Source organism: Corvus cornix, chromosome 26, assembly GCF_000738735.6.
Source record: "Corvus cornix cornix isolate S_Up_H32 chromosome 26, ASM73873v5, whole genome shotgun sequence".
NCBI classification, from domain to species: Eukaryota; Metazoa; Chordata; class Aves; order Passeriformes; family Corvidae; genus Corvus; species Corvus cornix.
Window position 1 is genome coordinate 733,112 of NC_046354.1, and position 135,918 is coordinate 869,029.

The 135,918-nt window shown below is 52.5% G+C and overlaps 8 protein-coding genes and 1 long non-coding RNA gene across 22 annotated transcripts; 3 read left to right on the top strand and 6 right to left on the bottom strand.

Moving 5' to 3' along the window:
* Positions 1-2,228: 2,228 nt before the first annotated feature.
* IRF6 (interferon regulatory factor 6) lies at positions 2,229-9,511 on the top strand. 2 transcript variants are annotated; one of them, XM_039565438.1, is made up of 8 exons: positions 2,229-2,348; positions 5,507-5,686; positions 6,540-6,744; positions 7,156-7,278; positions 7,382-7,528; positions 7,759-8,151; positions 8,538-8,656; positions 8,948-9,511. In XM_039565438.1, the coding sequence occupies exons 2-8, from the start codon at positions 5,513-5,515 to the stop codon at positions 9,167-9,169; spliced, it is 1,383 nt and encodes a 460-aa protein (XP_039421372.1). In that variant the 5' UTR covers positions 2,229-2,348; positions 5,507-5,512; the 3' UTR covers positions 9,170-9,511. The 2 variants fall into 2 exon arrangements, with proteins under 2 accessions (XP_039421372.1, XP_039421371.1); XM_039565437.1 differs by having other exon boundaries at positions 5,510-5,686.
* Positions 9,512-9,880: 369 nt separating this feature from the next.
* C26H1orf74 (chromosome 26 C1orf74 homolog) lies at positions 9,881-11,015 on the top strand. Its single transcript, XM_019288827.3, has one exon. It carries the CDS (start codon positions 9,881-9,883, stop codon positions 10,703-10,705), a length of 825 nt encoding a protein of 274 aa, XP_019144372.2. The 3' UTR covers positions 10,706-11,015.
* A 605-nt stretch (positions 11,016-11,620) lies between these two features.
* Positions 11,621-23,155, bottom strand: TRAF3IP3 (TRAF3 interacting protein 3). Of its 6 annotated transcripts, none has more exons than XM_039565434.1 (17): positions 22,707-23,153; positions 21,530-21,852; positions 20,405-20,558; positions 19,862-19,919; positions 19,695-19,719; positions 19,420-19,449; positions 19,076-19,171; positions 16,628-16,699; positions 16,228-16,368; positions 15,433-15,570; positions 15,069-15,204; positions 14,290-14,352; positions 14,152-14,211; positions 13,468-13,616; positions 12,249-12,302; positions 12,039-12,152; positions 11,621-11,878 (listed from the first exon to the last, which is right to left on the bottom strand). In XM_039565434.1, exons 1-17 carry the CDS (start codon positions 22,792-22,794, stop codon positions 11,795-11,797), a joined length of 1,785 nt encoding a protein of 594 aa, XP_039421368.1. In that variant the 5' UTR covers positions 22,795-23,153; the 3' UTR covers positions 11,621-11,794. The 6 variants fall into 6 exon arrangements, with proteins under 6 accessions (XP_039421368.1, XP_039421369.1, XP_039421365.1 ...); XM_039565435.1 differs by adding an exon at positions 22,397-22,601 and having other exon boundaries at positions 12,039-12,302; positions 22,707-22,798; XM_039565431.1 differs by having other exon boundaries at positions 12,039-12,302; positions 22,707-23,155.
* A 207-nt stretch (positions 23,156-23,362) lies between these two features.
* On the bottom strand, positions 23,363-25,991 carry LOC104692327 (corticosteroid 11-beta-dehydrogenase isozyme 1). The gene is made up of 6 exons (XM_010404306.4): positions 25,808-25,991; positions 25,240-25,370; positions 24,943-25,054; positions 24,650-24,835; positions 24,273-24,416; positions 23,363-24,043 (listed from the first exon to the last, which is right to left on the bottom strand). The coding sequence occupies exons 1-6, from the start codon at positions 25,893-25,895 to the stop codon at positions 23,823-23,825; spliced, it is 882 nt and encodes a 293-aa protein (XP_010402608.2). The 5' UTR covers positions 25,896-25,991; the 3' UTR covers positions 23,363-23,822.
* Positions 25,992-26,764: 773 nt separating this feature from the next.
* LAMB3 (laminin subunit beta 3) lies at positions 26,765-68,070 on the top strand. Of its 7 annotated transcripts, XM_039565259.1 has the most exons (25): positions 44,643-44,779; positions 45,000-45,122; positions 45,534-45,673; positions 46,229-46,293; positions 46,764-46,918; positions 54,985-55,099; positions 55,277-55,350; positions 55,793-55,972; positions 56,315-56,378; positions 56,664-56,839; positions 57,058-57,181; positions 57,463-57,651; positions 57,733-57,888; positions 58,430-58,626; positions 59,475-59,586; positions 60,004-60,376; positions 60,821-60,981; positions 61,976-62,184; positions 63,158-63,361; positions 63,980-64,124; positions 64,934-65,141; positions 66,129-66,270; positions 66,387-66,563; positions 66,952-67,105; positions 67,503-68,070. In XM_039565259.1, exons 4-25 carry the CDS (start codon positions 46,245-46,247, stop codon positions 67,637-67,639), a joined length of 3,501 nt encoding a protein of 1,166 aa, XP_039421193.1. In that variant the 5' UTR covers positions 44,643-44,779; positions 45,000-45,122; positions 45,534-45,673; positions 46,229-46,244; the 3' UTR covers positions 67,640-68,070. The 7 variants fall into 7 exon arrangements, with proteins under 7 accessions (XP_039421196.1, XP_039421192.1, XP_039421197.1 ...); XM_039565262.1 differs by lacking the exons at positions 44,643-44,779; positions 45,000-45,122 and adding an exon at positions 26,765-26,890; XM_039565258.1 differs by lacking the exons at positions 44,643-44,779; positions 45,000-45,122 and adding an exon at positions 32,643-32,973.
* Positions 26,885-30,886, bottom strand: LOC104692500 (corticosteroid 11-beta-dehydrogenase isozyme 1-like). The gene is given in 8 exon segments (XM_039565265.1): positions 26,885-27,110; positions 27,113-27,312; positions 27,628-27,771; positions 28,345-28,530; positions 29,135-29,246; positions 29,791-29,921; positions 30,523-30,614; positions 30,714-30,886. Coding segments are annotated over 8 exon segments (1,227 nt in total). The 5' UTR covers positions 30,857-30,886; the 3' UTR covers positions 26,885-26,891.
* Positions 36,607-37,630, bottom strand: G0S2 (G0/G1 switch 2). Its single transcript, XM_010404307.2, has 2 exons — positions 37,520-37,630; positions 36,607-37,202 (listed from the first exon to the last, which is right to left on the bottom strand). The coding sequence occupies exon 2, from the start codon at positions 37,166-37,168 to the stop codon at positions 36,863-36,865; it is 306 nt and encodes a 101-aa protein (XP_010402609.1). The 5' UTR covers positions 37,169-37,202; positions 37,520-37,630; the 3' UTR covers positions 36,607-36,862.
* A 280-nt stretch (positions 68,071-68,350) lies between the features above and the next one.
* CAMK1G (calcium/calmodulin dependent protein kinase IG) lies at positions 68,351-81,447 on the bottom strand. 2 transcript variants are annotated; one of them, XM_019288968.1, is made up of 14 exons: positions 81,013-81,447; positions 77,394-77,511; positions 75,846-75,974; positions 75,503-75,577; positions 74,699-74,837; positions 74,446-74,569; positions 73,873-73,948; positions 73,238-73,350; positions 71,893-71,971; positions 71,392-71,479; positions 70,671-70,931; positions 70,450-70,610; positions 69,899-70,015; positions 68,351-68,938 (listed from the first exon to the last, which is right to left on the bottom strand). In XM_019288968.1, the coding sequence occupies exons 2-13, from the start codon at positions 77,483-77,485 to the stop codon at positions 69,922-69,924; spliced, it is 1,431 nt and encodes a 476-aa protein (XP_019144513.1). In that variant the 5' UTR covers positions 77,486-77,511; positions 81,013-81,447; the 3' UTR covers positions 68,351-68,938; positions 69,899-69,921. The 2 variants fall into 2 exon arrangements, with proteins under 2 accessions (XP_019144513.1, XP_010402610.1); XM_010404308.2 differs by having other exon boundaries at positions 70,450-70,931; positions 81,013-81,444.
* Positions 81,448-104,805: 23,358 nt separating this feature from the next.
* Positions 104,806-109,094, bottom strand: LOC109145276. The gene is made up of 2 exons (XR_002046566.2): positions 108,900-109,094; positions 104,806-106,203 (listed from the first exon to the last, which is right to left on the bottom strand). It is a non-coding gene; the product is annotated as an uncharacterized LOC109145276 (long non-coding RNA).
* Positions 109,095-135,918: the final 26,824 nt, after the last annotated feature.

The following is a 135,918-nucleotide window of genomic DNA, read 5'->3' on the forward strand; positions in this document are numbered from 1 at the left end:
TACAAACAGGTAACATCTGATTGCATGTCCTGCCTAATGAGTTATCCCTGGATTATCACCTCTACAGCTCCAAAGCTCCGGAGTTTCCCAGCCAAGAGCATGGAAAAAGACAGCCTATTTCCCGTCAGCTGCCTACCCCAACGTGCTGCCACACGCTTCAGCACAGGCTGGTAGAAACTCAAGAGGAAAAAAAAACCACCAAACCCTGCAGAGGGCTGGGAAGACTCATTTGTTTGGCATCTGTGTCGGTGCTGGGAAGGCAGCAGTGGCTGTGGCAGAGGCAGCAGGGTGCTGGCAGGCACAGCTGCCTGCCAGAGGGGACCAGCTTCAGGGAGACTGCAGGCAGGACTGGACTCTTCTCCCAAGCTGGAGCTCCCAAGCTGGAGCAGTCCTCACCCAGCTGTTTTGCCACATTGCTCTATTTTTTAAATCCCCCAGCCCTGACCTGCGGGTTGGGCATCTTGAGTGTCCTTCCAGCGTGCCCAGGAAGGGCAAAACTCCACCCAGGCAGCTCCCAGCACTGCCACAGACAGCCAAGGCAGCAGGAGCACGAGCAGCAGCACTGCTGGTGGCTCCTTCCATAGCTCCCCAAGCATCCACCACAAACAAAGCCAACCCAAAGCATCCTTAAATTTCCCTGTCGTCGCCAGGCGGGATGGAGGCGTGGACAGCAGGAATGCAGGGAGGATGAACGGCAGTTTTTGTGCTGACCCATGTGAGGAGAGATCAAAGAGCCTGGAGTTCAGCCCAATATCTCCCTGTGTCTCTTCCCAGTTGCTCCCAAAATTGTCCTACCACTGCATGTTTTTATACAGCAGGAATAACAAGGGTGTTTCATTGCAGGAGCAGCTGTCCCTTGATTTACACATCAGAAATGGTCAGGTACCACTAACGAAACCCATCCACTGCAGTGTCACCCAACACAGAGAGCACTGGCCCTGGGGTATCTTCTGCTGATTGCCAGAAAGATTTTCTTATGTGCTGACAGACTCCTGCTAAATATTTCCTCTGAGTGGAATTCCATGCTGGATGAAGCCTGAATTATCCACCTTGCACTTGGCATCCGGCAAGGCAAACTTCCCCAGAAAAATGTTGAATTGTTTTGTCTGTGTGTGAAGATCTCCAACATTTTGTCTAGTTCCAAACTCTTGGCTCAGGACTGAGCTGTGGGTGTAAGTCAGCCTTCCCAAAGGCAGGGTTCAGCATTTTCCATAGGGCTCATGATGAGAAGGAGAAGGGAAATTCCCATTTTTTTTCTGGTTAATTGAAACTGAATGGTGAAGTATTGTATGATCCTTGAAACCAAGATTCACCACTGAGTCATGGCTCTCCACCTACAGGGAAAATAAATAAGACGCGAGGCTGGAGGGCAGGAGACTGCGGAGGGACCAGGGAGAAGCTGCTGAGCCCCTTCCCAGGGGTAGGTGTGACCCCAGAGTGGGGATGGAGGCAGGGAAGAGGGACATTTTTATGCTTTTCAGAGAAAAAAGTATGTGCTTGTGGCTTTAGTCAGAGCTGACTTCAGGGTTTGGCTTCATCCCGTGCTGTCATTGACCGGATATGGACCTATATGGATGGATTTAGGACAAGAGGAAATGTACTTAAATTGTGCTAGGGGAGGTTTAGATTGGATATTTGGGAGAATTTCTTCACTGAAAGAATGGACAAGCACTGGAACAGGCTGCCCATGGAAGCGGCAGAGTCACCGTCCCTGGAAGTGTTCAAACCCGTGCGGATGTGGTGCTAAGGGACACGGTTTAGTGGTGGGCCTGGCAGTGCTGGGTTAATGTTTGGACTCAATGATCTTAGAGGTCTTTTCCAGCCTTAATTATGCTGTGATTCTATGACTCAGCTGAATATGCTTTGAACTGCGAAAAAGCCCAGGAACTTTATGTTTTCTTCACGAAATATTCCATTTAAAAGGCAAAGATATCCCGTTTAAAAGCAAACTTCCTTTCCTAAATACTCCGTTTACAAGGGGGAAAAAAAAAAAAAATCCCGTGTGGAAGTTTCCTAAATACTCCATTTGACAGGAAAAGGGCCGCGGCAGAAGGCCGGGGGATCGGGCGCTCCGCTCGTCCCGGGTCCCCGTGCGGGGTTTGGGGGCTCTGCGGGCTCTGCGTGCGGTCCCCCCGCGGGGGCGGGGCGGGCGGCGCGGCTGCGCCGAGCGCACCTGGGCAGGTGAGGGGGAGGGCGGGGCGGGCGCTGCGTGAGCGCGGCCGCCGCTGCCCGAGCGCCGCTGCCCCACGCGTGGGCCCCGCGGGGCGGCCCCGAGCCCCCGCGGGACGGACCCGCCGCAGCCCGACGGACGGACGGATCGATCGATAGAAGACGGACGGACGGACCGGGTGAGCTGCGCGGGGCTCGGACGGGACCGGCCGCGGGATCCGCCCGGCCCGGGAGCCGCCGGGCGCGGCCCCGTCCCGCGTAGAGCTCCCGGGCGGAGCGGGGCCGACGGGGCTCGGGGCACACGCGGGGCTCCGTGCGGGGGTCCGGAGGCTGGAGCGCCCCGGCCCCGGCAGAAGGGCGGCGGTGCGGGGGCGCCGAGCGGGTCCGGGCGCAGCCGGGAGGGCAGAGCCCGCTGAAAATGCCAATTTACCGCTCCTTCCCATCGGCTCCGCGGGCTGCGCTCTGCTAGCCCCGGGCTACGCCTTTCAAGTCGGTGTAAAGCGAGGCCTAAAGTTAGGGCAAGGCTGGTGTTTTCCCCCACCCCCTTCACCCACTGCAGTTTTCGGATGGCAGCTGTTACACCCCAAAACCCCGCACTTCGTGTAACAAACAGCTCGTTCCCCTTCCAACTTCACGGGTTGCCTGGCCGTGGCAGGGGCTGAGGTGACCAGACTGGGATGCGGAAGCTGGGAATTCAAAGAGTTAATCGTCTTCAGGTGTATTGGGGGCAGCACGGGTGGTGGGAGGCAGGAGATGTACAGAACTCTGCAATGTGGGAGCCCCGGGCACCCGGTGTAGGGAGGTGATTCGGCGTCGGATGGAAATTCAGCCTCAGTTTCTCTGGGTGAAGGTTTGTCTTTGAAAAAATTAATAAGTTCCATGAAATACAGGATAATGTAATCAAACAAAGATAACGAGCAAGGAGCGGGGTCTGTGGGTTCGCAGCAGTGAACCCCGAGCAGACCCTTCCTTCTCCAGAGGCTTTAATGGATGAGGTGGAGCAGGAACTGAATATATCTGGGTCTGCAGGTGGGGAGCGAAAGCATCTGTGCAGCAAACTGCATCGGGCTTCAGGTCGGTTTTCCTGGTGCTCCGTGTGTTGTTGGACTGTCTGGCACCTCACCAGAGCCCCGAGTGTCACCAGAGCTGGCCGGGGCTGTCCCTGACCTTGGTCACTCCTCGGCAGCCCTCGGGGGAGTGGCTGCAGGCTGGCTGCTCCTTCCTGAGTTTGAGTTGTTCTTGTTGGGGTGAATGTCTGCAAGGAGAAATACTAATAATTAGGGTACAGGGAGTAATTACATCACTGACCAGAGATGCATTAGCAGCACAGGGATGTGCTAATTATCCTCACACACCACCCAAATTGAGTGGGAATAAAGAGAACTGGATAATCCCTGGGTTTGTGCGCTGAGGATCCTCGAGAGAGGGCCAAGCCTGCCTTGGCAAAGCCGGTGAGTGTGCACAGACATTCCCCAGGAGTCTGGCATCAGTGGAACCCACCGGATCGAAGTTGAAGGTTGTAAGAGGCTGACTCACCGTCTGAGCCCAGCAATGGGATTCAAGTTGATTTGCTCTCAGTTATTGTGTCAACAAGTCATTGGTGATAAAAGGTCATAAAGCATTGTGGTGTGGAGCACTGACAGACGCTGTCTGCGGGCCCAGGGACAATCCCAGCCAGCACCCACCTTGTGACCCGACTCCTCTGCTGTGAGAGGGGAATGAATCTCTCCTGTTCTGGGGGTTTGAATTTACTCCTGGTCTTGCAAACGTGTGTGCACAGCACACGATATTAGAAGGGACTGCTTGCAGAGTTCAGTGTAAAAGAGATCGTGGAAACCAGCCGTAGTAAGGGTTCTTTAAAATGTCACTTTTTTTTTTCCTTTTCAAGAGAAATCAATACCTGGTTTTGGTCTCAGTTCTAAGTCCAGGATTAATCTGGACCTTGTGTCTTTGCAAGCACGCTTCTGAAAATTTAATTCTGACAGCATTTTCAACATAGAGAACCAACACAGCAAAGTTTCAGGAGCGCTAAAATAATTTTGATGATTGCTTCCTGACCCTTTGCAGTTCCTGGGAAACAGTCTGGTAATGTGACCACACATTTTCAAACTATTATTTAAAGGTGGTTTGCAGTTGAAGCTGAACATTTTCTTTGCAGAAAAGATTAACAGATAAACTGAGTTGTGTTTGGATTAATTTTGTGTGAGCACTTGCATCTGAATGGGATCTGCAGGTATTTGGACAAATAAAACCTGTTCCTAGACTAGTTCTTGGATAGGATTTTTTAAAATTTTCTCCATCTCTGCTACCAGATGCATTTTGCAACTCCTCCGGCAATATTCAGGGCTTATGGCAGAGGTTTTACTTGTCCTGTAACTGCTTTATTAATGGGAATATTTGTAATTTCTCACCTCTGTTTCAGGATTTACAAATGAATATAGGAGATGCACCTTCTGAGCACATGTGTAGTGCAGAAATCCCCTCCCAAAATCTAAAGATACTGAATGTTGCCTCTTCTTGGAGAGGAACGGGCATTAATTTTGTTTGTTTGGCTTTGTTCTACACAAGGAAAATATTGTTGGCTGGCTGCAATTGTGTGAGCAACACGGGGTTACTTAAGAAAAACATTAAGTAAACAGCACTCGATTTTTAGCAGCAGTGCAGGCAGACTTGCAGTTCATGTCCTTCTGGATAAACATCCTGGTTATTACAGGTCAGTGCTGTTTGCCAGTGATTGTGCTGCATTCAGGGCATTCATGGAAAAGTCATTAAATGACTTTCAGAGTTTGTCTCTGTGGTGAAAGAGCCCCTGTGCTTCAGCCTGGGCCCCTGCACCTCGGCTGGGCTAAAGCCTCTCAGTTGGGTGAGCCTTTCTCCTCCTCCGTGCCAGTCTGACAGGACTGAAGGAGCACGAGATCAGATCAGCCCCTTCTCCAAGGTGTAAGTGGAGGCTTTTGAAATTCTGCTGCCTGTTCTTGCTGTTGCTTGTTTGTGGCTTTATCTCCTGCTCAGGGTTTGCAGCCCAGGTCTGCTGGGGGCTTGCCCTCCGTGTGCTCGTTGAGCACAAATAACGTGCTCTGGAATGTTGAATTGTGGAAGCTGTATTGAACTATTGAAGCTGTTGTGCTTGTAACAGTTCTGGGCCCCGCTTAGTGAGGTGTGTGTGACTCTTCCTGGCAGAGGAGTCACCCAGCTCGATCTGGTGGTTTCAGGGTGCAGTAACATACACAATACAGCAGTTACACAGCATAGGGCCTTTTCTCGTTAAATTAATTCAGTTTTTTTGAAGCAAATGAGTCCCAAGTAACCTCTAGCAGTGGCTCTGCCATTACCCCAGCAGATCATGGCCCTACACCCGCGGAGGGTGCGCCTGAAGCCGTGGCTGGTGGCCCAGGTGGACAGTGGGATGTACCCCGGGCTGATCTGGCTGAACCGGGAGGCGAAGCGGTTCCAGATCCCCTGGAAACACGCGACTCGGCACAGCCCCCAGCACGAGGAGGAGAACACCATCTTCAAGGTGAGGCAGGGGAGAGCTCGGGGATCCCATGGCTCTGAAATAGAGACAAAGGGCTGGATTGTTGGCCCAGGAGCTGGACAGGCATCTCGGGAGCTGTTTCTAGGCATGCTTTATTTATCTGACCTCAGAAAAGCCACTGTGTGCACCTGGATGCCAAGCTTGGCACTGCCTGAGACAGTGTTGAGTTTTTTAACCCTTTCCCACCACCAAAGGGCAGATGCTGTGTGATCCGTGGTCTCTGGAAGATGACTGCTGTTGGCTTCATCCACTCGGGCTGGGATGTGGTAACTGGCTTGTTCTTGGCAGCAAACCCTGAAATGCTGTTTTGTAAATCTTAAGGGGTCCACCACAAGCTCATCACAAGCAAATATTAGTGCTGTCCCTAATATTCTTATCCCAAGGGATTCACTGTAACTCCCTACACTCCTTTGAGGAATTTCTGACTTCTGTCTTGGAGGGATCTTGGACCAATGATCAGATTTTGGGGTGAGAGAGGGAGAGGCCAGCCAGATGTCTGTGGCTGTCCTTCCACTCCATTTTAACCAAATCCATTCCTCCTGCACAGGCTCCCTGTCAAAAATGACTTCTGGTGTTGAATCTGAGACCCACAAAATCTCTAACCCAAAACTGCTAATGTTCTTTTGGAGTTTGGATTTACATCTTTTTTTCTCCACTTTATTTTAATGGGAAAAACTATTAAAGTGGGAATTTCCATTTTTTTGTTATCACAAGAGCTCTAATTAAGACTTCTGCAAGAGAAGGGTTTGACAGTGGATTTGTTTGGAAGTATGATTTCTGATAAAAGCTGCTCTGTGGGGAGGGCTGGACTGAGCTGGCTGTACTTTGTCCCCAGGCATGGGCCGTGGAAACGGGAAAGTACCAGGAAGGAGTGGACGAGCCAGACCCTGCAAAGTGGAAAGCCCAGCTCCGATGTGCACTTAACAAGAGCCGGGAGTTTAATTTGATGTACGATGGCACCAAGGAGGTGCCCATGAACCCTATTAAAATTTATGAAGTGTGCGACATCCCACAGTCGCAGGGATCAATCATTAATCCAGGTGAGGGCCTTGCTGACACGGGCTGGCTCCTGGGCAGGCCTTTGTCCAAGGCACCTCCTTCCCTCTCTGCATTAACTCTTCAGCTGCCAGGTGAAGACTGTACTTAAACTAAAAGGACTTTGTGTCATGCTTTAGTACTAAAATTAATAAAGCTGCATACAGTTGCATGTTTTCCTGCTAAACAATCTAATATTGGCAAAACTGTGTCTTACTCCATCAATACTTTACCTTCGCTTTCTAGAATTATATATTAAACTGAAATTAGCATCTAGTATGGATCAGATTTATCCTTTTTTACTTATATTTCAAAAATACACAAATGAATATCCAATATTGTGCACAACCAATATGAAGATATTTTTTCAGTGTTTCATGCTGATCATCCACCCACAAGAATGTGCTTGTTTGCAGGCTCCACTGGTTCAGCTCCGTGGGATGAAAAGGATAATGATCTTGATGATGAAGAGGAGGAAGAATTGAATCAATCTCAGCATGTCCCAATTCAAGAGACATTTCCATTTCTTAATATCAATGGTTGGTGGCACAGACTAATGTATTAGTGAAGGTATTTGTTTGTAAATTGGCACATGCTTGAAATAAAATCTTGATTTACTGAAGAGTTGTGTCCTTTTTGTAGATTCTCCGATGGCTCCAGCCAGTGCAGAAAACTGCAGCCCTGAAACTGTGTGGCCAAAGAACGAACCCCTGGATATGGAAATGCCCCCGACAGCACTGCAGCACGACTTCTTCAGCAGCCCCGAGCTCTGGATCAGCTCCCTGCCAAGTATGTGCATGGGTTTGTAACAGTGCTTCTGCTTTTGTACTTTAAAACCTCACAGAAAATAGTGTTTTACCTTTTTCTTCCTGTGGCTGTTTGTGGGTGAGCGAGGAGAACTTGTGTAGGTTAAATAGAACTGTGTGTGGTTTAAACATCCCTGTGAAGGCAGCGGGGCTTGCATGGTGTCCCTGCTGCTGATGATCCAGGAAAAGCCACACTGACAGTTTCTCTCTCAGTGACAGACCTAGAAATCAAATTTGAGTATCGAGGAAAGGAGACCGGACCCACGACGACCGTGAGCAACCCGCAGGGCTGCAGACTTTTCTACGGAGAGCTGGGTCCTATGCCAGACCAGGAAGAGCTCTTTGGGCCCATCAGTTTGGAGCAAGTCAAGTTTCCAGGGACGGAGCAGATCACCAATGAAAGGCAGAAGATCTTCACGAGTCGGCTGCTGGATGTTATGGACAGGGGACTGATCCTGGAGGTCAGTGGCCACGCCATCTATGCCGTGCGGCTCTGCCAGTGCAAGGTGTACTGGTCTGGTCCCTGTGCCCCCTCCTCCACCACCCCAAATCTGATCGAGAGGCAAAAGAAGGTCAAGCTCTTCTGTCTGGAGACGTTCCTAAGTGGTAGGTAACTTGTGCTTCTGGCAAATAGCTCTGGACACTGGTCATGGCACTGCTGGAAAGGGTGGTCTGCACTGGGGCTCCGCCTGGATGCACCAGGTAGTTCTCTGTGGAGAGTGGGTCAGGGCCACTGCTGCCCTGACTTCAGGGGAGCTTGGAGCGGGTGTGTGGCGGGAGCAAAGGGCTGTACACTCATATAACGCTCTGAGAGACATCAGAGGGCCTTGCTTTTAAAGAAAGCACTTCACATGCAAGGAATGGGCTGTAATTGTGAGAGGTGGCAGAGGACAGTGTGTAGGTAAGAGTGGGGGTGCTGCAGTCAGGTGGGATGGCACAGGTGTTTCCAGCTTAAAGAGGACAACCCTGCAGTGCTCTGCTTTTCTTCTTAGAGCTGATTGCCCATCAGAAGGGACAAATTGAGAAACAGCCACCATACGAGATCTACTTCTGTTTTGGAGAAGAGTGGCCCGATGGAAAACCCAGGGAGAGGAAGCTGATCGTGGTGCAGGTAGGAGCGGGGGCTCTGTGGTGACGTGTGCCAGCCTTGTTGGGTCTGGGATCAATTCCCATGGATACCGAGACCTGTTCTTCTCTGCTGTAGCTTCTGACACCAGGGAAACTCCAGTAACACTGGTGGGGTTTGGGAGAGCAAATACAAATGTGACATGTGCTGAATAGAATTGGTTTGTGTGTTTTAAGGTATTGTGGAAACAGTCTCTGCATCCAGGAGAGGGGTTCCTGCAGAGTAACAGGGATATTCCGTGTGCCTTTAGGCTAGAACAAATGCCCTCTTTAACAGGTCATCCCCGTTGTGGCCCGGATGATCTACGAGATGTTCTCTGGGGACTTCACACGCTCCTTTGACAGTGGCAGCGTGCGGCTGCAGATCTCCACGCCGGACATCAAGGACAACATCGTGGCGCACCTGAAGCAGCTGTACCGGCTGCTGCAGAACCACCAGGAGGGCTGGCCCATGCAGGCCCCCGCCATGCACATGGCACAGCCACTCCCAGCACAGTGACAGACCCTTGGCATCCACCGGGGTTTCTTATGTTGTACATATAGAGAAGTGTTTCTTAACGAGTGCCTTGCCTAAATCTGAATAAAATCTGTAAATCTCGTCATCTGCTTCCACAATTTCAGCGGTCTGTGGTGCTTTTGTTTTGGAAGTGGCTGAAACCAGAGGAATACTTCTAACTCCTTCACCCTTTTCAGCTGTTTGCTTAAGTAACCCATCTGTATAAATCAGATTTTCAATTCTGTAATATTTTTAAATCTGCTATTAATACAATGTATATAAACACTTGACCATTAGAGTGGAAGAAAAAATATTCTGTGCTCTATTAAACCTGCCTGCACAATATCACCTTGTCTAGTTTTTTTCTCTTGAACGGGGCTGTAACAGCAACCTCGGAGGCTGATACTCCTTAGAGTGTGCGGTTTTGTAGAGGGGGGGGTGTATGCAGGCATTGTAAATGCGTGTATCCCGGAATGGGGGTGGAAGGGGCCTCTGGAGCTCCTCTAGCCCAGTCTTCTGGGCTCTGATCCTACAATCCGTACACTCCAAAGCATGCTGTGATGGTGCAGGCTGTCAGCGGCTCCCAGCAGCGCTCGGGCTGTCCCTGCCCGGGCTCCGAGCGCTTCCGTGGGCCGTGGCGGGGCGGTGGCTCCGCCCGGGGCCGGGCCGAGCTCGGGCCCGCCCCGGAACCGCGCGGCCGCGCTGGTTCCGCTCATGGCCCCGGGGCCCGCGTCGCTGCCGGTGCCGCTGCTGGTGGCGGCGGCCCGGGAGGCGCTGGGGGCCGGGCCCGGGGCCGGGCGGAGGCGGCGGCTGCCCGCGGCCCGAGCGCTGCATGCGGCCGGGGAGGTGCTGGCGGTGGCGGCCGGGCTGAAGCCGGCGCTGCTGTGGGACTGCGGGGCCGCGGGCCCGGCCGAGCTGCGGCGGTACCTGGGCAGGCTGCGGGAGGCCGGGCTGGCCCGGGGCCGCCTCCACGTGCTGGGCATGGGCGGCTCGGCGCTGGTGCTGCGGCCGGGGCTGGCCCGCAGCAGGGTCCGCGCCGTGCTCCGCGCCCGGCCCGCGCCGCTCGTGGATGTGTCGGCGGGGCGGCGGGGCCCGGCGCTGTGCGCCCCGCCCGAGGCCCGCACCATCCGCGGCCACCTCGCCGACCTCCTGGGCCACCTGCGGGACGCTGAGGCCGCCAGCGCCGAGCCGGTGACCGCCAGCGAGGTTGTTCCCGGCGACTGGAACCTGTGCACCGTGGCCGGGGTGCTGCTGGGCTACCCCGCCGTGTACACCTTCGCCAGCGCCGAGGGCGCCGAGAACTGCCTGGCCCTGACCCCGCTGAGGGTGTTCACGGCCCAGGCCTCCTGCCCCCGGATAAAAGATGGGCTCAGGGTTCAGATCTACTCCTTCAGCGTCCCGGAGAGCCTCTGCGCAGAGCTCAGGGAGGTGCTGGATGCCTGGTGCGAGGAGCTCAAGGAGGCTTTCAGTGCTCAGGATGATTTTGTAGATCTCTGCATTTCGAGCGAGGTCGTGTCTCTTCCAGCGGTTGCCTTGTGAAACATGAGCATACTCACAACTTTTTAGCCTTCCTTGCTGCATCAGGGACCAAGGCAGAAGATCCAGTTCCCTGTGTGTGTTGTCCCCTGCATCTCTCTTGGTCCTTGAGCACTGAAGGCTGAATTGTGACAGTCACTGCAGGCCAGTGGCAAAACCCAATACATGTACCTTAAAGATGAGTGTGTGGACATGTGTGCTCCCAGCTGCTCTGCTGCCTCAGCCCTGCCTGCACATCGCACCCTGCAAAGTCACTGTGCATTTATTCGCAATAGGCAGATGAAGATTAATAAAAGATTTGAATACCACAGTGTTTTGAATTAGTGAAGTTTATTGTAGGCTCCATGTGTACTTACTGCCTGTATATTATGTGTATATTGCGTGTATATTTCATGTATATTTACTTCCGTGCGAGGTGGTGTCGTGCACTGTGTTGTATCTGAGCCTGCACATGAATGAGGGGCAAGTGCTGCCCTAAAACCTGCACAGTGCAGCTGGAAGAGGGACTTTAAACCCCTGTCTCTGATGAATTCATGTGCTGGAAGTGAAAGGGAAGCGGGTGTGGCTGTGGGGATGCTCAGCCACAAGAGATGCTGGAGGAGTGGGATAGAACAGGGCCTGGCGGGTGTGAGGTGGGAAAATTGCTCGGGACTCGTGAGGGGACTGTGCTAAAGAGCCCCTGTGAGCTGGGTTTATTTGTCAGGTAAGAGTAGAGATGGTCCAGGATCGAGGACCTCCCATTTAGGGAGGCAATAAAAGCAGGAAGAGAATTTGGGGGCATAAAACCCAGGCAGGCTGGATCCCAAGGGCATGGGATGCCCCATCCTCCTTGCCCTGTGAGAGCCAGAGGGGCTTTGTCCCCCAGTGCCTCGGGGGCTGGGCAGTGCAACCTTCAGCAGGAACAGAGTAACCACAGCAGCTGAGGGAAGGGGTGATGTCCCCGTGTTTATTGGGAGTTGTCTGGAGTGAGACCAGCTCAGGATAAGAACCAAATGTGCACATACGAAACAGCAGAAGGTGCGGTGAGGTCGAGTTGCTTTTGGTGAAGCAGAGGTCAGTTCCTGCAGTGAAGTCAGTCATCCAGGAGCTCCTTCACAGCCTGTAACTCGCGAGGAAGGTGGCGACGGCCACTGCTACCACTGCCACCAGGAGAGGGATCCAGTGACCACGCTGTCTCTGCCAGGAGAAGCATGTGTTACTAGGAATGTGCTGGGGGATGACACTTCTCATCTCAGCCCTAGCAAGGATGTCACTCATCTCTCTGCACTGCACAAAGGAGGGGGGGATCTTTCCCAGGCCGCTGCGCAGCGCTGGGGGTCGGGACAGGAGCTCCCACCTGTGCCTGGCTGCCGTGGGAGCGGTTGAGCTCGTCCCGGCACTGGCGCAGCCGGGTCAGGCAGGACTGGTACTCCTCGCTCAGCGCCTCCAGCTCCGAGCGCAGCTTCGAGCACTGCAAGCACAGCAAGGGGCTCTTAGCAGGAGGGGCCCCCTCGGGTCTGTACACACCCAGAGCGGCCGGGCTGCCGCAGCAGCCGCAGCGCTTCACCTGCCCACGGGCACGGGCACGGCCCAGCTCTGCTGCCCAAGTGTCCTCATGAACCTGCGGGACAGAGCACAGCTCAGCGTTACTGGCAGCGTGGGGCTGGGGGCCATGCCCGGGCTGCCACCATCCCACCGCCTGCCTGGCTTTGCTGCCAACGTTCACATCACGGGGGGGGATAGTGATTTTTTATGATCGCAGGAGCGTGCAGCTCAGGAAGATGTGGAATGCAGACTCCTACCAGGGCTTGCCCCTCAATCTGAAATTCCTTCTCCATTTCACTGATCCCAACAGCAATTCCTGTCAGTTCTTTAAGCCCTCTGAGACATGGGACACCTGGGACAGGCACCTTGGTTGTGCTGCGCAACCCCAAAACTCAGGGATGGCCCCTTCTCCTGAACAGTCAGATGGAGTGAGTTCTCCCTGACATTCTGACAAGCAGAGCATTGGCAGCAGCACCCTGCCTGTGCCCAGAGGCTTCAGGAGCCAAAGTGGGGGCAGCTGGGGTTTCTTGTCCTCCCCAGCTGTTCCCTCTTGCTGTGACTGTGCTTTATAGACCCCTCCTGGGAGCTGCTGGGTGCTACCTGATGGTGGTGGTACTCTCAGTCCTGTGGGTTAGTGTGACAAGCTCTCCTCCTGCATGGCTCTCAGCTCTGTTACAGTAAGTTATAAATCATTTTTATAAGTCCTTTTTTATAAATCCTTGCTGGCTGAACACTGCAATAAGAATTAAGGTGCTGTTGGTTGGCAGAAGCCTGGTTTGATGGCAAAGTGTGTGTAAAAGGCTGTATAGCTTTGGTTGGTTGGGTTTTTTGCAGCCCAGTTGTAAGGGCATTGCTTCTGTTAACAGACCCTTCCTGTTCTTTTCATTGTTGCTATTATTGCATGCCTTTTCTTTTCCTCCTCCCCTTCCTTTATGTTCAGGGGTTTGGTTCTTAACGTGTGGCTTTGGCTTTTCCCTGGGAGGCTGTTGAGGCTCTCCTGTCTGTGAGAGCAGGAGTGGGTTTGTGTGGGGAGAGCTCTGCTCCTGCAGCCAAGGCTCCTGGAACCCTGTCCTTGTGTGTAGGTGCTTCATCGGGGGTTTAGGCAAGAGTGGTACCAGGACAAAAACTTAGGGGAGATAATCCTTACAGGAGAGCCCAAGCCTGGGTTACTTGCAGGAGCTTTGGTGTGTGGTGTTTCTGCTGGAGCTCTTGCACCAGCAACAACTGAGGGACTTCCTCACCTCGTCCTCCTTTGCTGTGAGCTGGGATGTCCTTTTCTGCATCTCATCCTTCAGACTTTCTGTTCCCTCCTCCTCAGGGTGCTCTAACAGAGAGTTTTGTTTTTCCTTGGCAGGAGTGAGAGGTGGGGTCTGTGTGGTGAAAACCTGGTCTAGAAAAAAGTCAGGCTTCTGATGAGAAACAACTCCAGGCTCTGGGTTGGCTTTAGCTCTTGTTTACTCAGCACAGTTTAAGGATAATATTTGTGTGCTGTGCACAAAGCAGAAGACACAGGAGCTGACTTTGTTATCACAGGCCTGTCTCTGCTGTAAGCTACAAGTTCATCATCTTTAGAGCAATATTTCTAAGCATTTGCCAGAAATAATGGGGAGGGAGAGTCAAAATGCTTTTTTCATTAATTTCTTTTGTCAGGTACAGCTGTAATTGTAATTATAAGCTGGAATGTATTTTGTTTGGAAAAAATATGGCGTAGCCACTGAAGTAGAATTTGCAGTGAAATCCATTTATTTTTTAAAGTCCTTGCCATCATAAATACATTTCTGTTTTAATGTTATCTAGCAAAACAACTCATTCGGTGTAGCTCTAGAATAACTGTTCATTCTAAACCAATGTAGACTTTTCCTAGAGTCAGGGCTAGTGTTCCTGTGTCCAGGGAGTGCTATGTGGGGATTACAAACTTTGCTGACCTTTCCTTTGCACCATCACCTCCTGGCTCTCCTGTTGGTTGTTCTGGTTGTGGATTAAGTCTGGGAACACAAAAAGCCACATTATTGTCCACAGCACTAAAGAAGGTCTCTTACTTTGTGCATCTCTGTGTTACTTACTCTGCAAATGGCTGATTGTTGCTTCCAGTGTTACCTTCTGCTCCTGCTCTTTTTGCAATTTATCTGAAATAAAGACAGAAGGAAATCAAGGTTGGTGTAAATCTGTGTATCTTTTTGCAAGGGTGGTACTCTTCTGTTCTCCCCGTGTGCAGAGTCGAGCAGACATTGTAGGCTGCACTGAACTTTCTTCTCTGAAGGGATGTGATTTTTAGCTGTTCATTGCCCTTTTTTGGCAGCTTTGTCTTGTGTGCCTTGCGTTCAAGTCATTTATGGTTTATTTTAAAGGTGTTCATGCAAGACCTGTTATGAGATTAGAACTGCAACCCACTTTCTCTTCCTTAATTATGCTTTAAAATAGTCATGTGTGAATTTAAAATAATGTGTGTGAGTTTCCTTGCCTGTCTGAACTGGTGCTTTAGGACACCATCAGCTCCTGTGTAATACCCAGCGCCGGGGGCTGCAGTGCTGTGTTTGATGCTCTGGCAAGGGTGCAAAGTCCTGATGGAAGCTGAGGCCACATCTCAGATTTTTATTTCTTTTCAGGTCTCCCATTCCATCCTTTCCTCTAGCAAAGTCACTTGACTTCTCTGAACTCTTTAATCTAGTCGGAAACAACTTTTGGAGGACTCTGGAAACCAGAAGCTTTTGTGGCAAGCTGAGGTGCGCAGCGTTGGAAGCGAGCCGCGTGTGCGTGCGGCTCTAAGCACCGTGGGTTTAGGAGTATTTTCCTTGTCCCTCCGTTTTTTCGGAGGGCACGGCCCGGTGCGTGTCCCGGGTACCTTGGATGTGGCGGATGTGGCCGGCCTGGCGGTCGTTGTCGCTGCGCAGGGCGCTGGCTCTCTGCAGCAGCTCCGTGTGCTCCTCCCGCAGCACCTGCAGCTCCCGGCTCAGCCGCTCGTTCTGCGCGTCCGCCCGCTGCCCGAGGGGAGAGACAGTCACACACTGCCCGGGCTTGGGAGGACACTAAAGCTCGTCTCGTCCTGCCCCCCAGACCACCTTCCATTGTCCCAGGTTGCTCCCAGCCCCGTCCAACCTGGCCTTGGCCACTTCCAGGGATGGGGCAGCCACAACTGCTCTGGGCACCCTGGCATCAGCAAAATCCCGAATTCCAGAGGAAGCTGCTCCTGCAGGGAACCGACATACCTGGAACTCACTCTGTAAAGACTGGAAGCTGTTTTTGAGCTCGGTGTGTGCTGTGGTCACCTTGGTCAGTTCGGCTTTGAGGGCGGTGTCGTGCTCCTTCCAGAGGGCAAGGTCCTCTCGTGTCTCTGCCAGGCTTCTCTGGGGAGGAGAGCAGGGACCCGGGGTGGGTGTGACCCAGGGCCCAGTGGGACCGGGCCAGGCTGCCCTGGGTGACACAGCTGGGCTGTGCTGGGCAGCGCTGGCTCCCCCAGCACCAGGATACAAAAACCTGCGTGGGGCTGATGCCATCTGATGGACAGAGCCAACACGGGCAGTGTTCCCTCTGGAACACGTCCCTGTGCTGCCAGCAGGCTTGAGAAGCCTGGTGGTACTTGGGCTAAAACTCGCTTGTTTTTCTGCAAATACCAGTTATCCTGTGGGTCAAAGCAATTTGCTGCCTCTTGGGGAAAAGGTATTTTCATATAAACGAGCAACTCTGGAGACATCGTGCCCTGGTGTGTGTGTTCAGAGCAGGGAAAGGCACAGAGGGGTGGTGGAGGGGAAGGGATTGCAATTCAAGCTGACAAACCCGAGTACACTTCCCCAGCTGTGAGATGTCTGTAGCTTGATGTGCAGTGCAATGAGCACAGGTTGCATTAAAGCTGCTTTGGGCTTTGCTGAGTAGCTAAAACGTTGTATTTTTTTTATCTTTGCTGTTAATGGTAAGCCTGTCATTGCCTTTCCCTGACGTGTGGGTTTTCTTTGTCACAGCTGGACTAAATTAAAGCCAAGCCAGGTGTAAAATGTGTTGCTCACCTGAGAGTTTTGCAGCTGCTGCTCTGCTTGGAGTTTGTCCTCCAGCATCTTCTGAAGAGCCTCTTTTGCCTTCTGCTCATAGGTCTGCTTCTGGTCCTCCATCTCTATCAGGATCTTCTTCACGCACTCCTTTGAGTAACTCTTTAAAGAAAGAAATAAAGAGCTTGAAATGCTTATCTGTCAGACTCCTGACCCTGCTAAACCTGAATATTAGCAAACCCGGAATGTGTAAATGCTACTGCTAATGTGCTGTGAAGCATTGCTTCAGCAAGGAGTTAAAGTCCTTTTTGGATAGGTATCTAATCTGATTGGTGTAGAAACTGAGACTCTACCCAATTACAAGATTTGCTTTTGGTCTTCCTGCCTTTCCTCACCTGTTTGTCAGTGAATCAGACATTACCTGGGTGCAGGCCTGCAACTGATTTTCCAGCACCCGTAGCTTACACCTCAGTTTGTCTTCATTCAGCTGACCCTGGGGAAAAAGAAATTGAAGTGAGATGTGAAATTATGAACTGCACAATGTGCCCCCAATGTTTTGTTAGGTTGTGTTTTGATTCTTTTTCTCTCTTTGTCTGTAATCAATTCAAAGTCTCTTCAGTGCTGAGCGCTCAAGTAAACCTTCCCAGCTTCAGAAGAAATGGGATATGGGGGAAGTAAAACTTTTATGGATTGAAAACCTGTCCTGAGGCAGTTTCTCTGGTTACTGAGTGCAGGTGCTGGCAGTGACATGCCAAGTTAAGAGCGAGGGGATTTTGGGTTGTTCTGGCTGAGTTTAGCAGAAGTGCAGCTGCTGCCTGTCCCCATGGATACCCCTGTTCTCTGCTTGTGCTCCCTCCCTGCCTCAAGCTCCAGCTGCTGGAACGATCTTGTCTCACTGTTCCCCTTGGAAAATAGGCTGGGTCTGCATTGCAACATCTGCAGTTGGGCAGGGGGATCGAGGGCACCGGTGATGATTCATTTTGCCCATTATCATCATCTCCTCTCGGTGTTAGTCAGGCTGCTCAGGCTTTGTGAAAGCAGACTGCGTGCAAATTGAGATAATGTTTCTAGCAAAGAGTTCACGTAGGCTGTTTTTTCCACCACCAATACTGAGAACACCAATATCCTCTCTGCCCACTGCTGTTTGAAGTCACGACTCTGAAAAGAAACTCCTTGATGTTACAGGAATAGCTGACAGACCCAAGCAGAACCAGATTCCCTGGTGTCTCAGCACTGTTTAAATTTGCACAGAAGCACGTTTACAGTCCCTAAGACTAAATCTTCCCACTTCAGTTGTTGGTGCAAAGAACTAAAGGCTCTTAGTAAGTAGGTGGGATTTTGGAAGGCAATTTTAGATGTGCAATATTCTTCCTGGTTTCCTCCTGTTATCTGCATGGGCCCCAGCTGCTGTGCACAGATGTGGCTGTGCCATGGACAAGGCAATCAGGCCCTTCCTGTGCTTTGGAGCAGAAATCATGGAAGGGTTTGGGTTGAAAAGGATCTTAATCATAACGGAGACTCACTTAGCATCATCCTTCACCTGGCAGCATTTCTGAATCAACTGTGCAGCTTTTACAACTGGTGGGGGATTTAAGGCACAGACCCGGGGTAGGAAGGTCTCTCTAACCTCAGAGTGAAATTGTGAGAGGGGGAAGGGCCCAAATGCTTTGTCCTTTCAGTCTGACACCCCCATCTTCCCGCAGAGCGTTCACTTGCCCCATCAAGCCACAACCACACATGAACAGCACCTCAAAAATGACTCTGTGGCCATTCTGAGAGCTACAGCCACGTCACTCACATGCATTCAACAGCTCATCTTTGAAACCCAAAGTATTAGAAAGGGTTAAAAAGCTGCTACAACAAACATTTGGCGTCTCACCTGAGGCTGGAAAGGGGCAGCCAACCCTCACTTTCCATCGCACAGCATCACGGGGAAGGCTCCATCCATCCCTCCCTCCCTTGGCCAGCACCCCCTGGAGAAGCCCCCCAGCCCCACCTGCCTCCTGGAATTCCCTCCAAGCAGCAGCATCTGCCTGTTCACCCCATCAGCTCCAGCACCAAGGGGATTTTTAGGCCGATGAAAAGCGGAGTGCAAGAGGCAGCAGCAAAGTCTCTCCTGCAGCAAGGGCAGCGAGCAGCAAAGAGCACCCACCTGTTTGTAACCTGAGGTTTCGTGGCCACTTCCTGCGAGTGTGGCTGGGTGTTTTTTCCTGCTCACATTATATTGAAGGAGCGAGCGAAGGCGGAAGTTTCTGACCACAGGATGTCTAACACAAGTTTTTGTGCCCCCTCGCCCAATCGCTCGCTTTTCTGCCCCAACAGAACTTTCTAACTACTTTTTTTAAATGGCACAAATTAATATTTGATTAAATAATCCTTTAGGAAATCTTCATATATTTCATAAAATGCATCACCCTAATTTTGTGTCCTTACAGCATAAAAAAAGGCCCCTGGCTCAGGGTGCCCAGAGCTGTGGGGAGACAGTTTGATGCCAGGCCACAATGCAGCACCAACAGCCTTGGTGTTGGGGCTCTGGCCTGTGTTTGGGGCCCAGAATACATCCCTGACAGGAACAGGGAGGATAACCCTGTTATTTTATCCCCACTCACTGCTGTTTGCTTTAAGAAACAGTGGGAAAGGCAAGCTATAAAAACACCCCAAACCTTACAGGAGAATACAGATTTTTAGACTTGCTGTTGATCTGAAAGCAAAGTGCATTTTGCAAGAATCTCTTGGGGCACAAAAGGGAAAAATTCAGGCCAAGTGCCCCTTTAACTCCTGAGTTTGTCCCACCCTCCCTAAGCAGAGAGGTGGCAATGAGGCAGGGAGGCACTGGGAGGGGATGAGGGGTTCTGCAGCTCCCTGGTACCTGCCAGGATTTCTCTGATGCCTGGAGCAGCGTGGAGAGAAGCTCCTGCAAAATCACCATCTTCTGCTTGAGCAGCAGCTCGCGGTGCAGGGCCTCCTGTGGGCAAGGGGATGTGGTCAGTGGGACCCAGAGCTGGTGGGGACAGCCCAGAGCCCCCCTAGCCCAGGGCTGGGCTTGCCCTGCTTGGGGGGCTCGAGGTTTTTGAGGTCTGTTGGCTTTTTTGCCACGTTAAAATTGGGCATGTAACACCCCTTCATTTAGCAATAATAATACTAATTTTAAAAGTATTATTCTTAATGAAAACCAGCTGTCCTGGTGGGTGCTGAGCACTATTTGGTACCTACCTTCAGGTAGTTGGAGAGCTGCACCATTTCCTGAAAGGGAAAGGGCAAATGTTTAAAAATAGGATTGTTTCAGTTTATAAACATTTCATGAACTTGCTACAAAAATCTAAATATTTTGAAATAAGAGTTTAACACAGTATTAACAGCCTATATTTGGGTGGAGGAGGAGAGCCTGCTGGGGTCTATTGGGTTGCTTTTTTCAGGCAAGTGGAAATATTTCCACCACAGTTTAACTTTCAGAAGTTCTTGGTGGTCATTACTTGTGCTTTGCTTACCTTATTTAAAACTGCAATTCCCCAACTGAAATGAAAAACAAAGTGTGTTACTGAGGTGTCAGGGAGGGTCTGCAGCCATCCCTGGCCCTGGACCCCCACCCAGGCTGAGCTGTCTGTGCAGCAAACCTTGTGCCTTTTGAGGGGGAGGGAGGGCAGGAGCTGCTTACTCTGTCTGCTGGCTCGAGTCTTTCACTGCTGTGCTGGCGTCTGGGAGGGTCTGTGTTCCTGTGGAAGCAAAGTGAGAGGATGTGAATGATCCCCATCTGAGGATGTTTTCCATGAGGGCGTCCATCTCTGCTCCCAGATGGCTCCCATTGCTCCCAGTTTAAATAGTGTCCAGTGACAGCTCAATGGGCACAGGAGGCAAAGAAATGCCCTGCTCTGATGGACAGAGAAGCAGAATGGAAGTTCCCCTGCACTGAAGTCACTCCCCAGAGCCCTGGATGATCTTGGGACAGCAACAGGGCAGCCCTGGGGCAGAGCAGCTGCTCGGCAGCACTGGTGGTCAAGCTGTGGGCTGGTTTATCCTTCCCCAGGAAAAATATTCCTGGTTCCTGCAGTCTGCAGGGAAACCTCAGACTGGGATGGTAAAGCAGCACAGGAGTGGGGATGCTGGCTGGGGAGCTGCCAGCTCATCCCAAACAGCTCCATGGAGACGTGAAGGTGGGAAGGGAATATTGTGCTGGGAGGTCTGAGCATCCCTGACGTACCTTGGGTGTTGACAGAGTCCCCTCGTCCCTGGGGGATGCTGAGGTGCAGCAGGGACTGTGCAGGGGACAGTGTGGGGCAGCTCCTCGGGTGCTGGAACGAGAGGGCAGCTGCAGTCAGTGTCTCCCCAAAACAGGCTGAGGGGAGGGGCTGTACCTGCAGGGAGGGACTGGGTGAGGAGCAGCAAGGAGATGCCGAGGAACTGCGGCAAATCCACAGGAATCTGCTGCTTTGGCTGCTGCTGCTCCAAGAGCTTTGTGGGAAAGTGGGGGGAAAGCCTGCTGACTGTTGGGATGGGGGAATGACAACCCCAGAACGGGACAAGGTGGCCGGGAGCTGGGCCCTGGGGTGGGTCTCTGCTGCCATCTCGGAGCAGAGGTGCCGGTTCTGCACCGGCTTCCCCCGGGCTGGGGCCTCTGCACAGCTAAACAGAGGAAGGCCCCGTGCATGCCAGTGCTTGTTCCAGATTTCTGGGACTAAAGCTGCTGAACCAAGTGGCAGCAGGCGGTGGGGGATTGCTCTGCACACTCTGGTGCTGCACAGGGAGCTCCAGGGTGTGTCTGTAAATCACCTCGTGCTCAGTTGTCTCTGCTCTCACAGGTTGAACATCTCACAAGGATGAACTCAGTGTACCAGAGAATTTTGCACAGATATGCATTTACCAGGAGATCTGTTTGGCTCTGCCTGGGGCGTTTTGCACCTTTCCAGAGGTGTTCTTGAAGGCAGGGAGCCCTCTGGGTCACTGTGCAGCACAGGGTGGGTAATGAGTACCAGGGAGTCTTCTGACTCCTCCACCTTCTCTGCTCGCAGTGAAGGCGATGGAGGGAAGCCAGGTGGCTGCAGCTCACTTACCAAGGGTGAAAATAATTTGTGTAACTGCAAAGCTGCAGCCTGGCAGCAAAAATGTGGGGTTGTACTTGGAGAAATGGCAGAAAAATCTCCACGTGGTTCAGGAGTAGGCAGGGAGGAGGTGACTGCATCCCCGCGCCTGACTCTGCAGTTTGTAGGGAAATGCGCGTTTTTGTCTGTGCAATCTCCATTTTGGCTGTGTTTTGACGTGGATCCTGATGCTTTAGTGGTGGCTGGAGCAGGCTGAGCCCCGAGCTGTGCTGCAGGGCAGGCGTTACCTGGAGCAGGATGCTCGGGCTGGGCTCCACCCGTGAGGAGGGGTCCGGAGGGGTTCGTGCCTCGGGCTCCTGTCCCGGCAGGGTCCCCTCGGCCTCGCCCGCCAGGTTCCTCCTCCTGAGGAACTCCCTTTGCCGGGGGCTGTGCTCTGGCCGCCGGGCGGGCCGGGCCGGGGGGCGGCAGGCGGTGGCATTGTCCCTCCTGCGCAGCCCCTCCCTCGCCTCCTGCCGCCGCTCGCTCCTCTCCTCGTAGCTCTCGCCCGGGCGCCGCCGCTGCGGCCGTGCCCGCCTGGGCATGGTGGGCTCGTCCCCTCGGGGCCTCTGCCCTGTGAAACCAGGGCAGAACACAGGGGCTGAGTGAAAACCAGTCATTTCTAGCATTTAATGGTTGTGGGGTATCCAGCGGTTCGGAAGTGCCATTTACATGTATAATACTTCCATGCTTTTTAGTTCGTATTAAAATCTGCTCTTGTAATTTCTTTTTACTCTCCTTGTGGTAGCTGTGGGGTGCTCAAAGCTCATTCCTGGTGATATCTTTTACTGTAGGGGCCTCCTTTGAAGGAGAGCAGCATTTTTGGGGTGGTCAGCTGTTGCCCTGGGTGGGGAAGGTACTGACAAGCCCCAGCCAGGACACTGCTCCAAATGCTGAGTGTTTTTCAACTCATTTTGCTGTCTTTTAGAAAAGGTCCAGTTGCATGTCCTGCACAGTGTCCACTCATCCATCTCTTCCCATCAGGAAAAGCTCAGCCACCCTTCCACCTGTGCTGCCTCTGGGTTGCCCAGCCTGTCCCAGGGCTGTAAAAGCCTCAGTTCACCAAAAATGCGCTCAAAAGCAGGGTAAAGCTTAAAGAAACACAGTCCATTACTCACCTCGAGCTGAGCAAACTGTTGAGGCCTTCTTGACAAGCTAATGCTCTATTTCCTCCTTCTGTTACCCCAAATTACCCTCTCTAATTCAACATATCCTTTATCTTTCCTTTCCAAGCTGTTACACTTCTTGCTTCAAGGGAGACCAGAAAAAAAACTGTGCTTCTTGCTGGTTCATGTTACAGTTTCCCGGTGCAAGTTGTGTAGGCTGAAAGTGGGGTGAAAAAAGAGGGAAAAGATGCCTGGTGCTGCCTTCAGCCTCCGCTCCCCTCCAGCCCCACCAGCCTGGCTCTGTGGGTGCTCCGGCACTTACCTGGTCCCAGGGGACCCGTCCTACCCTCGAGTGCTGTGCAGGAGCCGGGTGTTATCAGGCAGGAACACGCCCCAACTGCCCTCTTCATGCCAAGCACCTCATCCTGTGCTCTCGCTCTCTTTTTCTCTCTGTAAAACAGGAAACGTTGCAGCTGCGGCCGAGCCCCGGTTCCTGTCTGTGCTCGCAGCCCGGCTGCGGGACACGGGCCCGGCTCACTGCGGGATTGGGCTTATCTGGGGAGCCCAGAGTGCCCAGCCTGGCTCTAAGCAGAGCCAGCAGTTGTCTCCTGGGGCATCTCCCCTTGCTGGTCTGACACAGAGGTTGAGCGCTGGCTCATGGAACTGCTTGTGGCACTCGGTGACGGAGTTTCCCTGAGCAGCTTTGGGGCAGAGAAATCCAGACTTAGGGAAGTACAGTAATGCTATTATTTTAAGGCTTCTTGCAGATTGGAAAGAGGAAAAAGAGGGTGTTTTGGCAGCTGAGGAGAGGTCAGGAATGGCAGAAATTCGTTAAGGTCTTTAGAGAAGTGAAAGCTTCCTTAATGCAAATCGGGAGGAGGTCACTTTAGCCAGCTGGGCACTGATAAAGGCTCCATGCCCTGATAAGGGCTCCCTGCTTGTGCACGTGGAGAAGGAACACCCAGAAAAACAGACATCTCAAAGTAACATTGGATTTATTTTTACAAAGACCGGCATGGAAGGGATGTGTGACAAAAAATGTCCAGATTCAGAGACTCTCTCATGGCTTTGGGTGATTTGTGCTGCTTGGCCCAAACCCTGGTTCTGGGCCAGGGCTCAGCTGTCTCAGTGGCTTTGCAGAGGGAACAGTTTCTGCAGGGTGAGCAGGAATCCTGCCGCTGAGCAAGACACTGGCAGCAGACGCTGCTGCAGGGCCTCTGAAGGGCCTCCTGGTTGGAAAAAGCCCTTTACAAGAATCCATTACTAAAAAGGACATTTTTGTGCTGTTACAGACTCCTGGAGTGTCCTGTCCCAGGCTGCCAGGGTGCCAGCACAGGGATGCCCCAGTGGTGTGGAAAGGGGCACCCAAGCAGCAGGGTTAACACCCAAATCCCTCACGCTTGGTCCCGGGTGTCCCAGCACAGTTCCAGGGTCTATGTTATGTTCTCCTGACATTTTCCACGTGGTAGCTGCTCCGGATGATGGAGTCGAGGAATTCTGGGGCTAAGCTGCGGATGAGGAGCATGCTGCCCACTGCCCGGGGCGGGTAGCGCACCTCCCGCTGGCGCAGGGCTCCCCCTCGGATGATCTCCAGGGCACACTCCTCCTTCGGGGCCGGCACATCCGGGACAACGTGCGAGACGGCGCGCACGGCGCTCTCTGCAAGGGAGGGGGGACAGGCACGTGTCAGGTGGGGGCACTGCCACAGGCACCACCAGCTCACTCAGGGTGTCAGGGGCATCCTCAAACCAACAAACTCCGGGGATCGGACCTATTTAACAAGGCTTAGAACACTGAAAAGAACAATTATGGGATGCCCTTCCCTTTCCTTTCCACCTCTTGAGCGGCCACAGGACCTCCCCTGGGTTCCCAGTGGGGCTGAGCTTACCTGTGTCGATGTAGCCCAGGATGCAGAGTGTGATGGAAACATTGACCTTGTCTATGATGAGTTCCTGTCTCAAGGAGCTGAAAAATCCATCTAAGGCGAACTTGGTTGCGGAATAGGGAGCAGTAAATGGGCCGCCAATTCTACCTGGAGCAGAGGCACAATGCTGGGGTTCAGGTACTGGGCAGGCACCAGGCTACACAGACACAGTATAAACCTCCCAGAGGACTTGAATTGTGCTGATTGATCTAAATCATGTGCTGATCCAGCTCTCTGTCTTGTCGCCCTTATCCTGCCTTTTGAAGAACAGTCTCAGCAGGGATCCCTGGCAGGCAGAGGAGGGGCTGTGGGCAGGGGGACCTTGGCCCCCGTGAGCTCACCTGCTATGGATGAAACCACGATGATGCTGCCCTCGCTCTCCTTCAGCATGGGCAGGGCAGCTGTAGCCAAGGCCACGTAGCTCACGAAGTTGATTTCCATGAGCTTTCGTACGTGCTCAACGTCCCCGTTGAAGTAGGTGAAGCCACTCTGGCCGATGTGGTTCAGGATGAGCATGTCCAGGCCACCTGGGGGTAGAGCAGGTTTGCCACTAGCACCCATCATCCAGACCAGGCAGCCTCTTGGTGGCTGGGATGTGCTGTGGGGTGAGGAGGGGCAGCTCCACAGCACCTACCCCAGGTGTTCTCAGCCTCCCTCAGCAGCTCCTGGGGCAGGGTGGGGCTGTCCATGGAGCCGCTGACATAGCGGGCGGAGGCAGCACCGAGCTCCAGGCATCGCTTCACCACCTGGGGGGACAGAACGGGGTTGGATGGGTTCCTCTGCAGGGAACCCCCCCATCCCAGGCTGTTCCTGTCTTTGGCCAGACAGGGCTCGTGCTGGGGAAGGCCTGGGGTGGATCTGTGGGGTACCAGGCGTTCCTGTGTGCCTGGGCTGGGGTGAATGTCCACATCCAGCCCAGCATGCCATTTACGTTCTGCAGCTTGGCCTCTGTCCGTGCCGTGAGCAGCAGGTGGGCCTCCATCCGTGCCAGGTGATAAGCCATCTGCTCCCCGATGCCGCTGCTGGCTCCCGTCACGATCACCCGCTTCCCCCGGAGCATCTCTGCAGAGGAGGGTGCAGAGCTCAGAGCTGGCACAGCCCAGTCCCTGTGGCTCCTCTGTGTCCCTGCCACCCTCGTCAGACCCCGCTGGAGTCTGATCCCTAATCCCAGTTTGGTGGGGAGCATGTGTGAGGCTCGAGCTCTGCACCTGGCCTGGCCTGGGAGCAGAGAGAGTTGACCAACAAAAGGATGAAATGTTTAAAGTGGGAAAAGTGCCTGTTTCCCGAATAAGTCATTTGCAGAGGTCAGACACGGTGTCCCAGCAGAGCCAGTGTAATTCCATGAGTTTTTCCTGGGCTCTGACCCCTTGCCCAGGGGCTGTCTGCCCTCCCAGCCCTCCTGCTCTGACAGGCCCTTCCAGGTGCCTGTGCGTGGCACACGCTGCCCCTCTGGCAGCAGCCTTGCTGCCGTTGTAAAGCCGGTTTTCCCCAGGACTTACCTTCATTGAAGTTCTCAGATGCCGAATAAAAATAAAAGGCCAGTGCTGCTCCCAACAAAGGGATGAAAGCCTTCAGGAGCAATCCCATCCCTTTGCAGAGGTGCAGGCAGGAATGAGGCGAGCCCCACAGGGAGGTGAAGGTGGCTGGAGGTTGCAAATGAGGCTGGGAAGTTTTGAGCTCGTTCTTATCTCACGCAAGTTTGCTGATATCAGTTGGAACTTTTCTTTGCCCTGCGGTGATTTAGCAAACATTAACCTAATGAAGAGCGTGGCTTTGGACTTTAGGCTGTCCTTTTGCACCTTTGGCCTGCCAGGAATGTCAGGTGTGCTTTCTGAGAGTGCTGAAGGGAAGGCAGTGAGCAGCTTCCAGCTCCACAGCGTGGTGGGGATGTGGTTTGGTGGCTGCCCTCGGGGCTGGGACAGCAGTGTCCCCTCAGAACTGACATCCATGGTGTGAGTGGACATCCCTCTCTCCCCACTCCTCATGTAAACCAGGAGCAACCCTTCCCTTCCTTGCTGGCTGCCACAAGCATTTACTGATCAGCGCTATCTCTGTTGTACAGGTTCATATCAGTATCTGGAGAGAAAAGGGCTGGCAAAGGTTACATTTTCCGACCATTACTGATGGTTCTGGTTTATCCTCTGGGATATCACCATGGGTATTATACTGACAGTTTGTTGGGTGGCTCCTACCCCTGAAAAGATCACTTTTGAGGAATCCATGAATTGCAAAAGGCAGTAAAAGAGCCAAGTGGATGAATAAGAAAGAAAGATCTTCAGCTTTCTCAGTGTTGTGGTACTGCTCAGCATCTGCTGGGCAGATGGCAAATGGGTTTGAGAGTAATTTTTTGAAAGTTTAAAGGGCAGAGCCCACTCTGTGTGTGCTGGCTTGTGTCGGTGATTCTGGGGTAAGGAGAAGAGAAATTAGGAAGAAATCCTTCCCTGTGGGGGTGGGGAGGCCCTGGTACAGGGTGCCCAGAGAAGCTGTGGCTCTCTCTGGATCCCTGGAAGTGTCCAGTGGAGCTGTGCCCATGAACAGCTGAGGAAGGCGATAAACCCCCCCAGCACACGCAAAGCTGTCCGGTTAGTACACTTTATTAATAATTAGTTTTCCGCGGCCGGGCGGGGCGAGCAGGGCACGGAGCCGCCGCTGCGGGCCCCGCTTTGTCCCTGCGGGTGCCGCCCGCGCATCGCGAACCGGAGGTGGCGATGCCGGGACAGGGAGAGGGGGTGCCCGGCGACCTCCCCCCTCCCCCCGGTGGCCGCGGCTCAGTGCGGAGGGCGGGGGGCGCCGGGGGCCGCGGGCAGGCGGTAGCGGCTCCGCACCAGGTAATCGAGGAGCTCGGCGGCGCAGTCCCGCAGCAGCAGCGGCAGCCGCGTGGAGCTGTAGCGGTAGTAGAGCTCCCTCCGGCGCAGCGCCGCGCCCTTGAGGATCTCCAGCGCGCACTCGTCCCGCGGCGCCGGCCGCTCCCGCAGCACCTCCGCGGCAGCGCGCACTGCGCGCTCTGGGGGCCGCATCAGCGCCGCGCATCCCCGGGGGGCGAGGGGAGAGAGGGGACCCCCGGGGGCGCACCGGGGGATGAGGGGAGAGCGGGCCCCCGAGGGGGTGTTGGGCTGTGCCAGCCTGTAGGCAGCGCCCGGTTTTAATGCGGCTTGGGGAAATAAGTGACTTTCGAGGCTGTTTTTTGGTGGCAGAGAGGTGCGATCCCCCAGAGGCACTGCGGCTGAGGCCCCGGCAGAGGGGTGGGGAGGGGCAGGAGGAGGAGCTGGGATGGGGATGCTCAGCCCCTGAGCAGGGGTAGGAATAGCACTGCTCTTACCGGTATCGATGAAGCCGAGGATGCAGAGCGTGATGGAAACATTAATGCTCTGAATGGCGAATTCCTGCCTCAGGGAGCTGAAAAATCCATCCAGGGCAAACTTAGTCGCAGAGTAGGGGACGGTAAAGGGAAACCCGACTTTACCTGGGCACAGAGCGAAGTTCTGTGTTAGCACAGGAGGCTGTTGTCCCTGAGCCTCTCTTTTGCCCTTCATCAGAGAAAGTATTTTACCCAAAGGGAGTTTACAGTCAGTCAAGTGTCATCCTGGCACCTGAACAGCAGCATTACAAATATTCTTGTTGGCTTCCAGCTCTCAAGGCCAAAGCCATGGCTCACATCTCTGCTCAGGTCACAGGCAGTCCACAGGAACCACAAAACCCTCAGTGGGGAGAGATGGAGCAAAGCTGAAACTCCTGTCCCTGGACACTGAGCTGCTCACCAGAACACTGGCCAACATAGCAGCTGTGAGGTTTTATTGCAGCGCTGGTCAAAAAGCAAAATGGGGTAATTGGATTGATCAGAAAACAAATTCCATCAAGAGAATCCCAAACCGATCTGGGTAAGGGTGTTGGGGCTGGTTTTGGTGGGGTTTCTGAGCGTTAGGCAGTTATGGCTCCTTTAGGATGCCTGGTGTCTCTGTGTGCTCCCTCTGACAATCAGCCCAGGTGCCTTTTGAGAGAGTCCCATGTCACCAGCCAGGTGACACTCCCCACTCACCTGCCATGGATGAAACCACCACAATGCTGCCCTCGCTCTCCTTCAGCATGGGCAGGGCTGACGTGGTCATGGCCACGTAGCTGAGGAAGTTGATTTCCAGGAGCTTTCGTACGTGCTCAACGTCCCCGTCAAAAAAGCCAAAGTAGGATGCACCGACGTGGTTAAGGATCAGCATGTCAAGGCCTCCTGCAAGCAGAAAAATGGGCATTAGTGCTGGGGGGAAGAGGGCTGCAACCAGCAAAACAACATTTTCTGGGAGCAGAATTAGTGTAATCCAAGGAAATCAGGTTTTTGGGTCAGCGCTGCGGCCTGTTATCTCCGGAGCGGGGATGCAGCCTGGATGGTGGATACCAGTAAATATTTTGTTGTGATATTTTTTTTTTAGTTCAAAACACAAATACCATGGCCCAAGGGAGATCACCCCTGAATTGTCTGTGGGCCGGGGAGGGAGAGGGAGTGCTCCACACGGAGCTGAACTGGTGCATTTCTGCAGCTGTGACCCCTGGCTGCAATGGCCAGGGCTGCCGGGTCCTTCAGGCCCTGGCACTGAGCTGATGAAATCCAGGGCTGGGAGACTGCAAGAGGATGTCAGGAGGCCACAGAGCTGAAATTGAGAGCGCAGTTCAGTTTGAGAGGCAGCAATGCAGGCAGAGGAGCAGGGCTGCGAAGGGCAGGATTAGGGGAGAATTTTTCCCGTCTCGCCCCATCTCTCCCGATTTTTTCTGCATGTGGCAAAAAGCAGGGCCGGGGGGGAGATGCCAGCACTGTGAGGAGCAGGTTGCAGACGTACCCAGCGAGGTCTGTGCCTCCCTCACCACGTGCTGGGCGAAGGCTGTGTCCTCCATGGTGCCGCTGACGAACCGCGCCGAGGCTGCTCCCAGCTCCAGGCACCGCTGCACCACCTGCATGACAGCGCGGGTCAGCAGCGCCTCTGCCTGCCCTGGGAGCCCGCCGTGCTCTCTAGAGTGGGTGTCTGAGCTCCCTGTGATGTGTCCACACCTTAAACCAGCGGTTTGGAGTTTTGGGAGTGTGTTTGGAGCCTTGTGAGCTTCAAAGGGAGTCTGGAAAATGATTCCTTGGGTGAGCGCGTTACCCGAGGCAGTCTGGCTCCTCTGTGCAGGCTGAGCTGCAGTTGCACGTGTGCAGGGGAGCAGGAGCCTGCCTAGCGCTGCAGTGGAATGAGGGTGTGTGGGATGTGTGTGCATCAGTTCAGACACTGTAACGTGGAGTGCAGCATGCTGTGTCTGCAGGAGGGGATTGCTGTGTGTGCAGGAGCTCCCAGAGCACAGGGGGGCTGTCACCGTGCCCGGCTGGGACCTGTGACTGTCACCATGCCTAGCTGGGGTCTGTGCCGTGGATGTTCCTGTGGCTGGGATGGGAGGTCACCTCCGTGTGTCTGTGTGAGCCCTGCCATGCCCACGTGAGAGTGCCCCGGTTGCCATTTACGTTCTGCAGCTTGGCCTCTGTGCGTGCCGTGATGAGGATGTGGGATCCCATCCGTGCCAGGTGGTAGGCGATCTGCTCCCCGATCCCGGTGCTGGCTCCCGTCACGATCACCCGCTTCCCTCGCAGCATCTCTGTGGACCGAGGCACAGCCATTTAAGTTATCCAAATGCTATTAGAAAAAAACGTAAAACTAAAAAAAAAAACCCCAAGTGCCGTTCAGAATCAGCAGTTAATTGGGAGGTAAACGAGCCCGCGAGCGCAAAGCATCCGGCTCCCATCTCATGGAAAAAGCTGCGGAGCCGCTGCAGCTCCCTGTGGAATGCAGTGACACAGGGACAGCCCTTGACTCTTCCAGCAGCTTTTTCCACAAGCCGGGGCACAATTTATCAACGCCCCAACTATTCTGTAATAAAAACAATCCACTGAGTGCATGCTCCAAACTTTAACACGCGCCACGTTTATTAACTCCTTTCCTACACCCAGGAAAATGGAGCGCTCGGTGCCCTGTCCCTCTCACCCCCTGCCTCACCTGCTGCTCCCTCAGGAGGTTTTTCTGCATAGTCCTTGCTCAGTTTGGTTTCAGATCTTTGTTAAAGCAACTTCCCAGTATCTGCCACCACACAGAGGCTCGGATGTGGCTTGGTCCGAGCTCTGTCCGGTTTCTATGCAAAACACCCAAATGTGGCTTTTCGTAGTTTTTTCCTTAAAGACAGATTCACTTTGGATACTTACCCGGTTTGAAAGTGTCCCTCGCAGAATAGAACCAGAAGGCCAAAACCAATCCCAGAAAGGGAATGAGAATCTTTTGCAACCGACCCATCCCACTGTGGAGCCAGGAAATAAAGCATGAGAGAGAAGGAAGGAACAAAAAACCCTCTGCAGAGCTGCTCCTGAGGGAAGCAGCAACGTGACCCTTTAAAAACCTGTTAGCAGAGGAGCTGCAGCTTCCAAAGCCCTGGAAAATCACGGGTGGGTGGATGGATAAGCCAAGCAAAAGCCTCTGGTTTGCTCCCCGCTGCTCGGCCTGGCCAGCAGGGCTGTTTGGGTTCTGCCTGGCTCTTTTCATATTTCCTGTCCTACGTTAGAATGCAGAATTTTGCACAACACCCTGGAAGAGGTGTGTCTTTGCTGAGCAGCATCAAGTTTCACTTGGAGAACATCAGAGGGAGCCCAGTGCAGGTGGTTAAACATTGTCCTTTATTCCTGCAGGCCCTGGACATGGCTGTGACCCGGCTCCGGCACTGGGGACACCCAGAGCCAGTCCCGTGCTCCCCAGGGCGTGGCTGCTCTGTGCCCCAAAGCAGCTCCTGCCACTGGGATGCTGGCAGCAGGGATTCAGCAGCACATTGCACCCCAAACAGCCCCAGAAATGCTCTGCTGAGGCAGGGCTGAGTTTTTCATCTCATTTTTATTCATCTGTGAGCAGATGAGGGAGCAGGGGCCGAGCTGAACCCATCTGTGGGGTGCAGCCACCTTGGCCCCAAGGGGCAGTCTGGGCACAGGGAGGTTTGCAGGGAAACTCTGGATGTGTTTTCTGCAGAGAAATCAGTGGCCTCGCTGCTGTGGTTTCTGCTGGGGGTTTTGCAAGAGCTTTGTTCTGACTTTTAAATGAGTATAACCTTGAGGAAACCCCACAGAACACCCTGTAGCTCCCTGAGCCTCAGCAGCAAATTCAATGCTGTGGATCTTGTGCCATAGGGATAAACCATGTCCCAGCTTTGGACAGGGCTTTGTGGGGCTGGGATCTCCATCCCACAGTACCAGTGATGGGGATACGCTGTGGGAGCTCCTGGAACTGCCCTGCCAGAGCCTTGGCCTCCTCTGGTGGGACAAAAGCTGTGTTTGTGGGACAGGAGCCTCATCTGCAGGGCAGCAGCTGCTCCGGGGTCTGATTTCTGGGGGCACAGCACTCTGCCCAACAGACTCAGAACCAGACAGAATCGTTTAATGTTCTTTTCCCTTGTACTGCATCTTTAAAATGCAGGTGCTTTAGTTCAGTGGTGTGCCTGCTAGGGCAGTGTTGCTCTCTGGCCTTGCTGCTGCTTTATGGATGATTTTTTCTTTTTCTTGCCTTTCTGCTCCAGTCTCGACTTTCCCTCTGATAAGAAGCACTCAGCCAGATAACACCAGTGCAGTCACTCTGCTTTTCCTGCCTCCCTTTGCTTTGAACTTGGGTTGTGATCATGGGGCAACCATTTCATTCCTTGGCTATGGAAAAGAGAAGAAAATGAAGTAATTAGCCAGATGTCAGATGTCTGCTGTGGCAGGGAGAGAGGCTCTTTTCAAGATATTTTAGTTTATTACTGGCATTAGTAAAGCAATAACCACCACCCTTTGTGCACCATCTGCAAGTGTGACGGGAAGGGATTGTGCTCTCTGCTCCCTGGTGGCACCAGGGGATGTGGGGATGGAGGCATCGGGGGGTCCCAGAGCCAACGCTGTGCCTGCCTTGCTGGTGGCAACGAGAATTGTGGGGTTGGGTTGGGGTTTTGCCAAGTAGCTGATAATAAAGGACCGAGAGATGGAATATTTTGGGCAAAACTGACCCCAGTTTTCCTGTAAAAGCAGTTTCAGTGCTGTTTGGTGTGCGGGAGGGGGCGTGGGGGGTGCGGGGCCAGGGCTGGGGTAGGAGCTGCCGGCTCTGGCCCCGCTGCGCTGCCCGCAGGGTTTGCTCCCATCCCTGCCAGGGTGCTGCTGCTCCTCACTCCCACTCGCGGCTTTTTCTGGCCTTGTTTTCCTCTGTGCAACTTAAGAACTTGTTTTTAACTTTTTCCTGGGGGCGGGGAGTGAGAGTGGCGGGGGGGGGCGGCAGGAAAGGGCTGACAGGGAAGGGCTTTGTGATCCCAGCTGGTCCAACCTCGGCAGCGGCAGAGCCCAGAGCTGTGCCCGGCCCTGGGCCGGTGCGAGGGAGCCCTGCTGCTCCTGCAGCACCTCACTGGGGTGATCCTGGATGGATTCCCCTGCTGCAGGTCCCTCCTGGGTCCCGTCTGTGGGAGCTGTGCTTTCCAAGGGGATGCTCCTGCGCTGCTGCCCGCTCTGCTCGGGGCTTTCTCCGCTCCGGAGCTCGCGGGGAGGAACCGAGTCCGGGAAGGAAACTTGTTCTGACAACAAACTGGGAGAGGGGAGCTTGGAGAGCCCCTGAAGGAGGGAGCACGTTCCAGGGCACGGCTGAGGCTCGGGCAGGTTTGTGCAGGCAGCTCAAAGACTCAAAAACACTTCGCAGGAATTTGGATACCGTTGTTTTCTTTTCCTTTTTTTGAGAGATATTTGGCTTTTTTCAAACCTTTATTAAATGTTGGTCAAATGCACAGGATTTCCCTTTTTCTTTTTTTCTTTCCCCTCTTGCTTTCCTTTATCTCATAGACATTAAAATATTATTTTTCCTACCCAGCTGTCCCAGTGCCCTTTCCCATGAACACAGCTCTAATTCCGTTCTTTACGGACAGGGCCATCATGATATAAAGGGCTGTCCTCAGCTCTGCTTTTCTGCTTGCACATCCTGCAGAACCCCATCGCTGTCACGGTTACACCACTGGAAAAATGCACTCCCAGTCCCATGGGAGATGAGAGGATTGTAGGATGGGTTTGGTTTGGTTTGACATCATATTTCTATGTGCTGCTGGTTCAGAGAAAATACTGTAATGTTTAAGTCATTTCCAAACCCTAAATTTGCATTTTTTTCCCTGTGTGACCAATTGGGAATTGCTGCCTTGCTATTTCATTGTTGGAACTGTGGCTGCTCTGAGCCTTGGCCGCTGTCCATGTTCCCAGTGCCCTTGGAGCTGCGTGGCTGAGGCTGATATGGTTATCTGCACCCCTAAATTTAGCCTGGCAGCTCCTGGAATATCCAGTGTCCACACTGCAAATAGCAAGTGAGGACTCTCTGAAGACATTCAGCTCCTGCCTTTGAAGTGTTGAGCTGTGAGGGGAGGGCTGCTGCTCTGAGTGGCCTTCAGCTCCATGGCATGAGGGGCGGGATGACAGCTTCAGGCTGAAACCAGATCTTTGAAGAGATGGGCACAGACAAAGACTGGCCAGATTTTGTGCCAGCTGCACTTTTTCTGAGGATTTAACGTACCGGGAAAGTGTCCCGTTTACAGGTTGGAATAAACCCGATTCAGACAAGTCTGAGAACAACAGAAATCAACCTCATGCAAACCCAGCAACGTAACTCAGCCCTGGGGCAACGTGTGGCCCTCCCCAGGAGTTTGTCCCTCAGGACTTGGGTTTAACTCAGCCTGAAATGCTCTCTGCCTCTCCCCAGCAGCTCGCCCGAGGTGTCCTCCCTGGTCCTGTCTGTGTGCCTTATCCCATCTGGTCTCTCTCTGCTCTATCCCAGTGTTTATAGTTAAACTTTGTCTCTGCAATTCACCCGGGGGCTGTGGGAATGGCCCTGTGTGCTCCGGGGATGCTGTTTGCTGTGTCTGCGGCGTTGCTTTGCCCGGGCTGTGCTGCGGGTTGGTGCTGGGGTGCAGCTGTGGTGGGGCTGGGGAACAGGCTGGGCTGGAGGCTGCGCTGGGGTTTAGAGATGAGGAAGTTTTGCTGAAGCCTTTTACTCTGCTGTGTCAGGCCAGTTGGTCACTGGTCACCGCTGGAGTGGTGTCAAAGGGCTTACCAGGCCTCGTGCACACCGAATTTATTGTGTGGTTTAAATAAGACTTTATGCGGTCATTGTGGTGAAGTCAGTGATTAATACTCCTCTAATTCCCCCTGCTGAAGAGAGCCAGCCCTGTCTCAAGTCCCTGCAATCCCCTGGCGAAGTGGCAGCACGCAGGGCTGATGCTGTGCTGTGTGTCTGGTTCCCACCCAGAGCCTGCAGCACGTCGGGAGGCAGGGCAGGAGCTTGTCCTGTGCAGGGGGGTGGCCGGAGCAGGGCTGGGCTTTAGCTGTCTAATCCCGTTAGTGTCTTAGGAGCAGCTATTCTGACTGTTCACAACCCTCTTTGCTTTAAGCTCATCACCCCGGCACTGGAGCACTGGGAAGAGGAGGTGCAGGCAGCAGGGCAGGCAAAGCTGGGGTCCACGCCCAGCAGCGGGGGGAACCAGCCTGGGCGGGCTCACCTGGAGCCCCCCGGTCACCTGGGCACTCAGGAGCTCCCTCTCCTCCCTTTTCAAGCCCCTCTTTCCCACGGGGCAGGATGAGACCCCTGGAACTTGCAGAGGAGCTCTGATCTTGGGGACTGAGGGGTGATGAGCAGCTCCCAGCTGCCCCGGGCAGGGCTGTGGCTCTCACCTCGGTTTCATCTGTGGGAGTGCTGGGCTCTGCCTGGCGGTGATGCAGGACAAACCCGACCTGGGGACGCTTCCATCCCTGATACAGCCACAGGCGCCCCGCTCCCTGCTTTGTCTGTGCACCAAGCATGCCCCAGGGAATTCCAGCTCAGCCTTCCCTGTCCCTGAGGCCCTGCTGGAAATGTAAAACCTCTTTAAAAGCTGGAATTGATAGGGAGGGAGGAGGACAGTGGGCACTCCTCAGCTGATGGCTCCCTTCAGGCCTGAACTCTCGTGTTTTCCCATGGAACTTCCATTGGTACCAGTGAGGGGTTGGATTGTTCAGCCTTGCCAGAGTCCAAAGGGGTGGTTACAGAGTAAATGAAGTATTTCTCAAAGGCCATTTAAATTAAAATATACTTTTAGTTGAGGAAAAGGTACTTTAAATTTGATTGAAAGCTTGAGCAGGGTTTTTGTGCAGATACTGGGTAGGATTCTTTCTCCACCCTCTTTGTTTTGGTAACAGAAATAATTGTCAACAAAATGAATTGTGGGTATTATGAAAATGAAGTTGTGAATTTTATCTGTATTCTGACGTCTTCAGGTTCTGATCTTACCTTGTGCAGCTCTGGGAGTGCGTTGGGCACTGGGGTCTGGCAGGGGTTTTTCATTTCCCATGGTCCAGTGTTTGGCTCAATTGTTTTGCTTTTAGCTGGAGAGTGGCACATGGCTGGTGCATCTCCCAGTTTCTTTGCAAGGTGTGTATCCTGCTACTCCCCCTGCCCTGCTGGTGTGTCTTTGAGCAGATAAAGAGGATTTTCTGCCCTGGTCAGGACTGGCAGGGCCTGTTTCCCTGCCCTCCCCTCCCAAGTGTGGTCAGGATCACTCAGCTGTGGTTGCCTGGAGAATTTATTTGACTGACATGACACAGTCCCACATGCAACAGATTCTTGCTCAGCCCCAGAACAATTTTTAAATAGGTGAAAGTCCTCTAATGATTCTGGCAGCGCTCTGAGTAGAGCCTGAAGCTTGGAACAGTTTCCACACCCTCCAGCCTGACTGTGCCATCTCTGGGTTTTTCCATCTGTGACACCCTGTGACGCTGGAAGCCAATATTACTCTGCACAATTAGGTGTCTGTGATGGCTTTGAGAAAGATCCCAGGAAAGGTAGAAGGTTTTTGGTTTGAAGGTTTTTAGCTGTGCAGCAGCTGGAGCCTGTTGGAGGATTGCTGGGGCAAGAACTGGGTTTTTATTTATTTTAAACCAGTTCTGTGCACACGTGGCCAAGGCAGAGACACAAATCTGTGCCACTGAACCCAGATAACCCCTGAAGTACAACTCCAGCTCGGGGCATGTGGCACCCATTGCACAAATGCCACCTCCTCCCCAGCTGGCCCCTTCTGGGAAGGAGCGGCTGCCAGAGGAGAGGGACAGACAGAACAGACCCCAGAGCAGCCTCACTGGGCGTTACGGGGAGGGGGCAGCCCCCTCCTCCACTGTCCCCTGGACTGTGCCCCTCAAAAGGAGCCAGAGGCGTGAGCAAAACCTCTTTGCAAATCAACACGAGAAGGCTTTGAAAATAAATGCAGCGAGAGAGAGCACTGGTACCATATAAAATATTTATTGATCTTGCAAAATGGTGTAAAATGCGTCCGTAAGAAAAATAAGAAACCATGCTGTGCGTCGTGCACAGGTTCATACCAACAAAAGGTATTTTTTCCCACTGCTGCACAGCAGCAAATATAACCCTTCACTTCTGGCGAGTCTCACACGTGCAGTCTCCCTCAGCCGAGCCTTCTCTTCGTGCTGGAACCACCTGGGCGGGCGGGGCCGCGGAGTCTCTGCTGAGCGCTGAGCCGGCCTAGGACGCGTGGTGCCGGGTCACCAGGGCCCTGTGCAGCGCCGGCGGCTCCTTGCCCTTGTCCAGCACCAAACCCTCCCGCGCCGGCGGGACCCGCTGCTCCCGGGGCGCCGCCGGCTTGGCCTTCTCCTCCTCCTCTATCCTGCCCTCGGAGCTGAAGGGGCTGCACACGGTCTCCACCAGCCCGATGACCACCCCAAAGAACGCCAGCACGCTGCCCAGCATGTACAGCTTGATCATCTTCCTGTTGGGCTTCTGGCTGAGCATTTCTTTGGCGAAGGGGATCAGCTCGTGCATGGTTTCCATTTTAGCTTTGCAGCAGCAGGTTTAGATGTCAGTTCTGGAAGAGAAGAGAGAGGGACGTGAGTTAAATCCAGCTGCTGTGGTGGCAGAAGTCTCCGGGCTGCCCGAGCTCCCCGCAGACCCTCGGCTGTGCTTTAAATGGGGATCGGCGATTTTTGCTGAAGGTTTGCTTCAGGAAAACGCATCCACCCTGTCCCCGCGGTGCCCGGTACAGAGCAGACCCTCCCCAGCCCAGCCGGGCTGCGGTGAGAGGGGGACACAGCTGGTCCCACGCGTTTTGCACAGCGTCCCCCGGCCCATCGCGTCCCACCCCACTGCATCCCCACGGCCTCCCCATCCCCTCGCCCCCCTCACCGGCGGTGTTGCTGCGGGGCCGTGCCGTGCCGTGCCGTGCTGTGAGCGCTGCGGGGCCGGGCTGTGCTGTCGCTGTCGCGGCCGCTCCTCTGCAGCTGCTGCCCGGAGCCGCCGCCGCCGCCTTTTATCGCTGCCGGGCCGGGCGGGGCGGGGGCCGGGCCGGGCGCGGGGCCCGGAGCTCGGGCCAGCCTGGCCCCCCCGCCTCTTGGCAGCTCCTGCCCCTAATCCGGCCAGATGGAAAAAAAACCCTCACTTTTTTTTTTTTTTTTTTAGACCCTTCCCCCTCCCCTTTTAAAATTTTTTTCTTCTTTTTTATCTCTTCCTTCCATTTCTCCTTCCGTTCCTCGTTCCACTTCTCCTTTTTCTCTTCAAAAACTTGTGGGTTTACCCCTCCAAAAAACACCCCAAAATTGTCTCGAAGTCTAATTGTCGAACCAGAGATCTGATGCCTGACCTGCTGTGCAGCTCTGTACCTGCTTCTGCAATAAATATTTAATATGTTAATAGAAGCTTTACTGAGTGCCTGGGAGGGAGGGAGAGGATCTGTGTCCATAGCTCCCAAAACAGGGCAATGTTTGGATCCAGGGCTTGGGGCTGTGTGTGGCCAGTTCGGCAAAATGTCCCTGCCTTGGTGCCCATTGTCGCGGTGAAGTGGGTGAGAAAATGCCCCAGGGAAGCACAGGTCGGGTGTCACCCAGGCCAAGGTGTGACGGTGTTGGGGAAAGGTTTCTACAGGTGGCTCATGGCGAAGGGAGCCGTTCGCAGGTGATGCTGCAGTGTGTGACAGCCCTGATTTCCCGGGAGTGAGAGAACAGTTGGAAATTCCAAAGCTGGAGGAAGTTACATCAACTTGTTAAGACCCGATCTTCACTTTCCCCGCACTTGATGCTGAGTGTCTGTCACCCCCTTTGTGTCACTCCTGTGTCACCTGCAGGATGGTGCTGTTTCCATCCTGGGTAAAGCAGGAGGCCGCTCTGCTTGCCTGGATTGCAGGAAGGAGTGTTGCACCAGTGACCCTCGGCATTACTGATGATGCCAGAATGATTGCATCATCACCACCACCATCATCTGCTCCCGCTGCAGGGTCCATCAGAGCACTGACACTGCTGTGGCTGCAAGAATCCTGGATATTCCACACCCATCTCAGCAGCTGCTGAGCTCAGAGAGCCGCTAAAGCCACAAGAAGTTGCTGGGATGTACAGCTTTTTCTAGCAGATGATGGACTCTGGGACAGATTTCTTGTCTGATCCATATGGCTGCTGATGGGAATTGCTCTGCCAGGGCAGTGTATAGAAATTAAAATACAAGTCGATGCAATAGCAACAATTTTAGAGAGAGACTGGTGCATGTGGAAAGAGTAAAGCTCAGAGGGAGCCTTCAAAGGAGGCTGTAAAGGAGGTTGAATCCCTTGGTGAGGCACAGCCCAAGAGTCAGGCAGCCCCCAAAGCATCTGGAGAAGAAGGGGGCTTGTCCTCAAACCAGGGAGGGATGAAGGGAGGTTCCCTGACTTCCTGCTCCCGGCACATGGAAGACAGGGCCTGAGGCACAGGGAACGTGGATGTGATGCTCCTGAGCTGGGTTTTGTCTCAGCCCATGCAGGGGAAACCTCCAGTGACGGAAATAACTTGTGACGGGAGTGGCTGGTGCTGTGTTTGCCCTTCCTGCCCCTGCGATCCTCCAGGTGAGGAGTGTCCTCCCTTCCTCCCCCGGTGTTGATGCCCCACACAGGTTCCCTGCCCTCGAGAGTACGGGTACTGCCGACCCGCCCCAAAAAGGGACGCGCTCCTTGAATTTGTGGGTTTTTTCCCCTTCCTCTCTGAGCTGTGCCGCGGGGTTGCGGGGCAGTGAGTCAGCCCCGCTCCTCACATCCCGCACGTCCCGGGGAGGCTGAGGCTCCCCCTGCCCCCGCAGCAGCAGAGCGCTCCAAGGAAAGCTTCTAGTGAAAACTTGGAGTTTTGTTGCAAGTTTTGAGTCTGCTTAGGAAATTGTATTGCAAGACTGGCTGTAAAAGTTGCTAAAGACTTGTCTATCCCTCCTCAGCGTCTGGCGTCTTTTACTTTAAATAAAAGGTCCTTATCTTCTCTGCCAACTTGGCAGCCGAGGTTGCAGCTGATTCCTGCGTTCGGGCTGTGTTTTTTCTCTTCTGCAACACTCAGAAAAATGAGCACTGGAGAAAAGATAGCTGGAGGAGCCAGCAGCCAGACAGGGGAAGTTCAAGGTCACCGCCAGTTCTTTGGGGGTCATTGTGCTGACCCTTCCCAGCACGAAGGGAGAGGCAGGGGCTGCCCCGGTCCTGCTCAACCCCAGCAGTGTCTGAGCTGCACCTGGTCCCTGACACAAAGGTCACTGTGAAGTGTTGGAATTGTGACATTTCACCTAATAAAGTGATTTTTGGTTGGTTTTGGGTTTTTCAGGCAGGGTTTTTGTTGCCTGCTGAACCTTATATTTGCAAGTCTTTCCTGAGGGCTGGGAAGGGTATTTTTGTTCATTAAATACTGATGGAGATGTCCATGCATTCCCAAAGAGCTGGAGCTTTTGGGATAATAGAGAGCTCAGGATAATTTTGAGCATTAAGCAATCATCTGATAATCATCTCTGGCAAACACTTCTCATAGCAGCACTCAGACTGTGTTGATCTAACTTAACAATATCCAATTCAATTTTGGTTTAGATTTCAGTAACAAAGTGTGCAAGCTTGTTGTGTGCTTCATTTAAATTGAATTAAGTGTGGATAAAACGATTAATGATTAACAGTAAATTAGACTAATTTTAGCTGTTCTATATCTTATTTAGGAGAGCCTGCATGTGGATGTTGTCAGGTTTAATAGCAACTTTAATTAAACCAGGCTTTGTGACTGGGGGAACTGCACAAGTTTAACGTCATCAGGGGGAAGAGCTCTGTCTGAACTTCTAAAGCAAAGTCAGCAGCCGAGGCTTAACCTAAATCTGGCAGGGAGGGGAAGCTGGGATGTTCGACAGCTCAGGGGGGATGATGCTGCACAGCCGCCCGGAGCTGCCAGCTCGCGGAAATCTGCTTAGAATTGCTCTGGAGGAGGGCGCAGGTGATGCTGAGCTGCCGCCTCTGCTGCATCGGGGTGTCTCTCCCAAATTTCGGTCTCCTCCTGGCTGGCTCTGCACGGGGACAGCCTTGGCGGCTCTCTGGGAGCGCTGCCCTGGCCGTGGGTGGACATGCGGGAGCGAGGGGCGCTCCCAGCCCCGGGGAGGGAGGCTCGGCTCCGGTTTCAGCCGTGCCGGGGCCGGCACCGCTCCACGCTGGCACCGCGGCCCTGGCAGGGGCGGCAGGCGCTGGGCACGCCGAGGGAGCGTGCTGGAGGCTCGGGGAGGAGGAGAACTGCCCTGAAAGGGGCTGGGAGGGAAATGGAGCTGCCCCTCCTGCCAGAACACCTCCATAGGAAGCTCCAAGAAATTCCCAGGACAGCTGATCTGCTCGGGCACAGGCTCCTGTAGGTGCTGTCACCCTGAAACACTCGAGGGCATAAGGACAGGAAAAGGAAAGGAAAGCCTAAAGCCCAGCAAGCCATGTTAAAGATCTGTCCTATTGAAAGTGAATAAAGTAAAATAAAACCTGCAAAAATGCAGGTTTGGCTCCGTGGGCCTGGCTGTGCCTGCTTGGGCTGGGCCCAGAGGAGCCTCCCCCAGGCTGTGATGGGCACAGAGCGAAGACAGCTCTGGCCACGGGGCCGGGCCGAGGTGACCTGGTCACTGCGGCGTCTGAGGAGCGATTGCTGCCCTGGACAGGTCACAGAGGCACAGCCACCGGGACTTTGCTGCTGGGTACCCAATATTGCCCTGTTTTGTGCAGTTTTGCACCCGGGTTCCAGCCAGCCTGGCCACGTTCTCGTCTCACCCCAAGTTCCGAATCCAAATTTTATTTTTCTTTGCTTCATCTTGTTTACATTGGAAAGACATTCAAACAGAATGAGCTCAATGCTTTTCTGTAAGAGCTCTGAGTCTGGGGGCCCCCCCTGACCTGGTCACGAGTCCAGTCCCACCCTGAGTGGCACCTTGGCCTCGATGGCCACTGGAAGCCCCTTCCCACCAGCCTGGGCTGTGGTTCTGGGCTTTGCAGGGTCATGGAAGGGATCTTGAGACAAAACACTTGCCTCTTGGTGCCGTGTCCTCGAGTGTGGCACAGCCTCCCCTCAGGGGGCTTGGCAGGAGCACGAGAGCTGGACAGAGGTGTTGCCTCATCTCCCACAAGGCCATGAGTGCACAAGGGACGGGCACTGCTGGACTTTGTCTGGGATGAGTGTGAGCTCCACGGGCTGTGCTCACCCCACAGCCCAGCCAGGGAGGGAGCAAAGGTGGGCCCAGACTCTGAGTTTTAGCTGGGCAGCTCGAACCCCTGCACAGCCAGGCCCCTGCTCCAGTTGCAGCACTCAGGGGAGGCACAGCTGGCAGCCAGGAGCAGCAAAGAGCGTGTCCTTTGTGTCAGTCACACACAAGGAGAATCTGTGCCTTAAAGGGGGGGTCTTAAAATACCCCATAAAAACTTCTGCCCTGGATGTTGCAGGGGGAGGCAGGGTTGCTGTGGGGGGCGGTTGCTGGCTGGCACCAGGGGTGCAGAACCCCTCCATTCCACCACCTGGAAAAGCCAAAACCCTCCAGAGGGGAGCTGGATGCTTTCCTAATGGAATATTTTCCCGTTTAGAAAACAGGGACGTGACAAAAATAACGCTGTTCCCCTGCAAGGATAATTTTATCAAGGTCCCGGTGGGAAGCGGGCGCAGTCCCAGCCTGTGCCCTGCCAGCTCTGCACCGTGTCCCTGTGTGCCTGGGGAGCCTGTGCAGCCCGGCCCCTCCTGCTCCACGGGGGATACTGGGGGACTCTGTGCCGACCCGTCGTGGCTCAGGGCACAGGGAACTCCATGGGGTGGGGGAAGGAGCTGGGGGGGAAAAAGGAAAACCCAATTTAAGGGCAAATCCTGAGCCTTTGCTTTGCTGTACAGCTGCTGCGTGGCTCCTGAAGGGATTTGGGACAACTGCTCTGCTCCATCGCTGGGCTGGGGCTGGAGCAGGCGCTGAGCTCTGTGCTGGGCAGAACTGTCCCCTCCATGGCAGCTCGGGCCATGTCCCAGCTGTGCCTGCAGCTGGCACCGGGCAGGGGCTGCAGGGCTGCAGAGGGAGGCTGGGGTCACAGGGCTGCTGCCCTTTGGAGCCAGCTCCCAGAGTTACTGAAATTTAGACCTAAAGTGGGTCAGTGGTATTTCGGTTCAAAGTTTTATTTGCTTTCAGAGCAGGTTTTCAGAACATGAATTGGAATTTTGTCAGGAATTCCTGAAATGCTTTTAAAGGAGATCTTGTTAATTAGCAGAGCCAGTGCTGTAAATCATCTCTGATGGAATAAGGAGGTGGTTTGCAGGTCAGGTTTGAATTAAAATGGGAAATGAAAAGATTAGCTGGAGGAAAACCTGCTTTATTACTAGTATCAGTAATCTTGCAACTGAGCTGTCAAGAAGTTACAACATGAGACATAATTTCTTACCCCTGACAAAACCTTCCCAAGTTTTCCTCTTCCCAAGCAGCTTCAGGGTTCCAGTTCCATGTCCCGTGACTCTTGCAGGATTTTCCCACGAGGGTTGCAGGCACCTGACAGGACTCACACAGGCTGTGCCTGCCCAGTGATGGGAGGTTTCATCCCAGCTCTGGGAAGTCGGGAGCTGGAGGGGCTGGGAGTCCGGAGTCTGTCCTCCTCTTGCCAAGATCCTGCTCAGCATAAGCAAATTATCCCTCTGCCTTTTTTTTTCCATTGTAAAGCAGCTGCTTGTGCAGCAAATGTGCTTTCAAGAATTGTGCTTCAGACATTTGTTAATCCTTCAATGAAAAATGTCACAGCAGCATTAAGTATTGTTCAGTTTTTGTATGCTTGAAATATAAAACCATCCTCAAGCAGCATCCTTTTCCTTAACAGAGGTTTTGCATTTCAAGAAGAAGAGAGAAGTTAAAAACTAACTGAACACGAACATTCCCGCCTGGCCAGCGGGTGTCACAGCAGCTGAATCCAAAGCTGCTGAACTCAGACAGTGTCCTTGGAAAGCTCCCAAGGGAGTAAAGTACTCGTGTGCCTGTGATCTGAACAGAAAGCAATGTCAGCCTGGAGGAAGTAAAACAAAGCCACTCATGCAGGAGTCACATCCTTTCCCCCTTTGGCTGCAACGCCGGAGTGTGTTCAGGCCCGAGTTCACCCAGGTCTGGGTTCTGAGGAGGCAGCAGCTCCGTGGCAGCGGTGGGGAACAGGAGCTCCTCGAGAGCTGCTGCTGCTCTGGTCCTGGAGAAGATGCTTTCTGCAGAGTAATGTCCCCTACAGCCTCCTCAGGACAGGGGATGTCCCATGACTCAGAGCACGATTTCCTGCAGGAGTTAATAATATTTGTTTTCCAGGGAATGTCTCGCCCAGCCCTCTGAGGGCTGTGGGCACAGCCTGGCACAGGTTAGCACAGGCTGAGCTGGAGAGGAACTCGAGCCCTGTGAGCATCCCCCTGGTCTGTTCCACCCGTCCCAGATTGCTCCATTGCTTACGTTTCATTTGCTGTGGTGCATTTTTACCATTGCCTCCATCTGCAACATATTCCCTCGCTGCTACCCACGACAACACCGGACAGCCTGGAGCTGTTCCAGCCTCAGCCTCCTGACTCCCATCAGGGCCCAGGGCTTGCAGGGATCCCCTATCATCCAGCTGCCCCTGAGCACCCACCCGTTCACAGCTGGCTTTTTCCTTTCCCGTTTTTATTGGTGTGCAGTTGATGTTCTGTAAATGAGCCTTTTCCTCGGTTTTGTTCTTGTTTGAACTTGTGGAGCCTGGAATTGCAGGTGATGTTTGTTTTACCTTTCTCTGGCAAGCCTGGGGTCGGTGGGAGCACTTTACACACACGAGGTTACACCGAGGGGTTTCACTGTCCGGGGTTCACTCATCCGCAGCGTGCAGAGGCCGCGTCGGCAGCTCGGGGCACGTCTCATCCCTGCCTCTCTCTAAAGCATTCCAGGGTTCCTTCTCGCTTCCCCTTTGCTGCCAGCCGGGCCGGGGCGGAGGCTGGGGAGGAGGAATGCGGCGTTACCGCATTGCTGAGCAGGAGCCGGGCAGGCACGCCCAGGTGTGGCACAGCTCAGCCGGAGGAAGCTCAGCCCAGCTTTCACACACTGTAGCCTGAGGGACAGTATTTTTTTTCCAGCTCTGTGTGTACCCTTGCTCCGAGCTGCTGGTCCTTGACGTGCCTGTGTCACTCAGCGTGGGGATGGGAGGTGGGTGACACCAACAGCAAAGCAACCGGAGGAGAGACCTGCAGTCATCTGATGGGTCCGGAGCCCCTCACCAGTGCGGGAGAGGCGGTGGCTTTGGGGTTATTTCAGTGAAGTAAATGGAAAAGGCTCAATGCAAGGGCTCCTCATCAGCCGGGCATGCGGCTGGTACCCAAACACGGACCACGTCTCTTAGAAAATGTGACTCTCTGACTTTTCACAGCTGCTGGGTTCACAGGAGTGCGTTTCGCAGAGCTCATCCTGGGCAATTTCGTGTCTCGAGGAATTCCAGCACTGCAGGCAGGAGGGGGATCTGCCTTTCTCCCTGCTTGGGCTGCAGTCTGATGTGAGAACACACACGGTGTGATTGCAGCTCACGTGGGCATCCCGAATCGGGCTTTGAATGACCGAGCGGAGGTGCTGATAGTGGCACTGCCCTGCCAGCCGCTGCCAAACTCAGCGCGTAAACCCTGCCTGGGAGGGTGGGCGAGCACTGGGGCGCAGCGGCCGATGCTGAGCCCAGCAGCAGCTCCGAGGGGCCGGGCCCAGGCTCCACTGCAGCCCCGGGTGGGTTAGGTGAACCCCAGCTGGGCTTTCCCCCGCTGGCTGCCCACGGAGCAGCTGCCGCTGCCCTCACCCTGCCCGGGTGATTCGTGTGTGCGCTGCGCCCGTCTGGAGCTGCGGTGAGTTATGCGGTAACAGGGTGTGGATGTCTGGGGATCCCTGAATCACTGCTTTATCATCACTGCACCCACAGGCACCTTCTCTCCAGGTGAGGCAGCTGCGCGTTAAAAGCCTGCGAGGAGCACCCGGCGCTCAGAGGGCTCTGGCGGCTGCCGGGAGGGACACGGGGACACCGCAGGGACCGTGGCCGTGCTCCCGCAGGGAAGAGGGCAGGTGAGGTTTCTGGCTGCTGGGGGAGTGTGCTGGCAGCATTTCCTCCCCTGGGCTGCCTATGAAAGGAACCCCTGGGGTTCCTTTCCCTGGAGGAGCCATTCACAGGAGGTTTTTATGGGTTTCTCCTTTTCCTGGAATGAGACTTTGGGCCATCACGCGACGAGTTTGGATCGGGAATTGACTCTGGAAACGCAGGGCGAGGGTGGGGCTGGAGCACAGAGAGCGCAGTGTGCCTGGGAAGGGGTGGCGGGGGCTGTACGGGGGTGTGTGTGCACACTCCATCCCTTCCAGCCCCGCATTCCCGGCTGGCACCAGAACCGCTCCCGCCACGCTGCGATCGCGGCGCTGGGGCAGGGGCTCCTTGCGTCATAGGCAAATTCCGTTTGAGCAGCTGATTTTCCTCTTCATTAGTCTTGATTTCCCCCCTGTGTTATTCTGTGTAGATCAATTAAAAGTGTCTCTCTGTAAAGCGAGAAGGAAGGTAGCGGACCTGGGTTGAGCTTTTGAACTGACATTTTCTGCTCCTTTTCACTCACGCTGCAAACTCTTCCCTAGGTGTGTCCGTGGCCGAATGGAGCCTCGCTGCCAACTGTGGCCATGGGCAGTGTTTGTCCTTCTGGGTAAGGCTCACATGCAGTGCTCCCGAAAGAACAGGGTCTGGCTGACTAAAGAGCAGCGCTGCTGATGGGAGCTTTGCATGGGCAGCAGCAGAGAGCCTGGGTTTGTGATAGTGCTGGGGGCTGGCAGGAGGCTGCTGCTCTCTGCCCTGAGCTGCAGGGCTGGCTCTGGGAACAGGGGACACCACCAGGGCTGGTCAGTTCGAAGGGGAGGGCACTAAGCATCCCTGCAGCCCAAAGCCTGGGGCCAGGGCAAAGAAGGGTTTTGCAAGTAACTCTTAGCACAAAGCACCATTATTAAAAATAAAGGTGTCTTGGGGCGAAGCACCCTTCTCTTTGTTAGCACATGGGGTATGTTGTCCCAAGCATGGCCTCGTGGCTGGTTTGGTGCAGCAAACAGCTCCCTGTTCTGTGATGCTGGTTGGCGCCCGTGCCTGTCTGACATCAGCCCTGATCCCTTTTCCCTGTTGCAGCTGCCCCACGGCTCCTGGGAGCGCAGAGAGCCTGTTCCCAGGGAGCCTGCTACCCTCCCCCTGGGGACCTGCTGCTGGGACGAGCTGCTCACCTGAGAGCCTCCTCCACGTGCGGCCTCAGCAAGCCCGAGACGTACTGCACACCCCACGGAGAGGTACTGCTCACCCCTGCACCCCAAACCTTCCCTTCATCCATCCCATCCTCCTCACCCTTTGGCACGGATGTGTCCGGGCTTCATGGGGCTCTGAGTTGGGCTAGTGGGAGCTGTCCCTGCCCATGGCAGGGGGTAGAATGGGATGAGCTTTGAGGTCCTTTCCAACCCAAACCATTCCAGGATCCTGGGATTTGTCCCCCTCCCAGCCATGCTGGGTCATTGCACCACCTGCAGTGTCCCCTGGAGCCCTTCTCTGCCATCCTCATGGATGAGGAGCTGAGCATGAAGACAGTGACAGGGAACGGGCAGCAAAATTCTGGCATGAAGCACTGTGGGCAAATTATCCCAAACCCTCCTATCTCAGGACATTTTAGTTCTAAACTAAACTCGTGTTTTACTTGTGAGAAAGGGAAATGTTTCAGGTCTTTCACAAAGACTTGGAGAAGCTGCTAAAGTGAACAACTGTTTTCAATCACTGGTGCTGCGGGGGCAGGAGATCCTGCTGGGGGGATAATGCTGCGTCCAGCTGCAGATTCCCAGAGCTGCCATGGAATCAGGGGGAGAATTTAAGGATAAATCTGCCCGAGCACAGAGCTGAGAGCTGCAGGGGTGATGTGTGGTGTGAGCACTTCCTAAAGCCTTTCTGTGACTGCTGTTAACCCCGTAACTGACTGGGGAGGAGCCCCAAGGGTTCAGTGCAGGATAGGCAGAAAAGGTCTTGGAAGAGATGCTCTGGAGGAAAGGAAGTGGCAGCCCTCCAGTGGGGCAGTGTTTTCTGAAACCCAGCTCCAGTGAGTCAGCCTTCCCCTGGTTTGAATTCCCCTGCAAATTGGAGGCCAAGATGTGGCTGTGAGTGGATTTGTTGTGGAGCCAGTGGTGTTCTGGCTGGGCTGGAGAGATTTCCACTCATCCCTGAGCTCAGGGAGGGGGCAGCTCCCGGCCCAGCGGGGTGAGAGCATCAAATCCTCCTGGATGCTGGGCTGGCTGCAGCATCTCTCCTCCTTCAAGTTCTTTTCTGGGCTGGCAGTCACAGTCAGGCATTTCCTCCATTCCCTTTTTTTGGAGCTTTTTTGCTGCTCCCGGGATTTTTGCTCACCACACAAATAAACCCCTGCTGCTTCCCGTGGCTGCTGCGGCCCGTGGACGGGGGAAATGGAAGCAATTATTTCTGCTCTGACTTAATTAGTTGTTCCTTCCCAATTTCTGCTTATAGATGGGGAAAATTGCACATAAACATGCCTCTGAAATCTTCATTTAACATCAACTTTTGGCATTGACTTTTATTTGAAAAGGGGCCTTGGGGCCTTGTGCTTGGGAAGTGAGTGTGGACAAAACCTTGATTAAGCTGCTCATCCTAAAAGCAGCTGCAAGGGGCTGGCTACACCCCGTGCCTGACCTTGGGAGCTCCTTCTGAAGGGCATCATTGTGATCCTCGGCATCATTTGTAATCTTTGAAGTAGAGCCTGGACATCTCTGCTGGCTGTGCTACACCTGGAGCAGGAATGATCTGCTGGGTGCAGGATTAGGGAGTGCAGGTTCATGGATGTGCTGTGGAGGAAGGCAGGGAGCAAGGCTGCAGAGGTCTCTTCCAGGCTACAAGTCCCCAAACTATTTAGTTTTCATGTTCTTCATCCCTTTCAAGTACCAGGGTTAAAGGGGATATGGAACAATTAACATTATGTTGAGTTGGATTCTCCAGTTCTAGCTCTGGGAATGGGGTCTTTGCTTCCTTTCCTTTATTGAAATGAAAGATTCAGAGTTACTGATAGCAAATCCCCTGATTTCTGTTCTGCAGCTGTAATTACCGATGGAGGTCTGATTATACCAACTCTTAACTTGGGAGAAATTCCCACGGGTTCAGCATTTCCTAATTTTTCCCTCCCTTTCTCTACTTCTCTAATTTAAGCAAAACTGAACTCGATTTCCCTATTCCCATCCCATAAAAAGCAAGCTCATTTAATTTATACGCTCCTAGGAGTCCTTTTTTGATTACAAGCCTTGCTCTTGTTTAGTTGCCAAATAGGTACAAATCTGGAGGTGGTTTTGCAACCTCAGCAGAGGGCACAGGACGAGGGGTTGCTGTCACTGCTGCAGTGCCCGGGGCTGCCAGCGCTGCCCGTCTGCTCCCTGCTTGCCCCAGGGCCCTCTTTTGCAACTCTGGTGGTCACTCATCAACTTCAGCCTCTGCTCCATTGTCTGCCCCGCTCCAGATCCCTCTAACCTTTATACTTTGCCCTCCTGATTGCTCCATCCCTGGCTGGGGGCTCAGCCCGGTGAAATCCAAGAAGGACGCTCAGCACTGCCATTTATAGCACACAGGGCAGTGAACAGAGCAGCGGTGGGAGGTGGAACCAGGCAGGCCAATGGTCCGGCCTGGAAGTCACTCAGTGCTTGGGGAGCGCTGCTGGAGTCAGCCGGGGAGGGAAACTGAAAATAGAATAGGAAAATAAGCCAGGCTGGATTTGGAGTCACGGAGGTGCTGAGGAAAGGCTCAGTGTGAAAGACTGTGAGGGACTGAGGTGTGATTGAAGCCTCAGCTAACACTTCTCTTTCTTTAAATATAGATCTATAATATATGCAAATATATATGTTATATCTATGTAAATATAAACGAATGCATGGAGATGTGATGAGGAGCACGGAGCAGCTCCCACCGGTACCTCCAGCCCAGGGGAGGCACGGAGGGGCTCTCACAGACACCTTGAGCACCCCTGTGGGATCCTGTGCCAGAGGACAGGACGGGAGCAGAGCTGTGTCCCTGTGCTGGTGCTGCTGCCATTCCCTGCATCCTGCTGGAGCAGGTTGGGCTCTGTGACTGTGAGTTCTCACCCTCCAGCCCTTGTTTGCATAAGATTTTCTGCCTTCTCTCACCTGATCTTTGTGGGCACTTGGTGGACGTGAAGGGTGGGAAGTCACCTTTGTCAGCTCTTTGTCGTGGTGACACGGAGCCATCCACGGGGGATGGAGAGGACAGGTTCCAGAGGATCCCAGTCCCTGTGGGAGTCAGGGGAGGGGGATGTGAGCCCGCTGGAGCTCCTGGCACAGCACAGGGGGTCCCTGCTGCTGACGGATGGTGGCAGCTGCCTGGCAGGGCTGCTCTGCAGCATCTCTGAGCCTCAGCACCAACTCCTCTTTGGCTGCTTCCAAAAATACCGGCCAGTGTCTGCCAAGAGGGAAGCGCCAGACGGAGCTGGTGCTGTGCTGGTGCTGGCTGGTGCTTTCATCTGCCAGGCCACCTGCCTGAGTCACTCAGGGAGCTCGGAGCCCACCCCAGCACGCTGGAGCAGGGAAAGCTGTGCCTCCCAGCTCACTTTCGTTCCACATCCACGTCGAGCTCTGTACAGGCACAATGCATCCAAAAAATCATGATGGGACCAAAGCATGGCTTCTAGTGTTGGGCTTTTCTTCATCAGGTCGGGGTTTGCACTGAATAATGCGTGCTCCTGACTGGTTGAAGGTAATGCAGCAACCAGAGGCTGCTGCTCAGTGCTTATCTCACTCAGGCATTCAGGCACTCCCTGCTGTTTGCTGCAGGGATGTGCCCCTACCTGCCGAAGAAAAAGCCTAATTCCCATTTTTTTTCCCTCCTCCCTTCTCTGTATCTCATTTTTTTGGCCACAGGGCTGCAGATTGACACATGCTGGGAGACATCTCATCACTGCCTTGCAGCCGAGCTGCAGAGGCAGCAGGACCCGTGTGGGGTGTGGGATAAGCTGGTGCGGTTTGGGGTTTGCTGCCTGTCATCCTGGCAGATTTTAGATGAAGTTTAGCTGATGTGAGAACAGATGGGGTGAGGAAAACAGGCACCCACGTGCTTGCTTTTAAGCAAGGGAAAGGAACTTTATTTCCTTAAACCCCATCCATGGGATGTTTGTCCAACTCGTGTCTTTACCCCATCTCTGCCGCCCACTCTGAATCTGGGGTAAAACCAAGCTGGGGGGCAGAGGCCTCTCTCTGTGTTTTGAGCATAACCTTGGAGCTCATTTTCAGTGTCATTTCCAACCAGCCAGGCAAGAAGTGCCACTGATGTCACGGCAAAGAGAATCTCAGGCCCAGGGTGGGATTTTGGAGGGTCCTGTGCAGGGCCAGGAGCTGGACTCAGTGATCCCTGTGGCTCCCTTTCAATTCCATGATTCTGTGGTATATCTGTGTTCCAAAACTGAATCCCAGTCCAGTTTAGTGAGTACCAGTTGCTCACTGGGAAGTATGGGCAGAGCCACGGGAACTTCTGCTGCCTTTTCCCATGGAAAATGTATGGATTTCTTCACAGGCATGACAAGCCCTGCTCCACGAGCCTGGCACAGCCACGTCCTGCAGATAACAGTGCTGGAATAGAGAGCTGTCCTGCAGAAAACGGGCTGGAATAGGGAATTACATCACTTGGCTTTGCAGGTGCCTTTGTCCCCCGGGTAACTCGTGGCTGCTGCCCACCCTATTGTTTAATAGCCCTTAATCTCTGTGTGTGTATAAATTCCCACTGCCTTCCAGATTGTTCCGAGATAAACTTGGAATGGTAATTGCTGTCCCTATAGGATATTGGTTGTGCAAGATCTCCCTGGTGGGAGGCTGAGTGCCAGGAGCCTGGCTGGCACAGTGCTCGCTCTCCCTGCCACGCTGCAGGGTCAGACATGGGACCCCCAAGGTCTCCACAGGGATGAAAGGTCTCTGTTCTGTGGCTGCACAGCTCAGCTTCCCTTTCTGCTGATGAATAAGTGCAGTTTATTTTGGGTTGTGCCCCTGTGCCAGGAGGTTTGATTTCAAGGGCTCTCTGCTCGTGTTCAAATGGCAGCAGGAGCTCCTTAAATAACTTTGGGCAGGGGCCATCAGGTTAAAGTCGTTGGAGCTTTGCTGCCCTGCATGAGCAGCGGAGCAGAGAGGCTGCTCAGGAGCCGGGTCACAAGTCAGGGCAGGAGGAGAGCAGCACAGACCTGCAGAAGTGTCACGCTTGGGCATTTTCAAGTTGTTTTTTGTGGACTTTTCTCCCCTTCCGTTTATTTCTGAGACATGGCTCTATTTATTCTGAGCACAGCAGCTTTCCCTCTCACACAACTGTGTTGTGAATTATCCTTCAAAAGTCTGGAATGAATTTCCCTTAATCCCAGGACTTCCTTAACCCATCTTTTGGGTGACTCTGGAGTAGCTCGGAGGCACAGAGGGTGAGAAATGATTTCCTCGCAAACCCACAACCTCTTTTACCTCCCTAAAACGGCTTTTTCAGCCCCCACCCCTTCCCAAGCACAGCCCAGTTCTCCTCTGCCTGGCAGGAAGGGAGGACGTGCTGGAGAGCCAGCGCTGCCCCGGGGTGGATGACCCGGGGTAGATCCCAAAACCTTCGCTGCCATTTATCACGTAGTGCTGCAGCCCTCTGTGCTCCTGGCCCAGCTCCCAGGGATCCACTGAGCCCTGGTTAAAAAATAAAAAGGGAAAGAGCTGGAAAAAGGTACGTGCTGGTAAATCCCTCCGCATTTTGGGCTGTCATTTTTGGTAATTGCCTCTGTCCCAAGGAACTTTGAGACACATAGTCACAGCTGGTGAGAGCAAATCCTGCTGTTGTGCAATACGGGGTTTTCACAATTTACTCCAAGGACGTGAAATGAATTTGGCTTCAAGTATTAATTTTAGTCTTAATTAAAAAACTGAGAAAAGAAAAAAAAATAGGAGATTTTTGCACCCAGCACAGCCCTGGGCTGCCTGGGAAGGGTTTGTCTCACACAGTTGAAGCTTCTTTTTGACTCAGCACCACGTTTGAAGTGGGGCTGCAGCTGCACTGTCGCTGCTGGAGAGCACCGGTGTCCCTGGCTGTGTGAATGATCTCATAAGTATGCACGAGTCAGTCCTAATGAATAATTTAGCCAAGATTAACCTTTCCCCTTGAAGAAAGCCTTCCCTTCTCCTTTGCTAAGCACGGTCAGAACTGGTGGGAAGTTTAATCACCGCTGGCAATTGTTCAGTAGATTATTTCTGTGGATAATTCCTGCAGCTCCCTGACAATTTGCTGCTCGTGGCCATTATCTGGAATGAGTTCTGCCTAGTCCTGATTAAATTATTTGTGATTCTCACTGGTAGAGCCAGGGAAATTGCATGATTATATATTTCCAGTGCTCTGTTTGCTTACTTAGCGATATTGTTATAAATATTGTAGTTTGCCAGCTCCTGTGCTGGGGTATTTATAGACAGAGAACATAAAGATTGTGGGGAGTATTATGGAAACAGATGGGTTCCAAGTGAGGATCTCACTGTGCACCCAGCTGGGGAAGGGTTCCCAGGCCTGGGACAGAGCAGAAGCAGGCCTGGGCTGTGTTAGGAATGAAACCTCAAATTAATTTTTGTAAACCACAAATTAATTTCTAAAGGGGAAAGCAGAAATTGTGGTGCCACCGTGGCCCAGTGGCTGCCACCTCCTGCTGCTCTCTGGAGCACAGACCTGTCCTTCCCCCAGCCCTAGGAAAGGCCCTGTTTGGGGTTTGGGTTGGAATTGGCTCCTCTGTTTTAAGCATCCAGTGGAAGATTTTAGCACGGAGGTGGCTGTAAAAAGCTCCTTGTCACCCGGTGTCCCTGCTCAGCCACTGAAAGCTGATCTTGTCACTGGGGTCCCAACATCCCTGTGCCTCTGGTGTCACCTTAAAGCCACTGCAGCGCCTGCCAGCCTTGCAGAGGGGGATCTCATTGCTTCCCCAGTGCCAGCTGTGCCCCTGCCAGACCCAGTCCCCCAGACCCACTTTGCACCCAGGGTGACCTTTCTGAGCCGTCAGGGCCAGCTCCTGCCATCTCTGGCAAATTCTGCTTGATCCTCTCTAATCCCTCAGGCTCCGGGATGTGTCACTGTGATACATGTGTCCCACTGCTCCATTTGAGAGGCCCCTCAACAGCTCAGGCCGCTGACAGCTCAGAATCCCAGAAGGTTTGGGTCGGAGGAGATGATGTAGTTCCAGTGCCCTGTCACGGGACACCTTCCACCATCCCAGGTTGCTCCAAGCCCCGTCCAACCTGGCCTCAGACAATTCCAGGGATGGGGCAGCCACAGTTTCCCTGGATAACCTGTTTCCACCAGGCTGGAGGTGCTGAGCCCTTCATTTCATGCCCTGAGCAGCATCTTTCCCCTCCCAGGGCCTCTGCAGTCCCTGGTGTTCACTCCACTCCAGAGCTCCAGCCGGGGCCTCCCTGTGTCCCCCCAGGACGCTGCTGTGGGCTCTGGCACCATCTCCTAATTCACCATCCCCCTGCCCTTCCCCACCTTGGCCTCACCTGGCTGTCTCCCTCCCTGTTACCTGGTGGTCCTCGCCCAACCTGCTCGCCCACCCCGCGCCTGCCTCTCCCCTTGGCCGCCGTCCAGCCCTTCCCCACTCCTGGCTCTTGCTCAATCTCTTTCCTGCTGCCTTCTGCCCATGTCTGGGCCTGCTCCGGAGCCCCGTGGTGGTGGCTGCAGGGAGCATTGCCTGGTTAGCCACATTTTGGGTATTTGTTTGCTCCCAGGGGACCGTCTTCTCCCGTCCCCACATTCCCCGTGCTAAATCTCTGTTTACTCCTTGGGTTACTTGCTCAAGTGAAGGGCTGAACTTTGAGCCACTCGACTTCCCACCCCCTGGCTTCTCACCCACTGCTTGCTCCTGCTCTGCTCCCAGGGGAGAGACCGGTGGCCGAGGATCGCCCAGAGCCCTTGGATAGGAGAGAAAGGCCCTTCTGTTCACCAGACAGCCCCTGGCTGTGCGGAAAGGGCAAACCAGTCCTGAAAAGCTGCAAAAGGCTTTCTATCAAGAGTTGGCATTGTGGAAACCAGGGGCGTTGCTTAAAAACCGCAATTTTGATGATTTGCCAAAAATCTGTGTTAGTCAAAAGCATTTTGGGTTTAGATTTTAGTCCATAAAACCTTGAGTCGTGATTTTTAACGAGGTGTGGATGGGAGCACTTGAGGCCTGCGTGTCATCGGTCTGACTGGTCATGGTCCTTCAACTCTCTCTAAACGAGCTGTGCTGATGCTCTCTGCTGCTTAAGGAGCCCACCCTGCCTTTCCTGCTCATCCCTCCGGGATGCTGGGATGGTCACTCCTACTGTCCTTTCTTTTGCAGTGGAGCATGAAATGCTGCAGGTGTGACTCAAGGCTGCCCCACAGCTACAACGGGCACCGCGTGGAGAACGTCCTGTCCTCGGCCGGCCGCGCGCGCTGGTGGCAGTCCCAGAACGGTGAGGGCCACCGGGGTCACCTGGGACACAAACTCCTGGCAATAACCCGCCCGAGGGGAGGAGGGAATGGCATTGAGTTCTGTGGATGGGGAGGAAAGAAGGAAAGGACTGGCCTGACTGTTTATTCTCCCCATGTCCCCAGTGTGTCCCTGTGACGGTGCCTCTCTGTGCCCGCAGGTGTCGAGCGCGTGTCCCTGCAGCTGGACCTGGAGCAGATGTTCCAGCTGGACAGCGTCGTGCTCCACTTCAGGGTTGGTGTCTCTGGGCAGCTCCTCTGCTCCTGAGGAGGCCGTGAATGGCACTGGAGGGGCCCTGCTGGCTCCGTGGGTGTGGGGATCTTGAGGCACAGCTCCCTTCAGGCTCCTGATAAGAAGCACGCCAGAGTCTCTGTCCTTTTCCCCTGATTTTTATGGCTGTTCCCGTGAGAACTGGGAATTTCATTCCTTTGGGGGGTGGTGGGGCAGGGTGGTGGGTCCCCATCCCAGGAATGTCTGTTGAAAAGCCTCCTTGGTGCAGGTTGTGTGTGCTGGCTGCAGCAGGGCTGGCCTAGGTGTGAGGGACCCTGCAGGGGATGGGGATTGCTCCAGCAGCCTGCAGGGAGGAGGAGGGACAGGTAGTGCCAGGGCAGGGCCTGGCCGGGGCTGTGGTGTCACCCCGTGGTGCCAGCCTGTGGTTCTCTGTCCCTGCCCGCAGTCGCCGCCCGCAGCGATGCTGATCGAGCGCTCCGTGGATGCCGGCAGGACGTGGCAGGTGCTGCGGTACCTGGCCTCCGACTGCGCCGCCGCCTTCCCCCGCGTGCCCCCCGGCTCCCCCGAGGGCTGGCAGGATCCCCGGTGCCAGGAGCTGCGGGGCCACCCTGTGCACGGGGGCACGGTAGGGATTTGGGGTTTGTGGCAGGGACCCCCTCTTGTGGCCCTGGGTTGGGGTGGGTGGCCTGGGAGTCTTGTACACCTGGTGAGGGATGTGGCCCGTGGCCACCCAGCACTGCTGAGGGCAATCCTTGGGATTCCTGCTCCTCTGGCAGTAAATCCTTTGCTGCTCTGTGACACATGAGGTGTTGTGTTGGTTTTCCTGCAAAATCCTCTGCAGCTCCAAAGGCTTTCCCTGTGTTTAGTGATGTTGTGCAGAGGCAGGTCTGGAGCACACGGTGTCCCAAGCAGGAATAGAGAGCAGCTCGAGTTTCCTGCTTTTTAACCTGGTGTTTGTCCCTCTAAGGTGAAATTCAGTGTCCAAGACCTGGGGTCTACAACCACCTCCTCTTACAGCCAAGCCATCGAGAGTAAGTGATGGGCCTCCTTCAGAGCTGAGAAAGGGAGAGAGGAATGAGGCTCCTCATGGTTCTCCCTGCAGTGAAGGGAAGCCCTGAGCTGGGGTAACCCCTGGGGGACCCTGAGCTGCCCGTCCGGGGCGTCAGGCAGCAGCGTTTGGTCTTTGCTGACGGCTCAGCTGCTGCTCTTGTGCCAGTTCCTCCTTCCCTTGCTCCAAGCCTTCCCCACCAACTGCAAAGAGCTTCTGCTGGGCACCTGCTGCCCCTCACATCACACCTGTCCCCTGTCCCCAACAGAGCTGGGGCCCTTCACCAACCTGCGGATCAACTTCACGGAGCTGCCGCATGTCCCACGCCAGGGGTACCACTCGCCCAGCACCTTCTACGCCGTGACAGAGATGCAGGTGCTGGGGAGCTGCTTCTGCCACGGCCACGCCGAGCGCTGCGCCCCTGCGGGGGACCAGCACAGCACGGTGAGCTCAGGGCGCCAGGGGCCTCGGCACCAGCGGGATGGCTCCAGCGCCTGCTTGGAGCGCTCCTAGGGATGCCTTGGCCACGGTGCCCAGAAATGGGCTGTGGGAGGCTCTTCAGTGGGCATGAACCGGAGAGGCAGGAGCTGGAGGGGCACTGGGAGGATGAAGCTCTGTCCTGAGCCGCTGCCACCAGGATGGGTCACACCTTGTCTCTGCAGCAGGTCTCTGGTCACTGCGTGTGCCAGCACAACACGGACGGGCCCCACTGCGAGCGTTGTGCCGCCCTGTTCAACGCCCGGCCCTGGGCACCCGCTGAGGACAGCGACCCCCACGAGTGCCAGAGTACGGCCAGTGCTTCCCCTGCCCCAAATCCTGCCCAGCCGTGAGCTCCGAGCCCCTTTCCTGGGACCCTCTGTGGGGTGGGTGGTGACACGGGTGTCTAGGCACCTTTGCCACTCATGGGCTGCACCAGTGCCCAGCCCCCCGGTGCCACTGTGGGGCTGTCATCGGGTGTCCCTGTGTCACACAGGAGCCTTGGGCACCCTCTAGTGCCGCTGCTGCTGCTGCTGGAGGGGTTTGCACGGTGCCGGCTCCAACCGAGCTGTGTTCTGGGATTTTTTTAGGATGCGACTGCAATGGCCACTCGTCCTCGTGCCACTTCGACCCTGAGCTGTACCGGGCCAGTGGCGGGGCCAGCGGGGGGGTGTGTGACAACTGCCAGCACAACACCGAGGGCAACAACTGCGAGCGCTGCAAAACCAACTATTTCCGCAACCACCAGCAGCAGCTGAGCCACCCCGAGGCCTGTCTGCGTGAGTGACATCCCTAAAGCCCCGCAGCCCCTTCCCCAGCCCCTGCGCCCCTCAGCTGGGACATTTCTTGGCCATTTGCAGCCTGTGAGTGTGACCCGGATGGCACCATGCCCGGCTCTGCCTGTGACCCGGTGACAGGGCGCTGTGTCTGCAAGGACAACGTGCAGGGGGACCGCTGCCACCTCTGCAAGCCGGGCTTTGCCCTGCTGACCGGTGCCAACCCCGCTGGGTGCCGCAGTGAGTACCCCTGGGACATTCCCCTTGCCCCCGGGGTGCCCCCTCCCCACCTCTGCCCCTTCCGTGGCCCCAAAAGGGACCCAGGTCCTGCCCAGCTTTGGTTTGGGGTTTTCAAGCCAAGGGCCTGTTTTGTAAAGGTTTGTAAAAGCTCCTTGTTCAGTCTGGGGGTGGTTTCACGTGTAAGTTTAGCAAAAAGCACAGGGCAGGTGGGGTTTGGGGGGTGCAGCTGTATCTGAGTGCCCCCGGGGCTCAGGGCAGGCAGGAGGTGATGCCGTGCGCAGAGCGGGGCAGCAGCACGGGGCAGCCGTGGGTCAGGGCAGGCCTGTGTCCCCCTGGGCTGGAGGATGCTGGGACCCCTTGGGCTCCAATTCCTGCTGCAGCATTTGGGGGGGCTGTCAGAGCAAGGTGCACATCCCTTGAGCTCGGGTGGGAAGGGAGAGACGGGAGAGCCCCTTTGGGTGGCTACTCGGTCCTTCGGGAGGCTGGCCTGGTGCTCTGCGCTCGTTTGTACCAATCCCAAACCAACCCCTCCGCGTTCCAGGATGCGCCTGCAATGCCCTGGGGACACGGCAGGACGAGCCCTGTGACGATGAGAGTGGGAGGTGCTCCTGCCTGCCCAACGTGGTGGGCAGCGACTGCGGGCAGTGCGCGGCCGGGCACTGGGACCTGGGCAGCGGGCAGGGCTGCCGGCCCTGTGCCTGCCACCCCCGCGGCTCCCGCAGCCCCCAGTGCAACCAGGTACCCCCAGCCCGCCCTGCGCAGCCTCGGGGTGACGCCTCTTCCTTCAGCAGGGTTTCCTTTTTGTTTCCCTGTGCTTGCTCCATTTTTTCCTTTCCCGACTCCACAAGTGCTGCTATGAGGGGCTCTTGGGGGCTGAGCTGCACAGACCAGGGTGCCACGGCCACGTGTCCCCTCACTGGGAACCTGTCAGAGCATCAAACCCACCTGTTGGGTGGCTCCTTTGTCCTGTCCCATCCATGGGAACCTTCACAAAAAGAGCCGTGTGTTCCCCAGTGCATCCCACTCTTACTTTCCTTCTCCTAATTCCTAGAAAACACCGTGACAGATTATTCAGGAAAATGAAAGAAGGTGGTAATTACTGAGGCAAGATTAAGTCATTTTAAGAAGGCTGATATTTATCAAGGAAGCCCTAATAAGACATCTTCATACAGGCGAGGGAAGTTAATTATGCTCATTTGTCAATGAAAAGCATGTGTGCCACTTCAGGCTTAAGAGGCAACTGGGAAAATTAAAGTTAAATGTAAAAAACCCCAAACCATGACAAATTCTAAGAGCCTAAGATAGGTTCCAAACGAGCTCAGCGTGGGGAGGAGACCTGAGATGGCAAAGCAGCTGCTCGTGGGCGATTGCTTTGTTTCTGAAACAAGGCTGAACACCCTCCTTGTGGTGCTGGGGCTGTTTGGAGCCTGTTTGCATCCTGTGCCTGAGGTGCAGCCTGGCATGGGCAGTGCGGGCACGGCCTGGGCACAGACTGAGCAGAGGAAATGGTCCATGTGCTGGTTTTGGTGGTCAAGAGCAGCTGAGGGAGAGTGTCCAGCAATGTCCCTGACGTGTTCCCCTCTCAGTTCACAGGACAGTGCCCGTGCAGGGACGGCTTCACGGGACAGACGTGCTCGGCCGTGGGGCAGCAGCTGTGCCCACCCAGGCACTACAGAGATGCACGGGGAGGGTGCACAGGTAGGGACCTTTCCTTTTGGTTTGGCTTGGCGTTTCCCATGTGAAATCACGGATTATCTGGGAAAAGGTGTAGCTGGCCCATGTCCTGACATCCCAGTTCCCATGCTGTTTTGCAAGAGAAATTTCCTCTCTGGAGCAGCCTCCCAGGTCATCTGCAGTATCCACAAATGCCCTCCCAGCAGCTTTGGGCAGGCCCTGGGCCACCCTGGGCTGGCCCTACAGGGTCAGGGGCTCTTCCCATTCCTCTGCCCATGCCACCTTTGTCCCAGCTGCTGCAGGAGCTGGTGGGAGGGGATGGACGTCAGGTTGGGATCTCATTAACCCTAATTAAGGGCTAGTCTTATACAGATATGAAGTTATTCAGCACCACCTTCTTTTGGGCTTCACCTCTCTCTCTCTCCACCTTTCCTGTCCCAGAGTGTGACTGCGACTTCCAGGGCACGGAGGAGGTGGGCTGTGACCAGGCCACGGGCCGGTGCCTGTGCCGCAGCGGTGTCACTGGGCCCCGCTGTGACCAGTGCCAGCGGGGCCACTGCAGCTCCTACCCCGGCTGCCAGCTGTGCCACCCCTGCTTCCACACCTACGACGGGGACATTGAGCGCCTACACCTGCGCCAGGCCAGCCTGGCCAACGCCACGGCGTGGCTGCCCACGGGCGCGGGGGACTCCCGGCTCGGCCCTCGCCTCTCGCAGGCGCTGGGGAACTTGCAGCAGGCACAGGGGATCCTCGGCCGCTCCGCTGTGACACCGCAGAGCCTGGCCCAGGCGGGCAGTGTGCTCGCTGCCATCAGGTGAGGGATGAGTGCTGCCTGTGGGGCACATCCCTGATCTAGGAGGAGCTGCTGGGGTTTCTCTGGGAGCTGCTTGCATGGGTTCTGCTTTGTTCCTGTCCCTGCAATGCCTTGCTCTGCTCACGGAGTGAGCGGGGATGCAGGAGAGCAGCGCTTCCACGTGTGCCTGTCCCGTGCACCCAGGAGGAGTGTGGGCAGGCTGTGTGCTGGCACTCTCAGGGCACATCCAGCATTCCCAGGCCCTGCTGTGGGGGGCTGCAGCCCAGCCCCTCTCTCTGCAAACCTGTGAGGCCCTGGCAGGTCCTCAGCTGTCCCTGGGCTCAGAGGTGCCCCTCTGCCAGGTGCTGGCAGTGCCCCAGCACAGATGGCTCTCTCGGCCCTGCTCTCTGTCTGTAGGTGCTTTGCTCTCTGCTTAATTCACATTTTGTTCTTTTTCTCTGCTAGGGAGCAGGTCCGAGGCATAAATCCTGACCTTCGTTTCCTGGATGACACTGCCTCCCTCTCGAGGGAGCTCGAAGCCCTCAACAGCAGCTTGTTTGCCACCAAGTCCCAGTACCAGAGCAAGAAGACCCAGTTTGAAGCCAGCCGCAGCACGGACCTGTCAGGTACAGCTCTGCAGCTGCAACATCTCTTCATTTGCAGTTATTAATTTACCTCAGCGTGACTGTGCCTGGGGTTTCCCCCCAGATGGGCGGATGAGAAGGAGTTTTTAACCTGCTGTCAGCCTCAGAACAGCAAACAGATCTCCTTTCCCAGTGAGAGGGATGCTTCCAATGCAGCCTCTGCTCCATGACCTGGGCTTTCACACTGCTGGCGTATTTGCTCTGGTGTTTTGGGGCTGGGAGCTCATTTGTGTTCCTGTTCCCCACCAGCACAATCTCTGCTGCCGGGGAGGGGGGGGAAGGGGACAGCCCTGCTGGGAAAGTGTCACTGAATCCATGGCTGAGAGGAGGGAGGTTGTGCACAGATGGAAGGGATGGAGGGTGGGGAAGAGAGCCAGGCGGCTGTCAGGCACTTGGGAGGAGAAGAGCTAATTAAGCCCTGTGATGCTGCTGGTGGCTGCTGCCATGAGATCCCCGCTCCAGCTCCTCTCCCAGTGCCTCCCTGCTGTCCCCTCGCTGCCACAGCACACACTCAGCTTGGGGACGTGCCAGCTGTGCCCAGTGGCTGCACCAGGGCAGTTCACTCTGCACCTCTCTGTCCATGCAGGGCTCAGAGCTCCATGTCCTGGCCACCCTCCTTCCAGCCTGTGCTGGAGAGGAGTTTTGGGGCTGCTCAGGAGCTGGGAAAAGGCTCTGAAATCTGTCCTGCCCTGCAAAAGCCCAGGATCAGCATGTGTGCCTTGGCTGCCTTCAGTTTTGTTTCAGCCTTTTAACCCCAACCCAGAGTTCAGTCCTTCAGGAGACCTCGAGCTCGCTGAAGGAATGGCTGGAAGGTGTTTGGAATTAAAAGGAGTTTTTGGTGATGCCTCAGTGACTAACCCCTGGCTGCACCCCGCTCCTGTGCAGGCAGCCGCTGCAGGGCAGAGCCAGCGCCTCGCCGAGGGGCTGTGCTGCATTTGTGCGTCATTTGTGCCATTTACCGGCTTTATTCCCACAGGAGCCTTCCAGACCATCCGCTCTGCCCACCAGACCTCCAGCAGTGCCAGCAGCCTGGCCGCCGGTGCCCCGGGGCTGCTGGCCCAGGCGCGGGAGAGCCGCCGGAGCGCCGCGGGGCTGCAGCGGGGCCTGGCTGCGGCCGCGGCCGAGCTGCTGGCCCTGAAGGGCGAGCTGGCCTCAGCCCCCAACCTCACCCCTGTCATCAACCAGGTGAAGATGCAAAGTGGGTTTTTAACTTCCCCACGGGGTGTGTGCGGTTTTCGGGGGGCCCTGCAGAGCTCGGGAGGCAGAAGCCTGGCCTCGCAGCCGTGCCATCTCCTCAGGCAGGCCGGCACGGCAGGACAAAGTCTCTGTCCAGACAGACTCAGCTGCTGCTGGGGCCATCGGTGGAGAATTGGCTGAGCAGCCCCTGCCCGGGGATTACAGATCCCAAAGCACTGCCCACCACCCCCTCCCAGCCACGTGCTTTTCCCTCTGGGGGCTCTCTTGTGGCAGTTCTGGTATCTCCAAGAACCACTTAATTTCTGGATGAGGTTTCTCTTATTTCTCCTTCACTGCTTTGTTATTGCCATGGAGATCCATTTCAGTGTCGGTTGCTGTGGAGACCACCAGTCTCTCCTCTCTGCTGCTCGGGGCACCAGCACGTTCCGAGCCGCCAGCCTGGCCCTGGCTGTGCACGTGCCCCTGCTGCAGTGTGAGCTTGGGGCTGACTCTGCCAGATGCTGTGCAGTGCAAACTGCTGCTGCTCTCCAGGGGCTTCTGGCCCAGGTCTCCCCACAGCAAACAGTGCAGGGTGGATGGGTGGTTCTGCAGAGGTGTTTGCTCCGCACAGATGTGCTGTTACTCATTGTGAGCCACTGGGCTTTGGCTCCTGTTTCTGCTCCAGCTCGGGCTGGTGAGGCGATGCTGACCTGGTGTCGCTGGCTCAGGTGTGGGCATCCAGCTCTGCCTGCCCTTGTCCAACAGTGGCACATCTGCAGTGCTTTGGGCTGTGCCACCCGTGTCACTGCCAGCCCCTCTGTGCTCCCTCCTGGTGCCCAGGCAGCTCCTGCAGCTCGAGCTCAGCAGTTCCCAGCTGCCCTGGCCGGGTCTGCAGCCCCTGTGGTTCTGTGTTTGCCCCCCACGGGCACCAAGGGTCTCCAGCCGGGCGCTGCCCAACTCCAGCTGTTCTCTCCCTACCCAGGTGTGCGGAGGGGCCCGAGTGGAGCCGTGCACCCCTGCCCGCTGCCAGGGGCTGCTGTGCCCTCGGGACAACAGCTCTGCCTGCGAGGCCGGCCGGCCCTGCCACGGCCTCTTCCCGCTGGCCAGCGGGGCCCTGGCTGCGGCCGGGCAAGCGGCCAAGGAGTTCGGCAGCCTGAGTGCCCGGCTCCGGGACACGGCACAGCTGGTGAGTGTGGGCACTGCCTGTCCCCCTGCTTGGACCTTTGCTTACCGCAGCAGAGAGTGAGGAATGCCCCACCTCAAACCTTATTTGAGGCTTGATCCTTTGGGTAGCTTCAGAAATCCAGGAGTTTTTGAGTGGGAGGCTCCCTGCTGTGTGCATGGGTCCTGCCTGCCCAGCTGAAGGCACGTGAGTGGCTCTGGACACACCACAAGGAAATCTTTCTCACTCCTGGGTTGGGATCAGTACGGCAGAAGGGGTGGGAATATGGAAAACTCTTGGATCCTTTAGGTGTGTCTGCTCTAGCATTTGGTGCAATCAGGGAGAGTTTGTGTGTTAGGGCTCTTGCAGCTTCTTTCTGTGCCTTGCAAAGAGAAAGTGAGGGTTCAAAGTCATTCAAAATCCATTTCAAAGGTGTTTTTAGAAGCTGAAAGGTGCTGTCTCTCTTTGAGAGCCTCCTTTGCAGATCCAACCCTCAGTCTTTAACATTCACAGTCCTTTAAAGCTCAGGCACAGAGAGAACAGGGAAGAGCATCGTTTCCTTGCCCAGTTCCCTCGGAGCTGCAGCAGGGCTGTGGGCTCTAGGACGAGCAGAAGGCACCATCAGGTCACTGTTGTTTGCAGATTAAGATGACAGAGCTGTCTGCGAGTCAGATCCAGAGCAGCACCCGGCGGCTGGTGGAGCAGCTGGGGGTGACCAGGACGCAGATCGAGGGGGACGTGCGGCGCATCCGGCAGCTCATCCAGCGAGTGCGGAGCTTCCTGTCAGGTACCCCTGGCACTGCAAGGCTGGGGCTGCAGCCTGCTTTGTGCAGGGACACAGCTGGTTTTTACAGTGATCAGAGAATCAATGAGGTTGGAAAAGACCTCCAAGGTCATCAAGTCCAAGCTGTGCCTGATCCCCACCTTGTCACCAGCCCAGGGCACTGAGTGCCACGTCCAGGTGCTCCCTGGACACTCCGGGGATGGGGATTTGCAGCCAGCAGTGACCCGATGCAGAGAGGTTTTCTGGCCAGGCTCAGTGATGCAAACAGACAGATGACCCTTCTCTGGAGCAGGCTGTTAATCAGATGAGAATTCCTTGTTGTCCTACAAACTGATGGGATGACTTATTGTTCACAGACAGATTGTAATAACATAATGAGCCTCCTGAGCATTAGCTGAATAAGAAAATCAGGTCATTTGGTGCTGCCTGGTGCTAATGATGAGTGAAGATATTTCTGAGCTAATCGCTGGGCTAATGTCCCTTGGGCTATGCCTGCTTCTGATTTATTAACTTTTATTTCTGAAATGAAAAAAGGCTTGTCTTGAAACACACCCTCATCTGCTCAGTGAGGGCTGCCTGACTGCTCCGGGCTCAGCCATGGTGTTCTCGTTGCCAAATTCAAGGTATCATTTCAGCTGTTTGCTGAAAGTTTTGCTGGTGTGAATGAGAAGTACATGGAATTCAAAGAGATTAATTCAGAAGGGATGCTGGCAGCTGTCTGGAATGAGACGTGTGTGAGATGTGCATGGGTGTCTGCCCTCCTCCTCCCTTGCATTTGCACTCCCACCTTTCCTGATGCTGTCTGTCTGCAGACAAGGACACGGATCCTGCCTCTATCCAGGAAATCAGTGAGTCAGTTCTGTCCCTGCGCCTCCCCACGGATGCTGCTGCAGTCCGGAGGAAAATGACCGAGATCCAAAAGCTGGCGACGGAGCTGCAGTGCCCGGAGGACATCCTTGCCCAGACGGCCGAGGACATTGCCAGGGCGAAGAGGCTGCAGCAGGAGGCAGAACAGGCCAGGTCGGTGGGGGTTCAAGGCCTTTGGCAGCTGAGGGTCCCTCGGCTGGGGTGGAACTGGTGGTTCTCAGCTGGGTTCAAATCTCGCTCTGCCTGAGCTGTCCTGGCTTGCACAATCTGAAGTTTTAGGCCAGAACCTTCTGTGTCCATCCAGTGCCTAAAAGAATGAGTCTGCAATCTCCAGACACCTCCCTGGGGCCCTAGGCGAATAAATCTACCAAGAATAGATCCTATTATAGATACCAGGACAAGAAGGGCTTTATCAAAAGCAATGGAGGCTTTTCTCTTATCTCGAGTGCCTGTGTTGGGACATGACAGTGTTGCCCTGGTATTAGTTGATATTGGTGACCTACATCCTAATTGCACAAGAGAGCATGAGGAGATTCAGTGGGCTATTTGTTTTCTGGGTGAAAGTTGGGAGGATTATTCCACGGTCCCTTAAAAAGTAATTACAGGGTGTCCTTGCCAATTTGGAGCATCTGCTTTGTCACAAGTTGACTTGCAGCAATCCCCCAGTGAGAAGGTCAGCAGGATAAGTCTGTAAACTCCTTGGCAGTGTCTGACACCTGCTTAACCTGCTGGAAGTGATGAGACAGGGGAGCCTGGCTTTCTCCAGGGCTCTGCCACCCAGCCTGAACAGTCCCACTGCGAGCAGAAAACTGTTCACTGGAACTGCTTCCATGGTTATTGCTTCCCCTTCAATACCTTGTTATGCACTATGAAATATTTCTGACTAGCTTGAAGGAAGGTGTTTCTCTCCCCTTCTTAGTTTGTCTCCTTTGCTTGAGGCTGTGAAGTGGAACTAATGTTTCTCTCACAAGGAAACCTGCTGCAGTCCAGACCTGTGGGTTTTGGGGATGGGAGATGGCAACTTTCCCAGTAGCAATCCTGTCTTGCTTCTCAAGCTCCCTGATTTTACCTCTGTGACCTCGACTTCCAGTCTGTGCCCTTACCCACGCTCACTCCTGGCTGCTTCTAACCTTTCCCCAGGAACCGGGCCAACGCTGTGGAGGGCAGCGTGGAAGAGGTGGTGGGGACCCTGCAGCGAGCCAACACGGTGCTGCTGGAGGCCCAGGGGGCCCTCAGGGGCTCGGGCTCCTCCCTGCGCTTCATCCAGGAGCGTGTGGAGGAGGTGAGCGATGCCCGGTGCCTTCCCAGTAGCGATCCCGAGTCCCTCGGCCAGCAGAGCTGGTCCCTGCACAGGGAGGGCCTTTGGATGTGACCTGACGTGGATCCCTCTGCTCTCAGATCGAGGCTGTCCTTGGTCCGGCCGAGAGGAACGTGGCGGCCATCGGGGCCGGGCTGGCCGGGCTGGCCGGGCGGCTCTCGCAGCTGCAGCGCGGCACTGACCAGAACCGCCTGCGGGCCGGGGACATGCAGGACATGGCGGGGGCAGCGGCACAGCAGGCCAGCAGTGCCCAGCAGGTACCAGCCTCGGGGTGTCCCCGCTGCCAGCAGCAGCACAGCACAGCCAGCTGTGTCCTGGCTCGGGACGAGGAGAGGAGATTTTCCTGTCCAGGCCACGGCTCGTGTGCTGTCACATCGCAGCATCATCCCACAGCTGAATTTCTCCAGAGTCATTCCCAATCCTAACGCCCTTTGCTGGGAACTCATTTCTGGTCTGTCCTGCCTGAGGCAGAGCGGCCCATGGAGCTGTCTGTCAGTCTTTGAGTGCATCACAAACTGTCACACATTTGGTAACAATGCTCTAGTGCAGCATCCGTTTAATATCTAAGCAGGATTCAACACTGGAAAAACCCCTTCTCTGCAGCCTGCTGGATCCTACCTGCAGTGCTTGTTTGCTTTTCCCCAGGCTTTTGCACAAGTGAAGGAGCTGTACACGGAGCTGCAGGGCAGGATGGGGCAGAGCCCGGCGCTGGGCGAGCAGGGCAGGAGGGTGCAGAGCATCGGCCAGGAGGCGCAGGCCCTCTTCGAGGAGACCATGGGCATCATGCTCAGGATGGAAAGTAAGGCTCTCGCAAACTCAGCGTAATTGTGCCCTGGGGAGCAGCTCCTGGACTGCTGTGGTGTGAGGGAAGGGAGTGACGAGGAGGACAAAGCACTTTGGGCAGTGAGAGGGTGGGATTTGGGCTGTAGCTGGTGGTGCTGTGCCAGGAAATTGAGAGTTTTCAAATGCCACTGTGCTCCCGTTTTCCTCCACACACTCACTTCCATTTTTAAGCATTCAAAGCAGATGGCTTTGTTGGGAGTGGTTGTTTGGGGTTGTTTTAGAGGGGGAGCAGAGGCAGTGCAGGATGTTGGTTTTCTTGCCCCATCAGAGCTGCGCAGGAGGGAGGTGGAGGCTCAGCCCAACCCCACCATGTAACCCTTCCTTCCCTTCCCTTCCCTGCCCTCTCTCCTCAGCTTTGGAGTCGGAAATTCAGGAAGGCAACAAGGCTCTGATGTCCAGGCTGTCCCGGCTGTCAGGGCTGGAGGAGGAGGTGGGGAGGATCCGGGACATCATCAAGGAGAGAGTTGCCTACTACGAGAGGTGCTCCTGAGGAGCCCCCGTGCTCCAGGGCATTGCTGCCTCCTCTGCACACACGGACTGGTGCATTCATTCCCGTTTTCCAGCTGGAGTTCTCCTGTGTCCAGTATCTCTATTTTTAGCAAGTTAATTTTCCATACCTCTGGAAAATAGCTGCACTGAACCAAAGGAGCAGCCCCACAGAGTGGGTTGGACTGGCCAAAGCTGCCCAGTGGTTGGAGGAGAAAAGGGGAGAGACATCAGGCTCCCATGGCAAATAAACACATCCCCAGGTTGTTATTTCCAGAGGGCTTTAGAAAGCAGGACATTTTTTTTTTCTTCTTTTAGCCAATTCAAGCTCTTTAAGCTGAATGTCACTGTTCAAATTAAAGCCCTCCTGTGGGGTCTTTTAAAGCTTTTTATCTGTGCTGCAGTTAATTCTTCAAACATGCCATGGCTTCAGTACTTCCCTCTGAGATCTTCCTTCAAATAAGCAGATCAGAGAAACGGAGAATTTTATCTCCCTCTCTACAACATACCTATATTTATGCAAATTAGAGAAACACATAGTCGAAGGGGAAGTCAGATGTCTTGTTTGATTTTCTGCCACAATCTGCTTATTTACCACGGAACATTTTGCCAGAGAAACACCAGCGGGAGCAGGTCTGGGATGCACAGGGAAAGCTTTAGGAGGGACTTAACAGACCATTTCCACATCAGATTTCTATGAATAACCAAGAGGCGCTTTAGAAAACAAAACTCAGCTTTATTAAGCAAGTATTCATTGTGCAATTACAGCCTTGGAAGCGGAACTCAGACCTTGCTGTGTTATTGTCAGACACAGGGAGGCTTGTAGCAGGTTCTCTCTCCTGTTGCAGCTGCAGTGAGGGCTGGGCAGCTGAACTCCAGAGTGCCAAAGCCTGGGACTAACCAAGCACAAGGAGTGGAGAGGGTGAGGGTTGTAAAAACAGCTGAGCTGCCACGGAGTAAAGCGCTGCATGGCTTTGGTTTGTGGGGTTGGTGTTGTGCAGTGCATTTGTGCATTGACAACTAAACAGAAAACAAAAGCTCATAGCACTGATGACGCCCTATGGATAATGTACACTGGGTGTGGGAGCAGGAGCCTCAGACCTTCCCGTGCCTCCTCCCAGCTGTGATGATCCAGAAACACCTCGAGGCCACTGCAGCGATGGATTCCTGGCACTACTGTGCCCCTGTCCCCAGCTGGTCACTGCTCTCCGAGAGCTGCTGGCGGGGCAGAGCCTCCTTTCCTGCTCACACTGGCAGTGTCTGGCTCTGAAGTGCAGAAAAGAGTAAAAGAGCCCTTCTGGTTCTGCAAGAGAAAGAATTCCAGGTGAGGACTGGGCTTTGTTTCACTCACTGCTGCCTGCAGAACGTGCTGCTAATGAGCAGCAGTGGGGGCGAGGGACAGCTCAGATCCCTTTGAGGGCTCAGTTACAAAGGGCTGTCACAGCACTGATTGTTGGAATGGGCCTTTTTGGAGTCTGTAGTGGCTCTAACTCGCATTTGTCTCTGCTGTTCATCCTTTGTGCGTAGCAGTCCTGTTCAAACGACCTCATCAGCGGAGACTGGCACAGGACATGAGAGGAGGCAGCTCCCTGATGTAGCTTTTGAGGAGAGCTCTGCCAGCAGGAGCTCACCTTTGGGCCATTCCTTAGAGCAGGATCTAACAGCAAAGCTTCTCACTGCTCACACACAAAGCCATGCAGATGATAGCAGGATTGAGCCAAGCTGTGGTCAAACAGGATCAAACTCGCATTATTTTACTCTGCTTTACAAAATGAGCATCTCTGTGCTCTGCTCACAAAGACATTTAAACCTGCCTGGGCCAAATGTGGGAAAGAGAGGTCCTGCCTGTGCTGAGCCCTGCACCCGCAGCTCTTGTCAGCCCTTTGCTCATGGTCTGAGACCTGGCTGAACAGCCCCAGTCCCAGCTGAGGGAGAGGCTTGCACCAGTGTTTTTCCCTCATGAATAGGTTGAAGTAATTGTAGAGTTTGGTGTGACAAACCCATGCTTGGGTTCCTCTCTCACGTTCCTGGGCAACCTTGTTGTGATGTAAAAGTTGGATTCAGAGTCACTGGCCTGGCCCTGATGGAAGCTGAGAGCTGAGTCATTGCTTGAGAGGAGGTTTGGTGAAAGGCTTTTTCAACTGCAAAAAACCTGGGTTCATTTACTTCATGTACAGTCACTGTGCTATTTGTGCCTTTCCCTTTTGCCTGCCCTAACTGGATTAATTAAAAGCAGCTGGTGATTGGATTGCAGAGCACTCACCTCTGACCAGGTGGCTGCCTCCATCACATGATCAAACAAACTCCAGTTTGCCCAGTGCCACAGTGAGATGAGTGTTTACTGGTTTTCATTGGAACAAGAACCTCTGACTTGAAATGACTGGTTGGGAATGGGTGGAACAGAACAGAAAGACGAGAAATAGCAATTATTTACAGTCATTCTGCAGGGGGATTGTGGTGTTAATTACAGAACATCAGCTATGAGAGCAAAGCAGGGCTGGGTGCAGCCCCCGCAGCCACAGCAGGGTCTGGGCACTCAGCACCAGCAGCTTGGAACACTGAAAGCTTTTCTGGAAAACCAGTTGTGCTCCAGTCCGTGGGGAGCCGGGCCACCCAGCCTGGGCCACCTGCCCACCCCGTGCTCAGACACACCCAGGAGAGCCTGGGCTGGGCACAGCTCCCAGCCAGAGCCTTGGCTCATTCCTCCCCTTCTCCCACCACCTGGCACCAGCCCCTGTGCCAGGCATCTCCTTCCAGGGATGGTCATTCCCATACAATGTGCTGGAAGTTAATGGAAAGGACCTGGATACCTACTGGGATTTTGAAGACTTTTTGGGCAGCGCTGTCTCGGAGCAGGAGGACACCTTTGTCCTCTCGTGGCCCACACAGGAGGGGCTGCAGCCGCAGGAGCTCCTGCCCGAGGGGCTGTGGGTGTCCGGCAGGGCCAGGCTGCTGTCCCCGGGCAGGGGTCCCTCCTCCGGGGGGCTGTGGGTGTCCGGCAGGGCCAAGCTGCTGTCCCTGGGCAGGGGTCCCTCTCCCGGGGGGCTTGGCAGCTTTTCCTCGCCCATTCCTGTGTCCTGCTCGGGCTGAGTGGGTGGGTTTGGGTACCCCTGTGAGGGGCCCTGCGCTGTGTCCTTGTCACCGCTTGGCGCTGCTGGCGGGGGGGTCCCCGTGGGGCTGCTGGGTCTGGGGGGCTCTGAGGTCTCTGTGACAGGGACAGAGCTCTCAGCTGCCCCGTGGCCGCTCATGTGCAGCTTCTTCATGTGGTGCACGACGGCCGCAGCGTTGAAGGCTTGCTGGGGAAGGAGACAAAACCCCTGGTGAGCACCTGGTGCTGCCAGGACACGTTGTCCCCCCAGGTGACACCGGGCACAGCGCTGTTGGCACTGGCTGTTTGGGATGGGCACGTTCCTGCCATAAACTCCGTGTTTTCCATCGAGTGCAAGCTGCTGATGCATTTGGAGTTTCCACCCGAGGAAAATGGGGAACAGCTGGGAACGGCCCCCTGCCCTCTGCTCTCCTGGTGAGGCCCCGGAGCTCGATGTTTGTGGTGAATCTCCCAGCTCACTTTGCAGCAGGGAATATTGCTCCAAACACCCTGCAAACACTGACTGCAGGCAGTGTGGAGGATCCAGCTTTGGAGGATCCCAACTTTTGGGTGCTTACCCACCCAGCTGAAGCCCTGCTCCGTGCTGGCTGACAGCAACTGGTATTTGTTGGTGAAATGGCTCTGGGCTCCTGGCAGCAGCCACTTACCCTCCATTTGCTCTTTGCAAAGTTTTTCTGGATCTGAGCACTGACAGATGGGTAGATGTCACGGTGAAGGGCTGTATTTCCATTAATCCTGCAGATGGGAAGAGAAGAAAATGGGCTCGTAAGCAGATGGCATTTGTAAGGCATTCCACATTCTGGAAGCACTGAACTGCTTTGTACGTTCAATCAGCAATAATTAAACCCAAAGGAAAAACAGCAACAAAATGTAACACAAACACACACTTCAAAGCCTGAGAAAGCTCAGGGTGGGATTTCTTCTCTGCCTCTGTTTGTGGAGGCAAATATGCACAAATTGCATCTTTAATTATTCATCGTTTGCTTTCTTTGCTCACAAGAAGGAGCCAGCGCGGGGGCGGCGGTGACGTTAATGACGGGGTGGGGGACACTCCTGTTCCCAGGGATGCTCCTGTTCCCAGCTCCCACGGAGCACATGGAGCGAGACATGGGGGCTGGAGACTCCCCTTGGCCACCCTGTCCCCTCACCACGGGTGCCTCAGGGCTTCCTCACAGGTGAACCTCGCGCTTGGGTTCTTCTCCAGTAAATGTCGGATGAAATCCTTGGCTGTTTGGGAAAGGGGGAAAAAAACAGAGAGAAAAGGTTATTTTCACCTTCTTGCCAGACCTGGCCCTAACAGAACATGGGAAATGCTGCTGGATGAACATCACAGAGGTCAGCCCTGATTAGAAGGGATTTGTATCCCTGCACCAGGGGAGGTGAAGGTTGGATATTGGGAAAAATTCCTTCACTGAAAGAGTGGTCAGGCACTGGAAGGGGCTGCCCAGGGCAGCGGTGGAGTCACCATCCCTGGAAGTGCTCAAACAATGAGTAGATGGCACTTGGTGATGTGGTTTGGTGGGCATGGTGGGATTCATTCAAAGGCTGGACGTGATCTTCCGTGTCTTTTCCAACCTTAATAATTCTGTAATTGCTCCAATAAAGGGAGATTCTCATAGGGACAGGCTCCAGATGAAAAAATATCAACTGTGGATGTGCCAAACTTCACTCTTAGACTGTGTGAGTTGCAGTTTAATTATTCACTTAAAAAATAACTCTAAAAACCATGAAGTGCCAACTGAGCAGATTTAGAAGTTGCCCTGAAGAGCTTTTACATCTCTCCCCTTTTTTTTCTTTTTCTTGCAGGAGGGATCGTGATGTTTGTTATTAAACCCCAGCACAGCCCTGCTAGGCTTGTTTGTTTGTATTAAGGATTGATGTTGGAATGGGCCGTGAGGATGCGGCCTGCAGTGAGCTGTGCACAGGGGAGCTCCACGAGCAGGTTGGGCTGGGGAAGTGGTGGCTGACAGGACATAGGAAAAAAATGCGGAAAACCCCTGGAGTTTCCCTTCTTACAGAATCAGAGACTATTTGGGTTGGAAGGAGCCTTAAAGCCCATCCAGTGCCACCCCTACCCTGGGCAGGGACACTTCCCACTGTCCCAGGCTGCTCCAAGCCCCATCCAGCCTGGCCTGGGACACTTCCAAGGGAAATCTAAGCCCGCTCAGAGCTCAGTAATCGTTTGTGAAAATCAGGTTTACACTAACCAAGGCCTCAGCTGAGGATGCTGCATTCCAGGCAGGCTCCAAGCACCCCCCTGTCTGCCAGGGCAGCTTTGGCATCATTCCCCCAGCATTGAGGAGATGGAGCCTCTGATCATCCCCACCATCCCCACATCCGAGGGCTTGCTGCTGTGTGAGTGACTCCACTCAGAGCCCCAGCCCTCCCCTTCCCTGCTGAGGCAGCACAGGGCGTTCAGGGCTTGGCTGGTTTGGGGATTTGGGATTGAGCCTGCGGGAGGGAGCGTGGAGCTTCCCAGTGCCGGAGCTTTACCTGACTCGGAGATATCGTCCCAAAACGGAGACTCAAACTCGTAGTAGCCTTCCTTAATCTTTTCAAAGAGTTTGGATTCAGTTTCTTCATAGAAAGGGGGGTACCCACAGAGCCTGGAACAGAGCACAGAGCCAGGGGCCCTTCAATGCCACCACAAAGTGGGCACAGGCTTCTCCAGAGCCCAGGGAGGCCACAGGAGTGAGGAGTGGCAGAGGAGCTGCTCTGCCCGCTCCTCCGTCCCTCTCTGCTCAGTGGATCTGTAAAGATGCACAAAAGAGTTAAAAACTTCCCTGCAGCAGCGAGAGGACAAAGCCACAGCTGGTACCGAGCTGAGCGGTGTGGGAGGGAACGAAACAAAAAGTCCCCGGGAAGATGGAACGGTATTTGTAGGGAATTGGAGAAAAACAAAGCACAGGATGAGGCACAGAACAGAGCAAATGCGATTCCTTTCATCTCCGCTCCTGCACTTGATTCCCCACAGCCCTTTAATTCCTGTGTTTAGGAGGAATTCAGTGCTGTGCTCCACAGAAAAATAGGAGGTCTGGCATCGCCCCCGCTGCCGCTCCGCAGAGCCCCGGGGGAGTTGGGAAACTCACGGAAAAACAAGTGGGATGCTGCTGCTTGCTGGTACTCACAGGATGTAGGTGATCACCCCGATGGACCAGCAGTCCACGGCTTTGCTGTAGGGCTTCTGGGCCAGCACCTCGGGGGCTGCAGGACAGCAAAACCAAAGGGGAGTTCTGAGCAGTAATGAATTATCCAGCACTGGGAGAAGCAGCAGTCTCAGCCAGCACCAGCCCCATTTCCCAGCTGAACTGGTCTGTGGTTTTTGTATCTATTTTATGCCATTAAACAGAAGGAACCACAGACAATCTCTGCCTGCACAGTGAGGTTTAACCAGGGAGCTACATCCTGCCAATGTAGTCTGGTGGGAATTAAATAAAATCCCATTGCATTAAAATAATTTTTATAATTTTTTCAATAAATACATTTTTCTCAAAATTACCCTTTTCTTTGCATTTTAAAAGTTTTGATGTTTTTCAGTCCCTACACCTGTTTGTAGGGTCTGTGCAGTTCATCTGTGAGTAGCACGTCATTAGCAACGTATTGATGTATTTTTTTCCCTTCTTCCAGGCAATGTCCTGTACGTGCACAACTGTTTTCCAGGAAATCCACCAGCACAACCCCACTGCTGCCCCTTGGCTCACCCACGTATCCTGGAGTCCCACAGGCTGTGGACATGATCCCGTTCTGCTCCATTTTCGACAAGCCAAAATCCGTGATCATGATTTTGGAGTTCTCTTCGGGGGTGAGGTAAAGGAGGTTCTCAGGCTGTGAACACGGCGGGGGTCAGAGGGTGAAATTTGTGGCAGGAAAATGGCAAAGAGGAGCAGAAGGTGGTGGGGCAGAGCAGGTGAAGCTGCCAGCTCCCCACGGGCCAGGAGCCAGGGCAGGGCTCACCTTCAGGTCCCGGTGCACGATCCCGTTCTCGTGGAGGTACTTGACAGCTGTCAGGACCTGGTGGATCACCAGGCTCGCATCTTTCTCCGTGTAGACGCCTCGCTCCAGGATCCTGTCAAACAGCTCTCCCCCAGACACCCTGTGGAGAGGGCAGCTTAGACAGAAAAGGACTGGAAAAAACGTAAACAAAGCTAATCATGCTTTGGTGTTAGGTCAGCTGAGTTTCTGGTCCTTTTACAGCAGAACCATTCCTCAGGCAGCAGCTTTTGGGAGGCTGAGGCCGATGGATGCTCCTGGGTGCAATTCCAGGCTGCCAGTGAGGATTGCTGGTAAACCTGGGGAACTTGGGTGAGGTTGTGAGGTAAATCCTGGTAGGGCTGAGCTGCAGGTATCCAGCCCTGCCTCAGGCTCTACTCCACAAGTGGTTATAGGCTTTTGTCCTTTGCTAAATTTACAGTTCAGCAGCAGCAGCAGCCGGGTGCTCAGGGCTCTTTCTCTTCTGCTGACACGGTGCCCATTCCATTTCTAGAAACCCTGCGTGGCACAGCTCTAATTAGAAATACTTCTGCCTCTGCCCTGCTAAACTGTGAGGAATTCATTTGCATAAATAGATCCAAATCATGGTTTAGAAAGCTTCTGTTAAAACGGGGATGAGCCAAGGTGCCACAAGGAGTGTCCGGGTTGGTTCCAACCTTGGCACTGAGGGTGCTTGAATGGACCCTTGAGGGGCTCTGGGGTGTGGGTGCTGAAATCCCCCTGCTCCTGCCCCTGTGGCCCCACAGAAATGGCTCTGATGGTACTCACAGCTGCATGACCAGGTAGAAGTGGGTTGTGCTCTCATAAATATCTTCTAAAGTCACAATGTTTTCGTGCTTTATTCTGCAAAGGGAAACATGGGTCAGAAACAAAACCTGGCAAGGATGGAAGGGGCTTCTGAGGTGGGAAACCCGATGGTCATCTTGCTTTAATCACCAGTGAAAGTTCACTGGGGTGTTCTGGGGCTGATGTCCCTCCCCCTGTGTGGCAGAGGATCACTGATGCCCATCCAAGTCCTTTTGAAGCACCAAGCACCATCAGTGGTGGGGACCAGACCCTTTATTTGAAGTACCCAGTCCATCAGGAGCGTTCCTTGGACTGTAACACTCACTTTTTCAGCACTGCTATTTCATTCTCCAAGCTGCTGTCCCTGTTGAGAGGAGACTTCTTGATGCATTTCAGAGCAAAGAGCTTGCCAGTGCTCTTCTGCTTCACCAGGAAAACCTCTGAGAAGGCACCTCTGCAGAGAGGGGGAGAAGCTGCATTTCAGTGGGTGCTGCTTCTGGGTGCTGGGAGGGACCGACAGAGAGGGGAAATAGCCAGGGAAAACAACGTGGTGGGATTGTAAAGCTGGAACTGTACCTCCAGCAGCCCCAATCTTAGGATATTCAAGGCAAGGTTATGCAGTATAGATAAAACCCCACAGTTTTATCTATAAAATAGATAGCCCAGCCCACGGGGAGCTGCAGCTTGGGTTGGTGTCACCTGCTTCCACCTGTGTCCCCTCAGTGACAAAGTGACAGGGAGTGGCTGCTCCCTCCCTGGCCAGGGCTCACCCCAAGCAGCAGGAGCAGGTATTTATAACCTGCCTAAAGCCCTAAATCCTGTTAAAGGTCCGTCCTGGGGAGCTGAGCACGAGGCTCGGGGCAGTGACAGTGACACTGTGCCAGGTCAGTCCTCACTAATCCTCATCAAACCCGCGGGACATTAATTGGGGGCCATGAAATGGAATTTGCTCTGAGTCTGCAAAGCCCTGCAGGGAGCTGAGGGCAGGGCAAGGAAGGGCAATGCTGTGGACCCTGGGGGAAAGTGATAACAAGTTTGAGGTGATTTTAGGTCCTAGATCTTAATTTCAATTCTTCAGGGAGCTGAAGCAATGCATATGGGGAAAAATCCCAATTGCTAATGATAAATTTTCCTATTAAAGCAATAGTAGGAAATGAACAACCTACAAATCAGCTGCTGGGGCATCTGTTCTACATCTCTGTCCCAAACAGTTTATAATAATTATGCCCCTTATTAAAAATCATGAATCAACAAGTGGGATAGGAGAGAACAAAGCTTTTTCTAACCTCATTCCTTTAGTGAAAGCTGCTGGATAATTCAGTTAATTTCTGAGGCTGACAAGGCACAGAATTTGGAGTAGCTGCTTCTTTGGGAACTTTGTCATGGGTTCGGAAGTCACAGAAAATTTGTCCATGACAGAACTTGCTGGTGGAGGTAATTCAATTCCTCCCCCACCACCTTGGAAATGTTTTGTTGTCTCATCCCCATGAATAGGCAAATTAAGCTGTTAACGAACAGGGAAGGATTGTACAACTCCAACATCCTTGTTTTTGTTTCATTCCCCAACTGAGTCAGGGTTCCTGAGCTAAATATACGACTTGTTATTGTCATTCCTCTCCCTGCGCCAGCCCTGACCTTGCAGCAGCAGGAGCAGGCAGGAACGGAGCAAAAACTTATCCAGGCTTTCATCAGGGTTAGAGGGGATGGAGGGAAGGGCAGAGGGGACTCAGCTGTGCCTGGGGCTGGGGGGATTTGGAGCTGTTTGGGAACTGGAGCAGCAGCAGCCCTGGGCACCCCTCACCTGTTCCCGGGCTGACCCAGAGGGAGCCGGGTCTGGGGGTGCTCCTGCCCCGAGGGCAGGGCTGGTACTCACGATCCCAGGGCCTCCATGAAAATGAAGGTTGTGCGGATGTTGCTGGTCTGCTTCTTCCAGGAGCTGCTGTCATCCTCTTCCTTGCGCCCCATCTCCTCCAGAGTGGAAGCAGGGAACGCTGTGAGGGGGAGAAGGAGAAGAGGTGCCTGACGTGGTTTGTGCTTGCAGGAAGCCCAGGGCTCCCCAGTTAGAATTAGAATTAGAGCTGGCCGAGGTCTCGGAGGTGTGAAATGTTCCACAAACCCCTCAGCACTCATAATGAGATCGGGTCTAAGGACTGGAGGGACAATGGAAGGAGAGAAAGGAGCCTGGAAAAGAGGGAAAAACAGATGTAAAAGTGACCCTGGGCAGCAGGGGCATGGGGAGCATCCCTGGGAGTGTGGAGAATCTGCCTTCCCAGAGCAGGAACTGTGGGACATAGCTGGGCCTTTAGAAGACAAAGCAAAAGCTTTCATGGATGTTAGTTATCCATTTGGAAAAGGCAGAAGTATTAAAGCAGAGGAAAAGCTGAAAGGTCTTTTTTCATGAGAGACAGCTTAGATATTGGATTCGTCCTGAACCTACTTTATCTCCTTAATTAGCACGTTTGCAGGGTTTTCAGCTCCTTGACACAATTTTTAAAGGTTAATTTAATATTATTGAAACCAAAATTGACTCAATTGTAAACAGTTGAAGGCTTCAGTCCATAAAATCACCAAAGGCCTCATGAACTTGACCTTTATTTACCTCCTGGTTTCTGATGCCTGTGTAACTCTTAGAAATGCAGCTCCTTATAGAACCCAGCCTTATCTTGCTGTTTGAAATCAGTGAAGGTCAAAAGTCCCTCACAAAAATGCTGATCAATCAGTAGAAACCTTTCTGCCAATTATTTTATGCCCCTAAATAATGTTTTCTTTGAAGTCACCTGCCCATCCCAAATGTACAGGCATGGAACATCACAGAAGGAGAATTTGCTGGCAGAGACATTCAGCTGGTGATGGCAGGTGAGTTTTATCCACCTTAAATAAACATCAAACCCGGGCTGGCAGTGGTGCTGAGTGACAGGGAAATTGAGAGGAGCTCTTCACTCCTCTCCCAGCCTGCTGCCAACCAGAGAATATGAGGTGAAAAAAGAAAAAATCCCAAGTAGGTCAGCCTGGCCCTGGGGACAAGTGGCATTTTGGGCTCCTGTGCTGAAGCACGTCCTGGTTGGGAGCAGCTCCATGGGCAGCCTGAGAGGGGCAGAGGGACCCAGGGCAGACAAACCCCTCCTGCACTGGGCAGAGGTGACCGTCCCCACCGCCGGGGTGACAGTGGCGTGATGGACACTCAGTTCTGAGCATTTGGCCCATTCAAGCCCAAGGGTTAAATTTGCCCAATCCTGGCTCATTTCAGCTCCATTCCTGGAGTATTTTGATGTTTAATTCCTTGTGAATTCAACAAGTTCCTTATTTTAAAGCGGATTTTGCTCCCACCGGAACGAAGTATCCTGTTTTCTTCAGTCTCCTGTGAATCACCTGCTCCTCTCAGAGCTGCTCCTGCTGTCACTTGGTGTGTGGCAGTTGGTGCTGGGGATAGGCTGGATGAGCAGCTCTCGCTCCCTACACGTGGATTTGATTTCCTGCTTTCTCAGTTTTTCTGTGCCATCATCAGCAAGTCATTTCCTGCCTGCCCTCGCCTCTCTGTGAGGAAGGGGAGTAAATGCTGCTATTTTGAGAGCAAAATAATGGAATGTTTGAGTTCCTGAGATGTAAAGCTGCATATGGCAGGGGGGGTGGAAGGGAATGGTTTTTAAGGTCCCTTCCAACCTAAACCATCCTGTGATTCCATATGTGCTCAGGTGAGGGACACTTGCCAACTCCCCTCATGTTGGATCACATCCTTCTCCATGGTTTTTCCTCTTTTGGTACAAGGGGAAGTGTTTGCCATGGTGCAGGACATGGCAGCCTGGGTCCAGCCATGATTATGGGATCAGGAGAACGGGAATTCCCTGAGTCTTTGGGAGCCCATCTTTGTCTCTCACTCTGGTTAAGTCACCTGTTGCACTTGACAGCGGTTGGTCACAATGCAACCTTTGATGTATTTGTTGTCTGTCTTTTGTTATTTGTTCAAGCTCTGGTGCAACAATCCCAGAATCCCAGAACGGTTTGGGAAGGGACCTCAAAGCTCATCCAGTGCCACCCCTGCCATGACAGGGACACCTCCCACTGTCCCAGGCTGCTCCAAGCCCCCTCCAGCCTGGCCTTGGACACTTCCGTGCCCTTTCCAGTGCCCTCACCTGTCCCACTGTTGGTGCACAAACCTGGGTTTATGGATCGACCCACGCAGCTGGAGAAGCTTCCCGCAGGACTAAGAACGTGGCAGAAGTTGGGCACACACTTTGTGCTGGGACTGGCAGCTTTTCCTGCCCTGTGGTGTGCCCATCTGCACACTCCCATCCCTGCCCTGCCCTCCTTCCCCTGTCAGCTCCGTCCTGACCCCTCCAGGTGTGCCTGGGGACATTCCAGCCCCAGCAGTGGGACGCACACGGAGGGCACCCACAGGCACATGGAATACACGTTATTTTAACCCTGATCCCGACAGGGGTCTGTGGTGCCCTTTTGCCCGTTCACCTCTTGGCAGTGCAAGCACACCGGTGTGCTAAGGCTGCATAATGAGATTGAAGAGCTCATTAACTAATGCAGGGGAGGACCTCTGGAGCTGAAAATGAAGTGCATAACGTGGCTTTAATTTGTGGAGCTTCCCTCTTCCCCATCATAACAAATACAGCGACATGCAGGGCTTCAGTCGAGTTTATATTCTAGAGATAAGATAATAAACAGGTTTGATATTAATGTCTGATCTTTGGGCTCTTCTACAGCCTGAGCCAACGAACTACTCTGCTCTGTCTGATCCAGCACGACACTGCTCAGAGTGCCAGGGATGTTATTATGACCTTGCTTAAATATTTCCTGAGGAAATTTGTTCTGCTTCCATATCCCACAGCAACAAATCCATCTGCAGCCAGACCCTGCTTCTGAATGGATGCACTGCATTAGCAGAATGATTGTAAGGCATGATTAATGGTCTCGTGACAAACTTCCATGTGCAGGGGGAACAAACATGCAGCTTTCAGGGGTTTGCCTTTGGAATTAGAAGTTTATAGGAGAAAGAGGAGAATACAAATTCAAAGGGCTTTGATTTAAAAAAAAATACAGCAAAGCAAGTAAATCTGCACGTGAATGAATGAATGAATGAATGAAGTGCCAGGGCAGCCTCCGTGTTCAGGGACAAAAGAATAAGAAATTGAACCCACGAGCTCGCCATTAAAAACAAACCCATGTCAAACCTCCCGTATTCCCCCCACCACGCCACCCCTTCCAAAGCAACTTGGGGAACACTTACAAAAATCTCCATTTCCATTATAAATATCCCAGATTTCCTAAAATACTTTGGAAGTAAAATGCCAGAGACAGCTTTCTATGAAATCGCTAAATATAACACCAGTGCTGGAGGATACTACGGAGGAGAAGTCCTCCGGTATTTCCCTGTTACAAGATAAAATCCATTTTAAAGAAAAGCAGGTGAGCGGGGATCCCACCTGCTCCAGTGCAAGAGCAGGAACAGCAAATGGCTCGTAAGGAAAGAATATTTTGCTTACCCAAGTCAGCACAGACAAAGCAACTCCTGTTGGCTGCTCCCGCTCAGCTCCGAGTCTGCGGGGATTAGAGCCTGCCCGGGCTCGGCGAGGAGGAGGAGGAGGAGGAGGAGGAGGAGGAAGGGATGGAGCACCGAGCTGGGAAGCAGGGGAGTCAGCAGGAGCACGGGGATAGTGCAGCAGGAGCGGCAGTGCCAGCGATCCCACCGGGCACCAGAGGGACGGGGCTGGGCCAGCAGCTCCTGCCACTGCCCGGGCTGGCGCTGCAATGTTCCCAGGTGGAACGCAAATAGAATTTGCCTTCATCAAACAAACGACTCCTCAGCGTTTGGAAACCGCCCCGCTTTCCTTCGGATGGGGCTGGGAGTTCTGTGGGACTGGGCTGGGACAGGGTCTCCCAGCAGGAGCTCCAGCACTGGGAAGGGGATGCTCCTCGCCATTTAAATGGCACAGACCCACGGAGAACAATCACTGAGCTGAGGTTAATCTCCATGCCCGGAATTTGGGGCTATTTTACTCCATACAATAGCTCTATTTTGACTTTCAAAACCTCCCTCTGTGTGCCTGCTCAAGCACAGCACACAGGAATAGAGGAAATATTAATAATTCTTTGAATCTTTTCTACAGTGTGGGATTTTTAGAGCTGGCAATAACAACTTTACTGACTGCATTCTCAGTTGATTTACACTGCCATCTAGAATAATGCATGGAAAAAGTCCATATCATTGTGAAGTTTAGTTTTATGTCAGGAATAAATCAGCTCTGAGGCAATACTTGAAAATCACATTCTTTTTCTTAATATATTTCCCCTCAGTAGCTTGGTTCCAAGGCGAAGGCTCTTTGGTGTTGTTCCTTTCTTTGCTGTTCAGGTTCCATCTCTGGGAACTCCACAGGGACTTTGTTAGGATTTCTGGATGTGGGTTTGAACATGCAGGTTTCCTTTAGTGCAAGGTTTTGGTGGAATTTGCATTGATTTTACCCTGAAAGTCGCTGTAAGGCCTCAGCTGTGGAGTGAGGGGGAGTCAGTCCCACTGCTGGGGGAGACACCAAAGCCAGAGTGATGTGAGGGGCTTTATTAGGGGGGTTTATTGGGGAGTTATTAGGGGGGTTTATTGGGGGGGTATTAGGGGGGTTTATTGGGGGGGTTATTAGGGGATTCATCAGCCGTCTTGGGATGGCTTTGGAGGAGTTCAAGGCAGAGGTGAGCGGAACAAAAGGGAAGCTCTGCCTGTGCTCCAGCCCCTGGAGCTGTTTGGAGGGGAGGTGGCTCTGGCAAACAGTGCTGGGTGCCCACGCCTTGCCTTGTCCTGCAGAACTCGCTGTAAATGTGTCATAAATCCACAGAAAGAGCCCGACTGCAGCAGGGCGGTGCTGGGGACGACCAGAAGTCAGAGTAGGAAGAAACATTCCTGAAAAAAATGGAAGGAGAGAAGAGCTCTTCAGCTGCAGCGTTCCCACATCACCAGAGTTCAGAGCTTTGCCACCAACAACCTGCAGGAGTGAGAGGGAAGAGCTCCCCTGAGGGCTCTGCTGTGCAGGAATCGATGGAGATGGTGGCTCCTGACCTTGCCTGATGGAAATCTGGGACAGCAGCAATTCAGTTCAGGGACTTGTGCCTAGCTCTCCGTGGGCTTGAGCTAAAATAGCAAAATAGCAGTTCTTAACCAAAGGCAGCGGGAGCGAGCAGCACTGCTGGCGTGAATCAGAGTGAGGGGGCGTGAGGGAAACAGCAGCAAGCACCACGTCACAGCACAGCAGCACCACAGCACCACGTCACAGCACAGCAGCACCAGGGTCACAGCACAGCAGCACCACAGCACAGCAGCACCAGGGTCACAGCACAGCAGCACCACAGCACCACGTCACAGCACAACAGCACCACAGCACAGCACCACGTCACAGCACAGCAGCACCAGGGTCACAGCACAGCAGCACCACAGCACAGCACCACGTCACAGCACAGCAGCACCTGGGTCACAGCACAGCAGCACCACAGCACAGCACCAGGGTCACAGCACAGCAGCAGCACCACAGCACAGCACAGCAGCACCAGGGTCACAGCACAGCAGCACCACAGCACAGCACCAGGGTCACAGCACAGCAGCACCTGGGTCACAGCACCACATCACAGCACAGCAGCACCACAGCACAGCACAGGAGCCCCTCTGCACAGGGCAGGGAAGGCGCCGCTATCCCCATCCCCGAGGAAGAGCACCTGGAATGTGCCTGGGAGGTTTTGCAAAGAATGAGGAAAGAAAATATCCCCTGAGTGTAATAAAAAAGATGAAGAGGGACTTTTTACAGAGGCAGCTGGTGAGAGGACAAGGAGGAGTGGTTTTAAAGTAAAAGAGGGAAGATTTAGAGTGGATGTTGGGAGGGAATTCCTCCCTGTGAGGGTGGGGAGGCCCTGGCACAGGGTGCCCAGAGAAGCTGCGGCTGCCCTGTCCCTGGAAGTGTCCAAGGCCAGGGTGGACAAGGCTTGGAGCAGCCTGGGACAGTGGAATTTGGAAATAGATGATCTTTAATATCCCTTCCCACCCAAACCCTCTGTGAGAGGGGAACAGGGCCCTTCAGGCAGGACCTGTGTGCACGGGGGGAGGTTCAGGCAGAGGATTTTGAGTCAGGACACCCTGAATGTAAACACACACTCAGAAAGCAAATACAGAGAGCCAGGGCTGGCAATCCCTGGGTTTTCCTGGAGCCTGACTCAGGGGTTGTAATCCTTGGGTCTGGCAGCACCAGAAGGGCAATCCCAGGTGGCACTTGGGGATGTGCAGTATTGGTGGCCGTGCTGGGGTAAGGGTTGGACTCGATGTTCCTGAAGGTCTTTTCCAACCTAAACCATTCTGTGATTCTGTGGCAGGGTCTGGGACAGCCTCTGCTCAGCTGGAGCATCCCAGGAGCTCCGGGCTGGTGCCAGCAGAGAGCACTGCAGCACAGCCAATGGAACCACCTGGCCTCTGGAGCAAAAGGAAACAGGCGAGGAAAAACCCTTCTTTAAAGAAAAGTTGCAAAACCGCGAGTGATGCAGTTGGGATTTTGGGCAGTTGGCCAGGGGAAGGTGTTATTATTGTAGCTGAACTCCTTGAAATAATGTGCAGTCCGATAACACATTCCTCTCAGTCTGGGAGCATTATTTGCTTTTCTTTGTTGCCTTAAAACAGGGATTCTGCGAAGCAGGGAGGCTCCTTCATTTATGGCCTGATTGGGAATGAGTTGAGGTGGGTCTGGATGCTGATTATTTGAGTCACGTTGTCTCAGCTGGAAAGAGCTGCTCTTTTTTCCAGGCTTAGTTTTTAAAAATTAAGTGGATAAATTGGTGGCTGAGTTACCCAAGGAACTCAGGTTTTGCACGTTCTCCTTAACCTGGGAATTCTGGTCCTGGAAACTACATGGTAACCATTCATTTAAAAATGGTAAAGAATCATGTAATTAGCTCCTGATGAGCATTACTGTTAATTACCCTGTTCAGTGGCACATTTACTGCACAGCTTCATTATCTGTCCCTAATAATTCCAACCATCTCTTTTATCTCCATCGTTTCTATAGAAAACTGCCTTTCTGGGACACAGCCCAACCCACTGCACAAACCACCATCCCAAAATTTACCCAACAGTCACACTTTAGGGGTGTAGGGCTGCGTTTCTCCAACCTGAGCCAGGTTTTCTCTGTGAGTCCTCACGAGGAGTGGTTGACTGGGCACCCTCGGCCATCCTGTGCGGAATTCCAGCCTCACATTCCCGATCCGCACGGTCCCTGCCGTACAGAGCCCTTCCCGTGCTGACAGCTCCTACCCAGAGCTGACTGAGAGGAAGCCAATTAGGAACCTAAAAGGGCCTTTCATTACCCTTTTGCAAAATGCAGTGCTAATTATGCAGGTTTGAATAGATGTTTACTCAAGGGGTTAATTACGCATCCGTGAAGAGCAAAACTTCATTTAGTGCATCTGGGGAGGCTCGGGGAGCCGTGGTGGCTGCTGGCTGCGGTGCCTGGGAAGCCTCGGGGAGTTCATCCTCCCCAGTCCCTGCTCACGTCCTCGGAGAAGCCTGCAGGGAGTTGCCCACCCCTCCCTGGCAAGGTGGGGAGAGCTGGTGCCGGGGGCAGCCTGGGGCTGGGCTTGGCTTCAGTCCACGTCCTTCCCGCTGGAGTCTCTGGCAGCTCCCAGAACCGTCCCCAGGCTTCGGGATTCCCTGGAAACTCCATCCGGGACCAGGAGCACAGCGGGAACTTCAGCACCCTCCAGAAGTCACTGGTGAAGTGCTGCTCTGACTGGGGCCCTGGACACCTCCCTGCTCCGTGGTGCCAAAGGGAAGGAGGTCCAGTAAATCAACAGATCAGTTCTTACAGCCAAAAAAGGCAACAGGAGCAATGGAATTCAGAATTTCCAGAGCCATTCCTTTTACACCTTGTGATGGCCGTTAATACCCTGACCTATTAAGGCATTCCCAACAAAAGAAATCTTTCAGGATGCCGAAATCTGCTTGAAAAACTTTTCCAGGAGCAATTTTTCTTTGTCTGCTTATTACTGTGTGCAGTAAATAATCAAGGAGATAACTGCACTGTAGAATTTAGCTTGGGGAAGAATCCAATTAGATTCTTCTGGGCTCGTCTCATACAGGATTATGCGTGTTTCAGATCAGGTTTTTTCCTCCTGGGCCACAGAACAGCTTTAAATCACTTCTTCTATTTTATCTGTGATTACAGGCTTAAGAACATGAGGGAAAAACCCCTCCTGTAAGTGATACACCAACACTATCTTGATCTCTGGTGCTTCTCAGCAGGTTCTAAAGAATTTGTGACAAGGACTGAGAGGAACCCTCATCCCTGGGGAAGAGGAGCAGGCACAGAGAGCAGCAGGACACGAGGGCTGGTTTCTGCAGGAGCAGGAGTGTTTGTTTTGCTTTCCGAGTGATGACAAGCGAGGAAACAAGAGCTGAATTTCACATCTGCTCCGAAGACTCCTCTTACTCTCTGTAAGTAGCCAAAACATATCAGGAGTTGGGAAGACAACACGTCGGAGGGATTTGTGCTTTTTTTCATCAGCTTGCGGAAAAGTGGAAGCGAGATGACAAAACATTTCATGAGCAGTCACAGAGTCCATCTCCCGGCATGTGGGAGGCTGAGAAACGTGGGATTTGCCTGACATTGGGAACTGCACTCCAGTGGCCCTGACTGGAGCTCGGGAACATTCCTGAGCCCTGGCTGACCACCAGCATTGGGAGTGTCCACTGGACTCACCCACACGTGGGATAGATAAGAGCTGTGGAGAAGAGCAGATTGCAAGGAGAGCCCAGAGCACCTTCCAGCATCTGAAGGGGCCACAGGGAGCCCAGAGAGGGACCCTTCAGCAGGAACTGCAGGGACAGGACAAGGGGAATGGCTTCACACCGAACAAAGGAAATTCGGGTTGGATATGGGGAAGAAATCCTTCCCTGGGAGGGTGGGCAGACCCTGGCACTGGATTCCCAGAGAAGCTGTGGCTGCCCCTGGATCCCTGGCAGTGCCCAAGGCTGGGTTGGACAGGGCTTGGAGCAGCCTGGGACAGTGGAAGGCGTCCCTGTTCCTGGGATGCTGTGGGAATGGGATTTCCACCTGCTGCCTGCTGTGGGGACAGTGCAGAGCCTGGGCTGGCACTGTGCTCATCCCCATGAAATCCTGTTTATCAGCAAAAGTTCATTGGAACATTATTAACCTCGGTGGTTCGGTGTTTCTTTGTTTCTCTCCCTGTGCTGCACAAACCCACACTCACTCTTCCCCTCAGGAAAAATGAATTAAAAGAGAAGGAAGAGAAAATCAGACCATTTTCCCGAGGCCCCAGAATTTCTCAGATATCCATTTCAAGGTGTTTATCGCAGCCTTTCATCCCCTCCCCAACTGTTGAGGCTGAATTCCCTGCCTGGCAACAGATGGGATACCAATTTATTTTTAGCAATTTGTTTGCTTTGATTGAACCCTTAAACAGCACCCTGCTTTTAAGTCCTGGAATCACCTTGGGGGCTGACAAGGTAGGCTGAACTCTGCACAAGGAAATTCAGGAGAGGAGCTCCTTGAGGTGAGGAGCCATCCCAGCTCTCTGAAAACGGTGTTTGACTTCTCATCCAGGAGCTCTGGGCTGTGTTAGAACCATTCCCTGCCACTGAGCTCTGAGTTACTGATTTGATTTCACAGCAGGGACCAATGTCCCCTCAGCGAGGGCTGGAGGAGGGTCCTTAGTCTGAGTTCTCCATGGATCCAACAGAAGTCTTGGAAATGCCTCAAATGGCCCCAAGACAGGCACGTCACCGCTGTGTGCACAGTCCCTGCACACAGTTTGTCCAGTTCTTTGCTAAAATTACCCTTTGGGGCACAGAGAGCTGCTTTAGACCCCTCCTTTTGTCCCCTCCAGCAAATGGCTTTTAATAATTAAGTGTAATGGAGGAGCTCTGATTGGATTCCTCACTCAGATGGTTAATTAGGTATTTCTAAATAAGTTACAAAATGTGTTCCTTTGGACTCAATTCCTTTTGCTTTATCCAAACTAAAATACACTGTTCTCCAGAGAGTTCTTGTTTGAGAATTGACTGAAGATAATTATTTCAGATAATTAAGATCGCTGAGCAAAGTAATTTAATTTTCTTCCCTGCCTCTCCCTCCCTCCAAGAAATGTAAATGTCTGTGGAACATCTGATCAATAAAAGAACCTTTCCAAAGGTCAAGTTGGCCAAGTGTGTTGTTAAGTTGGGAGAGACCAGCATGGAGTGAAATCCAGCAGAGATGTTTGGAAAAGTACTGAATTTTCCAACTGAATTATTCCCCCTACCAAGATTTTTTTCTGAGTTTGTTTTTTGATTTGTGTGTTTTGTTTTGTTTTGTTTTGTTTTTAATTCTTCATCTTGGCCAAGGGCAGAGCAGGGACAAAGATCTGAACCTCTATGGCCAAATGATTTTATTGAAATTATCTGCTGTGGGCAGCCCCAGCAGGTGAAGGAGATGCAGATGATGAAGGAAAGGTGAACTTGTGTTCGGATAGGGAGGTTCACGGCAGCAAAGCTCCTTTGGCAAAGCCTGTGCTGGGACAGCAGCAGAGAAATGGAAGCTGGGGCTTGTGGAGGACTGGATAGGGTGCGTGAGAAAAGGTTTTTGAGGCTTTTACTTTCTTTTTCCGTCTCGTTTTCTTGTTTTTATATTTTCTCTGAACTCCTGGTTGCTGCACAGGTAGAAGGTGTGGTTAGGGAAGTCTGGAGGTCTGGCCTCCCAGCATCCCGAGATGTTTGTGCAGGGAGTTGATGATATTTATACAAAAAGCCATCTTTTCCTGTTCCCTTTCCCTGTGGTTCTCAAGCTGCAAGTGGAGAAAGTGCTCAGCCTCTCCTCAGTGCGCTGTGGGGACGGACAAGCAAAAATAACGATGCTAAGTCTTAAGCAGCTTTTGGGATTTAAACTTCATTCAATCCTGTATCCTGGGCTGTGCCTTAAGCTCAGACCTCGTCTCCAGCTGGGTCAGCCCTCCCTGACCTGGAGCTCCAGGCTGTGCTGGGGGAGGGCAGTGGGGTCAGTCCTGCCCAGGGGTGCGAGCTGTGGGCAGTGCAGAAACCTCTCCCTGCTGCAGAAACCTTGCTGAGAAGCGAGCTAGAGACTAAACCCCTGGGTCTGCGTCTGTGTGAACTCCTCCTAAACCTTCCTTCAGCGCCGGGAGGGCAGAATCCCTGCTCCTGTGTTTATCTGACACTGCTTTGGCTTCTCAGGTCCTCCTGGAAGTCTTTGCTGCTTTTTAGGTCGTATGCAACACGAGGCGCGTTTGGGAGAAGCAGAAGGTCTGGGGTGTGTCAGTGTGGTTTGTGGAAAGGGCAGTGCTGGACAGAGCGTCCCAGGCTCCCCTGAGCGTTTGGGAGCACTGCTTGCTTCCCACAGCACCAACCTGGGAGTTTCCCAAAGCTGAACCTGCGTTTTTTAGCCCAAATCCGCTTGCTAATGGCTGCACACTTTTATTAAAGCTTCCTGTGGTGTGTTCATTATCATTTCTGTTTTACAAGGGCCACTCACCAAAAGCACAAACACTGCAGTGCCCTGTCAGTGCTCGGCTTTGAAGCTGCCAGGGAGGTGAATACCAAAGATCTGCTGTCTTAATTAGTACAAGAGGTTACAGAGATGTTAATACCTGATCTTCCAGGGCTGACAGAAGGCATTAAAAGTTGTGGAATCAGATGCCTGTAAAGCAGAGGGTTCTGGATGCTGTGGGGTTTTTTCCTGAGCTCGCATTCACAGATTGTGGCTTCACTTTCTTGGCTGAACGAGCTCCTTGGTGCTGGCCTGTGCTTGGGACAGGGGTGGGAACAGCCAGGAGGGTCTGGATTTTCCACCAGGCTCCAGATGCAGCTCTGCAGTCAGGTTGTTCTGCCTGGATCTCTCAGGGTATGTGTGTGTGACAAGTTACGCTCAACCTGTCTCAAGGTGGTAAAAATCTTGCAGCAATTAATTAACTTATTGTATTTTATGATGTTTGCTGTGCCTCCTTGGCACCCAGAGGATCTCAGCTCTTTGATCCGGAGGGTGTGATTTATTGGGCAATTACACATCCCCACACCATCACTCATGCTGGGAAGAGGTGCTGTGATCTCATCAGTCTGGGGAAACGTGACATGGAGGGACTTTTATCAAATGGAGGGGGGCTGATGGATGGAGGAGTCAGGGAAGTATTGATTCGAGCCAATATATTATTTTCTACATTAATATTGTGCAGACAGTGGCAGATAGAGACCCTGCACTGGTCTTGGTGTTCCCTCCATCATGAAGAATTGCCTTTCTGTGCAGTTTCATTGCAAAGAGGGATGGTGTTCTGGGACAGTAAATGAGTTCTGAGGGAAATGTGTGTTCTTTAATTATGAAAAGAAAGAGGCAAAATGCACAATTGTTTTTCTTGTGCTATCAGGCAGAAACAACTTGAGGGGAATCCGCCTGGGAGAGGAGCTCCCTGTGTGTGCTGCTGTGTTTTGGGGGATGGCTCAGGACCCCTGCTCAGGTGTTTTTAGGATGGACGTGGGACTGTTGGGGTCCCTCTGAGTGAGCACAGCTGGGGCAGCCCGTGGCTGTTTTGTCTCTCCAGGAACACCAAGTTTCCAGGGCTCCCATGAGTTCCTCCAGGTGCACTAAAGGGAGCACCCACCTGTAGATAGACATCACTGCAGGCCTTGGTGGCTGTGGAAAGGTGAGAGCAAGAGAAGATTTTTAATCTTGGTCTGGTTTAGTCCTGGCTCCTCTCCTGACTCTGCCAGAACAGGCATTCCAGGACATGGGCTTTCCTTCTATCACTGTTTCCTTTCATTCCAAGGTCATCCCTCTGAGTTTAGCGAGCTTTGCTGGGTATGACTGATGTGTTCCCCCGCTATCTGTTCTACCGTGTAATCCTGGATTTATTAATGTAGCACCAGAGTCCTGCCCATATTCATCAGGACCAGATGGTGATAAGAAGGAATTGTGGTTTAAAAATTACCATCCTCCTTTTCTTCCCTGGCCCCCACCAACAAAAGGAAGGGAGGGGATTAATCTGAGACTAAAAGTCTTTGGTTCTTGGCTGGCTCAGAAGTCATTAGGAGAGAACCAGGAATGAGAGTGAGCTCAGAGCCCTTGGCTTGTTTTGACTGATGAAAAGGTGAAGAACCTGCAGAATGTTGGGGTTGGTTGGGCTCAGGCAGCTTTGTTCAAGGTCCTGCTGTCCAAACAGGGAGGATTTTCACCTGAGTTTCTGTATCAGAGGGATGGGGGTGAGTTTGAGCTGTTTCAATAAAAACCAAAGGAGGTTTTCTCGGAGCCCTTGTTCTGTTTGTCCATCTGGGATCAGGACGGGGCGGCCCCTGCAGGAGGATGCCAGCCTGTCCTGCTCCAGGGCGTGCAGCAGAACCGCGCTGCCCCAAGCACAGGGTGCCTGCAGGGTCTGTATTTTCCGCCGTCCCCACTGGAGGTCACTGGAGCATTGTTTACCATTGTCCCCTGGAACAAAGGAATTGAGAAACTGACGTTTGGCAGAATTAATGTTTGAAATTTTCGGAGATTTTTATCAGTTTCACGTATGAAAATAAATCCCCAAATTGCTCATAATCCCTGCGTGTAATGGGTATTTTATAAACACTTCTTATGCCCTGAGGAGACATCAACAGAGGCTTTATTTTACAAAAGTATGACTCAACTGCCAGGAATTTCGAGCAAATCTCCTCTAATGGGTTCTCTGTGCCCCAGCTCTCTTTTCATCCCCTGATGGATGTGTCAGAAGTTCTAAAACACACCTGAAGCCATTCCATGGTCACCAGCAGGAAACCTAAAAGTTGCCGTCACCAGTCACGGTATTGCATTTGTGTTGCTAAAAACGCTGGAGAGAGGATGAGCAGGTCGAGTTCTGCAAAGGTCGTTTTATTAAAATTAGTTCAGGTCATGGAAGCAAAATTTCTTTTTTTTTTTTTTCATTTTTTCCCCTACTTCCCCTCTGTCCTGGTGCAGGCAGCTGTCCCTGCCCACTCCGATTTTTGGGAGCTCTGCTCAGATCCCTCCTGTGTCAGAACCAGCCCCCTCAGGCATGAGCAGCCCCCAGCACTCGGTGCTGGAGCAGGAGCAGCTGATGAAGAACAGGAGCTAATTATCAGTAATATGAAAAGTTGGGCAACTCGTCACAGACTCATCAGTGCAAACCAAAGCTGCTTCTCCACCCGTCTATCAAAGTGCAGTTGCTGTTAATGATAGACTGAATAATAATTACTATTAACTAAAAGGATCCCTTTCTATTTCCCAGTGATATTTAAAGCCAAGCAACAGACTCCTGGCTTTGGGTGAGATCCAGTTTCAATATAGCTCTGGGATTTATATTTCAGTCTTTAAATGTAAAGTGAATTTGTGAAATGTATCAGCTTATGGCAAACTCGGTGCCATTTGCTGCAAGTGCTTTCCTGGGGCACGCTCCGTGCTCAGACAGAGCAGAGCCCGGGCTCCTCGGGAAACGTGGGAGGAGCTGGGGATTTCCATCTCACATGTGGGTGCTTCCTGGGAATGTGTTCCCACGCACAGCTGATGGATCCTGCTGGAGCAGTGCTCCGACAGACACACACGGAAACGGGAGAGATCTCAGCAGTCGGCACTAACACTGCCGTCAGAGAATCACCATTTCATGGAATCATCAGTCACAGAATGGTTTGGGTTGGAAGGGACCTCAAAACTCACCTTGTTCTACCCCTGCCATGGGCAGGGATGCCTTCTGCTGTCCCAGGTTGCACCAAACCCTGTCCAAGCTGCCCTGTGGGAGAGCTGCAGGAGGCTGGTGGGGTTTGAAGGGGCCTCTGGCAGACCAAAAATGCTAAAATTGCTCTGATGGCCTGGCTGGAGGGTCTGTCTGAAGTGAAAGTCTCACTGGTGGTCCTTGAGATGCCCATGCTGCCCCTGCTCCTGAGCCCTGCAGGAGCTGCCTGAGGGACCTGCCATGGGCTCCTCACAGGGAGAACACTCGGGGCAGGGACACTGCAGAAAGTGATGCTTGATTATGTTTAGGGAGGCATTCTCTGAGCCTAGGTAATGCCTTCATCCCAAACTGATGATGAACGCAGGGGCTGCAGCCCTGACCCAGGGAGATTTGATTAACGCCCTGCGGTGATGAGGGACTCGGCTCGGGGGGAATGAGAATGTCCTCGGCTGGGAGCTCTCTGTGAGTGCCGTGCTGGAGACACCCAGGCTGGATTTGTGTTACCAGAGGGGGTTTGTACATTCACACAGGCAGGAGATGCCGTCTCTGGCTGTTCAGTTCTAGAGGTGATGGTGCTGCCCTTCTTGGAAGCTTTTGGCTTGGAGGGACAAGAAAGGTGGCTTGGTGTGATCTGCCAGTAGTGGGTTATCCAAAAACCTGCCCCAAAACCATCCTTTTATTTGTCCAAGAGGTTTAAAATGGCCTTGTAGGATGTGCAGGTGTCTGAGCCAGCCTGGAGAGGAGCCAGGCTTGGGTCTGGAGCAGAACTTCTGCTTCATTTCAAAGCTTATCCTGAAATGTTTGCTCTGAAGCCCTGGAGCCCCAAGAAAAGAAGATGCAAATAACTTGACTCTTTTCCCATGGAAGCAATTAAGGAACTGTGTTAATAAGAAATGAAGTTGTTTGTAAATTTTAATGGTTTAAAAGATGCCCCAGGGAAATCACAGACAAATAGGAGCTGTTTGGTGCAGACCCTTTCTAGCCAAGCTCCACCTCCGTGGTGGATGTGATCAATTAAAAATTATCAGGAGGAAATGACACATTCTTTTTAATTTAATGCCTTGGGCCAGAAGGATTTTCTAAAGTAATGATTTGGGCTAGGAGGGGAGTGTCGCTTTATTTCCTCCCCATTTAACCAAAAAATCCCCCCAAAGGAAAAAAAAAAAAAAAACAAAACAACCAACCAAAGCGACCACCACCAAACCCCAAAGACGATCCCAAGAAAATCTCTGGACCATGGGGCTTGGCAGCATCGCCTCTCCTGGGGCTTGGGCACTGCCCAGGAGCTCTCCTGGAGCCCCGAGGCTGCTGAGCTCCCCCAGGAGCCCTGGGTTCCGTCCTGCCTGGGAATCAGCAGCCAGGAGCGGGGCGAGCTGCTGGCCAGGGCTGGGCTTTGGGGCAGTGACCGAGTGGCCCCGCGGCAGTGCGGGGCCCCCACGGGCCGGAGCCGGGCTCAGAGGAGTCCCAGGAGGTGCCGATGTTCGTGTGAGCCCGGGGCGAGTGAACATCTCAGCGCCGCCGTGACAGCCCTCCCCACGCGCTCGCTCCTGTGATTAGCGCAATTTGTTTCCCCCGGAATTCCTGTAAGCCTTGACAAGACACCAAAGTTCTGGGGAGTTACACAAAGGCCTCCTTTGCATATTAAAGACTCTGTGTTGTCACTTGACTAAATTTGGGAGAAACATCCACCACTGTGAGTGTCATTAGAGCTGAGATGAATTCCAGGGCTCATTACGGGGTGCTGTGACAAAGAGGTGGAGGAAGGGCTATAAAGTGGCGCTGAGCTTTTTTCCCAAAGCCCTGTCGAGGCTCATTTTCCCTCTTTCCATCTCGAGCTCTCTCAATCCCTTGATAATAAATGCAGCTCACATAGGAACAACCCCCCGGACTGATTTCTTTCCACTGCAAGAAGTGATTTAAAAGAAGACGAAAAAAAGACATTGAATGTGTTCATTATTGATAATCTTAAAGATTTACTGCAGGCTTTCAGAAAAGCTGCTGCCTTAAAGCAAACTGCTTTTATCTCCTTTTTGTTTGCTTAGTTGGCTTTTGTGGGTTTTGTGTCTTTTCCTTCAGTAGCTCATGTAGGTAGGAGCTTGAATTATTATTTTTTTTTTCCTGAGGGTGAATTTGCCAGCCCCTGCCAGCAGTGGGAAAGCTCAGTGGGAACTGCAGGAGGAGGTCCCTGGCTGGTGCAGCGGTGTGTGGGCTGCTGCAGACCTGGTTTGGGGGCCCACGGCCACTGAGGGCAGCAGGCTTTGCCCGTTTTGGGGAAGATCAGGTGTTACAGCAAAGCAGTGCTGTGCCAGGAGAGAGCTGGGGTCCTACCCTTAGGTACAATTAATTGTAAACATTTAGAAAACAAACAAAAACCGCCCCATTTTGAGCAGATTTCTCCATTATTCTGCCAGCAATTGCAGCTGTTTCCAGTCTCTTCCTCCTGAGCCCGGCCTCTGTTCCTGTTGTGTTCCCCTGGCCCATTTCAGAGCACCGAGCTTGGGGTCAAAATGTTCTTCCTCTGGAACATCGCTGCTCCAGGGTGCAAGGAAGGGAAGTGGAGGAGCAAGGGGGAGTTGGATTTGGATAAATCCCCTCGTGCTGGCTCAGGGGAAGGTGTTGGACAAGGCAAGGGCTGTGCTGAGCTCTCCCAGGTTTCTCCTGGAGGGAGCAGAATCCTCTGGGGATGGGATGGGATGGGACGAGGAGCCAGGGGCACACGGACACAGCCAAAGCACAGGAACCAGCAGGATGGGATCCAGACTAAAAAGCCCAGGAACAGCAGATTTCCCTCTGACCTCTCCCAGCCTCATCAAAGGGCTGGGCCTGTGCTCAGAGCCGGGGCACCGGGGGCGTTCAAGGACAAGAGATCAAGGGCCAGGTGTGCTCTTGGCCTCTTCTCATTCACCTGCGGTCTCCAGAAGCTCCACAATCTCTAATTAACGCCAAAAATAGGCTCAGGGCGGGGCAGGTGGCCTTGGGAAGTGGGGGAGGTGTTAATGAGATGTTAATGAGGTGTGAATGGGTTGCCATGGGGACGGGATCTTGTTTCACCCTCGTGACCTCGTGAAGGGCCCCGTGGGAACACCTGGACCTGAGCTTTTAAGGAAATTCGATGCCAGAAGCGCTGGAGGCGGTGCAGGGATGGTCATGGGGGGGGTGTGGTGAGGGTGGGGTGGGGTCACAAGGCTCAGGTGGGGAGGGTGGGGTGTAACGAGCTTCAGCTGGGTCCTGTGCAAGACACACCGATTATCTCAGAGCCATCAGGTCTGTCCCAGAACCCCAGAACGGCCTGGCTTGGAAGGGATGTTAAAGATCCTTTCATGCCATGGCAGGGACACCTCCCACCATCCCAGGCTGCTCCAAGCCCCAATGTCCAGCCTGGCCTTGGGCACTGCCAGGGATCCAGGGCCTGCCCACCCTCACAGGGAACAATTTCCTCCCAATAGCCAATCCAAATTTTGCCTATTTCAGTTGGAACCCATCACTCTTTGTCCTGTCACTGCAGTTCCTGGTGAGGAATCCCTCTCCTTGTTTCCTGTGGGAAGTGAGAGCACAAACCTAAAGGTCCATGAAAGTGAGGGGTGCTGGAGCAAAAGAAGAACTGAGTGAACTCTGATTTTGTGGTTTTATTTCCCCAAACCCCTGGACTGATGCCCCGCTGTTTCCTGGTGCAGCAGTGGGGCAGGGTGTGCTCATTCCCACATCTCCTGCAGCTGCTCTGCCCTCCCATCCTGGCATTTGCTCCCGAACCAGGAGATTCCCCAGGGGTCCTGAGCGTGTGTAGCTGCATTTCAGCCCCAGAGTTCACGCAACAGAAAATACCAGAACACAGAGTGTCAGGAAACACTTTCTCGGCGTTCACAAAGCAGAGCCGTGTGCTCCAACCCTGTCATCAGCTCAGAGGCGTTTAATAACATCATCCTTCACCAATCAGAATAATTAAACAGCCTCATTATTTAAAATATTCATTGAGTCCAGATTCCATGTTTGGCTTTCTTGGTCAATTTGGTTCTTGCTAATCTGGGGGAAGGAAAGAATGTTCTCTAGTGCTTAATTTGCATTAAAAACACTATAATTTGTAAGTAAATTGGAAAGCTTTTAAGTGAAGAGGGAACATCAGTGACTTGACAGTCAAAGCTCTCCTTTGTTTTTCAAGCATAATGTTCTAGAGAGATGCTCTTCCTTTCTTGGAACTACATGGCAGTGAGAATGAAGCCTTGTAATTGTTCATTAATCCACACTCATGAGGAGACTCGGGGAAGGAGGCACCAGAAATTAAAAACAAACCCAAAGCGGGCAGTGTTCTACCAGAAAAGTGATTCTAAATTTCTGAAGTTGCTGAAGGGGATAAATTGTCAGGAGAGCTGTTGCTTGTGGAGGCTGGGGAGGTGAGGGATGCTGCTGCCTCTCTCCAAAGGGTTTTCCAGAGGAAAACCTCTCCCTGCGTGCTCCTGTGCTGAGCCAGCCTGGATTCGCAGCCTCGTTCCTTGGATCTGAGTGTTCTCCTTTCCACTTCTCCCAATGCTGAGACGTTTCCCCTTCCCAGTGAGCTGAGAAGGGCCCCCAAGGAGTGGAAAAGGAAACCTGGCCTCAGGATGGTTGTAAAAGGATGTAAAGATCTGTCAGTGCAGCTCAATAGGGAACTTTCCTACTTATTTGACCAACTGGCACAAAGAACCCAACTTAACTGGTTTGATTTTTAAGAAATGCCCAAGGAGCCAGGCTCTGCTTTTCTTCCTTTTTTGGAGTATCTGATTATGTGGGTATTCCTTAAAAACTCCCTTTCTCTCCTGTATTCAAGATGTTGCTTTCTTTGTTGCTTCCACCTCTTTATTGAGGAGGAGGAGGAGGGGAGAGGAGGGAGAAATGCAGCAGAGGAGCTGATTTCAATGCAAATCTATTGTTCATAATTGCAGTTTTAAAATCTTCTCAACCTTCAGCTGAACAATGATAAAAGAATAATGGCTGTGAATTATTAGCTGTTCCACTTACCTTCAAAATAGTTCTTACACTGTTGTGATACTTGGGTATATTTATTATTGTACTCCTTTTCCCTTTTTTTAACGAGCTTGTGTTTCCTGTGGCCTTAATTTTCCTTTAGGACCTCTGCTCATTCTGCATCTATATTTTTGTCAGGGCTATACAGGGCTAAAATCAATTTAAAATCTCTTCCATGCTTCCAGAGTAATTAGATCCATTTCCCCATTATTCTGTTTCCAGGCCTGTCTGGCTAAGGTAACAAATATTAACATAAAAGTGGAGCAAGGAAGTGAAACAGGAGAGTTTTGTGTTGCTCTGCTGGAGGTGTTTGCACAGGTGGGCTCGATCCTGAGCTGAGAAGTTCTTGTGGCACCGAAACCCAAATTTCTGCTAGCTGTGGCTGCCACAGAGTGAGCACAGAGAGCAGTTGGACTGGGGTGCAGCATTTTACCCCCTTTGTGCAGAATTTTACCCCCTTTGTGCAGCATTTTACCCCCTTTGTGTGTTTTCTGCACAGAAATGGCCCCAGGTGTGGGATGAAGGGAATCCATCCCCAGGGATTCTCACCTTCTGGATGCAAATGTCTGAGAGTCTGGATAAACTCTCAATGCAGAGGGAATTCTTCATTTTTATTTGATTTTATTTTTACCTTTTTTTTGGAAGCGTTTAGAGATTTAAAGGCAGCTATGAAAACCTCTCAGAAGGAAAGGGGAGATTTGAATTGCAGTAAATAATAACAGAGAGAGCTGAGGCTCCTAAATCTGCTTAAACCCCCCAAGCCCCAGGCTTTGCTTTCCTGCAGGCTCAGTGTTAAACACCTTTCCCTGCCAGTCCCGGTGCTGAAGTGATGGTTGTGTTTATCTGCTGTGGCACAAGAATGGCAAATCGGGATGGATCTGCCTGCACCTGTCCAAAGTGACAATTTATCACCCTAAATCCTAATGGATCAGGCGTTTGCTCAGAGTGGGTGAGTGTTTGGATGGGAAGCGTGGCTTTGTGATGTGAGGGATTTATGAGGTGTCAGCGCGTGGACACGAAGTCTAACATCTCATTATGCTAATTCGTGCCCTGCTTATGCACATCCTGTGTGACAGCGTGAGACCCTGGGAGGGGCTGGTGTGTGAGAGCAGAGAGTCTGAGCGCAGGGAGTGCCCAGCCCTGATTCACAGAGCCACTTGTACAGAGACACCTGAGAGCAGAACAACCAGATTAAGTGAATTAATTCACTGAGGAGGAGCACGGGGCTATTCTGCCTCTCGTGGTGTGGTGAAGCCACAGAGAAACTTGGGAGCTGCTCCATGTAAACCATGGAATTATGGCACAGGTGTGGGGGTTTTAGGAGTTCTCCTTTTGTTTTCTTTTTCTCTTAAAGAATTTTCCCAATACGTGCTGCCGGGGGGGACAAATTACTGGGTGCTTGAGAGATACGAAAGACCTGGCTCCAGGGGGAGGGGTCCATCGGGCTACTCCCTTTCTCCTGGGGTTCTCTCCTTTAGGGCGGAGATTTGAACTGGGAAAAAGGGGTTGTGTTACAGCCCCGAGGGCTCTTGTTCTCCCAGAGTTCAGAGGGAGAGGAGGCTGTTGTCGTGGTGGACAGAGTTTGTTACCGCTGCAGGTTTCTGCTTTCGGCTGCCTTCCTTCTACCGTGAGTGGAGCTCGCTCGCTGGAGCGGCTGTTACACCGGGACCCTGTTTAACACCCCGCCTTACTAAAAGAGGGACCTTTCCACTGTGTGCTCGGGTGCTTCGGGGAGAACCCCAGGATCCCAAGCCCACCTTCCCCGCCCCGCTGGGAGCCAGGCTGTGGCCGCCCTGCCCCGCTGTTGCTTTGAGCCTTTGCTGCTCTGTAGCCCCGCACGCCCTGCCTGCCCAGACCTCCGGGGGGTCCTGCTGCAGCTCCGGAGTTCGATACATCTTGTCTGCCACCCGGGATTTGTGCTCGTCCCTGCCGTTCCAGCCTGCTGTTCCCAAGGGTCCGGCCGGACACCGGGATCGGCTGCCCAGGGGTTTGTGAAGCCTTTGTTCCATCCCTTCCCGGGATCCCGGGGCACCGGTGCCGCGTGCTCCCCGAGCTCGCTCCGGAGCGCCCCCTGCAGCCGCGGGGGAACCATCGCACCTGCCCTGCTCACCGGGAGCCGCCAGCGCCCCTGCCGGCTGCGAGCGGAACTGCACCCGAGGGGAAAGGGCCTGACAGCCGAGAAGGCTGGGACTGGGTTTGTGATTGTTTGCTGTTACTGCCATGGTTATTGCTGTGTGTTTGACTGGTTATACACACATGTATGTGTATATATATATATAAGTACGGAACTGTTGTTCCTATTCCTCATATCTTTGCCTGAAAACCCCTTAGTTTCAAAAGTATAATAATTCGGAAGGAAGGGCGTTACATTTTCCATTTCGAGGGAGGCTCCTGCCTTCCTTGGCAGACACCTGTCTTTCAAACCAAGACAACAGGATATTCAGTGCTGTCTGGTTTAGGTGTGGAAATTATCTATTTCTCCTCGCCCAAAAAAGACATTGTGGATTTTTTTTGCTGGAAGTACAGGAGGAGAAGAAGGCAGCATTTTCCTTAGCAAGTGAGAGGAGCACCGAAGTTCTTGAGAATGCCATTAAGGACAGAGACGTGTCATTAATGAGTCATTAGCGTTACTAATAACCTGAGAGTGGCATTAAGGACAGAGTTAATGACGAACGGGTGAAGGGAGCTCTCTAAAATGCTTTCACCACTTCCCAAAGGAGCAGAGAAAATCTCATCCCCGTGCTGAGGGCAGCTCCAGACTGCTCAGGGATGAACAGCGAGGTAATTTATCCATGTGTGGAGCAGGATCCTCTCCTGAAACCCCATGGTTCGGCTTGTTCTCCTCACTAAACCCTTTAACCAGCCCGGGATGGGGCTGGGGGAGGAAGAAAAGCCTGGCTCATGCCAGAGGGAGGATCCCTCCCCTGAAATCCCTGCACCTCTGATGGGAAGCTGCTGTTGGCATCTGTTATCCATGGCTGTTGAACACACATTGGATTCTGAGGACAACCATGGAGTTGTCAAGGATTTGATTGTTTTTCCTCAGCTGTCTGAGGAGTGTTAGAACCTATTGGTTTTGACAGTGCACCTCAATTGGGTCTTAAAAATAAAATCGGTACTACACGCTCTGTGAAATTGGAGGAGTGTGGTGGATTCCTCAGAGGACTGAGCTGCTTGATTTTGGCTTAAGGATGATGTTTCTCCACAAGGGAGTCACCAGTCACAATAATTACATTGCTGTCTTCTCATAATATGATTTATTTAGATGTTGCCGTATGAATTAATTCTCTCTAATTGCTGCTCTTCTCACTGTAAATCAGGGTTTCTTGCTTTCTGGAGAGTAGTGAACATGATCCTACACTGAAGTAATTAGTCCAATTAGAAAGGAAAGCAGATGTGGAAAACCAATTACTTTCAGGAATGTGTCTGCTCCTCTGTAGTCCAAACGCTGTTCAATCAAAATGTAATAGTAGTTTAATAAAACATTGTTTTATTCATAAACTCCATCCACCGTTGAGACTCCACCTGCTCTTTTGGAGGAGCCACTTCGGGGCAGCTTTGAGGCTGGGGAGCTTTCTTCAGACTCACTCCTGGTTTACACAGCTCCAGTGAGAGAACAAAGTGGTCAGCAAAAGATTATGTCCTGATCCAAGTAATTTAAGAGCTGCTGTTAAAAAGAGAAGACAGAAGAAGAATTGTTGTGCTGGTGAATTCTGCGTGTGTGTCAGCAGGGATTGTTCCAATTACAGGCAACAGCAGCAAGGTTCCCCCAGTCCCTCTGCTCAGAGGAGCTGTTAAATCAGCACTTGTGCCCAGCTCGAGGCTGTGTTGTAAGGAGCTCCCTGCTTTCTCTGACAGAGGATGGCCACATTTAACATTTAACCAAGCAGTTCTGCAAAGCCTTATTCTAACAGGGATTTCCACTGGACAGGCAGGACCTCGTGTGGCTGGAAGAGGTTCTGTGCGGGTCGCAGTCTGGAGGCAGGATTTGGTTTCCAGAGGATGCCCTTTGTTAGCAGAGAGGAGGAATCGATAAAACCCCGAGTGCGGGACGTGGAGCGAGGGGAGCGCTCAGCACTTTCCCTGTAATGAACTTTGCAGCGCTGCTGACGGAGAGGCAGCTGTGCCAGCCCGTGCCAGCAGGGCCAGAGCTGGGCAAACACAGCTCCTCTGTCACCAAACACCGTCACAGCGGCCTCCTCGGGGGATGTTTTCTGATCTGTTCATTAAAATACCTGCAGAGGAGTTTTGCATTGGAGATTCACCCATCTATTTTCCTCTATCTGCTGCACGGAAGACAAGTGTTCTCATAATTGGGCCATTAAAGGAGGTGTTGAAATGTTACTAATTGTCAAAGGCAATTAAGTATAGCAACATGTCACAGGTAAATTAACGAGGCTCCAGGTGTTTTGAGCAAATTGCAGTTCTGTGAGTGTAAATTCCAGCATTCTCTGCTGCTTGTCTGTAGAGTTTTGGTGTGCTCTGCTTTGGGGTTTTTGCATTCACTAAAATGCTCATTTTGCTGTTGAGACGTACAAGAACAATACAAAGTTCCCGCAGACACTCCTTATCACAAGCAGAGACCACTGTTATCTCTTCCCTCACTCGCAGCGAGAGCTGCAGTGACCGCGCAGCGCCGCTGGGAACATCCAGGGGTGGAACCTCCGAGCGAACACCGCGGGGTTTGTTCCCGTTGCGCTGCTCCCCAGGCAGACACAGGGTTCCCGAGCGGCAGCTGTGGCAGCGCTGCCAGCCCCGGGGCCGCCGTGCCCTCGGTCCCTGCCCGCGCCGGGGATGCTCGCAGGGACCGCAGGGGTGGCACTGTCACACGGGCCCTAATTGCCACCCTTTGTTCCTTTTCTCTTCCCCATGCCTGGCCGCCCTCCCTGCCAGGAGATCTGTGATTGTGTGCATGTGCACACGCGTGTTTGAGGGTGGGTGGAACCCTAATTGTATATTATTAAAATATTATGGGTTTTTTTCCCCCTTCCAAGCTGCGGCAACGCGCAGCACCTCCCCGATGTCTAGTGCAGCTGGCTCCGACTGGCACTTGCAAGGTTGTCCTCCAGGTGCTGCATCAGAAATCTTTTGACACAGTGTCAGTAATTAAGTGTACAATTAAGAGAATGTCTGCAATTAAGTTCAATCAGTCAGTCAATCAAATCTACATTTGTAAAGGGTTTCTAAAGGGCCTCTCATCCAAACCTCCCCTCTGCTTCTGGGCTCGGCAAAGTTAGCACCAGACAAGGCAGCGTTTATTTGAAGCAACTGGAAGGGCTGGAAGGTTTGCATTGAAATGGTGTTTGAGGCCGGGCTGTCTATTGAATAAAAACTGGCTTTAAGTGAAGCATTTAGGCACAACAATGAAATGTAACCATTAAAAAAGCTGAAAACTCGTGGCTTTTCCAGCAGTGTGTCTCCCTGGGCTCAGCAGTGTAATTCCTCACCTTGTTTCCTTGGGGAAATGTTCAGAAAGAACAGATATTTTGCTGGAATAAGCCAGCCTGGTTTTGTGCCATTTCAGGGACCTTTCAGCTCCTGATGGTTCAGTTTTTGACAGGGAGGTTGCAGTGGGTGAGCACTTGCTGCTTTTATGCTGCCCAGTAAGAGAACCTGGCCTGCCTGAGGGTTTATTCGTGATTGTTTCCCTCCAATACACCAGGGATCCCTGTGCCTGAAGGCTTTAATGCACCTCAGTACAGCACGGGACTTGCACATGCAAGCTGCCAAAGAAATGCGCCTCAAATCCATCCCTTCCACTGGGGTTCTCCAGCTTCCCTCACCAAGCTGCGGTGACAGAAACCGTTCAGGGTTTGATGGTCACAAACAACAGCAGGAGAGGGCACTGGGTGTGAAGTGCCCCAGAAGCTCCCAGATGCTGGCGCAGACCCTGCTGGCTGGCACTTGTTGGCTGCTGGGCCCTGGTCTCACTCCTTTCCCCCGAGAGGAGCCTTCTCCTGTGTGAATTGCCAGATCTGAATCATCAGCTGCTCTCTACGGCCTGGGAATATTCAGTCTCTAGACTGCAGATATTACTCCAAAGAGTAACTGGAGGGTTTTTCTTGTCTCTGGTGCTACATCAGTGTGAGCAACAAGCCGTGGTTCCTTTGATAACGAGCTTGCATTTACACAGCACCTGTCAGCTCTGAAGGGAGCTCTGCTAACTCAGCCCGTGCTGACAGAGCCTTGTCCACGGCACTGCACAGCTCTGGCAGTTTGTCTGCTGTCTCGTTATGTGCCTTGCTTTAATGTATGGAAAGCTGTTACCCAAAATGTCCTTCATATAGGGAAAAAAAGAACAAATGGATGAGTAATGTATGACTTGTAGTGCTGTAAACATTCCCCAGCATGTCATTAATACCCAGCTTTATTTGTGTCTTCATCCACAGGCCTCTCCTGCCCTGCCGAGGAGGGCTGGGGAGCTGAAGCCGGGCAGGGAGGAGAGGAGGGAACGGTGGGAAGGCAAATTTTGCTCCAATGGATCTTCAGCAGCAGCAGTTCTCTGCACAGAGTTCTGCCCTCCAGACCTGGGGCAAGGTAGGATCCCTTGTTTTATTACTTTTAGTTGGCAAATACACAAAGTTGTGCGTTTTTCATCCACTTGTGCTTGGCAAGTGAGACCTACCCTGGTGCACTGGGACTCCTGGTTTTGCTAAAAGGATAACAACGGAAAAAACTCCAATTTCTGCCCAGTGCTCTTGACACCCACCACCAGAACTCCAAAGAATGGCTTGCTGAGCTCTCAGATGCTCTGAGGGAAAATCCTTCAGGAAAAGGAGGTGTTAAGGGCTGGGTTGGACAGGGCTCTGAGCAGCCTGGGATGGCAGAAGGTGTTGGAATGGGACAATCTTTAAGACCCCTTCCAAAGCAAACCGTTCTATGAAAAGCCATCAAGAGCTGGTTTTGGTGGTGATGAATTTCAAGGTATGGAGTATGAGATGGATAAGAAAACCTGAAGCAGTGCAGAGCTGGCCAGAGTCCCATTTGCAAATCTGTAGTTGCAGTGATTTGGTTTGAACTCGAGTGGAACTTCAACACTGAGCAGGGAAAGCTGCTTTTGTGAGATATTCAACACAGGGGCTGTGCTGGGCTCAGGAATGGGCCTGGAAACAAGGACCAGGAGCTTTGACACTCGCTGAGTGGGAGAGCTCAGCAGCAGGGTGGGAGGGAGCCGGTGGCCGTGCTCTGTGTTTGTAGGAAAAGCCATCAGCAAGTGCTTCCTGAAAGCTTTTCAAATCAGTCAGAGAGAAGGGGCCGGGGAAAAGAAGGATTAGGCTGGCGGCTGAGGAATAATACAGGACAATAAATTCTCGAAATCTGCTAGTAAATCTATCAAGGCGAATAATACATCCCGATGGGAGGAAGACATTATTTGTTTTTTTGTTTTAAATTTGCCAGATCTCCTTTTTTTTTGCATTTGTCTCAGGGAGGTGAGGACTTTGAAAAGGCAATTACAACTGGTGAGTGATTAGTGTTAGATGTGACACATTTATGCATCAAATATTTAACTGCATTAACCTTCAAGGAATTTACACTGACACCTTGAAAGATCTATCCTGTGCTCAGCCTGAAAAATCTGAATTCTCCCTCAACTTCCATCTTATTTACATTAATTTTATTACAAAATAAATGAGTCTAAAATATTGATGGAGTTTTTCCAGGTTCTGAAGGTGGTGTGGCAGGAGAGTTGGAGGGAAGCAGGCACAACTGGGGATTCTTTAGGGAGAGGTTTTTGAGGGAACGCAGTGGTGCAAGCGCACTGAAATGAGGTTATTTTCTGGTTTCTTCCCTGGCTGTCCCATCCTGGAGGGAAGATGACTGAAAGGGATGAGGTTACACAGCTCGTTTATCCACTTTAGGGTTTAATTTCCTGCTAATAAGGTATTTAAACCTTCCAGAAAGCAGCTTGTGGTCTTTGTAGACTTTTAATCTTTACACATTATGCAGAAAGGAAGTACATGCTCACAGAGGGTTCTTACTGGGGATTTTCAGGAAATATTCAGGTTATTAAAGAGCTCCTCGTGCTGCTCCTCTCCAGTTCCCAGCAGTGTGGTCTCTGCCTGGTGTATCCAAATTTCCACGTGGTTCCCCAGCTCTGGCAGTGGGAAGCAGCTCCTCTGGTGCCGGTTCAGCTCCATGTCTCTTGTGCTTCACTCCACTGAAATCTGGTTAGGTACGAGACAGACTCCGGTGGAATGAAGGACAACAGAACCCATGGATCGTCCTCATTTCCCTCGGGAAAACGCGGGCGAGGTTTTGGGGTGCTAAGGTGCCTTTAGGAACGCCCGCTGGGTCACCTGCGATGTTCAGGCGTGTGTGGGAGGTGTGAACTTGGTGCTTGGAGGGATTCTCTGGGCTGAAATCATCCTTTTCCTTTCCCCCCACCATATCCGTGTTTTTCACCTCTGTAACTTTAGCCTGGAACAAAGCAGCCACTTTGGACACTTAGTCCTGTTAATTGTGGGAACAACCGAGCCAAGGATGTGGCAACCTCGTCTTTGGAAGGCCTTTAAGGCACCAGGAGCTTCTGCAAAGCAAATGCTCAAGGCTTTTTTTGTCTTTTATGGCTTTTACAAGGGAGCTGCGACCAGATAATGGCCACGGCCTTAAACCCTGAACTTACAAAACCCAGGGAATGCCTGGAGGCGATTTTCCTCAAAGTGCCGGTCCTTTTTAGAGACCTCTGGCCATACTGGGAGTGCGTTAAGGTACTGCTTCCCTTTAGCCGTGACGGGGGAGAGATAATCCCATTTAATCCCGGCCCCAGGATGTGGGAACTGGGGTTTGCTCCCTTCAGGTGCTTCGTGAAGCCCGGGCAGAGCAGGGAACTCATCCCCTGTCCCAGCGTGGCACTGCCAGGCTGCCCCTGCTCATCCCTTCTGTGAGATGGATCATGGATATCATGGATATCATGGGATTGCCCTGTGGCACCATGATGATTTAAATAGTTTAAAACCCTCTAAAGGGTGTTCAGCCTCTTCCTGAAAGCTTCCAATCTGTGAAAGAGAAAAGTAATGAAAATTAAGACTGTTAGGAATATTCCACCTTCAAAATCCAACCCATCCCTACATCTGTGCAATAAAGACATTTCTGAGATTCCTGTAAAGGAATCTGTAGGTTGAAATATTTTACTTTATGGATATGTCCATGGTTTATCTATAACATTAACAAATCAGAACATAATGCATATCCTTAGCATCGCATGTTGCTTCTCCTCTAAATAACTGAAAACAGTAAGACAAATCTATCTCGAAACACACAAATCCCATGAATGAAATGAAAATTCACCACATCCCAGCAAGGAATTGCAAATGGTGTTTCCAGTTTGGGTGGCTTTGCCAAATTAAGGTCCCAACTCCTTCCTCCTTAATGCCTGGGAAAACTGGGGCTTTCAGATGGGTCCAGTTCTGACTTTTGGCAAACCTCCCACGCACTTGGATAACTTTAGATTTCAAATTTTAATTTGCTTGCACTTTGCAGCTTGGGAAAAGAGAGCTTAAAGTGCAAAACTTGCCTTGGAGGTGAACTGAAATGTTTGCCTGCACTTAAATTAAAAAAAAAAAACCACAACCCTGAAAACCAACCAAAAACCCAACCCACAAACCCCCAGTGCGGAGGTGCTGATGGACGATTTAAGAGAACAAATAGTTCAGGGTGTTTCTCTCTCTCTCCTGCTTTTAAATCGAAACCTGCTGCTGCCCTGAAGCCTCTCCCTTGGTTTTGTCAGGACTTGTTAAAAGCTTCTGGGTAAGCCCTGAGAAAGGGTGGCCTAGGCAGGAACCCATCAACTGAAATTCCTCAGTGCAATCCTGGCTTATTTGAAATGCCTTTTATCAGGCAAGTTAGGACGGGTTCAGCCCCGAAAATGCCTCATGCGTGGCTCCCGGCCATTAACCCCTTCCTGCCTGGGACGCACCGAGCCCAGCACAGGGAGTGAACAGCTGCAGGCTGGGTTCGGCTCCAGCTTCCTTCGGGAGCAGCTCAGATCGTCAAATCAAGGTGCTTATCAGCGAAATCTCACATTAAATAAATGGTAATAAAAACCTGAAATACGAGCTCCAGGGACCCACCTCCAACAGCTCCCCTCAACTCTGAACAGCCAATTTCAAGTGTAGGGAGTTGGGATTTTCAAATTTTTATGAGACACCCCTTGATTTTTGCTTTTCACTTGGGAGAAGTGAAGGGTCAGGCTGCAGCTCCCCCTGAACAGCAGCAAAGGTCTGCTGCATCCTTCAGAAGGGGCAAACCTTTAATTAAAGGTCAGGTAAACTTGTGCTGGATGTCCCTGAACTTTAAAGTGAGCAAACGTTTCTCTGTTCCTTTGTCTGTGGAGGAACCAAGCAGTCAAGGCAGATGCTCTGAGCCAGCTGCATTGGCTACACTGAAAGGGCTTTGCATGAACCCCAGGGGTTGCAACCTCTGGAAATTCAGTGCCGTGCCCTCTGTGCTCTGAAAAGTGCCAGGAACTCCCCATCCTGGAGAGAAAATATGAAATAATTCCTGTCCCTGTAATATTGGCTCAGCTCTGACACTGGGACTTCCAGAGGCAGCACTTCCACAGCCCCAGCCTGATCCAGCTGTTGTGTCCCACAAGAACCTTTGGGCTGTTCCTGCTCAAGGCACGTTCTGCTGCTCATTCAGGGGGTTCCTGCCTTTCTCAGGTGTTACCCTCACACTTTTCCATATGTTTTGCTTTCAACTGGCTGCTATTTCTTTCAAAAGGGAAATTCCTCTTGGTTTTGAGGAAGTTTTACCCCATAATAATCAGCTACATTTGAAATTGGCTTTACCCCTGTCCATTGCACGTGGAGAGGAACCTGATTGTTCAGCAGCAGCTGAAGCCAAAGCTCGTGGTTCTCTCTTGGAAAAGTGAGAGAAGGCCTTCGGACACTTTTGCTGGTACACAACAGCCGACACAAGGCATCCACAGAAAGGGGAAGATGCAGCCTGAGCCCCCTGGTCCCTCTGATCCCAGAGATCAGGAGGGAGCTCACCCAAGCTAAGCTTCAGCATCTTATAACACCACATCACAATGACTTTGGGACCTCAGAGACCTGCGCGAACTCAAACTAAAGCAAGTTAAAATTGTCTCCATAAGGCAAATTAACAAATGTGACTGTTTTCTAAAATATTTCACTTCTTGGGATATCACTGGATAGGAAACAATTTTAAGTGATTCACAGAAAAATCAACAGAAAAATCAACTGATGAAAATTAAGTTAAATCCTTACAAGTGGTGGCCTGGAGAGCAGCTCAGATCTGGTGTTTGTTGCACCAGTGCAAGTCCAGAGGGACTGCAAGGTTCTGATTGAGTCAGACTGTTCTGAAACCAACCTCCACACTCTCGGTGGTTTGGGAAATACCTCCCCATGTGCCATCAGCTGCTGCTTTCAGTAACTTTGATATCACTTACGACTTGAAACATCCCCAGGAGCTGTTTAAGAAGTTCTCATTTTTCCTTTTAGAAGCCATGTCCTGGCTTCAGCTCCCACGTGGCCCCGGGCAGCTGTGTTCGTGTTTGTAGGGAATGAGCTGCGCTGCTGCCACAGGAACGGGATTAATTAGAACACCTCGTTAAAGCATCCTGTGTCTCCACTCCCCAAACCCCCATCTCTACACAGGTGGCTCCCAGACCCTGCCCCACTTTTACCCAACCCCTCCGGACACGTGGATGGAGCAGTCACTCACTCACCTGGCTCTGGTGAACAGGTCCCAATCCCATCCCGCGGCCGCTCCACTCAACTTTGAACCAAAACAACAAAAACAAGCTAAGGAGGCAAGAGACTCAGCTAGAACAGTGGGCGAGTAAGGAAACTGGGGGGTTCTTTCTTTCTTTCTTTCCATGTTTGGAGCAGACTCGGGGGGCGGGGGCCCAGGACAGCGCGGTCCCGGCCCCGGCCCCTCCCGGCGGCCGCAGGTGCGGCTTTATCCCCGCGCTCACCTGCGGCCGCAGCCAATGGAGCTCCCGGCTCCTCCCTGCCCGGCCCTCCCCGCACTCACAAAACCACTCAAACGGCCCCAAAACACTCCAGCCTCCTCTGCTGTTCCTCCTGCTGCGCTCCAAGGTCTTGCTTATAAACCCAATGTTAATCCAAAGTATAGGAAAAAGTGCACTTTAATTTTTGCCCCATTAATTGCCTTTTTTTAGTTGCCTTTCCATACAAGAAATATTTCATTTTGCTTTGCCAGAGCTGCTAAAGAAATGGGAAATGTGTTGGGAGAGCTGGCTCTTGAGTTGTGAGGTAGGGACTGTGATGTGATCGCTGTAAACTCAGAATTCAGGTCAAGAGCCCACTGTGGGGGTATAAACTTGTAAAGAATTTGGGTAGGAGAACTCTGGAAGGTGCAGGGATGCTCTGTCCAAGGGCCTCCATGCAGTAGTTTTAATTCCAGTTCTAAAGGAGTCCCGTTTATAGTGGGACTCACTGTTCATGCTGTGAACCTCTGGAGCCTCTTCCTTTCCTCACCCCTTCCTCTCTGCCCTCCTTTGGGAGGGGGTGCCCACCCCTGGCTGGCCCTGGAGCTGCCCTGCAGGGTGGGCACAGCTCTGGAGCAGTTTCCTTCCAGCCTCCCAACCCATTCCTGTGAGAGAGCTCAGCAGGCCAGGCTCGAGGTGCCCGTGCTTTGCATGGAGCAAAAATATCCTGGGAGTTCTTCTGGATTTTCTAGGTCTACTCATCTGCACAAATGAAAATATTCCAGCTGGTTTGCCTTTCCAGTGGAGTAGGGCATAAATAACTGAATAACAAAAATTAAGTTTTACTGCTCTTTTTGTTTTCTTTTTATAGTGCTAACAACTTACTCCCATTCTTCCACGCTGTTTTCTGTGTAAGGACTGCACACAAGTCCTGATTTTCCTTTTGTTTATTGGGTAGATTAGAATTTCCAAAGCCTGGCTGCTTTAGCAGTGACACAGGTCACAACGTTTGCTGCTTTAATTTGGGCTGTGCTGAACTGCCCTGAGCAGCAGTTTCCAGCACAACTGCCCACAGTTAGGAATGAAAACCTCTGATTTTTGCCCACACATTTCAAGCATGGAGGTGAACACATCAGTCTGTAAATGTGGCTCCTGCAGCACCTTTAGAGAAAGGGAAGTCAGTGTTTTTCATGTGAGAAATAAGAACTGAAGGTTATCGCTGTTCATTTTCTGCTTTTATTTTCTCAGGGTTCTGTAAAACCAGGAGCCAAACTCGCCACAATTTTCTCTCTGCACAGTTTGAAGCCGGGGCTGTTGTACTTTCAGATACAAATCTGTTCTTTTATTTGTTTTATCTCCTACTGGAAAATAACAAATACCTTTAAAGTTTACAGCTGCTACTGTCAAGGACGGATAGGGAGGGACTGGCTGGGGCACGGGGAGCTGCAGGAATGTCCTGTTGTTCCATAATACCCAATTATGTCAACTACCCCTTCCTTTAAACTTTCAACACGTCCCCGTTAGGTGGGAAAAGCTGCCAGCACATCATAAAAGTGCTGCTGCAAAGCCCAGCCCTGCTGATGGAAACGTGTCAGGGGATGGAGCTCTGCCCTGCAGGGTCTGGGAGGCACATTCCACCCCTTGGCTCCTGAGGAGGAAACCTGTGTGGTCTTGAAGGCTTGTCAGCTCTGACCTCTAAATTTGTCCCATAAATGGGATCAATTTACTGGGTCTGGAGGTTTGAGACATCAAACACAGCCCAGGGAAGCTCAGGACCACGTCTCCTGCAACTGCCCACTGTAAATTCAGTCCACAAGCAGGTGGAGAAGAATTATTTGGGGGTTTTTCACTGTCTGCGTCAAAAGTTTATGACTGCGAAAAACGTATTTATAAAGCAGCTGCTTCTGCCTCAGACTGTGCGTTCCTGATGTCCCCAGCCCAGAGAAGGGACCCCGGAGCCTTGCTGGGTCTCAGTTTGGTTTCCCTGGTGTGCTCAGCACAACCAGCCCTTCCTGCCCCTCTGCCTGGGCACTGCTCCCTCTCTCACACGCATGAAAGGCAAAGCAGCCCGGGACCTTTCTGAAGTGGAGCCAGAACTCCCTGTTTGATCCTGGCGAGGCTCCTTCCCGCCTGGTTCTGCTCTCAGCAGCGCTGGGTGAGACCTGCAGGGTTTGCAGGATGTCTGTGGGAGCAGAGCTCGAGCCTTTCCCAGCCAGTCCCTCCCCTCAGCTGCTCCTCTCTCTGCTCTGAACGGGGCTTTTTGCTGGGAATAGTGAGAAACACGTGCTGCAAAATTAAGACTCCGAGCTTGTAATAAAATCTTTGTATTCCGGAAAAACAGAGAAAAAGAGAGAGGCTGAGGTTTGCCTGGGTTTCTTTGAGATTTATCCCTGTTCCATCACCCAAATTCTTGTTTGGGACTGCGGATTTATCGCTGGAATTACTGATTGCTGTCACTGCTCTTGAAATCCTGCTTACAAGCTGCTCTGGCTTTATGGCAGTAGCTGCTCAGGAATGCTCTTGCTGACAGCTCAGCAGCACAGGAATCAGGTGGAGCTTCACCACTCAGGTGAATTTCCCCACGCAGCGCTGGTGTGATGCAGGTTTGTGTTGGAGATAAAATGATTTTATTTTTTTTGAACAACTGAAAAAGTGAATAAATTGGAGCATTCAGGCAGTGCCAAGCCTGGGGCTGGTGCAGGTGGCAGGATGCAGTTGTGCTGCTCAAGTGAGCAAATCTGGAGATGAAGATTCTTCTTCCTTGAGAAGACAATGAGGAGCCTGTGTGCCAACTTCTCCTCCCTCAGCAGAGGATGGTGGCTGTGAATTCCTGTCAAAGCACCCAGGGCTGGGCAGGGCCCCTGCCCCTTGGGTCGAGCTCTGCCAGGCTCCTCTGGGGGAGGAGGAGACTCAGCAGCTGCTGCCCCATCTCTGCTCAAGCTTTCCAAAGGGGCTGGCACAGGGGAAGGGCTTAAATAACCTTCAAACGAAATAATTAGAGATTGATTTATACCTTAATTGCACAGCAGTATCCCAAGGCTCTGGAGGGAGCCAGGCCTGCTCTGCCTTTGAAGATGAGACAGAGTGGCTGTGCTTTAATTACGGAAGGGTTACCTGCATTTTCTGTGTCTGCAAGAGGTCAGGAACTGAGATTTATAGTAATTCCTGAATTTCTGCTGTGGAATAGAACTTTAGAAGACAATTTCCCCTGGCCACAGGGGCATTGATCTGACCAACAGTCCTAACAGAGTGTTTGGCTGGGGCAGCTCATTGCTGTCAGTGAGTTTTACCTGTAAAGTCTGTCTAAACCTTATTAACAAAGATATTTGTGCAGAGATGCATCTTCCAGACCCACCTGCTGCAGGCATCAGGCAAAATCAGCTCTGTAGTCCCCAGTCACTGCAGGATTAAACCCTCTCTGTGCACACTCTCGGGTCTGGGAGCTGGCTTTGATGGCGAGGAGGCAGAGTGAATCACCCTGCTGACAAAACTAATGCAACAGTAATTTCAAAATAAACCTTTTAAGCTGATGTATGTGGTCTAAAGCCACCCGAGCATTGCTTAGGAGTGTATTTTTCAGTTTCATGTTTGCAAAAGAAAAAAAAAAAGCAAGAAAAAAGTCTCGGCATCTGCCTTCCCAGGGAATGAACTTTTAAGCAGAAGAGATGAAATTTCTGATTCCTCTGTGAATTTTAATGCCCCGAAAGAAACATTTAGCACTGTTTTAGCTTGCAGGTCACTGGAGGTCTCTGTCTCTGTGCACAGCTGGGTTTTAGGACCCCTGTTTGCCTTGTCTTGGGCTGGAATTTGGCTTCCCATGCTCCCAACCAAAGGGAAAAACTGATGGCAGAAGTTCAGGGCTGAGGAGGGAACGCATAAGGCAGCTGATAGAACTGAGTCACAGGCACAGATAAATGTCTGCAGAGATCTGTGGTACTTATACTGCAAAAACATACAGGGAAATGCAGCACAAGGTGGAAAATTAAACTACACAGAAACCTCTTTGCTGGAAATACGGGGGCAATATTCCTTCCTCTGCTCTGGAGTTTAGAGCAACGCTAAAAAGTTGCGTTCTGCAATCACAGGCATTTTAAAGAACCTGATAACTCTTGCAGATGGGGGGACAGAGGATAACTTGTTTTCCAAGGAATCTGTGCACCCCTAAACTTGGATTTGCTTTCTTGGTGCAGCATAGGCTTGGGGGAAAGTGCAAGCTTTGCTCTGCCCTCCGTACTGAGGGGTTTGCCAGCCTTCAGTGACAAATTCCCTGCACTGGAGGAAAATGTTCCTCCCCCAGTTTGCAGGAAGCCAGCATCGGATAAAGCAGGGTCATTCCGTGCTTGTGCCAGCCTGAGCCTTTTGGGGAAACCAAGTTTGTTGGGAAATGTTGAGTGCTGCTGCCCTGGGGTTGAGCAATCACTGCTCGTGAGTGTGCATGATCCCAGAAACACCAGCAGTGCTTCTGGCTTCCTCCTCACAACACTGCAAGTGCTGACAAAGCTCAGTTTCAAAATGTAGTAGTGCAAAATTTGGGCTTAATTTAGATAAGTGTCCTTGGCTTCTGGAGGCTTTTTCATACCGTTCTGGCCTTCCCTGAATCCACTTCCTGATAATGCTAAGAAGTGGGAATGTGTTTTTCCGTGGTGTGATTTTTTTTGGTGATGAATGAAGCTGAAAATACTGAGAAGTTTGTTTTCTCTTTCGGGGTTCTTTTTGTGTTTTTGCTGCCCAGAGAGCTGGGATAATGGGAGGTGTCCCTGCCCAGGGCAGGGGGGTTGGGATGAGGTGAAATTTAAGGTCCCTTCCATCCCAAACCACTCTTGTGATTCCATAACACAGATTCTGGTCCAACCCAGCTCCTCCTGTCCCCCTTGCCCATGCCCGCGGTGCCCATCCCGGGATCCGCTCCCTGCCCACGCCTCCGGGGATGCTCGGGTGCCGGTCCCGGTGGGTCAGAGCCCTTCCTGCGAGCCCCTGCTCCGGAGCTGTTCCAGCACGCCCCGGGCTCCTGCGAGGCTTTGTCACCTCATTCCTGGCCTTTGTGTGCGGCTCAGCGCGGGCTGGGAGCAACCCGAGCCCTTCCCTGCTCGACAAGAAGGAACACGCTGCCTTATCTGAGCAGCAATTCCAGCCGGGGCCAGGGACACGCCTTTGGGAACGCTCCCTGCTTCAGCCTCCTTCAGCTCGGTGCTGCCTCGACTTGTTGGGGATGCTCGCGAGGCTGAGAGAGCCTCTCTGAGCTCTCCTGCCCGGCAGTGCCCGCTCAAATCCAAAGAAAACAACTTCAGGTTCGAGCGGAGCCTCGCCTGGATCGGCTGGTGTCACGTTCAGGTTTCTGCAGAGCTGGGGCCATCCAGGCTCTGCCGTGGGTATCAAATATTTGTGTGTATGGGCCCTGGTTTTGGTGGGGTGTGTTAAAGTAACACCCACAGCCTTTTGTATGGGGTTTAGAGAAATAATTTTTAATTTGGGGCTTTGTTCCTCTGGCCGAGTGAGCACTGGCTGAGTTCAGGGATGTGCACAGAGCAGCTGCTTGACAGTCTGGAATCTGAGGCTTTGAAGGGAACAACCAGTAATTTCTGTTTCTGTGTCTGTAAGTGACACCTCCAAAGGCAAAATCACCTCCTCCGGGGGCCTTTGAAGCTGCAGTCAAAGAGAGGCCCCATGTGCTGCATCCCACCTGGAGCATCCCACCTGGAGAGGCACGGAGGAGGTGAAGCCCAGCCAGGGGCTGTTCTGTAGGGTCAGGGATGTGCAGTTCAGGAGAGGCTTGGGGTGTCACGGGGAGCCCCTCCAGCTCCTTTCCCCATTCCTGCTGCGGGAGCACCTCTGTTCAGAGCATTAAAATCAGAGATGGATCATTTCAGTCCTTCTGCAAAATCTCTGCTGCTCTGGGCTCTGTGCAGGTGGAGGACAGAGAAGGGTTCGGGGATGTGTGGCTGTAGTCAAGCAGGACATGAAAGGCTTCAGAGCAGTGTTTAAGGTGATGTCTCAGTGTGGCAGTCCCGGGGACTGAGGTGCAGCCAGCACTGATGGAGTTATTTTGGTTACCAGGGTGGTGTTTACCAGGGCAGTGACTGCCACACATCCCACAGGCAGCGAGTTCCGAGCCTGCCCCACTCCCGAGGAGACAAAGATGAGTTAGAAACAGCACCAGGGTAACACCAGACCCAGACTGAGGTAACTGGGACGATAAAAATCTCCTGGCAAGGCCCGAAGCACGTGGTTGAAGCTGGCTGAGTCTCGGCTGCTCCGTGGACCAGGAGGAGGCTGTGTCAGAGCTGCTGCCCGGGGGCTGCTGGCTCCTCTTCAGCCTTTCCCCTCTGCCCTGCCCCGTGTGGGATGCAGAGCTCCGGGGCACGTGAACAATGCCGACCTCAGGAGCTCTGACCACACCTTGGGGAAAAGAAAATTAAGGGCTGCGAGGTACCGTGCAAATGCTGGGCTGTTCTTACCTGCCGGCACCAGCCACGCCAAAGCCGTGGAGCAGCTGCTGCGCTCTGATTCTCTCCTGCGTTATTTACGGGTGCGATGAGCGTTCCCAGGCTCTCCTGGCTGAGCTGCCATCTCAGCTCGGCGTTTTTGATGGTGACAATTATAATGAGACGGAGGAGGAGGAGAGGCAGCTCAATTTTGATTCGGATCCCTCTGCCTTTTTAAAAATTGAAGATTTCTAACTCTCAGCAAAATCCCTGCCACAAGAGACCTTGTTTTACATTCTGCCTTTTTGCAGACCTGATATTGACGGGCTTTCTGCAGAATCCCAGTCTGGCATTGTTCTGTTAATGGTGGAGTGAGGAGGCGTTTGGTTGCCTTCCCTGATGTTATCTTGTATTTTCATGTTCTGAGAGGGCATTTTTGGATGTGTAAGAAACCTGTGTTAAATATAAACATAGATGCTACTTTAGGCAATCTGTCTCATTCAGCCAAGACTCAAAGCTGTTTCACAGAGAGTAATTTTTCTTTTTGTTGACTTCAGTTCATGAACAGTGGAAAAGTCTGCACTAACTGCTCTAGAGATGAGTGATTGATCTTCACTTGGGATGGGCAGAAAGTGATTTTGCAGACACTGTAGGTGTTCCCAGAAGAACCCCAACCAAGATTCACTCCCCGCCGAGCTGAGAAAAACACAGAACTCTTCCTTTGCCCCTGCAAAGACAAACCAGAGCACCCAGGGCTGAGCGAGCCTGGCCCTGTCCTGCCTTTCAGGGTGTCTGTCCTCAAGGCACTCCTTGGGAAACAGAGTTCAGACACAATCTCTGTGTTGTGACTGGGAGGGGGGTTGGAACCAGGGGATCCTTTGGGCTTCTTCCAGCCCAAACCATTCTGTGACTCCATTCTCTGATTCTGTGGCTGGGAGAGGCTCTGGTGACAGGATGGGCTCGGGTCCCTCCTGGTCTGGGAGTGCCAGATCGGCTGCAGAGCTTCATCTGACACCTCCCTGCCCTGTCCGAGCTCCTTTATCCAAGTCCATTTTGAGGGAGTTACCCCAGATCTCTTCCAGAACAAGGAAGTAGAAAATCAGGCTGGAGCTCTGCAGGGATTTTCATACCTGGCCTCTGCCTGGGGCTTCTCGTGGCTGAATCTGGTGTCAGCTGGAGTTTGTCAGGTGACATCCCAGGCTGGGGCTGCAGAAAGTCCAGGCAGGATCAGGGTGGGATCAGGGTGGGCTGTGCTCCCTGTGGGAGCTGCAGGCTCTTGGCCAGGGCTCAGAGCTTGTCAGGGAGGGTTTGCAGGGGACCCCGCAGTGCCCCTCCCTGGGTCCCGCTGTGTCACCCACGGGCTCTGGGGTGCGGCGGTGGCTCCGTTGCTGCTCCTCTCAGCTGACCTGACCAGGTGATGTCCTGCAGCTGGGAGGGCTCAGCCTGTCTGTCTGTCTGCCTCCCTGGGCTCAGTTAACCCCCCCCCCCATGCCCCCGGCACCAGGCAGTCTGTCCCCACCCAGGCTGCAGTCACTGCTGTCACTGGTGGCACAAGGTGACAAAATGGGGTCCTTGGCTGGGCCATCCCCTCATTGCAGTCACAGAGCGAGTGCCACCAATGTCACCAGTCCGACCCTGCTCAAACCCCTCTCAGTACAAACGCTGCAGGCTCACGGCTCTGCTGGGCAGCAGCTGCCCTTCAGCAGGCACAGCACCGCTCAGTAAATACCACAGCCACACTCTCCTCTGCTGTGAATTAAGTTTTATTTCATCTGGGCAGCAAACATGAAGCAACTTGCTCCATCCGTGTGTAGCTCTGGAATTGCCGTAGCAGGGGTGTCGAGCAGCCAGGGCAGTCTGACATCAGTCCCTGTCTCACAGGGAGAGTCACTTTCTCAATCACATGCAAACCTTCTTTGTCTTTACTTGCCGACCCTTGCCAAGCTACTGCCTTTGGAGGCTGGCACTGCCTCTTGCTGCAGAGCTGAAATAAACTGGGTTTGCTGGAGCCCACCTTTGTTATGGACAGGGGTTTGGTGTGGGGCTGGACGTGCCCCGGAGCAGGGGAGCAGAGTCTGCCAGGACACCGGGGCTCATGGGGCTGTGCTGGCACACGCCTCACACACATCCCATCAGCAAGGGGGAGAGGAGATGTGGGTGATGTGTAGCTGACGTGTAAGCGATGTGCAGAGATGTGGAATGGGATGGACAGAACATTCCAGAGGCAGTGGGAGCCAGGCAGGGACACAGACCCGAGGGAAACAACCCCTCTTCATTTTGCACATCGTAGAATCACAGAATGGTTTGGCTGGGGAGGGACCTTAGAGACCCCCCAGTTCCACTCCTCTGCCATGGGCAGGGACACCTTCCACTGGGAATAAAACATTGGTTCAGTATGTGTCAGTGGAGGAATAAAAATCAATATTTAAAGCCCCACCAACCAAAAAACCCAGCCAGTATTTCACGTTTAGATATGTCCCTGAAACCCCTTTGGGTACTGTCATCGATTACCCCAAAGGCAGCACAAGCTGGGGGATGATTTGACGCAGCCTGGGAAGTCTGATTTTCCTCCTGAGTTCCAGGAGTGGGGAATATTTTAAGGGGTTCACGCTCATTTGTATTTTAAAGCTTCTTACTGTGAAGTGCAAGACCAGGGGCTACGTCTTCAGCTGGCATAAATCTGCCTGGCTGCATGCAGATAAACTGATTTACGCTGGCTGAAGATCTGGCCCTGGATGGAAGAGATGGAAGCAGGTGGATGTAATTTCTCTAAATTTCCACTCAAGCTGCACCCGCCTGGAGCAGCAGGAATTGAACAGCACTTTCCCTAAGAGTAAAAAAGTTATTAACTCCATATTTGTGTTAGTGCCTCGCCACCCGCCCTCACCTCGATCATCACACGTAGCCATGGGCTGTCTCTGGCAATGACTCTGTCTCCCCAATAAAATTAAAAATCACTTTTGTTTCATATCTTTTTAATCAGACGTGTCCTTTTTAATAAAGGGCTCTGCTCTTTAAGGGGTGATGCACTGATGAGCAGCAGGCTCGGAGGTTATTGCATTTCCCTGATTTGAATTTCTCTTTCTGCATTTCAGCTGTAAAAATAAAGCTAAACCAAACTCCCAAAGCCTCTGCACATGCAGCACAAGCACAGTTTCGCTGCCTGCCACGTCTGGGGTGAGATTGATGCCCGGTGTCAGTGGATGTGTGGCCATTGTGCGCTTTGGTGTAAGAACAGATTTTATTCCTGGATGTCCAGTATAGGAAAGAGGAGAGGCACAGCGTAAAACAGACAAAGGCGAAACTCCAGGAATTTGCTGAGTGTTAATTTTATTCAAATAATTCATGCAGATTTCCTGAATTGTTCCAAGCTTGGAGAATCAAACAAACCCAAAATGGCTCTCTATGTTTAGTTTCTTATATTGATTCATTTATTCCTGGGATTGTTTCAAACACAGATCTGAAGTAACTTTATGAGCCAGATTTTTTTTTTTTTTTTTTCCCAAAAGTGAGCAAGCAAGATAATGAAACCTGAGGAATTCAGGAGGCTTTGGAAGCAGCAGGTTTCTATCCTGCCCCACAATGTGTGTAATTTGGGTTTCTGGAGGATGGCACTTCCAGGTGGTCAGCATCCCCTACCTGGAGGGGACATTCCCTGAGCCCCGTGGTCTGGACTGGGCTGGGATGCTGTGGGGTGCTCAGCAAACTTTGTGAGGTGCTTGAACCCTTCCCAAATCGAGCTCTGTGCCCCCCCCTGCTCCCCCAGCCGCGGGAAGTCTGTGAGGGATAAAACCTCCCTTCGGTTCCAGCAGAAGCTGCGGCTCCGCTGCTCCTCGTGCGCTGCGGTTTTGGGGTTTTCCAGCACGGAAAGCGTAACTGGGGGCTATGTTTTCAGGGATGGCAGAGCAAAGGCAATACACTTGCAGGATCTTTGCATGTTTCTGATCCCGAGGCTTTCCTGGGCCGGGTGGTTGCTGCACAAGTCAGAACAGCACCAGGCTCTGCTCTGCCCAAATCCACCCCGGGAGCTGCTGGGCTGGGCCGGGGCTCTGGGGACTCTGGGGCTCTGCAGCTTCTGCCTTCCTGCTGCTGTGGAATGTCCTCACAGAAATCTCAAACTCCAGGTGTGCAGCAAGGGAAGTTCAAAGCAGAAAATAACAGAAAATAACCATCAGTGACTTCAACAGATTTTCTTTTGCTGATCAGCCTCCTATGGAGATCAGTTTCACATGGAAGCTGATCCTGGCCACGAATTTTGCAGTTAACTCAAAAAGATCTGGTGCAGTCAGTGCTGATCTATTGCACATGGGGGGATTTTGCCTCCAAATGCCCGTTCAGCACCCAGCTCTTAGATCTGAAAAGTTCTTCCTAGTCAGAGCAGCCAGGCTTTGCAGCACTCACTCCCCCTTTGCTGCAGGCACAAATTGGTGCAGAACCAGGCTCTGATGGGACAAAAATGCAGCACAGAAAGGTGGGAAAGGCTCCTACACAGCCTAAACTCGCCATTTACAGAGTGTGTAAATTATTGTAAACCAACCCTTGCAATTACAAAGCTCTGAACAAAAACATGTTGGTATTTTTAAAGGATGAGAGTGTCAGCTTTGCAGGGGCAGGGTCATTTCACGAGTTCTCTTGTCCAGGTAGAAGTTGTGTTGTCCAGTTTAAGCCTCATGGACTGGGCTGACTGGGCTGTAGCAGAAGGTGCTGCCAAATCCAGCTGCGCTCCCTGAACTGCAGTGATGGCAGAGCTGGGCACTGAATGCTCATTTTAGCACTTTTGGGCCCAGAACTTTGCCAGGTCATCCCTCCGGCCAAGTGCCACCACCTCTGGAGGGTCCCTGCTGGGGAAACACTTTGTCTTTATCACGGACCAGGGCAAGTAAATAGGAAGAGAAGTTAACATCACATTTCTGTGCAAGTTTAAGATACTGTGGGCATTGTCTTCTGGATTAGCCTATGGTCTCTCTGTTGTGGCTTTTCATGCTCCTCCTCCCACTGCTTTCCTGCGTTGGAGCCGTGAGTGGAGTCCAGGTGTGTCCAGGTTGGGGTTCAGAAATTCCTACCCTGGGGTGGAGGGGGAGGGAAAAAGGAGGAGAAGAAAAAGAAGAGAAATGAGAAAATCAAGTAGGCTCCGCCACCTGCCATATAATGATGGGTTCTGGAGATAAGGCTGCTTTAAGGTGCATTCCAGACGTGTGGGTCCTGCCCAGACACAGCACAGAAGAAAAGGGAGACTTAAAACAACAGGCAGCTCCTCCTCCCCCCGTCAGGTGTGCACACAGCTACGAGGGAACAGCCGGCCCCAAGAAAACCTCTCTCCCTGCCGATGTTTTCCTACAGTTCTGATCCAAAGCCCCCTTTGAGCACACAGGTACCTCCAGCCCCTCGGATCAAGTTGATGCCTGTCCCTGGGGTTAAATCCAGAGCCAACCCAAACAGAGCAGCACCCGGAGAAGCTGCTGGAAAATGCCCCATCCCCTTCAGTGATCCTTGTCTTCCTTAGAAAGGGAAATTGCAAACAACTGTACAACTCTGCCTGGAAGAGGAGAGATTCCTACAGGAGGAATTAGAGCAGGGTTAGGCTTTAATGTTGCACCCCATGGAAACAGCGATCCTGCTCTGTGGTGTGTGAGATTCCAGGTGTCCAGCTGGGATGAGCTGTGGAGTTTGGAGCACGGGGAGAACAGCAGGACGAGTCTCCATGTGCTCACCTTGCTGGAATTATTCTTCACCCCACATTGCCTTTATGCCCAAGGGTTCTGGGCCCCAAGGGAGACAAGAATGAGGCCTTTGTATCTTTTCTCGAGGTTTTTTGGCACTGTAAGCGTCCCTCTCGGGGGTGTGCAGAGTGGGGACAGAAAGTTGTGGAGTCACCAGGACTTGCCCCCGTGAAAACCGAAGAGAGAACAATGGGTGGTTGTAATGGCAGCTCAGGAAAATGCCCGAGTGATAGAAGTGGAATCACCCAGTAAAAATGGGCTGTAAAGCTCCTAAATCCCAGCCTCTCTTGTCAGGCTGTTTCTAAGCAAATTTTCTGTCTGTTGCACTGTAAAAATAAAGTGTCAGGCACCGGGTTTGGATGCAAATGGGAACATAACTCTGCAAGATGGAAGTTTTATCTGGAATCTGAGATTTTTTTAGGGTGATTTCTTTTTAGGGTGGAGTGGTTTCTTTCGGAAAGGCAGCTATTTTTAGAAAGTAAGAGATGGATGCTCCTGTCTGAAGGGCCCAGCTCCTGTTTGTCTTCAAATGAGGAGAAAAAACCCTTTCTTTTTCCATTAAAAAAGACAGGCAAGTAGTACTTATTCCAGAAGTACTTTGCCTCTGCTCATCCCTCCACATGAAACCAAAATTCCCTCACAGATTGTCTTTTGTCTCTCATTCCATATTTCATCAGATTTGGCCAACAATGGAGATGTTGGAATTTCATTAGAAATGAAAGTGAAATCTAAATGAATGTCAAAATGGAAACCATGTCTATAAATATTTGAAGAGACCTGAGCTGAGGCAGGTTCCTTCCCCTTTGGGTCAAAGGCAATGTTGGTGTACAAAGGTATTTTGGCACTTTGGAAGAGACATTTTTAAACAGCCTTTAAAATATATATTCAAATCAATTCCAAGTGGGCTAAAGCCAACAGAAAGGTTAAAGTATCTTTTATAGTCACTTTCCAAATTTTAGTTTCCTTATCTTAATGCTCTGTGGAGCTTTCTGCCCATTCAGTCCATTTGTATTCAACTCGGGGAAGTTTCCTCATAATTACTCAGCCCCATTAATTCCCCAAGGTCCCAAAACGCAAAACAATTCTTCACAAGACAGAGATTGCTTCTTACAAGCTTTAACAGGAGGGGAAGAAAATAAAAGGTATTTAAATGATGTGATCTAAGGTAGGGTTTCAGTGCTGAGCCATTTCCTACAAGAATCCATCTAGCAGAGAGGGTTCAGGTACTACAGGACTGCCTTAGGAGAGGCTTGCAGCCTGTCCTTGCTCCTGCCAGAGCCAAACCCCCTTTGGCATCAACAGGGCAAGGCCATGGAGGATGAAAATGGACATTTTTCCCCTGAATTCAACATAATCCAGGCAAAGGGATTGTTCTAAAAGAACCATTTCCTGCTGTAGATGGGAAGCAACTCAAGCCCAGTGGGGTTCTGAATCTGCAGGTGTCAGGAAAAGGCATTGGTGTTTATCCATGTGCTCATCCTTTTCCCCTCAAACGTTTGTCCCTGGGGCCAGGAATTGCAGCCAGCTTCAGCAAGCACAAAACTGTTCAGCTCTGTGGTGCTGACCCTCTGCAATTCCCCTTGTTCCCATTGCTTTATCCAAAAAATGGATAAAAGGGCAAAGCTTCCCAGTGAAATGCCAGGAAAGGAAGGCAGAGCTGATGTCCCAGCCTGTGCTGATTTCATGGCACAACTCATGGGCTCCATGGGCTCCCCTCGCACCCTGAGGAGCAGCAGGAAGGTGGGAGGTAAAACCCCACTGCCCCCATTCCCAACAGCGCTGGGTTCACACGGAAAAGCTGCTGAGAGCTGAGCCAGGCTGGAGCATCTGCAGGAACGGGAATGGGAAGGGCTGGAGGGGATTTGCCTGCAGGGTTATTTACATTTCCATGTGCTGACAAGCTCCTGCAGCCCAGGGCGTGCTGGGCACTGGGGAGCTCTTACTAATAGAAGTAAAGGGCAGAGTAAAGTTAGGTGGAGGTCTGGCCAAACCCCAGACCTCTGCAGGTGTCTGCAAGGCTGAGCTCTCCTTTTCCCTTCCAGGAGCTTCCTTTTCCCCTGGAAATGGGACCAGAGGGAACGGAGCAGGCCTAGTTTCAGGGAGCCTGAAGGAAGTTATGTGGATATCTGAGTTAATGTTGTGAGCACGGTTCCCAGCAGCAGGAGGAGGTGGAAGAGAGAGGACATTTCCTGGGAAGTTTGAGCCCTGAAGTGCTGCACGTTCCCTGAGCCTGTCCTGAGGGGCAGAGCTCCCAAAAGCTCTGGGGAAGGTGAGCCAGGGCTGCGCCTCATACCTTGGGAAGCAGGGCTCATCTCCAGTCCTTCTGTCCTCCAGGACTGTGGGAACCTTCATTTGTCACTGCAGAAAGGAGTCTCAATATTTTATGAAAAAAGCATTCTACCACAAGACTTTGGTGAATATCAGCATAATTTAGTCGTGATTTAACGGAACCTTTCATTGACTTTTTAAATTATGCCTCTCCATCACCTACCCTGTGGGTTTCCTTGCTTTTCATCTTGCAAATCCCATTACTTATTAATTTCCCCATAATACATAATAGAGGCAGAAAAGCATATAGCATCCCATTCAGCAGTGATTTACAAGTCTCTTAGTTCTGAAGCAACACAAGAAAGAGGAGACATTATGAGTTTCCTGTGTGTGTTTTCTTCAGAAAAAAATGTATAAAGCCGTGGATACAAACCTGGGGCTTCTTTGGCCATGATCTCATAGCTCCAGCTCTTGCAGCTCTGCAGAAGATGCAATCTGGAGGAGATTACAGCAGCACAGCCAGGGCAGAATTAGCAAGGAGATGGTGAGCGAGATTTACCTCATCCTCATTATGATAATGGATGTAATATCCATGGAAATGCTGATGGGCTTTGCTTAGAGAGGAAGAACTGCAGGCAAAGAGCAAACACACAAACCAGCATTATTTGCCCACATTCCCAATCAGGGTTTTGCTGGCATGTTCATCTTTCTACAGGGGGCCCAGGAGGAACTTTGATTCTCTTGGTGTTTGCAGAAAATGACTTGCACATACCATGAATCAGAGGGGCTCATTTCGGAATGTAGAAACTATTACTCATCCTGCTCTGGCATGAATGAGCATCTGGCAGCATAGTCTAAAATTCTGTGAAGACAACAGGAGGCAAAAGGAAAAAAAATTCGAGCTGGAGTGCACCTCTTGTCAGCTCAGCAGGCAGCAGATGAGAACTGGAAGGAGGCAGCACAAAGACAGATCTGCTGAACTGAGCCTTTATGTGCTTTCTGTTTCCATCCATCCACTCCTTCCAGCTTTCTTTTAGAGCAGGCTGGGGATCCTACAGAATACATGGAGACAAATTCACCCAGTTAACTCTGCTCCAGGCCAGCCTGGGGCATTGCGTTCCAGAGGTTTTCAGGCTGCAGCAGCCCGAGGAGGCAGCGCTCCTTCTTGGTGCTCTGGGCCCAGGGAGATGGAGCTGGGGGAGTCCTGGGATTTGTCAGATTTGCTCATGTGGGCTTAGACCCCTTTGGTATCAATGGTAATGTCCTGGGGAGGGAGTGTCCCATGTTCCCAGGAATGACACAGGGCAGCACACAGCAGGGTAAGGAAGTGCTTATGACCATCTTTTGAGGGAAAACCCAAATCTGAGTCAGTAGCTGATCACAAAGGGAGCAGTTTCTCACAGCAGAGGGGCTGTGAAGCCAGGGGGAAATAAAGGCTCGTTTCATCTTTCGGGAGTTGTGTTCCCCGATCCTTTACAGGAGCTGTGTTGTCTCTGCTTTCTCAGCTGTGTGCAGAGCTGGGACTGGGACTGAGCAAACCATTGCCAGGGTTCCTTCTCCCGTAAACCAATATCCCAAATCCGTGTGAGCAGGGATGGCAGCCGAGGTCCCCAGAGGAGGCACAGCACTGTCCCCACTTGTCCTGCCACAACCTGCCCTGCTGCCCCTTCCTGAGCATCCACAGGTGCCACGGAGCTGCTCCGGGATTGCTGAGGAGCCCTGGGGTGTGTGAGGAGCCCTGGGGTGTGTGAGGAGCCCTGGGGTGCATGAGGAGCCCTGGGTGCGTGAGGAGCCCTGGGGTGCGTGAGGAGCCCTGGGGTGCGTGAGGAGCCCTGGGGTGTGTGAGGAGCCCTGGGGTGCGTGAGGAGCCCTGGGGTGCATGAGGAGCCCTGGGGTGCATGAGGAGCCCTGGGGTGTGTGAGGAGCCCTGGGGTGTGTGAGGAGCCCTGGGGTGTGTGGGGAGCCCTGGGGTGTGTGAGGAGCCCTGGGGTGTGTGAGGAGCTCTGGGGTGCATGAGGAGCCCTGGGGTGTGTGAGGAGCCCTGGGGTGCATGAGGAGCCCTGGGGTGTGTGAGGAGCCCTGGGGTGCATGAGGAGCCCTGGGGTGTGTGAGGAGCCCTGGGGTGCATGAGGAGCCCTGGGGTGTGTGAGGAGCTCTGGGGTGCATGAGGAGCCCTGGGGTGTGTGGGGAGCCCTGCGGTGTGTGAGCAGCCCTGGGGTGTCCGAGCAGCTCCGGGGTGTCCGAGCAGCTCCGGGGTGTCTGAGCAGCCCCATCTGTCCGTGCTGTGTGAGGAGCTCTGGGGTGTCCGAGCAGCCCCAGGATGGCCGAGCAGCTCTGGGGTGTCCGAGCAGCTCCGGGGTGTCCGAGCAGCCCCGGGGTGTCCGAGCAGCCCCATCTGTCCGTGCTGTGCAGGGCTGGGGCCGGGGCACCCGCTGTGTGTGTTTCCCCTGTGGAAAGCAGCGGGGCTGGCAGGGCCGCGTGCCCTGGAATGTTCCGCGCTGCCGGGGCCTGTCGGCGCCGCAGGAATCCGCGCAGGCCGTGGCACGCCGGCCTGGCCGCCGTCTGCGCTCAGCCCCTCCAGGTGCAGGCAGCTGCTGGTGCTGCGCTCACAATTTAGTGTGACATTTTTCTCATTATTATTATTTCTTGCTGGCCTTCTTTTCTCCCTGCTGTGGGGGTTTTTTTTTTGTTATTTTGTTTTTAATGTTTTTTTCCCTGCTGCTTTCCTACAGCCGCTGGTCTCTGCCAGGCTTCCCGGGACAGGCACTCCTACGGGCAAGAGCACATTGTCAAAACAGCCCCGTTGTTGTATTTTCCCTCATTCCCTCATCGTGGCAAAACCTCCTTTTCCAAGGGAGTTGTTTCCTCCTGTTCTCTTCCCCTGGGTATTCTGTGGAATTGATTTCTCCTCTTCTTTTACAGATGAGATATTCCAGGAACAATCGAACTCATACTGCTTCTGTCAAACTTAATCTAGGCTACATTAATCTGGAACGTAGCGGGGAACCAGATCCAGAACACCTGAACTTCCTTTTTTGTCGGGGAGCTAATAAAGCAGAAGGATGATGACAGGCTACTGAAATTTAAGCAACCAAGAACAGGAAAGATATTTTATTCAATAGCTGGGATAAAACTTCATGCTCAAGAGATTTCAAGGAGCACAATCAAACAGGGGAGATGAAGGAAGACTGATTTTCCTAAATGGACAGGTCTGGGGGTGGTTTTTAGGTTGTCTCTGTACTTAACAGAGGCACTTAAACGTTTCCTCATCTAAAGCCAGACATGAAGTCAGGAAAAGTGTGACTCCTCAAACAGCTGGGGTTACAACCCTTCACCGGGTAGGGCTGGGGCATCTCTGCTCCTCCTCACTGAGACAGAGCTGCTCCAAAGGGCTTTGTGGGACCAGTTTAGGTATCTGCCTCAGGAGGAGATGAATCACACCTTGCAAGTGCTGATTTCTCTCTCTTATCTCTCAGAGGAGCCTAAGGTGCCTGGTTCAGATCCAGACGTTTACACAGATGAATCACACCCTCAAGGCCATGGAGAAAATAATGAAAAACTGCAAGCCTAGGCCCAAATCTCTCGAGTCATCTTGAATAATTCTATTATTTTACTGAGTAGAATGATCCAATGTCTTTAAATTGCTTCATGCTTTACTGGTAGAAAATGAAGATAAATAAATTCTCTCCCAGAACAAAACCCTCACTTTATTTTTTCCTGATAAGCACAGACCATGGTGTTCCTTTCAGTACGGCCCTTCCTTAGATGTCCTCTTTTTCCTAAATAAACACTGAATTCATCTCTGTGTGCAGCCTCCAGAGCTCCTCTTGCCTTCCTCTGCACAGGAATCTCAGAGATTACCAGATCAGAGGCACTTTTAAACCATCTGTGCTTCACTCAACGTTTCCAAGGATGTTGATGTTTCCCAAGCCCTCAATGGCTTCTTCAGATTCTCCTGTCCTTTGAAATGCTTGGTTCAAGAGGGAAATTCTTACTCAGAGAACTCTCCTCCCTGTGTGATATAATGATGGAGGTAATACCCTGGCAGGGAAAGCTTCACTCTTCCAGCAGGTCAGCCTCGGTGTGTTGTCCCCTGGGAATTAAAATCCGCAGTGGTGGATGTGTCCTTCCCCCTCCCTTCTGAAATTAATTTGTGGTGGAGTCATTTAGAAACAGGGAAAGGAGGGTAGAAAATGAGAGTATGGAAAATGTGAGTCTGGGAACAGGTCAGGATTGATGCAGCTCTTCCCATTTCCTCTTTGGTTATTTCTTTGCTTGCTCCCTGTAACTGAATCACCCTGGAAATGCCTCCTGATCTCTCCAAGCAGGGACCATCCGTTTTTTTTAGTGGAGTATTTTGCACAGAAAGTCCAGCTCTGATCGAGTGCTGCACTGGCTGCCATAACAATAAATTCCCATTACCAGAAGCAAGACATACTTTCTTATGCATCCCCTTTGCAGAAAGGCATAAACTGAATTTTGACTTCAAAGGAGACATCTTTGTTCAAAACGTAATGCCCAGAAATACTCTGCAGTCAATTATTTGCAATTAGAATGAAAAGAGAAACCCCCTTCCCCAAACCGCCTGTAATTACAAACGATCCTTTCATGAAGTATAAATCCAGTCATTAAGGAGTTTCAAAAGTTTTAATTCAGTGGGCAATTAAAAAGAAGAATGTCGGGTGTTGAGACAGAGAACAATGCCGTGGTGTGCTTGGGGTCTGGAGGTATCAATGGCACTTTTAGCAGAAAGATTTTCCTATTGATCCCGGCCGTTTTAGGAGGCAATTCCTCAGCGTGGGATCGTTACCAGCCCTTAACGACGTCTCTGCTCAGCCGCTGGGGTCGATAGGAGCAAACCGAGGGGCAGCCTTGGCCTGGAGCCCCGGATCTCCTCCCCAAAGAGCTGGCACCAGCTGGCACCAGCACCTGAGCTGGGTCCTGGTGTGGGGCACAGGGCAGGGAAATCCTTGTCCTCCCACAGGATGCGGCCTGAGGGGAGGTGGTGCCAGAGCTTTCCCAGGTGGAAGGTTTAGCTAACAAGTCCTGAGTTACTGAACATAAAAGTGCACAACAAAATCTGAGGGGGTGCCTTAATCCAGGCTCCCAGGGGAATCATTTTCACCTTTGGACACATCCTCAGGATGGAGCCAGAATGGAAACCGTGGATCTTAATCCTCTCTCCCAGTTTGTGAAATTGGGAGGAAGGAGTTTTTGGAATGCTCATATTTTGAAATTGGGACTTAAATATATTGCCTTCATTGCTTGAGGGAGGCCTGTTCCTTTCTAGATATTTATTGCCCTTGGTGATGCCTTCCATGTGAGTTCCCTGGCAGCTGCTTTGGGAGGAGGTGTGAGGTGGATCCATAAGGTTCACAGATTTTTCCCACCCGTGTGATAGGTATTTGTTGTTTGGCGTCGTGGTTCGGAATCCTGCATCCCGTATTCCTGACAATCTGTGCCCTGCATATGTTCCTGGTGGAGTGGGGAGGTCCCCCTCGCCAGGGCTGAACCAGAGAGCTGTGTTTCAGCATTGTGGGGGCAGAAATGTGCTCAGAGGAGTGATGGTTTTAATTGAAAATACTGAAAATCAAATCCCACTGAACATCCAGTGGTGATCTGCTCCCACTGAGAGGGAGGGAATCGCACCGGTAGGAAAAGGGACTCAGCAGTTTCATAATGCTTTTTGGGGTCCTGTGCCGCTGTCTAAGGGGGTGATGGATGCCAGGTCTGAAAAAATGCTTGGATGAAAAGAGGGAAAACAGCTCTGCGGAGTTTGCATTTCAGCCACCTGATGGAAACACGTAACGCTGCTTTTTATTTGGTTCAGTTACAGATCAAGTCTGATAAGCCAAATTCGGGGATACTCAGGTGTGTGGCCATGAAGGAGGAGCTGTAATTTTTCCGCCCTGAGATCATGCTCCTGCACTTTTCTGCAGGCACAGCACTAAAAAGAATTCTGTTTCTTTTTTTGTTTGCCATTTCAGTGTCATTCAAGGTTTTGTTTTTAGATGCTCCTTCAACCAGAAAGAGCCACGCAGAGTTCCCTCAGCAGTAACTGCCTGTTTTCCCGGGAACAGGGAATATCTGTGTGTCTCCAACATTCACAGAGTGTCACCTGTTTCCAAATGGGAGGACAGCACTGGAATCACCCGGAATCTTATTGTCGGGGGTACTGGACTATCCAAGTTTCCAGAACTTCCAATGGAGCTGCCCAATTTCAGAGCATCTGAACACTGCATGCTCCTCTTCCTGCCTGGTGTGCTCACTGCTGTTTAAAATCGGGATGTCTGTGCCTCCTGACTGTGTTTTTGGGAAAGCTTCCCTTAAGGTGCGTGAATGATTTGGAGGAAATTTCGGATGGGGCTTTGTTCGAGGAGCACACGGAAAGCCCGGCATCTTGTGTAAATCTCGGTCTTTTCCCCATTTCCCTATTTGGCAATGCAGTTTTCCCAGGTTTTCTGCCTTTCCACCCTCCCCCACTGCCTCTCCCTTTCCCTAGCACAGGTAACCACACATTTTGATGGAGGTTTAATCTCCTTCCTTCCTTCCTTTGCAAACCCACCTCCTCCCTTGCCCCAGGCACTCTGTCAGCTCAAACGCATCGCAAATCAACCTGACAGTGGAGATCTCCCCTTGAGCAACAGCGCTGGGAGTTTGCTGCTGCTGATCCTCAGATAGGGAGGGTGGGGTGCATTTTCCACATAAAACCCAGTCGCAGCTAAATGGAAGTAAATTTCCATTCCCCATTGCCTTTTTTTCCAGCTTGGGCTGTCAGCTAAGTGGATCCACAACGCCAGGAGGATGCACAGGGTGGTGGATGCAGCCAGGTTAGAGCTGCAGGGACAGTCCTGGTGCTGTGTTTGTCACCTTCCCAGGCATTCTGCTGGCATGCTGAGCTGAGGAACTTGGCCTACTTCAAACAGTCGAACAGAACAACCACTACTTGTGATGGCCAAATGGAATCCGAGGACAATTCCACTTCAAGAAAGTGGAAAAAATGTCCAAGAGAACAACCTAAGAAGTAATGTAATTTTCGTTTTTACTCCTTTCGCCATGTTAGAAGCATGGAGAAGTCAGAAATGTGCTGCTGAGTCCTGCCAGAAACACAAACCAGGGCAGCTCTCTGGTTCTGCTGGACCTAAATCAGCAGCTGCACTGACCTGGGACAAAGGGCTCGTCCTCTGTCTGGGACAAAGGGCTTGTCCTCTCTTCAAGAAAAAGCCCACATCTCCCTAAATTTTATAGGTACAATATTATGACTATTGCAAAGGGAAAAGCTAAAAACTGGCCCTAGCTTGTGCTGCTTTTCCAGGACTTTTCAGGCTGGTGGGAGGAGGCAGCTCCTGGATTCTCATGAGAACAGAGCAGACGCAGCAGGAAAATGTGAGCATCGACTTCCTGTCCTTAGAAGCGTGGCTTTTACCCTTCAGCTGGTGAGAGTCTGCAGATCTATTTGCTAACTCAGCTGTAGTCAGAGAAACCCCTCTGATTCTGTGTTTGAGAACACAAAATGGTTTGTTTTTCAAGACATATCACCAGCAATGCATGGCTTCAGAAGAAATCACTCCTGTCGGTAGCAACAAAACAGTTCAGAGACAGAAACAAGAGGGAGAGAGACAGAAAGGGAGAGGAGGCCACTCTTCATCAGGCTCTGGTGATAAACAGCTCTGTGTGAGTGTTTGAAAGTCAAGCAGCCGGAGCAGGCATTGCAAAATCCGCTGCTGATTCCGTGACTTCGGGAGGCAGAGTGACTCCGAGTGCATAACCCCGCTGCCACTCGGGGAAGTGGAGCTGCTCCCATTATCTGGATTCAGCCAGAAGCTGAGCACTTGCCATGTTTGATTTATTAGTTTTATAAAATGCAGAGTCTTTAATGTTCAGTGCTTGGAGCACACTGTAATTTTAGCTGCATTATTCCAGTTGGTGACCAATGTATGAATTATCTTCAAAGGCTTGGAGTTCCTCTGAGCAAGCTTTCCCATTCCAATGACCAAGTCAGAGGAGTCCGGGAAGGTCTGTTCTTTCAAGGAAAGATGTGTCACAGGTTGAATGTGCAGGAATGTTCTGGAAACACATTCAGCAGAAGCCCTGGAGAAAGCACAGGGGTTATTAGCTTGCACAGAACTGTGATCATTTTAATGTCTTAGAAATGAGTTATTAGTCCCAAATCCTGGAGTGGAAGCTGCTGGAAGAGCATTCACCGCCAGTCTTTGCTGAACTCCCTGGACTGTGTGGGCTGAACTTGCAGCCCAGGGCAGGGGTCTGCCCGAGCCAGCACAAGGACACTGGTGCTCCTCGTCCCTGCCTGGCCTCTCCTCCAGCACACTTCGCCTCCAGGAAGTGTCACAGGGAAAGCCATTCCCACCAGAACGACTGCATTTAAACTCATTTTTGGAAATTGTCTGGGCACAGCCTCCCGTAGAAATGAGATGGCACAGAACTGATTAAATAATGTTTATGCAAATACAAAAGTTGTCAGGGCGTTGTTTTCTGAGGCTTCAAGATCCAGCTTGTCAGAGGCTCCTGGCGCAGTGTCAGGCTTCCTGAGCTCAGCTGAGCCAGTAGGAGCTTGATCTGGGGTGGGCAATTGCCAGCGCCCTGCAGAAACCCTTCCCCATCTTCTTCTGACCTCAGCCATGGTGGGGCCTCCAGGCTCCCCTCCCACAGCTCCTCCTGTGCTGCAGGGAGTGCCCTGGTGACATCCTCGGCTCCCCCTCTCACCTCCCCTGTTCCTGCGGGCCCCGGGGTGCTCACACACTGAGGAACGGCTGCCCCGCTTTGGTGTCACAGCACTTTGGTCCACCCCGTGCTCAGGTTGAGTTGCTGGAGGAATATTGGCATTGTTGGAGCCGGGATAATCAGGAAATTACCGGCAGCTGGTTGCAAGAGCCCTGGGATGCACAGAGTCCTGCAGAGAGGGCTTCAGAGGCTTCTAGAGAATGGGGCGATACCAGGAAGAGCTTCCAAAGATATTTCAGTGAATTTCTAACCGGTTAAAGATGTTGGGTTGAATCTTAGTAGAAATATTAACAAATGTTACCAAATCCTGCCAGAACACCTCTGTCACAGCCCAGTGCTTTCCCCCATTCGTGTTCTTTCGTCCATGGGGCATTTTGGACTCACAGGCAGGTGACTCCCAGTTCACAAACAGCACGAGGGCCATGGATGCCATTACTCATCAGAGGAAATATTTGTGCAACTGCTCAGATCTGAGCATGTATTTGCCTGTGTTTTTGTGATGCTTTGTCTGGATACTCTTTTCAACATGAGTCCATTTGTGCAAGGGCTGCAGGAGAGGTTTGGGAGATGCTGGGACTCGTGGGGGCCATTGGAAGCCATTCCAAGCCTTCACTTGAACAAATGTTTGCAGATCCTTTCCTGCAGTGTTTACCCAGTCCTGACCTAAGCTTCATTAGCTCAGCAGATTCATTTCCCTGCTCCCATACCTTGCTGGCCAGCTGGCACCACGGGATATTTTCGTGTGGCATTTTCCAGGGGACCCTGGGGAAAGTCAGTCACTGGCTGATAAGAAACAGAGAGTATAAAAATCGCATGGTGTTGTCTGTGCTGATGAGCCCCTCACAGGGGGTGACTTCTCCTGGTGCTTCTGCCAAGAGCAGTTGGCTCCTTTTGAAATGCAGTTTGAATTTACGGGACTGAGTCAACCTCTGTATGTGTATGTGGATTTTATTTTACATCTAATCCATTGCCAGTGATGTAACAGACCTGGAGAGACATCAGTGTGATCAGAGAGACACTGGCAATGTCACAGTGACAAATGGGGGGGGTTTGTACAACTCACAGGGATAAAAATCAGCTCCTGCAAGTGAAGGGGTCATTGGGGAGCACCCTGTGGGGCCATAAAGGGAATTAAACAGCAGCAAGCTGCTCTCCTGCATCGTCCAGAGATCAGAGTTGGGTATTTCTGGTGCCACCTGGAAAACACAAATGTGGAATTATCTCCAGAGCTGCTTTTTGCCGTTTCTCAGTGGCTTTGCCTGAGGTGGCCTGTGGTGAGGCAGGATGGCCCAGGGCTGGGAGCTGAGCTCACCACACCTCACTGGCACAAATCCAGAGCCTCCTGCAGTGCTGGTGCTGGGTCTGGGTTTGCCGTGCTGAGGATGAGATCAGAATATTCCTGATGCCAGAACAGATAATGGCATGGAATGGAGTCCGAATGTACCGAGGTTCTGAGGGATGGGCTCACCCACAAAACCCTAAATATCCCTTCCACAAGTGGATCTCCTGTAAGCCCATTTAGCAGCAGAGGAGTGGGATTGATCTGCTCAATCTTTGTATGTCTTTGCTGCTCTGAGTAGCACTTCTGTGATGCCAGGAGAATTTTATCTCACAGTTGTTCTATGAAATGAAAAACGTGCATTTCAGGTGACTATTTGAATTAGTTTAGAACTGGATAAATCAGGAAAGTGGAGCATAGTTTGCATTGTCATTTATAGCTGTTTTTTACAGGAATCATGATGGCTTTGGCCAGTAATGGAAACAGAAATAAATTCCAGAATGCGTTATTGTGCACGAATAAGTGCAGGTTAAACTCCTCAGTAGGAATCAGAGTACAGGATTTAGCTGGGATGGTGCTGAATCTCTGCCTGGATTTGAATCTCTCGTCATCTCTTCCCACTCGGTTCAGGTTTAGGCTTCCGGCTTTGGCCCCTGTCTGCCTTCCAAAATCCCTTTCATCTCCTGGAACGGGGAGCCTGATCGCTCCGGGTGCTTTAATTAAGTGAAATGAAAGGCGATGATTTCCATAAATAGAAGAACTTCCAAGAGCAGCCCCGGGCCCAGCCCGGCCACCCACCCCGAGGTGCCCCGGGAAGCCACGCGGCACATCCCGGTTCCTGCAGCTGGGAGCCGAGCGGGGCTTGAACTTTATCCCCGGAGATGCTGCTGATAGGGAAACGGCAGCCGGAGCGTTCGGAGCGCTGCCAGGGTGATCCAGACCAGGAGGATGGGGAGCTTTGATCTCCCCGAAGCCGAGGAGAGGAGATTCCCGCAGCCCGGCTCCGGCGCTCCCGGGCGGTGATGCTGAGTGGAGACAGACCCCTAGTGGAGCGCCAGCAGCTCCCCGAGCCGCGCTCCTTCCCGTTCGTATTCATTTATTTGTTTATTTTAAGGAAGAGAAAGCGGGATCTGAGTGCTGATCCTTATCTGCCTGCTGCTTTCCTTTGGTCCTGACTCGCCTCGAGCTCTTCTGGAGCTTCATCGTGGGAACACCGCGCTGAATTTCGGGGAGATTTTCATAGGAATACAGATTCCCCTTCTGGAAACCTGGTGTAACTCGGCATTGCCACTGAAATGCAGTTGTGCAAACCCACAATTTCATCTGTGCTGAGGAAGGGAGGTTAAAAATTGCTTAAAACAGAGAGAAATGGGATCATTTGGGAGATAGCAGAGCGGTGAGATAATTCCAGAGGGAGTGCTCACCAGGAACTGTCCAGCAAAAGGCAACAGGGGAAGCTTCTTGTTCGGTTTGGCTGCCCCTGGTTCTGCCCTACCCAGCACATCTGTCCTCACAAAAGGACACCAAGACTTCTCTAAGTGGAAAAATCCGATTTTCACATCAGCAGCTCTGAAGTCCCAGCGTGAGGGTGGGAATTTGGGCAGCCAGCAGAGAATCCCTGGCTTCTTCCAAGCTGCCAAATTAAACAGTGCCACCTCTGCTGCCCCGGACCCACCCTGGCTGTCCTTGGCACAGCAGAGTTTGCCCTCAGAGCCCAGAATCCAGAACCCTTTGTTGATGGTGCTGAAGGCAACAACTGAATCTGGCAAAGGGTGCTCCATCCTCACAATGCAGAATCCCAGATCCTTTCACCCCCATGCTGTGGGGTGTTTTCTAAGCTGGCACCTGGTTTCAACAGGGAGAAGTCCCAGATCTGGAGGGATTCACTGAGGTTGTCTCAGGGAAAGGGAGAAAAGCATTAACAGGATAAATCAAGCCCAGTGATGTGAAATCAGGGCTGCAGTTAAAGCATCATGGCAGCATCAAAATTCTGAACTTAAGACAAAATCAAAGCAGTTGGTAGCACAATTCCAGGACATTTATTTGGTGCCAGTGGTTATTCCTTTGTACATTTTTCTTCAGTGAATTGAATCACAACTAATTGCACAGTAATCACCCGGGCCCCAAGTTCAGATAATGTTGTCTTCCTAATACTTTGTAGAAATGCTGAATCCATTAACTATCTTCAAATGAGATGATTTTTTTTAATTAGCAGGATCTTAGCAAGCCATTACAGACACCATTGGTGCTGCCACACGGAACTTTCCTGTTTGCTTAACACCGGAAGGGGAAAATTATTTTCAATCAGTTCAAGTGCTGGCAGGGTTTGCAGTTTGCTGTTAAAGTCTGAAAATAAACAGAAT

Bases quoted from the DNA above. Each gene is read 5' to 3' on its own strand.
- LAMB3 (XM_039565262.1), top strand. From the start codon at position 46,245: ATGGAGCCTCGCTGCCAACTGTGGCCATGGGCAGTGTTTGTCCTTCTG. The intron at 62,185-63,157 runs GTGAAGATGCAA...CTCCCTACCCAG, and splicing joins TCACCCCTGTCATCAACCAG to GTGTGCGGAGGGGCCCGAGT. The intron at 65,142-66,128 runs GTCGGTGGGGGT...ACCTTTCCCCAG, and splicing joins CAGGAGGCAGAACAGGCCAG to GAACCGGGCCAACGCTGTGG.
- TRAF3IP3 (XM_039565431.1), bottom strand. From the start codon at position 22,794: ATGAAGAGGGCAGTTGGGGCGTGTTCCTGCCTGATAACACCCGGCTCC. The intron at 19,172-19,419 runs GTAGGTACCAAA...CCTTGCCCACAG, and splicing joins AGCTCTCCAACTACCTGAAG to GAGGCCCTGCACCGCGAGCT. The intron at 16,369-16,627 runs GTAATGTCTGAT...CTTTCTTTAAAG, and splicing joins AGTTGCAGGCCTGCACCCAG to AGTTACTCAAAGGAGTGCGT.
- LOC104692327 (XM_010404306.4), bottom strand. From the start codon at position 25,895: ATGGGATTGCTCCTGAAGGCTTTCATCCCTTTGTTGGGAGCAGCACTG. The intron at 24,417-24,649 runs GTGAGCTCACGG...CCTCTGCTCCAG, and splicing joins CGTGGTTTCATCCATAGCAG to GTAGAATTGGCGGCCCATTT. The intron at 24,044-24,272 runs GTAAGCTCAGCC...CCTCCCTTGCAG, and splicing joins CCTGGGCTACATCGACACAG to AGAGCGCCGTGCGCGCCGTC.
- CAMK1G (XM_010404308.2), bottom strand. From the start codon at position 77,485: ATGGGGCGCAAGGAAGAGGATGACAGCAGCTCCTGGAAGAAGCAGACC. The intron at 75,975-77,393 runs GTGAGTACCAGC...CCCTCTCTGCAG, and splicing joins TTCATGGAGGCCCTGGGATC to AGGTGCCTTCTCAGAGGTTT. The intron at 73,351-73,872 runs GTGAGTACCAGC...GCTCTGTTCCAG, and splicing joins GGGGTGATCACCTACATCCT to GCTCTGTGGGTACCCCCCTT.
- G0S2 (XM_010404307.2), bottom strand. From the start codon at position 37,168: ATGGAAACCATGCACGAGCTGATCCCCTTCGCCAAAGAAATGCTCAGC.
- C26H1orf74 (XM_019288827.3), top strand. From the start codon at position 9,881: ATGGCCCCGGGGCCCGCGTCGCTGCCGGTGCCGCTGCTGGTGGCGGCG.
- IRF6 (XM_039565438.1), top strand. From the start codon at position 5,513: ATGGCCCTACACCCGCGGAGGGTGCGCCTGAAGCCGTGGCTGGTGGCC. The intron at 6,745-7,155 runs GTGAGGGCCTTG...GCTTGTTTGCAG, and splicing joins GGGATCAATCATTAATCCAG to GCTCCACTGGTTCAGCTCCG. The intron at 8,152-8,537 runs GTAGGTAACTTG...TTTTCTTCTTAG, and splicing joins TCTGGAGACGTTCCTAAGTG to AGCTGATTGCCCATCAGAAG.